A 141,360-nucleotide genomic window follows, 5' to 3' on the forward strand; every position below is an offset into this window, starting at 1 on the left:
ATGTGAAGGCCACATCAGAACACATAGGCTACTACAAATTTGTCCTCTGGATAGTAGTGAAACACACACACACACACACACACCTGGAGCAGTGAACATCCATTTTTGCTGTGGCGCCCAGGGAGCGATTGGGGGTTAGGTGCCTTGCTCAAGTAATTTCCTGCCGGTATTGAGAATCGAGCCTGCAACCTTCGGATTATGTCAGTGTAAATATGTCAGTGCTATTATTTTTGTCTCAAGATGCACACCAGTAATGTTGGTGGTATGTTTAAAAAAAGCTACTTAAATGCCAGAATTGAACTAAGGCCTAATCCTGGCCCTGTCTGTGAAACCAGGCCAATGAGTTTTAGTTAGCACTAGGTCTCACCTCATTTTCTTTGCTGAACTCCTTGTTCACACACACAACACCCACTCTTTGCTATTTCTGCTGTGAAAAAAAGACCATAGGTTTTTCTGGGCTCCCACGAGGGGTCGGAGAAATTCTGTAGATGTCTAATGCCGCATTTCTGAAACAACAGCGAAGAAAAAGAATGGCTCCCCTGGCCATTCAAATGCATTTTTCCACTTAACAAACAACAAATTATCTTAAAATAAAACCTAGCCGACTTTTACCCAAGTGCTCCACAGGCTCAAGAAAAACACAGCGGTCCAAGTGACCCTGAAAATATTTTGTTTTTCCAAAGCTCGCTATTGCATCAAAGAGAGATCTGACTTCAAGGTAGATCCTCTGCCGACTTCATTTGTACAGCAGACTAATTGATAGCCCCAGATGATTTCCACTCGTTTGATGAATCTCTCTTGTGGTCCTCGGAGAGCATTTAAAGGAAATGAGAAATGTTACTGCTCACCCATGACAAAGGACACCAAAGTTTGAGTGTGCTTGTGGAGTCTTGAGCTAACAGATTCCACTTGAAGCGGCGATTTATTGTAAACATGAGAAGACTTGTGATTAAAGTCATAAGTAATGAAACGGACAGGTCCGAAGACCATGGACGACCAATGTAACGGATGTCAACGCTGACAGAGAACACACTATCTTTGTCAAATAAATAAAAGCTCAGTTAGCCACAGATGTGAGGTGAAATGAATCATCGTCGTCCTTATCAGCCGAAGGCTTCGGCGAAATGCAATGTTACATCTCTGGACGTGAATTTTCCCTTGTCTGCTTCAAAACAATGCCCCACTGTTCATGCCGTTTTTCTCTCTTTCTCACACTCACAAATATGCACAGGTTCTAAAAGATCGCTCATTGTGTCCGATGTTAGAAATTCCTTTTGATACACAGAGTGTGTCCTAAACAGACAGGGAGGATAGTAAAGTCACTGATATTGAGGGTGAAAATGAAGTGCGTTTTTGTCTGGTGGCAAAAAAAAAGGCCTCCGTCACTCCCATGGCCTTTATCTGCTGATACCATTCACAACAGTGCAGTCAGCTGAACCAAAATTATTTTTCATTTGTCATATTTTTCATAAAAATGTTATAGTTCATGCACATTTGCTGGACCAATATTCAGCTTCAGGAGTGCAATATATGATTCTATTGTTGTATGATTTTAATTCCTGATTTGAAATGTTACGAAACATAATTTCGACAAACAGTTAAAGACATTTCAGACTTTTTCACATTCAATTGGATAGGAGCTAACTGGAATTAGCGTTAAAATGGCCGCCAAGTGAAGTGGCCTGTTTTAAAAGAACGTTTTTTTAATTGAGCGACAAATCCAAATAATTTTCTGTGCTAATGGACATACATAGAAAAGTGGCCTTGAACTGAAGTTAGACACTATGTTTGACACCAATTACAGCTCAATGTGGTTCCTTTCAGTCGAAATTTCCAGCGATTCCGCATATTGCGATTGTAAATCCTAAAACATCTAGTTTTTTTTTATGTTTTATCATATATTTGGTTATATGAACAGTAAGGGAACATTCCGTTTAGACGAACATCCAAGAATAAAAAATAATAATAAAACGTTCCACGAACGATGTATAAAAAATATTTTTGTGCAAATATATTGAGAACATTATTGAAGACCAGGTAATTTTGGAAGAACATTTGTCCATAACTTTGAGAGCACCTTGCCAGAGCGTTCTGAGAATGTTTCCTGTTAGCTGGGTTGTTGGTGCTACACAAGGCCTGAGGCATTGCTATTAAAATATCCTGCAGGTTGTTGTGGATTTGTGGTGAACTGCCGATAAGGCAATGGCTGAGAATCGTCTGAGATCCGCTGAGGTATTTAAAACACTGCCTTGCCTTTAAAACCCCAAACGCAGAGAAATTCAGCATTTAAACAGATACGGGAAAGCGTCCAACCTAAACCTAAACACAGAAAGGGTATCAGACAGAGTGGTACCGCCAGCTGCAAGGCCATTAATTAATTCATTTTGGTATGCTCACGCTGGAACAACCTTGAACATGTGGAAAGAGAAAAGAAAAACATCAACATTTGATTTAATTAGAACTCTGAGGGGTTTTAACAAATGCACGAACCCCTCTGACTTACACATCGTCCTGTCAAAGCATCGTTATATATTGCTCTTATACATTATGTGCTATACATACTATTGTTCTAAACGCAGGGTGATAGTTTAGGATGGGAGACATCGTGAAGACTTTCGCTCTACAAATAGCACACAATGGAACACTTATGGAAAAAGGGCTCCTTGTTTAATAAAAGCTGAGAGGTCTATATCCTAAGCACACACTATCAATCTCTGGAGATGAAATTTTTCAGTCTCCACTTAAGTTTATGGGGAGAGAAAACTTTACAGAGGCTGGCGGGGCTCCAGGAGAGAGGAGAATTATGTCGAGACGTTTCTTCAAAGATAGTATCTCTATGTTTGAGCGCCACGGCATCAGTTTAGTAGGAATCGAATACCACGTCTACAAATCACGATGAAGTGCTTATCTTGAGCCAGATCATGAGCGCTGAACTGAGCAACAAGTCGACGTTGTTGCAGAAAAGGGATCAGATCTGGGAATAATAAATGCTGAGGACGGATTGGTTTGATAAAAAGTCAAAAGCGCACCAGCACAAGGACACAAGGTTGTTGTGGGTGTAGATACAGGATCTTGTTTAGCTTGCGGTCACCGTTGTGATGTTTTTGGACCCATGACTCAGCTAGATAGTAATATTGTTCCGTAGTTTGTTTGTGTACTGGTTGTTTTCGGTGGTGATGCATGCTGTTGACTACGTGCTACTGTCTAAGCGTTATTAGAGGAGACATTCTGTTCTGTATCTTCAAGTCCACAACACGTAAGCTGAACCAGTTTTATGGTTCAGCAATTAAAAATGCTAGTTTGGCATGAAGACGCTAGCAAATCCTTTCATGCCAGATCATTTGGCAACAAACTTACAAGAGTACAGTTACTTGAAGAGAGATGTCTCTGACTGCGTACGGGTTCATGGGCTGGTCAGGATAAGGGGCTTTCCGCAGGGAAGACTGTTTTCAATGTTATCATTTTGCTGAAGACTTTCACTCCAATTAGCAATAAAAACATCAACATTTTTAAGAACAGATAATGTGTTAGATCACGCTTAGTCCTTCAAATATTTTGTGATGACTGTTGTTAATAATTTAAATAATTAAAATCATCTAAAATTATTTGCTAATTAAATTAGTTGTTTTTCATGACATTGCTTTTTTGTGGCAGTCATAATACAAATAAATTTTTTATCCCACAATTGTAACTCTCGAAGGGCAATTGCAACTTAGTATCTGCCGATTTCAATTTGCTTTTTTCATAACTGAGATTTCTAATCTCGCAATTGCAACTTTTTATCTCAAAATTGTGTTTTTTGATCTCACAATTGTGACTTCACTTGTATCAATTGCGACTTTCTCATAACTCACAGTTTGACATATCTTGCTGTTATTACTTTATTTCAGAACTGCGACTTTTCTCAGAATTGCAACTTTTTAACACAATTTATTTCCAGTCTTTTTCATTGGCATTTTGCCAGGACAACATAGATTATATATACACTGAAATTATCAGCAAACATCAAACAATATCTTGTTGTGACTATCTCAAAATTGCGAATTTTCTCAGAATTGCGGCTTTATAACTCAAAATTTGACATCTTGCGGTTGTGATTACCTATATCTCTCAGTTGCGACTTTTCTCAGAATTGTGACTTTTTAACACAATTTGACAAAATATCTGGCAGTTGTGACTCACAATTGTGGCTTTATATCTTGCAATTATGATTTCTCATGAATGCCATTTCTAATCTCGCAGTTGACACTTTTTATCTCAAAATTGTGTCTTTAGATCTCACAATTGTGACCACTTGTATCAATTGCGACTTTCTCATAATTGCTACTTTAAATCTCGCAATTGTGACTTCTTTTTTCAGAATTGCGACTTCACAACTAAAAAATTGACATTATATCTTGCAGTTATTACTCTCACAGTTGCGACTTTTCTCAGAATAGCGACGTTTAACGTACAATTTGACAATATATCTTGCAGTTGTGACTATCTCACAATTGTGGTTTTATATCTTGCAATTATGGCTTTATCTCAGTTGTAGCTTTATATTGCACAATGTGACTTTATTTCTTATCTTACAATTAATCTCACAATTCCCTTTTTTTTTTTAAACTCTGAGATAGAAACTTCCATAAGAAACCCCTCACATCTTACCAACTTATCCATTTTTTCTTAGCCGGTCAGCAGGGTGAGCAAGTCAGTGAAAGCACACTATATAAACACTCCTCGGGGACCAGAAAGTGATCCATCATTGTGCACTGCCATTGTAATGCTTCTAAGACTGATTAAGTCAAAGCCAGCTAAATCATCTGAATTCCTGCTGTGCTGTGGCCCTTGCTTTCTAGATTAAGATGAAAAGGCCTGCCCATTCCTTATTTGATAATTAATGATGCAACCGTAACGCGCTTTTGACAGTTGCGTAAGAGCTCATTAGCCATTACCTTCAAAAATACACATTTGGATGAACACACTCTTTATTAAAAGTCTACAGCCTGAATGAAGCATCAACTGTTTACATTTAGTTAAAGAGCATGTGAAAGGTGAACGTCCTCACTGCAGTCCAGAAACATTCTGGGTTCGAGGAAGTCGTAAAATATATTTGTAAATGTAATAAGGGTGATAGCCGAAAAAAGAAAGTCCACTCGTGGTTTCCGATTTTGTTTAGGAATGACCTAAAATTAGAGCCAGTGGCACCAATAAGGCAGAATGGAGCTGATCTGAATCTAATGACCTCTGAACTCATTTTTCCAGTAATCTGACAGGTCGTAAGGTTGCACCAGTGGTCATTAATCTAGCAGTAGGGGATAAATACACATCTCTATTTCCCGCTGAAAATCTGACAGATTGATTCACAGATTATATTGTGCTAAAATCACAGAGTTAAAATACATTGATGCAAAAATCAAAAATGTTTTGTCTTTGAGGGGGAGCTTGGTTATTAGAAAAGTAAACAAGATATCCAATATGTGGAATGCCAAATGCCAAAAAAGATTTCTTTGGGAACAACTTATTATTTGACAAAGGAGCTGCCACGCAAACATAAACACTGTGAAGAGTTTTGCACTGAGATCAGCCAAATCTGAGGTCCATGTAAAAATGTGAAAACATATTGTTAGCATGATGTCTAATAAATTAATAGGCAAGTGACAATATCTCTTAGGGTCCTTTCCTAGATTATAACCTACCACCGAAAGTTGAGAACTATTGGAACACATTTTAACACAGAATTTTATGTACTGCACCATATGGATAGTTTAATTATAAAAATGCCGTATAAAGATTATATAGAACTCAAAAAACAGCTATGAAAAATGAAAGGCTGTTTTATAAAACAGTATAGGATATGACATTCATGTCTTATGCAGTATGTGACAGAGAGAGAGAGAGGGAGAGAGAGAGAGAGAGAGAGCAATTGAGAAGCTTAGCTCATCACTGAGGAGCAGTTAAGGGTCGCTGACTGAACGTAATGGTGCACATCATTGAACCCTCACTGAGGGGGAGGTATCCATATCTATTTTCTCTCTTGGTTACAGAAATACTCTGCAACTTAAAATATCAAAAGCAAAATGAGTCTGGAAAAAAAAAAGCTTGAAGCTTTAGGCCATTAATTAATTAATGTTGAGAAATAAATGCTCTTTAAGCTTGAGCACCAAATTAACATATTAGAATGATTTCTCAAGGATCGTGTGATACTGAAGACTGGAGTATTGATTCTGAAAATCAGCAGTTATTTTAAATTGTAATATGCACAATATTACTGAATTTTTAATCAAATAAATGCAACCATCGTGCACACTTCTTTTAAAAATATGGAAAAAAGAAAATCTTACCAATTAAACTTATTTGCCTTTTTTAAAGTTAGGATATCAAATAAGACTACCTAAAAGAATATTAAGTCTTTGTCAAAATGCTGTATGTGCACATACATATTTAGAATGTTTATTGTGATTATAAAATCTTTTTTTTTTTTTTTTTTTACCCACTACACCTAGCTTGATTGTGAAAAAACCCCTGATAAACTTAACCACATAACTTTTATGAGTTTTCTGAGTGTAGTACTTCAACCAAGACCCTTGCAATACCCTTTAAAAGTTAGTAACTAAATACATTTGTGGCTTAATGGATCTCAGTGTGTCATTCACTAGTTCTGATTTAGCACAAGGGGAGGCCGTGTCGAGGAGGAGGCCGGACTGGGAGTAGAGACTGGGGGCATGCAAGTTTTACAAGATTCCCTGGAGTGAAGAAGCGCTCTCCATCATCTGGCTGTGACATCCCACTGAGTAAGACTTATGGGCTGACACCTCAATAGGGACACGGCTAATGCAGGACGGCATGTGGGTTAAGATAGGGCTCCTGATGCCCCCACCCACCCACCACAGCCGAAATGGCTCATCCTTTAAGAGGTGCACGTTGCCGGCTGAACAGATATATAGATGGGGATAAAATACTCAACGTATGGGGAGTACCGTGTACCCATGTGATCGCTTCTTGTCTCTTCAGAATTAAAAACGTATGGGCCTGCCATGGTGGTCCTTGAGGGGTATAATTCAATCAAAACAGCCATCCGCTGAGCATTCCTATTTCTCACTGGATTCATAGTAGGACGAGAAGATTAACAACTGGTTGAAAGAGAGAGGAGCAGTCAGAACTTTGGGTTTGGGCTAATTTAAGGCCATATAAATGATGTGGATGGTGAACTTTAAACTCTGCTGACCTTTGACAGTAGTGGGAAGGCGGAGATTATCTTCTCGTCTCTCAATGTGAGGTAAGATGAGAAGGCCAGAGTGTCGGTGATTCACAGCTGTAGAGGGAGAACAAGACTGCACTGCTTCTTTTTTTTTTCCTTTCAAAAAGGAGGGTCTTGGCCTTGCAAAAAGTTAATGTAAATATTAATATGTGTGCCTGGTTTGGTGCACTTTTAGGGCTTTAAAAACCCTAAAAGAAAACCTTCGAAAACATAACTCAACCAGTGTAGGCCAACTTCTGAATTAATGATTTTAATTAGTCAGTTCTTTTTAGTAAAATATAACGCCACCAGTGTAGTTCCATTCCTGAAATGATTCAAATGAGTTGGTTCTTTTTTAGTTAATTTAAACATATGCACCGTAAAACTGTGATACTTAAATCTACTGGCTTGTTTTTAATGACAGTGTGTAGTTTAAGATAAACATTAAGAATTTTGTCAGTATTTGATTAATATTGATGAACGAAATATGGCATTCTTTGGCAAGAATCATTATTGAATTATAGAAATTATCTCATCTGGCAACGGAATGTTCAGAAATGGAAGATTATTAAGAGGTACTGGACCAAGCACCATTCAATTCTTTATCATTTCTAAATCAGGGTGCAGAAATTAAGCAAAGCACAGTGGCCTAAACATTTAGCGACAGCAACCCCTATAAACAGAAGTGAACTTGTTTGCACTGAATGTTGTTCTAAAGTTAAACGAACACACAGCGGCCTAGCAGTGCGCAGACGGGTCAGGCTAATTTGCTGTGGCAGTCAGGACATGGTGATGGAATGTGAATGTCAGCAGGCTCTGTATTTACACACTATATAAAACCGACTAGTAATTAACACTAGGGTCCTCCCGCGCTCAAGTGTAATTGACTGTTTCAAAGGACCGCCACTTCATAATCCAGTGTGTGTATTAAAATTACGCTCTCCATATTGCCCACTCCTTCTAAGGATAAGGGTCAGTACTGCTGGCACAGTGGCTGAAACGCATAAGATTTCTTTACGAGGACATTAACATTTTGACATATTAATAATGAGTAAGTGTATTAAGGTGAACCTCTGAGGGACCTTGCGATTTCATCAGGAGGTGCGCATTTGCTTTCTGCTGGATGATTTTAGTACTAGGCGAACTGTTTTTGTGAGGCATGTTAATTTGAGATGGAAACTCATCTGGTTTATTTTCCTAAAATATAGCTTATTAAATAATTGGATGGGCTAGTATAAGTAGCATTATAGCATAAACCATGTTAACACAAGAAAAAATACACAAAATAAGCTCTGCAGATGACATCTGTGTTTTTTTATAATAATTTTAAAAAACCTTGCTTTAGAAACACCTCATGTGGATCAACCAAAGTATCCACTTTCATTGTGACCAGTGCCGCCATATGCAACACATTTTATTTTGTCATCTTATTGCCCTAACATGTGTCCACACGGTCCCCACAGCCTATTTACCAAGGACATAAACTTAATGGCAGACTCATTTGCATTTGTTAATTTGGCTTGATATGTGCTAATTGATTCTTCTTACTTGTGTATTTTAATTATCCCAAGTTATAGTTGGCCACAGTTTGTGTACCAAATGTAAATTAGCAATGTTTGGTCATTAAATGCCCTCTGAGGAATGAGCATGCTAGCCTGGGAGTAATGAGTGTTAATTAGCTTGTGCAGCATAATTAACAGGTTTTATGTGTAACACTTACATTGTTTAGCGATGGGTTAACATGATGCTTAACTATTTTAAGAAAGTCTGCAAAAAGTAAAGCTGTTTGTAATAATGAACATTTATTCAGTTAAATTATTTTGAAATATATTAACAATGAACACAGATATATTTACTGTATTAAATCAGATGGAGGGTAAGAATTATATCTAAGCAAACACATTTGAAACATTTGAATACAGCAGCAACATTACCAACGTATTCTTTTCTAATCCATATCAATCAATTTTGCGTCTTTTTTGAGGCGTTAAACCTTCAGATGACATAAATTCCTCGATTTTTGCAATTTGGGCCATTATGTCAGATTGTTTCCGTTCCTCTTTTTCTTCAGAACTAGATGCCATAGGTCGGGTCTGTTTCTCCAGGCTCTGGAGTTTGGGAGGAGGAACTGTAGGAGTGCAGTCTTGTCGCAGCCCATTACCCACAGAAGAAGAGACTGAACTGCCACTCGAAGGCGAGCTGTAGGAGATAAGAACTTGATTCTCCTGCGGGAAAATAAAGTGGGTCATAAAAGTGCCATGACACTCTACCTTGATTTAATTCTTATGGACGTATTAATAGCAACGAAAAGGGAAATCCACCAAATTTGGTCTACTGCCATCATGTTAAGTCATACATTAAAGAAAAAACTTGCATACTTTTGTCCTGCTGTTTTCTATCAACATTTAATTTGATAAATGCTGCCATTTCACCCTGCTGAAATACTTCTGGGAATGGAAGTTGTCTTTGGGCACTCAGCGTGTGTTCTACAGCGTTAACTCACAAGATTCTTCACTGGCCCGTGTTTGTAAACTTACTTTCTCCAGTAACATTTCAGAAAAAGACTGCTTGATTGCATTCCACTCTCCTTGACAGTCGTTCTTTTGGTGGGGACGATTGCTTGGAGTTTCCAATCTGTCAGGTGTCTTCATTACGGCTGTGAAAATAGGATTTTAATTTTACATTTATTGTGGTCAGATATTGATTCTTATTATTGAACATACTCTATTAACATTGCAAGACATGCCTCTTTTTGCCAATTTATCCTTCATAAAAAGGGGAGCACATAATGGAGAAACAAGCTCTTGAAATCCAGAGGACCACAGCTCAGTTCTTGAGGATGTTGGATGTGGCTTCTTTTTCCCTTTTATAAAAGTCTCCCATGCAAAGGACGACTGATATCTACTATTTCCAGAATGGTCTGAAGTATCTCCCATTGAAATGCTCTTCTGGTCAACATCTAATTGGTAATTTTCTGTTGTAGACCCAGGAGAAGGATCTTGGTCAGGGTTTGTGATCTTGGCTTCTTCAGAAGAAACACCCAGTTCAATATGTTGCACTTTCAATGGTTGTGAAAGAAAAGTCCCATCCTCTTTTTGAGCATTATTTTCTGATATGACCTCCACTGTGTCAACTGCAGTCACTGAAGTGGTCTGATCAACAATAGGCAACTGTTTAGATTCCACTTCACTGGCCACATTATAGAGGCTCGTTTCAGTCGTGTCATCAGCTTGGGAAACCCGGCTTTGCAAAGGTTCACAGATCAATTCAGGTGATGAGAACTGATCTTTGGACTCATCAAGGTGTGTATCTAAAGATGTTGAGGCACTTGCACTATCAAAAGTGGTTTCAGGCTCCTCATAGACAGTTTTGTGGCATAGACTTGGCTGGGCGGCAATCAAACCTTCTGTAATGTCCGTTTTGTCGTAAAAGACAATTGTGTCTTGTGTATTCGAATTTGCATTTTTTTCTTCTGAAAGTCTCTCTGCAGTTGTTTGACTTTCCTTTTGTGAAACACTGTGGATAAATTCAGGTATGGCAGTCTGGTGGTCTTTGTATTCTTTAGACAGAGATGTAGCATATCCCTGGCTGTCCATGTGTTTATCTGATGTCTGGGATTCAGTCACTTCAGAAATACACAGATTCTGCTCCAGCGGTCTATCTTTCGGTTCCAAAGCCAAAGGGTCGCTGTCTACGCCATAAACAGACCTGGTTTCAGGCCCTGATAGCTCAGCGAGACGACTGTCTGTGTCACTTTGGGCTGGGTTTGAGGGGCATCCTTTATCAACTGCATTGCAGACGGGCTCACTTTCACTGACACCCGTTTTTGTTTCATCACACAACTTTGACAGTTGATTCGTCTTGAGATTAACGTCCTCAGGTCTTGAGATGTTATCAGACCCATCGGTTGAAACCGATGGTGAGAGTACAGGTACTATTCTATCTACCTGCATGAAAATGTCAAGTTCCTTGTTGTTATCAGAGTGACCATCTTTTCTATCCTTCTGAGACTCAATACTTTCATCTGTGTAAGGAAATTAAATGCATGCATCATTATGAGAGAAAAATGAGAAGTACATGTAAGCTTTCTTGATAAAGAGACTCCAGTAACCACCTCCCTGCACTTCACATCATTCTGTATAAAACTATTAGTTATAGTGGCGCCAAGCTTGGCTGGAGAAGACAACTTTGCATTCTTTCTTACCTGGTATGTCTTTATCAGGGTGACTTGTTGGTTCACGGTTATCATGAGGACTAATAAGACTGTCCTCAAGATCTTTATGGAGACTGCTCACCTTCACAAGGTTAATCTCGTTAGATGATGTACCAAGAGAATTGTCTTGATCTTTTAGGGCAATCTGTAATAAAAGATCACAGTCAGATTATAATTCAATCATTTAACACGAATATTGTCAAATGCCTCTTAAAAAATAGTGAGGTTTAGACTTATTTATCCATGAACAATACCTTCTACATGCTTATTAAATAATCACTGGTTCTGAATTTATATGTAATCATCCCACCTCAGAGTTATGAATGTCTTTGACCTTTTGGACTGCAGAAATAGACAGGGCTTTGTGCTGTTCCTGGAGTTGATTATATGCCTGTTTAACCACTATCAGCTCTTCTTGATTTGCCTCCGTTGAGACTTGTAATTGCAGAATCTGTGAGAACACCAATATTATAAAATTTTTTATTCCATTCCATTAAAAAAAATATATATATTTAAAAATGTATATATAAATTTAACAACAAATGTTTTTTAAAAAAAATCACAGTTCCAGCTCTTTCTTTAGCAGAACAGTGATGATTTGTAGAACTTGCCATCACCTCTTTTTTCCAAGTTAGTTTAGAATTTTGGTATTCATCTCTCAGACGAGCAATGCTGTTGTCTCTTTCTTTAGTCCTTTCTTGGTTCAATTCATGTTCTGTTTTAAGGATCTGCAATGAAATTAATCACCCAGAAAATTTTTAATGCAATAATACATTTTTATGTGTTTATTTAACCTGGACAGAAAATTCTAAACAGATGGAGAGGCCAATACAAATCAGTTGGCTTTTGTCATGTTAATAATGGTTTTAATCAGTGAATGACTAAGTGAATTAAATAGAGGAATGGAGGGAATAAAAGAGAAGGAGGCTGTAAACGGTCATTAAACACACTTACTATTATTGAGTTGCACTTTGTGTGTTGTAAATGTGCAAAAGTGATTTTTAGTTCACTCAATCAAGTTTATGAGTACTAGGTGACCATTGTTTACTTCTGCATATTTATAAGTTATTAAAATTTTCAGATTAATCAGATTTAGCATTTTTATTTTGTGTATACTAAATGTGTTTATCTACTTGATACATTTAATTATCTTTTTTATTTATTTTATTATTAAATTAAATGTTAATGATAATTTTAAAAATGTAGTGTGTAAACACAGATAGTGCAAAAAAAAATGTTGGTGTCTATGGGGGGGGGGAGAACTATAATTTGTACAAAAAATAAAAACATTTTTAAAATAGTTGCAGATTTTTGTGTTATTTAAGCTGAAGGTGATTTTGCAGGTGGAGTTGGGTTTGGGGACGCCTGACCTGATATTCCTCACGGAGTGTGCGGAGATCCTGCTCTGCTCGACTCAGAGCTTCTGTCTGTGTCTGCAACAATCTCTGATTGTGCTGGAGGGATCTCAATACCTCCTGACACACACACACACACACACACACACACACACACACACACACACACACACACACGTTAGGTTTAAATATTTTATTGGGACTTTCCATAGACTTAATGATTTTTATACTGTCCAAACTGTATATTCTACCCCCTAACCCTACATATCATAGAAAACTGACTGCATTTTTTCATTTTCAAAAAACATAATTCTGTAGGATTTACAAGCTGTTTTTCTCATGTGGACCAAAAATGTCCTCACAACATTTTGTCCCCATAACATAAGGACCACAAGGTACACACACGCCACTTTTTCAAGACTGTTCACACAGTTCTCCAAATCAACTTTCATCTTGGCACATCAATTAATTTCACATTCAAAATGCACTGAAACTACCAAAACACTTACAGTAATCCATGTCTCAAATCAAGTACCGATTAATTGAAAGAAGTCATTAAGTGCATTTTTTTACCAAAGCAATGATAAATGAACCACAGTTTAGCCCACAGAGACGGCTTTTGTGCTCACTATGTGAAGAGTTTTGAAAAAGTGACCCAAGTATCAAGAAATGTGTCCTAGCGATTGTAAAAAACTGTAAATAGCACACAAAAAGGTCCAGATTTTTATTCTGGGGAGCTTACCTGCTTCTCTGCCCTCTCTGTGGTGGTCTCATTTCTCAGTTTTTTGTTAAGTTCTGTTTCCTAAAAAAATATTACCTTTAAAAACATCCTGGTATCATTTTGCTTTTGCTATTAACAATTGTAAAGAGATTCTACCACAAAGAGTCTCTGCTGAAGTTGTTGAAACTCTTGTTCTTTTAGAACATTCTGTAAACGTTCCTCTCCAGGTCTGCAGACCGATGACACTTTGAATGTAACCAGCTCTTTGTTGATTCTCTCCAAATCCTAAATGTGAAGTAAAAAGGGGCAACAATATGTGATGGAGTGATGGAGCACTTCTCCTAACTTCAAAGCAAATCAATTTGCAAAGCAATAGCGGTTTCATCAGCAGAAAAAAAACACTTTATTTTACCTCTTTTAAGGCTTTAATCGTAGATTCTTGTTTCTCATTGATGGATGTGAGTTTTTTATTAATTCGCATGGCCTCTTCAACTAAAAAAAAAAAAGATTTAAAAAGCTTGGCATTGCTACACAGGCTTTCATTTAGCATTCACCTACAAAGACCAAATAATTCATGTCCACAGAATGACAAATCAATTCACTGATGCAAAGCAAAGGAGTTTTTTTAACATCAAATCTGTCCAGAGTGAATGAAGAAAGATTATAAATACCAGAATACATACAAGCCCAATGTTTTTAGCAGTGACTATCATTGCTTTTTATAAATAGCGATAATAGAGTTTGAAGGCAAAAGATAATCAGGTTTAAACCCTGACTCAACATAAACTGAATTTGAATTACCGGTAAATGTTTGTCAGTTATAACAGTCATACCATTTTGTTCAAGTTTCTCATGGGCCTGCTTGACCATGGCACACTGTCTGGAGAGGGCGGCGAAACGCCTCTCCACCTCTCCCAACTGATTCAGGTGGCTGTCTTTCGTTTGTGTCTGCAGCTGCAACTTTTGCTCCTGTAAAGTTTAAAAACACATTGTCCTCCCTTCGAAGAGGAATATCCCCATTCGCCCGTACAAGTAATAACAGTTCTTCTTCTCGGCAAGGGCAGACCGTGAATATATACTGCATCGGAGAGTTTGAAGACCTTTGTTTAACATCTCGGCTGAGTGCTCCTTTCTGCTAGATAAGGAGTCAACTTCCAAACATGCCTGAGGGGCTTTTATGCGAAGCGCAGCCCGTTACTGTTTGATTGTCTGTATCAAACTGATTCCCCTCTCCGCCATTGAAAGGTTAAACAGAGCGAGGCTCTGATATAAAATATTTTAATAGTGATATTTTCACAGCGGCACTGGCGGTTCACGTGTCACGCCCTCCCTATCCGTTACTCCTGATGATCCGCTCTCCCTCTCAGTTCCTCCTCTTTAATTCTTCCCACTCCCACTTGCCTCTGTCAACAATTTATATAATTGGAAATCCTTACCAGCTCGCTTAATTTCTTCTCCAAACTGTACCTGAGCAACTGCAAGACAGTAGTAAAAGAAAGTGGTTTCAGTGTTTTTTTTTGTCATTTTATTAATACTATATTAAATCATATGAATAAAAAATGAAAGGAAAAGGCACATTATTAAGAGCAAAGACTAGCAAAATAATCTAGAATAGCCAGTTATTTACTATTAATATTATAAGTATAATATTATACTAATTGCATTGCTTTTTACATCAGACTATATTAATAATTTAAAGTCCCCTTGTAGTCAATCATTTAATGACCTATTTAAAAAAAAAAAAATTATCTTCATGCTTTAAAATAGCTTGAATGTAACTACACCCTTGCCTCATTTAGTATACACGGACCTATGAATATGCAAATTAGCCCTGCCTCCACTCAGTCATTGACGATCACACGTTGACGTGATTGATTACAAGGTAGTTTGTGATGTCATAAACACCAGCGGTCTTTGGTTCACCACAGTTTTAAGGAGAAATACTCAGCAATGTTGTTGACTTATAAATTTGCACATGGTTGGTCATATAAAGCACATTAAAAACACCACATGACATACAACATTAAAAGCTTGATTTTCACCACAGGGGGACTTTAACAACTTGCATAATTCTGTAAATCATATGTCTTAGACAAGTGACGCAGTGTTCAAGAACACATCACAATAATTGCTGTGTTTATATATACGAATCAAATTGCTCAGAATACCATTACCAAATAAAAGGGTAACAAGGGCCTTTATTGGCTAATCGTACGGTTGACCCGAGGCTGTGATGAACCGTAGGAGAAAGCATACATCACCCATGTGACATCATTTATCTGACAACACCAAATAGACCTACACAGACCCCCACTAAAAAGGTCAGCGATGAGATGGATTTTCCCACTGTTTTAGATATATGTCCCTAAAGCAAGGTACAGAAGATCTTGTCATGTGTTGTTATTGTATTGATTATATGTACCTGCAGCAGTTTTAGTTCTTCCTTGAGGCTGATGATCTCTTTGTCTTTCAGTTCAGCAGCCAGCTGGTTTTTACCCTTAAAGAGGTCATTAATATTTAGTCAAGTGATGATTAATTTATTTTAATTAAGTATTTTTAATAGTTTTTCATAATACCGTAGTAACTGTTAAAGAAGAAATCAAAATATTGATAAGAACATAAATCAGAGCACAGATTGAAATAGAAATACAAAGCAACTAACCTTTTCTCCCTCAATTCTTCGGATTTGGGCCTGGAACTTTAAATTAGACAAAATAATGTATATATCTGTGAGTGTATATAAAATCTTGCATACATAGATTGAGTGAGATATCATACCTGTTTTTTTACCGCAGCAAGTGATTCTGAATTTTCAGTTGACATTTTGGAATTCTGACTTTGTAAGGTCTCCTGCAAAAATATAGAATAAACCATTGATATGGACATAAACGTTATCTATATAAATAGTTTTGTTTCTATATATGCTCAGTCAGTTCCTAAAAATGTTTAACAGTGGAATCTTGGGAAGTTAGTGGAAAAACAACAGTATTTTTATCATTCATAACAAACCTTTTGCCATTCTAACTCCTGTTTCTCCAGCACAAGTTTACAAATCTGCTCCTCATATCTTGTTTCAGCATCCTGTATCCAAAATGTAGACAAAACACCATTTTATTCATCATCAATAATGAATAAATTCACAAGAAAGGATAGATTACATTATGTGCATGTATCCGAACATAAGAGAGGAGATTTTAGCATATAAAGACATCATTGTCATCCAGTACTGCAGGTTTCGGTCAATGGTTTTCTACATAGTGGCTTTTATGTGCGTGTAGGAGTTTATTTACATTTTCCTAATAAAGTGTGCTACTTGCAAAGCTGTTAACGTTTCGTAGACGGACAATAAATTGAATAAATGGGGTTTTTGCAGGTAAAAAAAAAGAAGAGCATTAAAATTGGTGGGTTGTATTAATCTTTCAGGACAGAGACTGATCACATATGTGATTAGATGCATTAAATCTAATAAAACAATGAGAGAGAAAAAACATGTGTAATGCATCAGGACAATTCGCTTTCAGCATCTGAACGAATTTCCTGTCTCTGGCAAAACGACTGACAACATCCCAAGCTAATACAGTCATTTTAATGGAACACACTTTGCACTCTCTTAAAAGAACACAAGTGACTGCATTCAGCTGAGCGCGTTTGTCTGGCAGGAAATCCTCCATCTTAACCCCGGCCCTATAAACCAGAGAACTACAAAGTGTTAGTTTAATGGCATGCCTGAGGATCACGTTGATTTAATGCCTTTGTTCTTCACCAACATCATAATAACAGTAAAACATGAGAGATACAATTGTTTATTTTTGCTCGTACAACCTTTAAACATGTCCAGCGTCGGGTTTTAAGTGCTTTGCTCGAGGGTACCAGTCATGCAAGCAAATATGTGAATTTGTCAGGTCCTGCTGCATGACCCCATTCTAATGTAAGTGTAACTTCTGCTGGCTTATGTCCAGATGGACAGAAAGTGCTGCTCGCTTTAAGTTCTTCTGAATGCTCATGGCACTCCTCCTCACACAAAATTACATTCCTCAGTTCCTCACGAGAACCTTGATGTCATTGGGATACTAATAGGCTGACAGTCCTAATACACTGAGATGTCATTTAGCAGCCTTTTAGAGAGCTGATATTTGTATGAACACATCGACATTTCTCAGCCAAGAGAAAAATTTGTACGCAAATTAGTTTCTACCTGATCTGACGCTTACAAAATTACTCAGTGTAGTTAGGTTAATTCAGTCATTTTAAATATTATTTGGAGTATATTATTTCATTGCTTTCTATTATAGTTATTGCACTATGACAATAATTTTTTTTAAACAAAGAAGAATATATGTATTAATATTAGTAAAGTAAAGATAAATAAGATAAATACCTAAATAAATAAATAAACAGCATGGGAAGCAGTGGGGGCCAATCAAAGGCAACACAGAGGTTTTATTATTTTTGTCTTTATCTCATTAGGTAATCAATTAAACGAATTGTCTTTAATTGCTGAGCCTAGCAGGGTACTAATGGTAATACAACAACAATAAACTTAAAAAAAAAAACAATGCAATAAACATCATTGTTACCTCCAACCTGCCACTTTTCCAGTTTTACACATTTAAAAACACTTTAGTTGAGGGTCCGATTCTCACTATTAAATAGTTGCATATTAGCATGCATACTAGGATATTGGTTGTTTATTAGTACTTATAAAGCACATATTAATCCGTGGTCTTAATCTGCATGATCATATTCTATATTCCTAACCCAATATCTCAACTTAACAACTACCTTGCTAACTATTAATAAGGAGTAATTATGATTTTATTGAGGCAAAAGTCGTAGTTAATAGTGAGAATTGGACCCTAAACTAAAGTGTGACCACACATTTTATATAATCAGAAAACAGAGGTGAAAGTAATATACCATACCCTGTGAATATACAACTCCTCAACCGCCTCCAGGAGACTTGTTTTAAATTCCAGTACTTGCACTGAGATGGTACGGCCATCATTCTCTACGGCAATGTTTGGGGTCTTCGGTTGACAGAGAGCACCTTCATCTTCCATCTACAGGCAAAAACAGCAGGAGTGTGTGTAAATCTTGGAGCTTTATTTGTGTATAATTTAAAACACATCACTCTGCTTGGGAATATTTCCACTTACCAAGGAGAAAAGCTCTGTTGCGGACTCTAAGCTCAACTCCATTGCACTTGGGAAAAGACTTAAAGCACCTAAACAGAACCTACAGATCAAATCTGGTGTTTTTGCTTTTCTAAACAGCAAAAATATAATTTAAATAAAGCAGTGTTTAATAAATAATGACATACAAATGATCAAAATAAACTTTCATCTGCCAAATAATACAGTATTTTAGCTCAAATGTAGGCTGTTTGCTGTTGGGAATCAACTGCACGACTCTTAACAGGGATCATCCAATCAGAATTTAGAGCTGGAACTATTGGTTTTATAGTATGACAAAAACAACTGCCACTACATAAATTTTGCCTCATAAGAATATAAAAAGCGCTGCTGTAGACAAAGTTCATACCGTTGCGTCAAAATAAGCTTTTTAAATCCCATCTCGAACCTATCAAGGTGAAAATGGCGCCATGGTAAGAGTGTAGGCTAATAGGGGTCAGGGCCATAACACCGGATGGACAGATGGCTCTGTCATTCAGAAGGAATTATATAATAAGATATTTAATTTGATCTGTGCTTGGTCCACTGTATCGCCATCATCATGACTGACTTGGAAAGTGGGAGGGCTTCATTCTGCCTGGTGTTTTAATAGAAGAAAGGCTTTCGTCCATTTAGTCGCTGCTGATATATCAATCATGTGCAGGAATTAAATGATCCCGTTAGAATTTGCTACTATCACAAATGACCTGGAGGGCCAATGTCTTTATTCGCTTCCTCCGCTGATTCACCTCAGCAGATATTAAACAACTTTATAAGCCATGAAAGGCAAAATTAAAAGGACACCATCCATAAAATGGGATAATTCCATGTCTGCGGTGTGATGTTCATATTACTGTTTGTAAACTGACTCGCATAACCACTGATCTGTAAATGGGAATGGCAGCGGTAGGGACTTCAGGTGAAAATCTGCAACGGTCAGATTTAACCTTTGACCTCAGCTGATCAAGTTTACAAGAGAGAAATCTGGATTTAATGTCTGAGAAGACTTTTAACCCCAGACTTACATTTGTTCTGAGTTATTATTAAGCTATATTCTGTCATGGTAAACAAGAAATAACCATGGTTAGCACCGTTTTGGGGAAATGAAAATATATATTTTAATGTATTATAGTAAATTGAAATAGATCTAACGTTATTTCGAATAGTGTAAGCAGCTTTTCGTGATGTTTGAGTCATTTTATTAAGAGTATTCTTTCTTTTTTTTGTATAACTTAAATTTTAATTTCGACCGTGGTAACGTTAACGTTAACTAGCATTTTACCATAACCTATTTTAATTAACGTTGTCGTGGCAGATTATTGTTATAGGCTGAATATACTTTTTATGCCTATAGAAAATAAAAATAGCATATTCTTGAAATGCTAAATAGCAATTTGTTTACAAATGTTTTGGTAAGCTAAGCACAAGCTAAACTATCACAGCATTTATTTATTAGTTATTTAAGTTACCCTCATAAGTGACTAACGTTAAACAGTTAATGAGAAGAGTTGCAAATAGTTAAAGAAAATGAATGGTTGTTTAATAAGCATACTAAGCATAATTTTGAAGAAAAAAGGTTATACTTTAAACAGACCTCGGCGACTCCGTTGTAGCCGCACTGACTGGATTTGATGTGGTTGAGGTTTAGTCAAGGATAACGATATATCTTACAAAAGAATAATAAATCATTCGACTTCTGTACATTTTCCTCTCAAACACCATCATTAAAGATGTTTAACAGCAAATAATGCGGATCTATTAATTATTTTCCCGAATTGTTTTAAATCACGTCACCCTACCTGTGTCATCATCAGTTCAGGCGGTAAAAGAAAAGTTGCCTTTGCTGCCACCCCGAGCCGTTAACGGCTCTGCTGCCACCTAGTGTACACAGTGTGTGACGACGGGAGAAACTCTTCCCACTGTATCTCACAAGAGGTCTTTCTTTTCTACATGTCCGTTGACTTGTGTAGCCTATATAACATTTTTGATGACACTTTTGTATTTGTACATTTTTAGTTTATGGCATAAGAATAAAAAAAAAGTAAAATATATCAAAATATTCGAACATGGCCCGGTATTTAATTTGTTTATAAATATGTAATATATGAATATCTTAATTTGAGTTGGATTTAATGTATAGTTACTAGATGAAAGCTAAAATGCATTTCTTAATTTTTAATCAGAATCGTGATTTTATAGCCTTCGATATTAAAATAAAAATAAACTATTTCTATACAATCCTCCCTGTTCGAAGCACATGCGCTAGGGGGCGGCCGAAGATTTAGTTACTCCTGGGAAATGTAGTTCTATGCTACATTTACACAGCTTCATTCCCATTCAAAATCACATCTTAAAAACTACAAAGGAACCTTCGAATTGTACTTCCGTAAATACACGCACCAGGTTGTATTGATTCATCCAGAAGAAAACGCTCGGGCTGCTACGTTTATTATATGTGGCAAATTGCAGCTTAGTGAGAATAAAGTTTAAGCGGGCGCTAGGTGCTTTAACGAATCCAGGTAACGTTAAACTGTAAAAGAGAATTCTGAATGACGAATGACCGGATGTTAGGGCGCAGACAGATGCGACATTGCATCTCAGAGATTTTAGAAATGGGATCAGGCTGGTTGTTTGTCACAGCGCAGTAAACCAAATCACTAGCGAGTTTAGAGAAATGTTAGGAAAATATTTTAATGTGACTAGTAGAGGGATGATGGTACCAGAGAGCTATTGTTTAGTGATTTGAAAGGCATTCTAGTCTTTTCCTTCTGTTTTATAATAAAAACAAAACAACTTCACACTCAGCTCGCTGTCACACTGTTGCCAGAAAAAAGCCAATGGTGTCATTTTAGTGTGGAATTGGATAGAGCCGCTGATGTTATAGTCTATGTAACGATTTGTTTAATTTCTCAGCTTCTTTGTTTTCAGCAGAAGATGCCAAATGAATCTGATGAGTCCTCCAAAGAGGAGCAGAGCAAGATTGAAATGGATGGGAAAGAGAACACCGTGGAACCATCAGAAGAGATGATCCGGAAGAGGATAAGAAGAAATACTCCCAGTCCTCACAGACTCACCCCCCAGTGTAAGGAGAGAAATGTTTATTAACTTAAAAAATGTGGCAAATCACCCTTTAACAATGTTAATATTGCATTCAAACACTCACAGCCAGTCCACCCAGATTTGTCTCAGTGGAAGAGCTTATGGAGACAGCCAAAGGAGTCACTAATCTGGCACTGGCCCATGAGATAGTGATGAACAGTGCTTTCCAAGTCAAGCCTTATGAGCCAGAAGAGGGAAGGTAATGGACTTGTTATCATAACATCACAGTGTTCTCAATGTGCTAATGATATAGTTGAAATGTTAGCACTTTAATTTGTCATTACAATGCAATTATTCTAAAGGGATACATATTGCGGTTCAATATTCACATTACTTTGATTTGAGAATGTTTTTGAGTGGTTTTTTTTACATTTTGAACATATCTCTCCTGTATACTCAGTTTGGAGAAACAGGTCAAGGAAATTATGCACAAAGCATTCTGGGATTGCCTTGAGTCACAGCTGAAAGAGGATCCACCATCTTACAGTCATGCTGTCACCCTGGTTGGTGAAATTAAAGAGGTAAGCAAATAATCCAGGCTTACATATTATGATATAGTACATGAAATTCATTAAATGATATATATATATATATATATGTATATATATATATATATATATATATATATATATATATATAAAATCACCAGACACTTTATTAGGTACACTTGTTCAACTGCTCATTAACGCAAATATCTTATCAGCCAATCACATGGCATTAACTCAATACATTTAGGCATGTAGAAATGGCCAAGAGGATCTGCTGAAGTTCAAACTGAGCATCAGAATGGGGAAGAAAGTTGATTTAAATGACTTTGAACGTGGCATGGTTGTTGGTGCCAGACAGGCTGGTCTGAGTATTTCAGAAACTGCTGATCTCTAGGATTTACAGAGAATGATTTGAAAAAGAGAAAATATGCAGTGAGTGGCAGTTCTGTGAGCGAAAATGCCTTTTTGATGCCACTCAAAGTATCAAATATCCACTCGTTCCAACCGAGGTCTGCAGATGTGCTACAGCAGCCGAAGACACACCGGTGTCACTCCTGTCAGATAAGAACAGGAAACTGAGGATACAATTCACACAGGCTCACCAAAATTGGACAAAAGAAGCATAGAAGCTTCTAGACAATCTAGAGCATTACAGAATGTTTCCACCTTTTTTGATAGTTGTGTTTGTGTCCCTCAATTGCCCTACAAAATCATACAGTCACTGCTGGAAAGGGTTCAAATATGCAAAAGATGCTGGAGAACCAAAGAATTTGTGGGACCTGGAGGGTCTTTTTCTGAAGAACATTGGCCAGTTTAACTGCTCAGGACAAACAAGGAAGGGATTCATGAACAACCATCACAAAACAAAAAAACAGTCGTGGATCATCCAGGCAACGACACCGTATTAAGAATCAAGCGTATGTAAACTCTTCAACTGGGCCATTTTTATAAATTCAACTCTTGTGTACTATATATGTAAACATATTTTATGTAAAATATCTTATTTAGTACCGTATAAAATAAAAAATAACATGCATTTTGTATGATCCCTCTTATTTTGTCAAATTCTGCAAGGTGTGTGTAAACTTTTGACCATGACTGTATATATCTCATAGGCATTGACTTTGTTTCTGCCAGTGGGTACTCAATACTCTGTATACGTAGTTTTTTTTCTACGTGCGATGGTGTGAATCGATGAATTCTACACAAATGTTTGCAGAGGGATTCAGACAGACTGCAAATATATTACCAACCATTGTATACTTTCTCAACATATCTGTGAACATTAAGCAAAAAAATAATAATGTTTGAAGGTGTTCATTAGTTCCCTGTCTCCCTGTTTTTCCAGACCCTGCTGTCTTTTCTGTTGCCAGGACAGAGCCGACTGAGAGGGCAGATTGAAGAGACTCTGGACCTCTCATTGATCCAGCAGGAGGCTGAAAACGAAGCCCTAGACATCAGTAAAGTAGCCCGGTTTATAATTGACATGATGGGCACCTTTTGCGCACCCTGCCGTGATGAAGACATCAGACAGCTGCGTAAAATCCCTGACATCGTGCCCCTTTTTAAGTAAGTCACTTGAACAGATCAAGGCGAAGGTCACATGACTCCAAATCATTTAATCATTTTTATTTGTACACATCTGCAGGTCAATATTTGCAGTGCTAGACAAAATGAAGATCGACATGGCCAACTTCGCTGTGAGCAGCCTGCGACCTCACCTCTTACAGCAGTCGGTGGAATACGAGCGGAAGAAATTTCACGAGTTCCTTGAAAAACAACCCAGTAAGGAAATTCAGTTACTTGTATGATATACATGTTCAATAAATGTTATGCTATGCATGCATAACATTGGATTAAAAAAACGTAGATAAGCTTCTTGCACTTAATTCAGTTATGTATTCATGTTTGCAGATGCTTTGGATTTCACAAAGAAGTGGCTCCAAGACACATCAGATTATTCAACCGGTGGAGAAACGGAGGGTGGAGCAACATCTACAACAGTTTCTGTTCAACTCCACAATCTTGCCTATTTACGCCTGTTAAAATGGGACCATGATGCTGAGTCTTTCCCAGAGGTAATGTGTTTTTGGAGATCACTGATGTCCGGATCTATTAATATATATATATATATATACACCTCTTCTATGATGAGTATGTTTTTAATTTCTAGATTTAAATGTATTTTGTAGTTTTGTATTTTGATATTTATTGGAGGGCATATATTTCAACTATCTGGATGATACAACTGCCCTGATATCATAATGGAGAATTCTTATAATTCATGATATTTAAGCAAAAATGCTTTTTACCTTAAACAATATATACTCTTTAAAAGTTTTTTTTTTTTTTTTTAAAGAAATTAATACTTGTATTCAGCAAGGATGTATTAAATTGATCGGAAGTGACAGAAAAATACATTTATAATGTTACAAAAGATTTCTATTTCAAATAAATGCTGTTCTTTTAAACTTTCTATTCGTCAAAGAATCCAAAAAAAAATCATGTTTTAGACTTTGATGATAATAAGAAATATTTATTGAGCAGCAAATCAGCATATATTAGAATTTGAAGACTGGAGTAATGATGCTGAAAATTCAGCTTTGCATCACAGGGATCAATTACCGGTACATTTTATAATATATTAAAATAAAAACAGTTTAATTTGCAATAATATTTCACAATATTTCAGTTTTTACTTTATTTTTGATAAAGTAATTGTAGCCTTGATGAGCATAAGAGACTTCTTTCAAAAACTATAGAATATATATTAATATATAAAAAAATATTCAAATGTGTGCGTGCGTGTGCAAGCATTCAATATGTATGGAAAATTTGATTTTTACACCACATGATATTTCAGAGTCATTAAACTTTAGTTAAAAATGTTTGTTGTACAAAATGTACATGTTAAGAACTTTGGCACATGTGTTTTAAACTATTTTTCTACATTGTGTACTCTTATTCTTCATGGACACCTAAACTTGTTGTTCTTTTCCTCCCTTTTCTCCCTCCTGCGATCAAACAGACTCTTCTCTTGGATCAGTGCAGATTTCAGGAGATGCAACAGGAGCTGGAGCAGCTGGCGCTGGTGGCATCAATCCTGCTCATAGTGTATAACAGTGCCGGGGAGGCCATTTCTGGACTCCCGGGACTCAATGAAAGACTGAAGAAAACCATTAAGATTCTGTTAGCAGAGATGCACACGCCGTAAGTTTGAGGTTGGCATGGAAGTGGAAGTTGCGATAGTCTTTTCTTCCCTATTGTGACGTGTATGTCCAAGTGAAACTACTCCTCCTACAAGGAAAATGTAGGGCGGGACTTGATTTTGTTCATCTGGAATTGTTTGGATGGTTGTGGTTTGCTATTGCTGTGATGTCATGTGAGTGACAGGTTGTCCCGCCCTCACGCCAGTAAACGTGTCATCAGAGAAGAGAAGTCGCTGCAAGAGGGAGAAATTATTTTGGTTAAATATTATGACAGCACAAATAGCAAAAATAATACTAATGTGCACTTATAAATCATTTATAATGCTTCAATATTCCATAAAAACTATTCCAGTGCTATTTGTATAAGCAAAACTGTTGTACTTTTCTCTTGTAGGTCCTTCAAAGCGGATGAAACCTTTGCTGCTGTTGCAGAGAAATTGTGTTTAGAGCTCAGAGGATGCTTGTCTCAGCATGGCTTTTCCCCATTTCCCTCAGACAGAGAGAACACATTGAAAGGCCAAATTGTAGCAGCAAAGTCTGCGGACAACCCCATCCGCAAGGTCATTGGTAAGCGCAGCCCTCTATGGAGAACTTGTGCTTTGACAACCCAAAAAGTAGTTAGGATTCCATTCAGAAGTGAAGTCTTATCTAAAACTGTCTTTTTTCCTATTAGACTCCCGGATCCAGGCGTACCTTCTTGGCTTCCTGGAGTCAAGCGCCAACCGGAGTGCCCCAGCTCTCCCTGGGGGTCTGACGCCCGTCAGCAAAGAGTTAGAGGAGATTGCCGTCAAACTGGAACGTTTGGTGACCTTCAACAAGCTAGTTTACTCTCCGTTCTACCAAAAGATCCTCCAAGACGTTCTGAAACAGAGGGAAGGTTTAGATGTGTGAACAACACACATGAAATACTTGCCACTAGTCACCCTGGCTTTCACATTCTGTAGCTATAAATGCAGATTATAGTGTCGATAAACTTGCTAATTTACCCCTCAAAGCTCACATGCTAGCACTAATGGTTATTTAAGAATTAACACTCCTAAGGTCCTCTCATTGCAATTTATTGTATATCAGGGAATATTTGTGAATGTATCAAGATATTTGATTTGCCTAAAGCTTGGATTACTTTAGGCAGTGGCTGATGACTGATAGAATAGTGTACTGAAATGTAAAAGAGGAGAACCTTGTGAATACTGTTAGTGTGCAACAAAATATTAAAAAATACATTTTTACAAAAGAGTAGCTGTTTTCAAACATTTCCTGTTGTAGCCCGAACTCTTCGGCAAAGGTGTTATTGAGGTTTCTGGCTTGTTTTGGATAAATATGAGGTAAAGGATGTGTATTTGACTGGTGCCTTAGTTTGTGAAGTGCCACCTATGTTTATGTGCACATTTTTCTCTTTAATGCTCATTTTAATTTTCAGATTATCCCCATGTTGTTCCGACAGTCATGAGAAACCTGGAATACCGAGCATGTTCTTTTTAAAGAATTCCTGATTAATTTATTTTTTAAAGAACAATGTTTCTATCAACATTAAGCATGTTTTACAGAAGACACCTTGTCCTCACAAGTAAATGTATTCCCCACTGCACTTCTCTATGTTCTACTTTCATAAACTTCTATGGCGTGTCTTATTAATGCAGTATTACTAATGGTTATTTGAAACTGAATGCTGGCTGTCAATAAAAACATGAGGTGTGTAGAAAACATTGTCGACTGGATTTACTGTTTTTTCTTCTACCATTTATCTAATTTACATGGCATTATGTTATATTTTATTATATTAAAGGTTCATTTATTACATCGTTTTATATATTTTTTATATCACGGTAGTCAACATTTGAAGTGGATCAAAAGAGTTCATCAAATTCGTCCTAAGACAAGAACGGATATTGTTCAAAAAAGGTTTTGATCCACTTCAAATGTTGGCTACTGTATTTTGGTAATGCCTTACAATAAGGTTACATTTGTTAACGAAGTACCGCTAAATAATTCCTCTAAAGAATTGAATAAACTTAGTTAATATTAAATTCAACATTTATAAATACATTGTTAAAATCAAAAGTTGTATCTGTTCATATTTAATGGATCTTAACATGATTGGACACTGAACAGTTGTATTTTTATGAACTAATGTTAACAAAGAATAAATTACACTTACTGTGACAAGTGTAATGCTAATTGTTTGTTAATGCATTAACTTAGATGTATTTCATCAGTTTTATATATTAGCAGTTTTAAATGAAATGAAATGTGAAAACACCACTTGGAAGATATACTATCAAAATGTAAAATATAGAAAATGTTTCCATATATAATATATAGGCTATATATTACATAGGCTATAATATGTATATAATATTTTGTTTGATCTATATATTGTATTTACATTACTAGGTTTATTTTCACATTGTTTTATTTTATAATATATTATGTTTATATCGTCAATTAGTGATTCATTTTTAGCAGGTTTAAATAGAATGTTTTCATTCTGGAAAAAAATACTGTTTCGGATATAATTGATCAATTAAAATGATTATTAATATATAAAATATGTGCATTGTTGTATTATACCCTATTTGATTATACTGCACAATATTCAAGACAATTATTCAGAACACCTTTCAGATCCCACCAGACGGGGCCACTATGCAGCAGAACGGTGTCCTCCCTTCTCACTTCCGTGGGCGTTTCATGTTGTGGTTGTGTGTGTTGACTCTCCAGCCCTGTCCATGGCAGTAACGCTTCACACCAGTTCAGAATCACCTCACTGACACGCGCAGGAAGAAGCAGCGCGAGAGAGTGTTCTCGAGCGCTCAGCTGAGAGAGCTCGAGCGAGTTGAGCTGACAGAGTTTGTCCGTCGCCGTCAGGAGGAAACAAACCAGGGGGGCTTAAACGTCCTCGACATGACGACAAAAACCTCCCCTGACCGAAACGGATATCCTTAACTCTACGCTGGACCCTGTTCGGTTCCCGTGGATGGCTTAGTATGCGAGTTTTGCGCAGTTGAAATGAGGGAGCTTGTATTTTTTTCTCCCTCGTCGTCCAGCAAGAGGACAAGATGGCAGCGCGAGCGCGTCGAGCATGCAGTGGGTGCGAATTAAACCCCAACATGTTCACTAAAGACCCGCGTTTCGACCACAGCTGCTGTCTGTGAAGGTAAGGAAGATTTTAGCGAGATGTAAAGCCGTAAATGCGTGTCTGATACTTAATAGTGAAGATATTAAAACAGGCTTGACTTCGGAGGAGTGATCGTAGTTGTTGCGAAAAAGTTGCCACGCCACACCAAAAACTTGAAAGCAATTCTTCGCAGGGTTTGCTAATGTGTTTTGGTAGCTGGTAAGTTTCTGGTTTTATTAAAATAACAAACTTTTTTTTTGTTTGCCTGATAACTTTTAATCGTTAAATGTTCGCGAAGACTTTCTGGTCACCAGCCAAACCCATAATGTTTACGTTACCTAAATCCCGCTGCTTAAAACCATGACGTAAAGATGTTCAGTTGCTGTAGTTAATCTTTAAACATTAAACATTCAAGCGTCAGTGCATATGAAATGCGGGTTAGTTTTCCGTATAAACTCGCCAGCTGTTGATCTTGTACTATAATCAAGTGATATGTTGCTCAACCCTCCCAAAATGCACAGGCCTGGTAACGTTAATCTGTTAGTTGCTGACTTCTCTTTTCTTCTGTAAATTGACACTATGCTGGTAAGATTTAGTAAAAGGAGTACCAAAAACAAAAATCTCTCATGTAAAAAGTTGCATTTCCTGTCCTTGAAAGATGATAATCCACCATGCATTTCCTATATTGGTCAGTACTACTTTTAAAACAATTATTTGATATTTAATGTATATTTTTTTGCCAGTTTTGTTCATTCCAGTGCTTCATTAAGTTCCCACAGTTGTTGAAATATAGGGGAATTATGGAAAGTGAGCTGGAAGTGAATATAATCAGCTGAAAAATATTTTATTGGTTAGAACATCTTATTATTCTGAACTGGTGCACAAGTATTTTTTTATTTTTTTATTTTAGTGCATACGAATATATATTTTATTTTATATTTTTCGAGTTGTACTTTATTTTACACTCTCCTTGTTACACATTGCATCTAGTTATAGTAATAATAACTATAAGTTATGCTTAATTGCATTCAACTAACCCTACAACAAACCTAATCATAACCACCACAACCCTATAGTTAGTACATGTAGTTAATTAATATCACTCAGTTCTTAAATGTATAATTACACTGTAACAAGGACACCTTTAAAATAAAGTGTGTAACCCATTTATTTATTTTACTTGTAAGCGACTGTAAGAATGGTCGTTATACAAACACACAGAACATTCATGGTTATGCCATAAAAAAGTTGTTGCATTTTTGTTAAATGTGTATTACAATATAATGAAGTCTGTTGTCATTTTATGTAATAGATTATAAGTTCCTCGTTGTTATTACTATCACTTTCCATCACTGGACAAATTTTGTCTGTCAATTCAGTAAAGTTTACTTCCCAATCATTTCCTGCCATTAAACTTTTATACCCCGAGCAGTTGCAAAATCAACAGGTGTTTTCCCTGTGCCATCTCTCACCCACCCCCATTAGGTCTTGACATGGTAAAAGGTCAGTTTCCACCTGCTTATAGCAGAAGGCAGCGTGTTTGAAAACAGTAGAGAGACTGTAACCCAAAACCTTGGCCACTCCTAGCTACTCAAGGCTTACCCTTCTGTAGGACAGACCTCATAAAAACAGTCCTCCAGATGGGACTGTCCTTTTTAAAGTTGTTGACTGAATCTCTTACTTTGCGAACCTAATGTTGTTTGCACAATCAGGAACCAGCATAGACTTAATCGCAACAGAAAGTGATGATTTAAACCTCGATTTTGTTATGGGAGTGTGAATGAATAAGGGCCTTTTATAACGGTTCTGGAAGCGGAATGCATCAGATATGCATTCCTCAAGAAACAACGTGACATGTTTGCATCCCTTTTATGTTTTCTAACCTCAATATTTGCCTTTGTGAAACCCTACCTTGTCTGCCAGAGTGTTAGCTGGGTTATAAGTGTGTGAGAGAGTTAGTATGTGGGTGTGTTAGAGCCACACCTGTCCTCGTGTCTGAACTTGTGCCATATGTTGTGCCAGTATAAGTAGCCTGTCTCCCATGAAACTAAGACAGCTAATCCCCATTGGTCAATTGTCTGTCTGGATCTGCTAACATATTACCCACCCTATGGCACACTAGGGCTGAACGATCAAAGAAATAAAACATGGAATTTGGCTTATTTCGTTTATCAAATTGCGTTAACTTAAATTTATCCGCGTGTTTCAGAGTGAAGCTCAGCATTGTTCATTGTCACGGTACTAGCAGCTGATAAGTGTTTTTAGTTTTTCAGTTCACACAGTAAATGCTACTTCACACAATCTCCATCTCTGCCAGTGATGAGAGTTTGCATCGCTAATGTGTATTTGTTTAACGAGAAGAGTTTCTAAACCTGTTGCCAACCAACGAGAAACTGCAGATTTCACCCGGAATAAAAGCTCAGTTGTTTAATGTTTGAAAAGGAAAAAATGAAGGCAGAAATATTAGTATTGTAATTTTACAGTTTAACTATAAAAATTATCATATTTTCTTGCCTTTTTTACAGTAATATTTCTTGTTTCATATTTAACTATAGTAATTATATTAATAATTTGAGCGCTAAAGCGCAAACCTAAACCGCTTTTAAAAATTGGCATTTAAAAATTGCACTTTTTCATGTAATTCATCTTAATAAACCTCTTAATATAGCAGGTTTTGTTTTGATTCATGTGAACAGCATCTGTGAAATGACTTCTACTAACAGTTTTCTTCCACTCTGTCCATTATAGGTATGGCCTCACAGGTTACGGTCTACCCACCACATGTTTATCAACCCCAGACAAGTGCCTTTTGCAGAGCGAAGAAAATCGATCCTATCAGCTGTGTTTACCATGAGAAGTTCCCTCGCACTTACGTGATTGGTGTGAATCTAGGCATTGCGCACCCTACGGATATTATACCTTTATTGAGATTCGAAGCTTTGACTAGCAAGAAACCGTGCGCCGCACGTGACTATTCAATACAGACTGAATCAGCTCCACAGGAGCTCCTCAGAAGGGCCTCCTCGCCATACAAGCGTGTGGCGTCGGAGGGCGACCTTCAGAATTTCGCCAGAGCGGCCGGGGCAGTTGAAGAAAGTGGAGAAAGTGTCCAAAACAGCCAAAGTAGTAGTAATAATAGTAAAAGTGGCGGCGCTACAGAAGGGACTGAGAGCGACAGTGGTTTGAATTTGGTCGACGGCACCCAAAGATGTGGGTTTAAATGCAAAGGGCAGGAGCTTGAGAACGGCAAGAGCATCATGCAGATAGTAGAGGAGCATTCCACTCTACCTGCCATGTTGCAAACAAACGTCGGGAGCACGAACGCAGTAGGCGTTGCCCCGCCCGAGCAGAACAGAACCGGGACGGGAGCCGTGAGCGGGACAGGTGACGGCGACTATCAGTTGGTCCAACACGAAGTGCTGTGCTCTATGAAGCACACCTATGAAGTGTTGGAGTTCTTGGGTCGTGGTACGTTCGGTCAGGTGGTCAAATGTTGGAAACGAGGCACCAATGAGATCGTGGCAGTGAAGATACTGAAGAACCACCCATCATATGCCCGTCAGGGCCAGATCGAGGTGGGCATTCTGGCCCGACTCAGCGGGGAGAACGCAGAGGAGCACAACCTGGTGCGAGCTTTCGAGTGTTTCCAGCACAGAAGCCACACCTGTCTGGTGTTTGAGATGCTGGAGCAGAACCTGTACGACTTCCTCAAACAAAACAAATTCAGTCCGTTGCCGCTGAAGGTGATTAGGCCCGTGCTTCAACAGGTGGCCACGGCGCTAAGGAAGCTCAGAAGCTTGGGCCTGATCCATGCCGATCTTAAACCGGAGAACATTATGCTGGTAGATCCTGTGAGACAACCCTTCCGTGTGAAAGTGATCGACTTTGGCTCTGCCAGCCACGTCTCCAAAGCTGTGTGTTCGACATACCTGCAGTCTCGCTACTACAGGTAAGCAGTGTATTTATTTTTCCCTTTAGTAGGCTTGCTACTCGTTGTTATGTTTCCGTTTATTCATAAATAGACTTTTGGTAAATGTTTCAGCTCGTGTTTGTGGCAATTATGAAGATATAATTTATGGTGTTCGTTTTGAGGAAGTTGAACTGAGGAACGTTTACTTAAGCTGCACTTCCTGCCAGAACAATTATGTAATGCCGTCTATAGCATTTGTCGAAGTTTGATGGCAAGCATTCTTTGTTCGATTGCAACTGCCATGAGTTACACCCATACTAACTTTATGTAACTCAAAAAAACACACACAAAATAACACGACGCACTATTTTCTCTAATGGGGTCAGTCCTGACCATCAGTGATGGCTGTACTTTGTGTCTCCATGTGGTTGGCAGTTCTTTAGGAAGAATGTGGTTTTGCTAAAGTGATTCATGGGATATGGAAGAACATTGAAATACTCTTTTATTAGAACATTCCAGATGTTTATGTTTTAAGTTCCATGTCAAGCTTAATTGTTTGTTTGTTTTTACTCTAAAGCATTCAAGATTAAGATTTACGATAGTTTAAGTTGGAAATTAATTTGTCAGGTCTATGCTCAAAAAGTGATTAAATGGATTTTAAATACAGCGTACAATTTAGTACCATAAAACCTCCTAAAAATATTAAATAAAAAAACATAATCAAACTAAAATATAGTACTTTCATTTAATTGAAATGAAAAAAAAAATATATATTTTTTTGACCAACACGTGAAGAGGACCATAGGGTTAAATCTATTCCTTCAAGAATTGTTGTGCCACTGAAAGGTATACAAATGAGTTTCGAGCATAATGTGACATTGAAGTGAGGAGTACAGTCTGTCTTTGTAAATGTGCTTGGTTTGTGGGGAAGCTATCAGTGAACAAGATAAAGAGGAACTAGGTGCTAGTTTAAATAGGGCATTTGAACACTTTGTACTTTGGCACTGCCACAGTTTGATGCCTGCAACTGCATGAACCGCCCCATACAGGTGGCACGTGTGAATGTATCGCTTTTGCATGGGAATGAGATGCATTGAGGACGTGTCTGTTGGCAGTCTTTGTGCTCAAAAGAAGTGTGGGAACAGATGTTTTTGTAGAACGTTATGAATAATCATTCACTCTCGCTTGTTTTTCTTTTTTCCGGGAATTTGTACGTCACTCTTTATAGTGTTCGTATTAAATCGTTACATAAGTACTGAGTAATTCTAATGAACAAAATGTACTTCATGTGCAATTATTTTGAGTGGTATATAATTGCACATTTTCACTGTTGTAATGATTTGGTCACAAGTCATATTTTTATTATGAGCATTCCCTTCTTTTTGTTGTATAAAGTGCACATTTTGTTCTTTAAACAAACACTTGAAGTGCTTATGATTACTTAAACTGAATCAGTGTTTCTGTTTAAGTATTTTGTTACAGCTAGTTTATTTTAGTTATTTCATCAAATTTGAAAGATTACTATGTATTATTATTAAATCTTTGCATGCCTGATAAAAGCCCCATGTTGTGGATGAGTCTACATCTGTGTTCAGAACGTGTGTATCCCAAAGTGGGGTAAAAGGGCAGCATGTGCTTCTGTTTTCCATTTTGTTTCTGTCGGCACGATCGATGTTGTAAGGATCCATAGCTTGTTCCCAGTGCAAAACTGGCTCACCTAAATTTAGGGCGGATCTTGTTGTGTTCTTTGCTACTGTGGTATGTGAGGTCGTCATGACAAGTATTTATTTTTTGTACTTGGAGCAGGCTGCGTTGAGCACATACCCATGTGCCAGGAAGTGAAATTTTGCAGGTGTTGTCAAATAGCAGAGCTGTTTTTATATTTCACGCAGTTTCAGAACTGGTGCCGGTTTGTTTGTCACATTTAAGGGCTATTTTACCCATTTTTTTTATTAATAGAAGATTCATGTTTTGAGAAGAATCTTTTAATAATTTAGTTCAGACCTTAGGCCTATGTTTTCAGTTCAGTAGCACATAAACTGTTTAATGAGAATGCAAAAAGATACTTAAGTTGTTGTGGTTTGTAACAAGTCTCACTTTTCTTCCTGCTTATTGAAAGAATGTCAATGTATCTAGACATTAGTCGATAAGTTTGTTGCTGACTCCCTGGATTAGGTAATTAAACTCAGTAGTATGCTTTTGGTGATTAAATTAACCAAGGTGATAAGTTAAACCAGTCAAAATGAAAGTTTAGCTGAACTAAAATCGAAAAATAAAGTTTCAGTATAAGGCTGGACGATTATTGCAAAAATTACAATTGTCGATAATTCCCTTGAAATTGTTATTGTGATTAATTACGATTATCACAATTTGCATTGAATGATGTTTTGAATATAGGCTACAGTTTATACATTGTTTGAAGCAACTGCATGCCATATTTTTGTATAAAAATAAAAAACAAGCTGAAAACACTTGCTGAAAAGCTTGTATTGCTTTTCTATAACATTAAGCCTCAAATGTCAATTATATATTGGTTTGGTTTCTTTTAAATAAAATAAAAAAGTAAAAATAAGCATGGTATAATAATAGGGGCTTACACTGGGTAGTTCTAGGTTCTAGGAACATAGGAACATAATGTTCCCCTGTGGCTGTTTTCCTGGTTGCATTCGCACTGTGAATCTAAAAATTAAGCAGAACATTTTTTTTTTTGCGAACATTTTGGCGCATCACTATTGGATAATGTTGCAGAAAATGTCATGAATTAATAGTTGTAATAGTGGTATCCCTGGTCTGGTAACGTACTAGTGGCTCTTTGCTAAAATAATCACTGTGGCCCTATTAATAATTCATTGTGTTGCTTAGATCAGCGTGTGTTGGGTTCCACAAAGTGAGGTACTTGCTTGAGTTTCAGGTTGCTACAGGAATGGGTCATTGGGTGCCATGGTTTATTGTTTCTTATAGTCTCCTGAAGTGACTCATCCTGTTGTTTCCTTGACACTCATACTGTCTTTGTTCTGCAGAATCATGGGATTCTTTCTCCACCTCAAAAGTGGTTTGAAGTGTCCAATACTGGCCACATAAACATTCATCCTTTCTATGTCTAATTGTAAATTTCTGTTTTCTGGTTAGCCTAACTTTTCTCTTTCTCTCACAGATTGTGGGATATTATCACAAATCATGACCTGGAGGAGGCAATGCGCTTTTGTGATGCTCAGAGAAAGCCCTTAATTTTATACAGCCTTAAGTGAACTAACACAGTTAATGAAGCCACTTACGAGTTACGAAAATAAATTTGTAGTGTTGCAAAATTGATTGTGCTCAAATTCAGCTTTGGGTTTTGAAATGGGTTACTTAACCACCAGAAGGATAATGGTATCAGAACATTGGAAACAGTGTCAAAACCCCAGGAAAGCTGATATACACAGGACAGTTGCATAACAAGCCGCTTGCATTAAAGAGAAGGCCAAGTGACGGGACCTGAGTTTGGCTGGCCTCAATGGATTGTGTGTATGCTGTTCAAATAACCAGCAGTCTGTATTCTGAGTCCTGCACTGTAAACCCTAAAGTTACGCAGGCGAAAGAGTCCCTCCATGCATTTGCAGGGTTATGGCTTTGCTGAATTTGCTTAATTCTCAAATACTAATTTTCCTCTTGGTACCTTTTTAATGTGCAAAGGTAACATTTTTGGTTCAGCCTGTAAATGTCAAATTGTTTTTCCTGGATCTGCTGCCTTTAGTTGAAATAAAACTGCAACATAAATAAAACAGTAGCTGAGCCTAATTTTAGCCATTTTGGAGGTTTTTCATATCCTGTAATGTGTTTTAGCAGTTTATTTCATACCTAGGCAAGTGTGAAAGAGATCAGCCTTATTTTAAAATGCAGACACGATCATATCTGTGCAGGCACACCCATAGAAACCAAATGACAGGTTTTGCCACCAGGCCCATAATAAGCATTATGCAACTCTTCAGTTTTTCTTTTTCTTCTTATGGGTCATAAAGTTTAAAGTCCTAACACTCTGCTTTAATAAATCTGTTTTGGCTTCAGGAAGATGTGGAGTAAAACATTCATTAATTCACAAAGTGTGTTTTGCGAAACCATGAAGAATGGTCAAAAGGGAGACCTTGACTTTGCCCAATGTCAACCATTTATTCTGGTCATCACTTTTTTTTTGTGTGCACATTTTCCACTTAGCTTGCTTGATCCCTCTAGAATGCATACCCAGTAAACAAGACTAATGGTTCGCAAATAATGCACAACTAAGTGCAACCTCCTGACCAGCCTCTGAAAGCATAAGTGGGCCAATGTAGCATCGCTAGCAGCTGTAGCTGTGATTATCTTTTCCGTAATTCTACAGTCTTCATGCGTTCATATGTCTAATAAACCTTGACCGAGCCCTGCGTTCATCTGTGGCCCGAGGAATGACTGTTAGTGTGAACGTCTGTTTTTTGTCAGTGTGTTTTTAGACGTGAATGCCTGACCCCCATTTGGTGTGGACTTGCTCTCTCTGCAGATGAAGAAGACCTAATTGGCCAGATTCCTGGACTAATGAGCAGCCTGAAGGGTTTGGTTTTATGATTCACTTGGAAAGAGAGCACAAATCTAGTTGTTTGTGCATCCCATGCCCTTTGATGCAGTATTCTTGCATCGCAAACTCCTTGCAGCGTTACTGGGTCAGTCAGGCTTCGTTGACTAGGTTTAGAATGCTATTTGACCTCCAACCAGATGGTAGGTACTGAACCCTAACGTGTCCGTCATGAATAGATGCACCATGCAGACTGAGTGTTTTCAGCCTTGGTGTTCATTCAAGTTGTGTAGTCTCTTGCAGAGAGCTTGTTAGCCCGATCTTGACCCTTTCACATGACTTGCAACAAGACTTCAGTACAGCCCTCAAAACAAGCATCGTCTGCCAATTTGACCTCCACATGACAAGCGTTGCAGATACCATAACTTTGGAGCATTATTTTCCTTTTTTTATTATACATTTTCTTTTTTTGGAGAATGCACGGATATTAATATACAATTATTTTCATGTAATGGCTAATATTAAATTAAATGAATTTTATCTCAATTAGAAATATCAAAATAAAAGCTTTTATTTGGGACATTAAAATGTACAATATGAATAATGGATATTATTTTGAGATTTGCTAAAGTACATTTAACGGCGTTATTTTTCTTTTTAAAGATGTCGAGCTTTAATTGAATGTTGAATGAATCCGAAGGTAATCTACATGCACAAAAAATTCACAATTAAAGGTCCAACATCGGTGATTATAAATGAAAACATCTCTAATATCGACCAGTAACTGATATGGTTTGATCTGAATAGCATGGTATGCCTTGAACATTGTGTCAAACTCAATCCATGTAACATCAGTTTTGATTTTTGCTCCATGCGCACAGTGATATGTCATTCAAATGGTCCAGAAACTGCTGGTTATGATTAGGTCAGCAGCAAATCAGGTTGAAATTGAAATCAGATCAAGAAGGTTTATGTTTAGTGGTTGTCAGCTGTGTTTTAAGAACCTGGTATCAGTTTCTGCACTTTGATCCATTTGTCAGTCCATCTTGATATGTCATGGTCTGTAATCTGTATATCATCCACTTGAGGATGAAACCTGATCACACGCAGCTTCCTGTAACAGCTCGCCATTGCTGTTCGACATTTTGAATTGGGACAGGGTAGGTTACAGGTGTGAAGCCTTATACCTTCCCTAGAACCTGCAGTTTGTTTTACATGCCACCTGGATCTGGTATAAGGTTCCCATTTCATCTGTAGAAGCTTCTGGCTTGCTTCCCAAACTTTAGGGCTTAAGGCACCTAACATCAAAAGTTTATGTGAGCGACTGCACAGTCTCCGATCACCTTAGTCACTTCTACACCCAGTACTACTCAATCTTCATATGAATAGCTGTTTTCTGTCAAACCTTTATCCACTATAAATAACCTTGTGTAATGGAAAGGTTCTATGGATGTTAGGTTCTTCATGGAACCAAAGATGCCAATAAAGAAGCTCTATTTTTAAGTGCGTTTAAACCCCACCCCTCCACACTCAATTGCAAGCTTTCGTTCATTTTTTAACCCACATCTCAAAATCCAAATTCTGTTTCATCTTGACTTTAATAAAATTTAAGTTTAACTTTCATAAAATTCTTCAAATCCTTTGCTCCTTTCATGTTCTCTTATTGAATATTTTTTATTTGAAAATGCTTTCAGCTCCCCAAAGATGTTATCCTTAATGTAGCCTCATTCCTTGACTCAGTCTTCTCAAGAACATCTAAACCAAATCAATACCTCATAATATAGCTGTTCATGCTATTGCTTCCTGAGATCATCAGGCCTTTATAGAGGATTATTTTCAGCTCCATCTAATGTACATTGATTCCATTGAGGCCGGCCAGACTGACTGCGTTTCTCAGCATTTCCGACGGGAGCTGAAATGATGCAGCATTGAAAAGGCTATCTTTAATGCTCTGGGGCCTCTGCCTCATAACACTCCATGCAAACAACACTTCCGTCTCTGAAGAGCTTGAAGAAACTGGGTTAAATGTCAGTTATTTTTTTCTTATTAAAAACTGGCTTGTTTACCTAGTAGCAACATCCGTCTAGCGCACAATGGAAAAATGCCGCAGAAAATACATTGTGTGAACTGCTTGGTTATGGTTTTTACGCAATGAAGATCTTTGCATTGAGCTGCTCTATTTCTGCAATGAATATTCTGCATTAAATATTACATTTTTTACTTATTTTAAATAGACAGCCCAACTTGGCATCACCCCGATTCTCGCGACAAAAACCCAATAGAGATTTTCCAGTTGGCTTCTGGAGTATTACAGAAAATAAGCTCTGTGACTAACAAAAGTTTATTATTCTTACACTTTGTTAATCATGATAATCTTCACAAGTTAACAACTTTTATGAATTTTGAAGCCTAAATGCAATCGGCAGAATCAAAAAGCTAAATGCAAGTTATAAACGAACTACACTACGGTCACATAACGACTTCAACATCACTAAAGACCCAGGTATACTTAATTTTCTGCATTCAGTTGAGTGTGCACTCTTTATGAAGCAAAATATCTAAAGCCCACATTAACCACAGTCCTTATTTTAAGAATTTAACCAAAAACCCATTAAAAAAAAAAAAGAGCCCATTTACTTCAGGACAATAGAACCGGAAGTGCTAAAATGCTAAAACTCATTTCTGGGTTTTGGCCTACAAAAATACCTCATGCCTGCAGCACTCTATATTATGACTGATATCACTTTTAATTGTCTTAAGATTTCCTCATGCTAGTTTCTAACCTAACCCCTCTGATGGGAATCTGTTTTGTCGTGACCTAAAGAATGCCTAGCCATTAAAAAAGGTTTGGTTGGTACCCTAAACTATTTTCTAGAATAGCCCTTGTTGAGGTCACACAGAATGTGATTTTGTAGCCAGTGTGTTCTCATTTGTATGCTCTGCTTCTAAAACTATGGGGCGGCTCACGAGCCAGGCTTCAGCTATGAGTGGTATGCTTTAACCTTTGGGCGTTAGCTGGAGAAAAACATTAGCTTGTCTGTATGTTTTGCAATACTTGAGTGTTATGGTTGGGAATGGGAATAGAGGGAATTGTTTTATTGCTAGACACTTTTATTACAGAAAAACAAGTAGCTAGTAGCTAGAGCTGCATGATTAATCGTTAAAAGATCTTGATTCCAACACCCACGTGATCAAATTATCACAAAGGTACTGGGATAAAAGTTTATAGTTCAGATACAAACACTGATGTCTATGGTAGTGATCAAAATGGAGAAAATCACCTTTTGAAAGTAACGTGATGCTACAAATAATGATTGTATCAATTACATTGTTACACCATGTATTTGTCATTGAATCATTCATTCAAGAGATTTGTTCAAAAGCTCTGATTCATCCAGTAATGAAAGTGAATCATTCATTCAAACTGTTTTTTTTTTACAAAAATAATTAATTCAAATTGATACACATTTTTTAAATAGACTGCAGCAATTCACATTTTGCTAACACCTCTAAATTACATGTTGTTTTGTTGTTGTCTAAAAACAGTTGTTTTGTTGTCTTGTTGTAAAAAAAGCAGCTTGTTCAGTAGCCTATGTGTTCTCTGAAAATTGGGAAACAAATTCAGATTTACAGCCGACAGTTGTTTTGTGTTACTGTGCGTATTTAAGTCTTCAACTTCACCATCACTAAGCTTCCGACAACCTTTGTTTTGATCTAAAAAAAATTATCTGAAAGTTTAAGTTAGAGTAGTTTACAAGAGTTTATAAGCATAACGAGGCTTTAAAAGCGGACTGGGTTTACCTGTTCAGAGTGATGTTGTCTCCTCGACAGTCTCTGTAGTCACATTTAGCCACTTGTTAGCATCTGCCTTTTTCAAGACACTGAACAATGAGTGGGGTAATACTGATGTATTTTGTCGTAGAATAAAACGTGAAAGTGTCTTGAGCTTGTTCACATCACAGACCTTATTTTAGCCATTTAACCAAAATCCCATTCACAAAACCCATTGACTTCGGGACGATGGAACCGAAGTGCTAAAATGCTAACTCGTTTCCACGTTTTGGCCTACAAAGTGATGTCATACCTGCACCACTATTTCATATCAGTTTTGGAGATAAAATCCTGTGGTACATGTTCCTTTATGCAAAGGGACCCGTGGGTCTCACAGAAAAGTTTTGGATGACTTGAAGGGGAAGTCCCTCCATTTTGTGAGCACAATATAAAATGTTACAGTATTATGACTGCTAACCCTTAATTCCCTCAAACCATGTCAGTAAATTAGTTTCATGCCTGCTGTTTGTCATAACTCATAACTCAAATATTTTTAAGTTGTGTTTTATTTTTTGGGGGGGGGTTTTTTCAACTAAATGTAGTAATAAACCTAAACCTCCTTGTGGGATTCTTTGTTTCGTGTTACCGTGCGTGCTATTGAAAGTTCAGTCTGGTACAGGATGTCATAACGGCTCGGGTTGTGTTACTCAACTTAAATTTCCTTTCAGATTAGGAGAGAAAACCCAGTGATATATGTTCCTTTATGCAAAGGGACCCGTGGTGCTCACGGAAAAGTTTTGGATGACTTGAAGGGGAAGTCCGAATAACTGCTCTCTGCTGTAGGAGATTAGATAAGCAGTGTTTGGGTGGGATTTGTTTACAGAGAGCTCTCTGACTGGACGCTGAGCAGGAGGGGAGGAAAAAACCCAGTGACCCACGTCTTCTCATTCTCGTTCACAGAAGCTGCTGTTAATGTAAGGCTTTAATGTTTCGCTCCTGGCAGGCACGTGTGGATCATCTGCTTCAGCTACGTGTTCATATTCGACTCTCTGCGGGCGGTTGACTTCGTGCCAGAGAGAGTTTGATGTCCTCGTCCCTTTTGTGAGCAACACAAGACGTTGAAACCCAGGGGTTACGCTTTGACGATCAGCTGGGGGTGGATTTCTGAAACTCCCACACCCTCTCGCACGCTGCCTGTTTGCGGTGAAAGCCTGTTGACAGCGGTTTTGACACAGCTGATCTCCCTAATCTCACGTCCCCTGACACGTTTCACTGCCTTTCTGTTTTTTTTTTAACATCCCCCGACTGAAATCCCACCCCGATCGGCGCTCTCTCTAGACGACGTGCCGTAAGCTTGTTTTCTGAACAGCTGCAGAGCTCTGTTGGCCTTCAGAGAGGTTATTGTGTGGTCAGGGCTCGCTGTCCCAGTAGCTGCTTTAGACTGTGGTCGCTCCAGGCTTTCCGGCTGCAGCTTGAACCAGATGACTCGGACCCCCCTCCTTCCCACCCCATTGACCTCACAGGAAATAACTGAGCTGGAGAGGGGGTTCAAATTTAGCATGCCTTTGCTTGACGAATACTGACTTACTGGTTTGTACTGACTCAGAAAATGGTCCTTTTTAGCATGTGGCTACCAATTGCACTGTTGGTAAATTCCATATTTTAGTCTTTCTTTTGGTCTTTAAAACATGATCCTTGTGGAATCCGGTTGCACCGCAGAGAACAGCGGATGGATTGATACACAACACCTGCTCCTTTTAAAAACACTTTTGGCAAATTTGACGCAGTAATGGTGAAAATTCTCATGGTGCTATTGCTTTTGTCTTGGTATCTTTTTTTATGTGATATTTTGGTTGTAACCTTGTTTTTGTCTTAAAGAATCTGGTTTGTTTACCCAATAATATATTTGTTTTTTAGTAAAAACGACAACCACCAAAAACGATTATTTAGACAACACTCTACCATTCAAATGCTTGGAGTCACCAAGGCTGCATTTATTTGATAAAAAAATACAGTAAAAACATAATACTGTGAAATTATTTCAATTTAAAATAAGGTTTTTCTAATATATGTAATGTAATTTATTATTGTGCTTTACTCCAGTCTTTTTGGAGTAAAAGACACATGATCCTTCAGAAATTATTCAACGTTGTTGGAAATATTAAAGTTTATTTTTTTTTGTCAGGCACTAATTTGCAGACTCTCGTTAAGCTAGCAGTTGCAGGGTCCACTTGTTTAAGCAGCAATGGAGGCAAAACAGGTCAGAGAGAAATTTAAAACAAAACAATAGGTAGGAAGGAAAAGTACAGTGTGGGATCGTTTTAGTGAAGTAGCCTCAACCAGGACGAATCAAGTTCTGCGCATGTGATATGGAACAGTGTTCTTTTATGTGATATGGAACAGGCATTTCTCATTATTGTCATGTTTCCCGGGACCATGTCACCATCTCAAAATTTACTCCGCTCATGTTACCAAATATTTGTATGTGGTAGTTGTGTGAAATTAACAGCGATTGAGAATAACATTACATTATTTGTTAGTTTGTTTTTAGTCCACGCTGTCCTTGGCTGCGGTTCACAAATGGAGCTTTGCTCTGAGATTACCACTATGAAATCTAATCTTACTCCAGGGGAAAGAGCTTGAACATTTGAAGTCTGGCCTGGACTCAAGCAAACATAACACGGGTGCAAAAGCATCCTCTAAATAGTCTTAACAGTAACTCTTTGTTTGAGTTGGGAAGTCCAGACCTGCTCTGTTATGTCATCATTATTTTTGACCTGATTTCTGTAACTTCCCCTGATTCTTTCACCTGAAATGCGACTTCCCGCTGACTGTGGGCTGCTGGGATTTTTTTTTAAAGATCTGCAAAACCACATTGATATAACCAAGTAGTCTTAAAACCTTGAAATTATTTTGAAACAACCCAATTGCTATATAATTTGGCAAGATTAAATATTACCATGTTAGCGGCTAGGGTCTGTTAACTGGCCTCATACCCTCTCGTCCTTCAATGCCCCTTGCTATTGGATTTCTCCCCTGTGCAGCCGGAGCGTGTGGTATTATCAGGTTTAACTTATGTTAGGCCCTGGATTTCGTCACTTTTCACATCACTATGCTGGAGGTTTATTAGGGTTTAGGCCATAAGATCTTGTGCAGAATATAGAGCACTCTATTTGTTGTCACAGAGCCAAACAAACTCATGTTTGTACTGTCAGCTGCTAACCCATACCGTTACCAGGGCAGAAAATAGAATAACTACAGTTTCAAGCACGAGAGGCTGTTAAAACAAAGCTGTCTGTGGAGATGTATTCAACAACTGTATTCTTATTTTGTGCCTTAAGACCATAATCTTATGACATGGGTAATTTCATATTATATAATGATGTAGATGGTTTATGCTGGACATTTTATGAAAAATGGCTTGTATGCAATTGCAAGCCCACATGGATCATGTGCAGGCTGATTTGTAAATCTTTGCTTGTTTGTTTAATAGTTTGCCCAATTTAGTAGCTTAAAGCATAATCAATACGAGTTTTTAGTACTCTTAGCTCCATTTACCACAGTTTATTATGTTTAAACCCATTCTGCAAACTTATTTTTTATAACCAGTGCAGAAAATATGAAGTAAATACCGTGTACTCTCTCTAGGCCTATACTAAATGATTTATTATTAATAAAAATGATAATAAAAACAACCCTTCAGAACTTTTTTTTTCTGCACATAAAAATAACTTATTATTACTTAAATGTTTCTTATAACAAAACTTAGGCTACACTGCAGATTCTGCCTGGGCTTAGCTATATTAAATTAGTTTAATTATTTACTACGATATGCAATTCATTATCTATTAATATTAAATGTTATCATGCTTCTTGATAGGATATTCCAGGAACACACAAGTTACTCCAGTTTATTGGATTTTTTTTCAACAAACAATTGAATTTAGCTTCACACTTAACAAGATTATCTGGCCAGCCATTTTATTCTTTTTTTTCTTTCTTTTTTTTTTTTTCATCTACTCTTGCATATGATTAACTTAAAGCAGTCCAGTATATTGACAGCTGGCCAAATATATCTAGCATTGCAGTGTGTTTGTTTCACGCTGTGATTCCTTTTTTTATAATGCATCATATAATACGTGTGCAAATAATGGGTTGTGCAGCTTAAAAAGAATCCCAGGCTGTGATTCACAGCACATGCTTCTGCAACACCTTTGACTATGAAGACTAAGCTGGTTAAGAATGGCCTAAATGTATAGACAATAACGGAAACTGTAACTTAATTTCAACGTTTCGAATTTAAAAAGGTAGTCTCACATTGCCAAGCCTATGAATTATTCATATCGGCTTTTGTTACCGCATGAGTAGTGTCCTGTTGGTAGTTACAGTCGCTTACTAGTGACCTAGCATGACGTGTTCCTGTATCAATAGATGTGTCAAAAGTTACTGTTTTAACTGCGTGTCCTTTAACTAAAGGTGCTACACGCTTGATCGGGGAGCAACAGGTGTGGGCAAACAGCAAAGCTTGTTAGCAACTGTGCATGAGGAGTTTGCTCTGTAGTTGATTATTAATGGTGACCAGGGTTAATTGTGTCATCAGACTCCTCTTCTGTCATCATCCAGTTTTGGTGTTTAGATCCGTCCTCGTCTGTCGCTAGGCAGCCAGCACTTTCCCTCCGGTTGTCACGGTAGCAGATGTGTATGGGCCCGTTGACGTCAAAACCCCGATCCAACAGCAGACTCTCGCTGCATCAGAACAGGAGCCCTGCGTCATTGGACTCAAGATTATATCAATATGGACACAAAACATGACTCTTGAGCTTAAAGAGCGCGAGACGTGACTTGCATAGATGTCTCAAACCCAAACTACTGAGTCTGTGTCATTGTATCACGTCAAATGTTACATTTAACATTAGATGTCAAGATGATTTATACACATTATCATGAGTAGCGTTTTGCTCATCCAAACAAATGCATCTTCATTCTTCTCCAGAGCTTTTGTAATTACGTGTCCCACTATTTTCATTCAACAGCCTGTTGTCAAGGTAACAACTCCATTAATTCTTATTCTTTTCTGATAATGTGTTCCAGGGCTCCAGAGATCATCTTGGGCTTACCCTTCTGTGAGGCCATAGACATGTGGTCACTTGGCTGCGTCATCGCTGAGCTCTTCCTGGGCTGGCCACTTTATCCAGGAGCACTGGAGTATGACCAGGTAAGATAAGGCAGTGATCTCGGATAATGACCCACTTTGTTGCATTGGGGCCATGCTAATGTGTGTTACAATATGACATCATTTGCTTTTATCCTCATTGTAAGTCTTTGTGATAACTTTCTTCACAAAAAAAGGAAATTATTAGCAGCAGGGCTGTGCAAATACATACAGGTTCAGAGTATAATGGAACGGGGTCTAGGGGTCTCCTTACATGTTTTTTAAAAGCTAGACTATTTTACTTGAATTTAACGTCGTATAAGTCGTGTTGCAAAACTCAAACTGTGGAACCAGTTTGAGCATACTAGATAGAGACTAACCAATAGTGGATTTTGGAAAACTGAGATTTTTCCCCCCTAGGAACTGCCACCTAAAACAACTTTAATAAGTAAATGTAATTTTAAAAGGATAATAAGCCCACGATGATCTCAAAGATATTATATTTTATTTAATTTCATTTTAGAGACCATCCTGGGCTTATTATAATAAAATCAAATGAAATATTTTTTCTTTTTAGAAATCATCCTGAGCTTACCCTAACAAAATAAATAATGAAATATTTTTAATTAAGAAATCACCTAGAGCTAGCTATATATATAGCTAGCTCTCGGTATATGTGTGTGTATATATATATATATATATATATATATATATATATACTTTTTTTTTCAGAGATCATCCTGGGTTTACATTTCTGTGATGCCATAAGCATGGTCATGCATGGTCAAATTATTTTTATTTAATTGTTATTCATTTATTTGATTTATCATTAATTTATACGAATAAAAAAGTTATTTCAATCTAGATATTCTTAGTCAACCACTGTGAATCTTTGCAGGTCAAACAATTTGGCTAATAAAATATATAGTTAAAGTAATAAAAATGTTTCCAGCCATCAATAACAGTGTTGTGTGGTATTTAACAATGTAGTATTCAAATCCATTCTGCAGAATTCCTAATTTTCCCACAAAAAAGTACTGAAAACCCAATGTCTACAGATTTTGTCATGGACTAGTTTATATTTTATTTATTTATTTATGTGAAATTACCAGGTTTGTTAGTTTAGTATTTAAAGCAAGTTTCAACACACAACCTGAAAGATGATTAAAATGCGTGAGCACATTTATCGTCACCATGGACCAGTGCTGCCGATAAACCAGGTGTGGGAGGTGGTGTAAATGTCACTTATGACAGTAGCAAAACTAGCCGGCTATGTCAGAGTAAGCTGGACTGGGTTTGCTGACCACAAACCCCCGGGCCGCCTGTCAGTGCCAGCAATGGGTCCAGTTCCACTCCACACAGCAGAATGTATTTATAACCGAAAGCCCCACTCGCACACACACCCTCTCCCTCTGCACTATCAGCAGGTTCTCACTTCAGCGCGCTCTCTGTGTTTGTGCAGCGCTTTGGCAACCCGATCATGTCACTATAACACCCCTAAGATGCCATAAACACTGCTTGTTTAACACAGCGGTGTTGAGCCTCAGCGCTTGTAAAAGGAGAGGTGGCGTCATAGTCGAGAGAGGAAGAGACGAAGAGGAATGAGAGCGAGCAGCCAAAGAGGGCTTTGTTGTGGCTTGTGCTTTCACTGGTAGAGGCCCACTATGACACAGTCTTTCTGAGAAGCAACAGATGCACGCTTGAAGGCGAACGTCAGAAGAGTTCACTGACCAGTAATACTCGGTTTCCCAAGGCAACAAGAACAATGGTGTTTTTACACAGAGACTCATGCATTGGTGAGGTTGAACTGCTCCTGCCTTCCCTAAAAAGACAGCGCTGTGGTTAACCAAACACCGTTAAGTCCTTTGTGATGTTATTTGTGTTATGAAGTCATCGCTCGTTACCGTCATAGATTTATAAAAGCGTGCTTTTGCAAACAAACCACAACACTAGGTAGTTAAAAGGGAGTGAAGTAGCATAATGTTTAAAGTTGAAAACCAAAGAGACTATTACTACAAACCTTAGTCTAGTTAGACAACTTACTTAAACCTATTCAAATGAAAAACAAGGCTATCTTAAGGTCATTGGTCATGTCTGGAAATGCATTTTCAGTGCTTTGTTGACTGAATGACCAATACCGAGGGTAATTTTTTCCCCTGTAATTGATTTTCACAATCGCTTAAATTTTTTCTAACTGTTGAACACGCACACTGTTGTTTGTTTATTTTAAATACTTCAATTTCTATTCATTATTTGAAACAAATGATCTGCATGAACAATTAAATTAAATATTGTAAGTGAATATATAATAACATCCACTTTAAGTAGCTGTTAATGATACACAAGATACACAACCTTTCAAATGTTTGGGGTTGTTAGATTTTGTTTATTTTATGTTTTTGAAATAAGTCTCTAATGCTCACCAATGCTGCATTTATTGATTAAAAACACAGTAAAATGGTAGCATTGGCAAATATGAAATACAATATATTTAATATAAAATATAATATGAATTTAATATATTTAAGTGTCACATGATTATTCAGAAATCATTCTAATGTGATAATTTGCTGCTCAAGAAACTTTTCTTATTGTCAATTTTGAAAAACGTTATACTGCTTAATTTTTGTTGAAACCTTTTCAGGATTCTTTGATCATTAGAAAGTTCAAAAGGCTGAATGAAAACTTCAGAAACGTTAAACTAATACTAAACGCGTACCTTAAGCCTAGGATGAAATGAAATCTATCAAATTTTAAATTGCAAAATATTAGTGAAATGCACTGTATGGGGCTTTTCACACTCGCATTGTAAATTTAAGCATTTTTGTCACATTCAGGAATGGATATTATTTTATCACCTCCAGTGGCATTTACTATGATCCATTGTTCATTTCTGACCCTGTTGTCATTCACTTCCAATTAAACTTGTGTTTCCCTCAAGTTGCTTGATGGGAACTGTCCATGTACTACGCTGTAGGTGGTGTACTATAAATTAATCTGGATAAAAAGCGTCAACCAAATGGTAAAGAACACATATTTTGCCCTGCGAAGGCTTGCATTAAGTCTGTGCGGTGTGACAGGATTGACATCTGTTGTGGGCAGAAAGAGTGGCCAGCATCTTGACTTGGCATCTTAATAAAGCCTTGAGGAGCAGCAGACCCCATACTGCGCTCTGTATTGAGAGTTAAACACTAAGCTTGCCGAGCTTAGCCTTTATGAAGCTGATGAAACTCAGAGCTTGAAATAACAACTGAAGAAGTTATTTGCTTATATTTGTCTCTTTTGTTGTGCATATCAGAGCTGGTTTTGCTGGTTCTTGTCGATTAATATCACCCTGTGCTTTGTAACTTCTTGAAATGCTTTTTTTTTTTTTTATCCTGAACATGCACAATCATGGGTGATATCTAAAATATTTGTTCCTTCTGAATATATTTGAGCCATATTTATCTTAAGCACTAGGGTTGATACAAATATACTTGTCAAGACAAAATACCATTCTGGATGGTTCATTGGTATTTTGGCACACAATTTCCCAGCTGCATACCGCTCATAGGGACCTGCCTATTCCTGACCAGCCTTATCTCGAATTACTTCCTTTTGGAATAGTGGAAAAGTACCATCACCATCTTGTCATGCTTTGTAAATCAAAGGATTTTCAGATGGATTTAGCTTTACTTGTTTTATCAGAAATCCACTAATAGTGAAAACATCTCTGCAGATTCGTTACATCTCTCAAACTCAAGGGTTGCCAGGTGAACAGCTTCTGAATGTGGGGACGAAGACGGCCAGATTCTTCTGCAAGGAGTCCGATTCACCGTACGCCACCTGGAGACTGAAGGCAAGGGTCCATTTCTCATCCACTTAACCAGACATTGCTGTCATAAACAGCATAGCTCTCTGGATTGAGTTACTGTCTGCTCCGCATAAAGTTTTGATGTGAATTTCTTATGTAATGACTTCAAACACACTTCCTGTTTCTGCAGACGACTGAAGAACATGAGACCGAAACCGGACTGAAGTCCAAGGAGGCGAGGAAGTACATTTTTAGCTCTCTGGATGACATTGGACATGTAAGACCTCATTAATCTTGCTTAGCTTTAAAATGATGGAGTTTTTGCTTGCATATGCTTATCATACATCAAGAAAAGTGTTGAGAACATGGAATTATTGTTATCAATTATAATAACTGTTGTGATTGCTATTGACAATAATTATTACTTTGATTAATATGGGTGGTAATGATAATTATTATGATCAATAATAACCAACAATAATTAGTTATAATATTTATATAAAATAATAATACATTAAATCCATAATTATATTATTTTATAATGTAATATATAATATTGCATATAATGATGATGATAATTTAATAATTCATAAAAGCTTTATTAATCAAATCATATGACAGTTATTAATCGCATAACAATCATACAATCAAACATAATAATCACACAGTTATTAAGCAATAAAAAATTATTATTATTGTATGTGGTAGTAGTTATGATAATTGTTTTTGTTGTTTTAATGTATTTAAGTATTTTAATTTAATTAACTTCTATTAATTTATTAGGTGAATCTAGTGCTTAACATGGAGGGCTGTGATCAGTTGGCGGAGAAAGCTGACAGGAGAGAATTCGTGGACCTGCTGAAGATGATGCTGATGATTGATGCCGATCAGAGAATCGCCCCTTCAGATGCACTTACTCACCCTTTTGTCACTATGCAGCACCTGATGGATTTCCCCCATTGCAACCAGTATGTCCAGACATTTTTATTGGCAATTTAATTGACTGTTGTCTATTTTCTGTGGTCATTCTCGAGAAATCGTTTTCGTGTCTCCAACAGTGTCCAGTCCTGTTTCCACATCATGGATGTGTGTCACTCAAGAAGCATTTACGATACTCTCAACCGCAACAAAGCACCCCCACTCATGAAGCCTGTGACTCTTCCAAGTGCTCCAAATATCACTGTCGCCTTCAACAAAATGCCATCTGTCCACTCTCAGGTAAAACAGCATGCTCTGAAAAGTGTAAGCAAGAAGACAACTACAGATTACTTTTGAGATTAATCTATTTACTTTTCCATTTAGACTCTGCCGCCGTCTGCTCCACCTGTGGTGCATCCTGGAATTCCCATCCAGACAGGAACTGCCCAGTTTGGGTGTAACGACTCCTTTCAGCAGGCGCTCATTTTATGCCCTCCTGCTCTTCAAGGTACTGGAATATTCACATTCTAGTGGGATGCACATAATCATTTGAACTAGGGATGCACGAGGGCACTTTTAATCTTAAAAAAAATGTATATTAAAAAAAAAAGGTCAAGGTTTGCAGTGCTTGATTGTAGGGCACAACAATTTGGGCAAAAGTGTTGTGATTTATATATCAGAAAGACTATAAAATTATAAAGTATAATTGTACTCTAAAATGACACTTGTTATTATTACTAAATTCAAATATTAAGGGAAAAGAAGAAATATTACCATTATTTAGTAATAAGAAATATTACAAATATTTCACTATTGAATAAAAAGGTTATTGTATAATAAATAATAGTTTTACAGTACAACTATAAAAATGACAATTCTTATATTTATGGCTGTCTTAATTGTTTCATTTTTAAAACCATCAGGATTTTATTTTGGCAGAAACCACATGGAGACGTTAATTTGGTTGTTTGACTCTACAGGAATCCCTTCAAACCCAAATCAGCCAGGAGGATATTCGGTTAGAATGGAGAACACCCTTCCTCTGGTGACCCAAGCCCCAGCTATTCAGCCCTTACCCATGAGACCAGGAGTTATAGCACAAGTAAATGCCTATTTCACAAGATACTGGGGAAAAATAATGGAAATCAGCCAAGGGTTGTGATCCATCTTGACGTACCAGTTTCGATATTTAACACGAAGCAAGATGCATTACAAAGGTTCAGCATTGTCCTTTCTTGACCTTTCAGCAGCCGTGGTCCAACAGAACTCCACAGATCCTAGTGCCAGCTTGGCAGCAGGTCCCACCACCTGCTACGAGCTTGGCATCCGATACTGTCGTTGGATCGCAGAGGAGAGGAGACTGGGGGTAAGAAGATCAAGAAGGAGCTGCCCCTTAAATATCATGCGCTGACATGACCTCTTGAGCATTTCGGTGACCGTTGTTTTCTTTGTTAAAGGAAAGTGCGGCCACACAGCAGCCATTACAGTTCGGTGATGACCCAGGCTATTATTCCCAGCCAAATGGCTGTGTCAGCCCATCAGCCTATAAACATTGGCATCGCTCATGTGGTCTGGCCTCAGCCTGCATCTAACAAGAGGAACAAACCCAGCCAGAACAGGTGAGCAACAGCCTACAGTCATTGGCAGGGTCTCAAAAAGCCTGCGAGATGCCTTGGCCTCTATTCGAAACTTATGATACTCTTGTTAGCTTAATTCGGTTTTCATTCAATGGATCCTTTTCAGACTGTGACACACTTCCGCAGCTATTAGCATAATTTTATGTATTTATTTTACAGTGGACAATTAGTAATATTACTATGGTGACTTCTGCTTCTGAGGACCTAAATATATTCATTCATGTTGCTTTTTAGGAGTATGAATGTCTCTCACTACACGGACACACATCCCTCAGTGTGTCCTTCACCAAAGATGGCGAACAGGATGGCGAGTGCGGAGAAACAGCAGAGTTCTCCTGACAGAGCAGTGCAGGCCCAAGTGAAGCAGGAACCGGAGCAGGTTGAGGAAGAGGGCTGCTATAAAGCAGCAGTGGCCAATCAGCAACGAGAGTCTATCATCATCAGAGAGTCGCCCAGTCCGGTGGTTAGCGTTATTAGTATAAGCAGCAGCACAGATGAAGAGGAACAAGTACAGAGGTGCTCTCTTAAGTGAGTTTAACCCTCAATGTGCACTTTACAAATCAACATACATCACCGTCCAAAAGTCATGTTTAATCAATTTAATGTATCCATGCTAAATAAAACAATTAAATTCTTTCCAACAGAAAAGTAGTGTATTCAGTATTCAGGTCGGGGTGGTGTGCCCTATTTTACTTGCAAATAGCTTAACCAATCATAACATAAGGCATTTGCATATAGAACTCTTAAAGCTGCATAAGCAAATACACTTTGTAATTCAGTGAGAGGCTTTAAATGGTCATGTAAAGCTAATTTATGACTGTTTTGGTGTAAAACATCTTGACTAACATGGTGTTGATTTCAGGGAAATAAAATGATACTAAATAAAACACTACTAGAAAATATTGTCAGTAGTGGACTTTAATTCTGTTAAGCTTGCATACATATGGCTCTTGTTGCTAAATTGAGTGGCATGTGTCTTTGACAGGTGTAAGGGCAGTCCAGAGTGTGAAGCGTGCACAGGCTCTCTGAACATAGAGCGAGTGTGTTCCCTCAGCAGTCCTGATAGCAGTCTTAGCACCAGCTCCTCAGCCTCGGCACAATCCAGCCCTTCTCCATGCAAAAGACCCAGCAGGTATGGCATTTTATATTCAACACCAGTAGAACTGTGAGGTGACGTTGAGTCTGTATGTATTTTGATGTTCTTTTCCTCCTGTGCCCTACTGCAGTATATCAGAAGATGACGGCCATGAAAGTGGGTGTGAAACAGTAGACGGCTCGCCCCCTTCAGACTCCTCCCTAGGGCCCCACGACAGCCCCTTCCCTGAAAGACATTTCCTGACCAATCAGAACCAGAACCAGGAACCCCAGGGCAGGCGTGGACAACCTGACACAAGGCTGAATAAACCTGCAGTGAGGACCGTGGTGGTGCCGCCCATGAGAGTGCTGAACAATAACCATCATCCCAACAGTGAGCACCACACAGGTATGAACTGGCCATATGTTGAAGAATAACTCCAGTTGTAGATCTTCAGAAGCGTCTTATAAAAGTGAAACCGTAGTTGTTGCCTATGTTTTCTTGAAATAATGTTTTGGGTTTAATACAGGCTGTGGATTATTACAGAAAATCATTTCAACTTGTCCTTCAGATTTTATAAAAGCAACACAAAATTGAACTGTTACTATGGAAGTCTATGGGGCATTGAATTCATCTGAGCTGAAGCGTGCGTCATCTAAATCAACCCTTTATCTTTCCATGCTGTTAAAGTGCAACTAAAAGGTGTAATTCCCGGCAGTGGAGTTTGCTTCGTGTAAACAATACTTTGCAGATAGCTACACTACCATTTACAATGTTGAGTTGGTCATATTTTTTATGTTTTTGAAAAGTCTCTCTTTTTTTATTTTTTTATTTATTTTTACCAAAGCTGCATTTATTTGATCAAATTCAATAAGAACAGCAATACTGTAAAATATTACAATTTAAAAGCTAATTTCTTTAATATATTTTAACATGTAATTTATTCATGTGATCCAAAGCTGTATTTTCAGCATCATTACTCTAGCCTTCAGTGTCACATGATCCTTCAGAAATCATTGTAATATGCTGATTTGCTGCTCAAAAAACATTTATTATTGTCAATGTTGAAAACAGTTGTGCAGCTTCATATTTTTGTGCAAATTGTGATGCATTTTAATTTTTAGAAGTTGTTTTTTTTGGTGAGTTTTTCAGAAGTTCAAAAGAGCAGCATTTTTTTAAATAGCAATGTTTTGTATTTTAATGTGTCCTTGCTGAATAAGATGCATTTAAAGAGTACAAAAAATTGAACGGTAGTGTATCTCATCTCCCTTTCTGTTATTTGTGTGCGTATTGTGTGAAAGTTTACTCTGCATGACATGAGTTTGGACTGGATTATAACTTTGCACAGACAAGCACTTTCTGACTCTTTTTGTTGTTGTAATAAAACACAATGGTTTGGTTTCACAGACATGGCTTAGACTAAACTAGGATTAGGCCTGAGTTCAATAAGTGTATTTAAGTAGCTTTTAAATACGTGCCCTGGAAAAAAACATTACTGGTGTGCATCTTGAGACCAAACAATGGCAAGTTTCTTTCAGTTAAAACAGCTCAAACATGCATTTTAGTCTAAGACTAGCTTAAGCCTTGTCTGTGAAACTGGGGATAATGTTTAAATGTCCTATGCTATACCTTCACAATTTTTTTTTATTTTTAACTTGTATCCTAGTGCTATGCTAAATAGACTTCCGTTGTAAGTGCATTACAACAAAAACGTTTTTTTTGAATGGTCAAAATCATTTTCTGTGCCATCATGCCTCAAGAAACTGTCTAGCTCAACTTTTGTCAAACCTAATGGTCCTTTGTCTTGTCCAGGTTAATATACAGCAGTTTCTTGAAGTGCTATTTGCATCCCATTTACATCCACAGATTTTTACATAGCTGCGTGGTAAAAATATAAACCGACTTGCTTCATTCTGTACTTTTGAACAGTTGCTGTTTTGTGAAATAGTTTTTTGTGTGGTATACAGACTGGTTTCTCTGAATGGACTTTTTTCCAGTCTAAAATTGGGCAATTAATACAAAGTTCCTTCTGCACAACCAGTTTTTTTTAGTGTGGTCACAGCCAATGTCTACTTTACAGGTCATAGGAGAGAAACAGGAAGTTATCACAGAGGCTATCGCAGGTGATTATGGGTATAACGTGCACTGCGACCCTGTGTCTTGTGCGCGACATCCCAGTTTTGAGTGACCCTTTCGGTTTGAGCTTCCTCTCCCATACCTGTGATCTTTTCATTCCTGTATTCATTTTTACTCTGCGTGTTGACTGCCCTAAATTTCTTTACTTGTTTTTGAAAAAAAAAAATCCCGGCCTCCCCCTTTCGTATCAAAGCATATCTTTCCTGCTTCCTACATGGAGCCAATGCTTTGTTTTCGACGCATGCTATGAAAGAAGTATTGCTGGAGCGGTAAACTCTTTCAGAGGCTTCTCATGGCACGTGACCCTTTTGGGGGGTGTCCATGGAAAGTTTGAGGAGAGTTTATGTTTTAGATACATTGTTATCTAAGTTTGTTTATAAGTTATAATTTTTTTTTTTCAACCTCAAAGTTTGTACTTGTTGTTTTTTATGTTTAAATCACTTTCTTGTGAACAGAACGTCAGCCAATTCAGTTCGTACAAGTTGCAGTTCTTGTGCCAAACTGCAAACGTTCATTTCTATTAGCTAAAGTTTTGCATTTAAGTTTAGTTGTCCTTCTTTCATTCTATCCCTTGTATCTATTGATCACAAATTTTTTGGTCTTTTCTGCAGTCTTCGAATCCTCCTGCCAGTCCAGAGGTCGCTGCGGCCCAGGACGACTGAGCCACCTTTCCACGCCCACGCTGCCCCGCCAGCAGAAGCTGAGCTCTTCATTCCAGCCACAGCCGCTAGGCTTTGGCCAGGTCTGTCGGTTTTAACTCTCTTTGACTTCTTTCGGTAATACTGTACAAATTGAAAACGTAGAGAAAAACTCTGTAGATCATACTAAATGAATCATTTGATTAAAATAAACATTGTGAATGCTGATGTGGAATGAAACCATACACTGAGTCTGTTCCAAAACATTTTTTTTTAGTTCCCAAACAGTACATGTATTCAAATGTTTTGCTTTTTATTTAAGATTTAGTTAAGGACCTTATGAAATCCAAAATGTATGTTTTTTTTGTCTTTTAGTTTGTCTTAAACAAACAAAAAAGCATATTTTTTACATATCTAAATGTACCAAAAAAATATTGATGACTCATCCTTTGCTACACAGATTTGTCCAACCAAATGCTTTAGAATGAGTGTCCCACCCACTAATAGTGCCTGTAATTGACTACCAAGAAGTAGATCATAGTTATGACAATGTAAACTAAAGCTATTGGTTAATTAAATATATTTTTTACAATTATGAGCCACCCAACTTCCTATTTTAAAGTCAGCATGAAATGTTACCCTACATATTTAGTAAATGCATGTTAAAGATTTTTATTGTGAATGTTTGTCCATGCATGTTTATTTAGTTTACTTTAGTCTACTTTTCTTACAATCAGCTTCAAGCTTTCATTCAGATCTGCCTCCACAATACAAAAGAAAAGATCTGTCGCTACTTTCATTTCATAGCTACTTTAATAGGAATTGTCCAGATTGGGAAGTTAATGAAGATTTAAGTTGATATTTAAAATGTTGGAACAAAATTGACATTGTTTTGTTTCGTCCCCGCTCAGGTCCAGCATTACGGCTCTTGCCACAAGGAGTGGAACGGCAACTACCGGCAGCCGCGCCGACCTCAGGCCTTCATCCCACCCACGGTGCACGGCCACACCTTCCCGCTTCCCCACGGCAGCCCCACACACTCAGCCGGCCACCCACCACCTCCCGCCCTCCTCTCCTATCCGCCTTCCGCGCCTGTGGCCCACCTCTTGCCTTCACCGTGCCCACCACCAGGCCCTCGGCCCGTCTTGCAGCCCGCCTACAGCCTGGTGCACCACCAGGGCATCAGCGTAGGCATCAACCACAGGCTGCTGCCCTCCCCCACCCTGCTCCCGCAGGGCCAGTTCAAAGCCCTCTTTCACCCGCACTCCTATGTGGCGTCGCCCGTCTACGCAGGCTTCCCCCTCAGCCCCAGCAAACTCAGTCAGTACCCATACATCTGAGCTGGAGCCCGCGGCAGCCACGCGCACGCAGCCGGCACTGAGCCGGCACTGAGCCGCGACATCTTTCTTTTCATTTCCTTTCCTTATAAAGTTTGACGATGATGCAAATCAAGCTTTACAGATATCATGGAGATTAAAACAAACAAAATGGATGCGTGAGCGAGTTGAACACAAAAACTCACTTTTAATGTGTTTTTGCACATTTGATACAACAAAATCCCTAGTCGTGAGACCCTCGGCAGAGGGCCGCAGCAGTTCCCCTATGCTATTTTTCGATATTGCCTTCTTACGTGTGTATTAGACACAGTGACTCTCGTTCAAGCCATCCTTGTCTCCAGTGTGTGTGCGAGTCCCCCTTGTGGTGACCCGGTGTTACCCGTCTGTATTTTTCCGTAGTAGCCCCATGGTCTTCAGTGTTAAGTCTCTCTCTTTTAGACCAATTTTGAAAAGGTTCTGTCTCACTGCATGTCTCTGCATGGGCAAAAAACAATGTTGGACTTCAAAAAGGGGGAGGGAAAAAAAACTTTGCTTTTCACCCTCCGTTGTTGTAAGACTTGCTGCATTGAATCCTTAGGGTTCAATAAACAGTGCCTTAAAATACATGTTGCAAGTTACCCCGAGTCCTACGTGCAGTCATGCGTGTACCGGACTGCAGCACTTGAAACATTTTCAATCGTTATTTGTGATTTTTATATTAGGGCTGTTTCATAGATCTTTTAGTTTTTTTTTTTTTTGAGCTTGGTGCATTTGTGTATTTGTTGAATTACATAATCTCTACTTCGGTGTCATTTATCATTATTTAATTAATCTCTTAGGGTCTCAGAAGGAGTTTTTGTTCGGAAAGCGGCTTAGGTGTCGAAACAAAACACGCCCTAATAGGTCTCATGTTTTAAACCGTCAATAAAATCTCACCTGATTGGCTATCTACGCCTGCCGAGTGCATGATCAGGCTCATGATTTGACCCTTTGTACAGGGCGAAATGTGTTTAACGCCTTTGATGATTTGTGCATTATTCGGAAGCGATACAGTCCTTTTGCGTGTGGTATTTACAGGTGGATGTATTACGCTGAGTGGTAGCAGAGTTCGATTTTTCGAGTATAACGCGCTTCGCCGTAGCAGAGGCCGATGAACTATGTATAGAAACGTTTGAGTACTTTCATATTTGATAATCTGTTTCTACTCTAATAGTATTTACACTGTTTAATGAAACTGCAATACAATCCATAGTTTTGGGGGTGTGTTTTTCGTTTTCTTTCCATCAGTTCTATGTTAATTTTAGAGTTAGAAGTGTTATCGGTGTTGGACTTGTATCAGCAGATAGCTCTTTGATGATATTGTATGGTTTCATGTTTGCTTTGTGCATAATTATTCAGTATTGAGTATCCAACTGTAAAGTCTATCATTGCTGGAGTATTCAGTGCTTTATAAGACGAGAATTGATCGTGTGCAATTTTCTTCATAGATGCATGTGAAAAGATTGGATTTTGTATTCCCTCTCTCACCATTTACCGGTAATTGCTTTTTTTGACGCTGGCTGTTTTTATTTCATACATTCCGTCAGGGAGAAATAGCTTTTTTTTCTGTGTGAATTTCTTTTCTTTCTTAGATTTGAGTTTTTCATTAGGTGCATTCTTTCATAATTATGCTTTCGCTACACCAAAGACAGTAATTCATTTCTTAAGCAGAGTAGCTACTGTTTTAGCGTAGACCTCGAGCGTAGTGTAGTTGAGGCCGTATTTAACAGAAAAATCTATGTAAAAATGTTGAGGTTGATGTTTAGCTTTTTCGGGCAAGTTATGACTTTGTTTCATTTATTCTTGAATGTATCATAGATAAGCTGCTATATACTGATTGCCACTTCATAATAGCTGTGAAATTAGATTAACTTTGTTCTTAGCCTTCTTATTTTTATATATGTCTAATTACCTTGAAATAGAAGTGAGATGATTATTATAATTTTTTCCGTTTGTTAGTTTGTTTTTTTGGGTTTTACTGTACTGACTGGCATCAGAAGCATTTTAATGCCTCTCTGTTTTGTTTTGCTTTTTTTGAAGTGTCATTGTAACTACTGTATTGCAAGTAATGGAGATTTTTGGGTTTTTTGTGTGCGTGGGTTTTGTATTTTACGTTTCGTTTGCATCAGTGTTTTATCTGTTGTTATCTTGGGGCTAATCTTACGTATTAGATGCATATTGGTGTATATCTATCTTAGTACGTATATTTGCATTTTGTTAAAGCATAGCTTGCAGGATAGATTTAACTTTTCGTTTTAAGTGTCGGTATAAATTCTGTATTCAATGACCCACTCATCTCACCATTTCAGAATATAAATTGTAGTAATGCTATTAGCACTTGATACGTTTAAATCTAGAAAAAATGTAGGGTTGGGCAACAACAAAAAACGCGTTTGGGCGTCTCATCTCGCTGACTACAGTGTTTAGAATTTTTATTTGATTTGATTTTCCCCCTTATTATAATTTTACATTGAAATGCACACAAAAAGGTGTATCAGGTATATTCATGTATTAAGAAATGAAGAAAAGAAAAAAACTATACAGAATGCACGTTTTGCTTATGTTTTAAGGCGGACTGTTCGCTAACTCTGAAAACCAGGAGTTATTAGGGCACCCGTTCTCATTTTGTGGGCGGTTCTATATGGGTGTGTTCATTCTCGCACCGGTCCCTGCTCTTAAAAGCGAGCGACACTGCTTTAGTGCCTTTGAAATGTGCTTCAGACCTTTATATCCCTTTTTCAAACACTGCCTGCCAGCCTCTCCCTCGCTTTCATGCTTGACCGAGGGATGAAAGCGTAACTGCAGTGTTTGATAGTCATAACTGAAGTGCTGTTACCGACCAGTTGCTTAAAAGTAGATCTGTTGGATGTTGATAACCTGATAACCAATAGCGAGTGTAACTTGATACTCATGCGATGCAGTAATCACCTGTAAGGTGAGAAGTGGATGTTTGTTTCTCAAAATCGTGGAAAGGAAATCCAATCATGCTTGATTAATTTATATTTTTCTGACCAACAACAACAACAAAACAATAATGAAATGATATCAGGGATTGTTGTTATTATTATTATTATGCTGACTAAACGCCCAAGACACGGTTTTCTTGTATTTGGGAAGCTTTACATGATACACTGTGAATGTAAACCACCATTTGTAAAGTAGAACGAACATCGCCCTTTGTTTCACAGGACGTGATCAGCTTTAGCATAGCCGACTTCATGGAGATACAGTCCAAAATATGGTGTTGTACCTCGCATTATGACCCTATATTTTATTTTTAGCATGTAGCACTAGAGATGAGTACTAAATTGCTACTCATGCGCACATTATATGAATTCTTTTCATTAATTCACTGCAAGTAAACATTTCCGAAATGTTTTGCTTCTAACAAGGTCTACCAACTCCCAACCTAATAAAGAGTGAAACTTGGCGTGAACGTGAAGGACAGAGGGATCTGCAAACGAAACTAAAGTCGAAATGTCTTTGAAACTCCCAAACCAAACCGTTTTTGTTTTCTTTGATTCATGTTTTTTTTTTTTTTTTGATCTTCTTGTACAGTTAATTCAGGGTCCTTGTATTTGTCATATGTGCTACTGTGTAACACTTGCCGTAGGATTTGGGTTGGATTGCTTTAGATCTATTTTTAACTCCTCTGCAGATTATATTTTATACAAAGTTAAATCTCACTGCAAGTTATCGGATAATATTTAGACTTAAGAGCAAACAGACTTGATTGACTAAATCTGAACTGTTACTGTTTTCATATTTGTAATTTTTTTGTGGCTTTCTGATTTCTGTTTGCTTTTGATTTCTATGCTACATTAGTTTGCCATGTAGCCACTGCACTGTGCAATATTCACTATATGAGGACTGGGAACCTTTTTTTTTTTTTTTTTTGATGTAATGTCTCTTACAGTTTGCGGTCGTATTTCTCTCTAGTTCTCAGTGATTTATATGTGACCAAGCCTTATGTACTTTGTCACAGAAAGCGGGTTTTCCTGGTGACTATTGGTGAGTGTCAAATTAAAGAAATTATGGTGTATTGTCAAAATTCACTTTGAATTAAAATATATATTGCTGCGGGCACACAATGTTTGTTTGTCTTTATTTAAAGAGAATTTTAAGACAACTGAGACCATGAAGAACGTGATATGTTCTAGCTTGATGGATGCTTTGTTTTGTTGAAAACCCTTGTTTAAAATTTCTCATCACAAATAATATTATCTTCTGAAGATTATATTTCAATTTGGCCATTTACATCATGTGTTTTATATTATATTAATTATAGTATTCATTCTAAACAAAAATATAATCTTGTACCATGCCAAGAAACTGACGAAATTGCGCCATCATGCGGATGGAATCACAATATTTTATGACGTTTTATATCGGTGCTTCCGGTTGTTATGTAACAGATACTTATAAGTAGCCTCTATACAAGGACATTTATTCTGCTAAAATCAATTTAATAAGTACACGTATTTTAATACCCGGTTATTTATTTGCAAATCAAATTATTGCTCCAATTCCCTTACATCGTCCACTTTTTAGTTTTGAGTATAACAAATGTATATTTTAACTGTAACATTTAACTTAACGGATTGTTAACTAGGTGTTTTAACTATGAAATAGTTAAAAATGAACTTTAAAACTGTCAACCCCTTGCTTTATAGACATAGTAATATAATTACATTATTATTATTTTAATGATAATTTTGCTTTAGATTACACGGTGCTATTTTTTTAACCACAAAGTCAGTATAAAAAGTCTGATAATATATAAAATCCTAAGGAATTTCATGGAATTTCCCACAACAGCAGACAGCATGATGTCGATGGACAAGCATGTTATTGGCCTATCCATGAGCAGCAGTCATCCTCATGTAAACCCAGCAGAGGTCGTCTTCCTCTTGTTCATCAGTCCTTATAACGCGCCTGCCTCATCACCAGTTTGCCTGCATACACTCGCTTGGAGACGCGGTATTTTTTCCCAATCAAAAGCAGCCGATTTTCCGTCGCAGCATCATTAATATAATAGCGGGATTATAGGATTGACGCTCATGGATTCCTATGCTGAATATTGGTTTCATGAAGCGTGGTAGATAACCTGCTGTTATAACGCGCGCGTGATTGATGTGGTGGTCACGGATGCTTCTGAATGCGCTTTGCAGACGCATCGCCTTAAAGTTTCAATGCTGACATAGAGCAGAAAAACAGTGGAGAGAAGACATCAGTCTAAGGAACTGTAAAGGATAGATCAAATGTCTTTTTCGGGACCTTTCGGCCTATTGCTGAATTTATCTCTAGCCCGATGGCCCCAAGAAATGCGCGTAACGATTTCTACATTTTGGGCTCCGATAGCGGGAATGGCAACGCTGGAACCCAAGGCATGTCGGGATGGATAGGCTTGCCCTTGTGCCGAAAATATGTTGACCTGGACGGTGTGTGGACCAAGTGTCTGATATCGGTTGGAATTACATTGCTCCTGGTTCCGTCCATATTTGCCATAGACGGTGAGATATTTTGGGGTTATTGTGTGGACAACCTGTTTGAGTGTCCAGCTTCAAACCTGTCTTAAAATGGTGTTGTGGTTTTGTGTTTAATTTGAATGTTCTGAAACTGCACGTTTGGATTTCGAATAATTTCAAACGAACTATTGTTTGGAGGTTAATTGTTAGGCTAAACGCAATGCGGAATAAAAACTCGGTCTTATGAAAACGTTATCACACAGTTATACGTTATAAAATAATACAGACAGACCATACTATTTAGATCTTCCACTTGTGTGTTTGTTGTGTCTGCGATTTGTTTGGTTTCTTGTGGCCGCTTGCGAACAAAACAGACACAGCAAAACCTCTCAGACAAAAACAATGCAGGTAGCCCTACATCACTCTAATCTAAAGCACTTGTGTATAAAGCACTTGTGCATGTGACGTCTGACCAGGGCATTCGGTGCTGCAGTGCTGTGGTCTGTCGCTCCTCAGACGTTTTTATCCATTTCAGTGGTGATTTTGCGCACTCGCAAAAATCACCAAGTGGCCAAGGTGAAGGAATTTGGAGATTGTGATTCATCTCGAATCTTTTGATTACGAAACATTTGAATTCACTGATTCGTTCAATTACGTTTTCTGCAGGTAAAAGCGCCAGATTCGCTACAAAACAACCGATTCGCTCAAAGTTAGAGAACGAAATGGCTGATTCGTTAATATCGTTTGTTCATTCAGTTCGTTCCTAAACGAAATGTTTTGTATATTCAGTTTGCTAACAACATAGACATATAAAATATTGTATTTTTTACGTATGGTTGACAAGCGAGATGTTTTGTTTACTAATTAGTTCACGTCACGAACGAGATGCTCGAGACTATTTATTCATTATCCAATTAAACGTCTCCTTTACAGCCCGCACTCGACTTCTATTGGTTCCTGCTATAGGCTAATCAGTCTTTAAATGGAGGGAAACAGTCACGTGTTTTCAATATTTCAAAACAGTCAATATAAAAAGAAGCGGTGGCTGGATATATCGCCTAAGTAAATGTTGCCACGATTTTTGGAATGACTTATCGGGAGAGGATAGTTTTTTTTAAATAATTAGTCGTATAACATCGGTTAATGGAAAAGCCGTCATTTTGCAATAGTTTTTTATCAACATTTAGAAAATATCGCAAAAGTTTTGCTCAAATCTGTAATGGAAACCAGGCTAGACAGACACGCCCCCAAATCATAAAGATCGAAAGAAAATCCCGAGCTTCCCACTCGTACCACTTTGTGGTGGCATGCATGTGCGTTCAACATGATCTTTTCAACATGACTTGAACGCACCATAACACTTGTTCGGTGGTTTGGTCTGAACTTGGGTTCAATTCTACCTCCTTTTTCACACTGTTATTTTCATTTCTGGGTCTAAACTGAACACGATTTAGTAGGCCAACATAAGGACAGTAGGCCTACTAGCGGAGCGGTTATGTTTTTGTTGCTCTCGTCATGGTTCTGAAAAAATATACGTCGTCACAACACTTCCATGATTTAGAACGGATTGCTTTCATATAAAATGCGAACCATACACAAGACACATTCATACCAAAGGACAGAACGTCAAACGGACTCTAAAACCGCTAGTGCGCCATGTGAACAAAAAAGTTGAGTCTGTATACGAGAACATTCAATAAAATGTTTTATTCAAAATTAAATACAAATGCAGTTCAGTTAATTTAACACTGTTGCCGTTATTCTTGTTGAAAGCCAAGTGTCAAATTCATTTGACTTTTTTAACCATAAAAAAACATTCTCAGAAAGTTCCCGGGAACCAATAATTGTTAAATGTAGCAAAAAAACACATAGGAAGGGGTGCTGTTTTACCCTGAGCTGGTTTATTTTGTGATCATTACATACGTTACCCTATATCAATATGGCTATTTACCAAATAAGTGAATAGATGGTCCTTGTGCACCATCTAGTATCTACCTCAGTGTGTGGAAAAGCTTCTTGATGAGCTTTGATTCTACATGTGTCTCAATACCACCTGTGTTTTATGGTGGTTGTCAGAATGAAACAAATGGTTCTTTGAAGAACTGTTCACTGAAAGGTTCTTTGGGGAACCATAAACGGTTCTTCTATGGCATTATTGCGAAAACCCCCTTTTGGAGCCTTTATTTTTTAAGAGTGTAAAGTTCTGGTAATCACAGCTGTTATATTTTATGGATTTATAAAAAAGAAAAAAATAATTAACTAGTGAATGGTGCAACTGATCAACTAGAAGCATTCTAATCTAGAGAGCCATATAATAATGATACTACTTGATTTTCAGTCCATATCAGTGACAGTAGCCAAGTAGGTTGCCTTCCGTTGAAATATGTTTTGTTGAACGTATTCCTAATATTCTTGACCTTTGACCCCATCACACTGCTGATGTTTTCCTCCTGAAAATGATACTGGAGTGTTGAAATGTCTGGTACATCAATATGGCACTTTCAATTCCAGCGTGTTCTCTATTCATGCTGCAATGTATCAGTAGCCTGTGCCTGAGGACCAGAAGAACATTTAAACAAACAAATGATTTAATTTGCGCAAACAAGTTCGGCGTTGATGATGTGAACTCACTCCAGGCATGATGGCCCTTCTTAAACATCTGAACTACAGATATCGAAAAAAGCAGATTAGATTTTTTAAAGCTAGAATTACATGATAAATACATTTCTAAAGCTCGAATTACACCAGATTAGTTTTATGTGGGCACGCAGACATGCATCGGTCCGGACCATAGGCTTAATACGCAGAGGTAAAGAGCCTATGCCTTCTCATTCATAAAACTGCTATTGTCCTTGTTGGCTTTGAGCTGGGTCTATGGCGCATGGCCAGACACACTTGTGGCTTGCTGAGGATGAGGCATCTCTCCTCAATGCCCCTACAGTGATGATTCTGCTAGTCAACAGGAGCCTGCTGTGCTATGTTGCCATGGGAACTGATCTACATTTTTTTTGACCAGAGTGGAAAGAGTGAGTGTATTACCAAGAATGACAGTGATGAACTGCTCCGTTTGCTTTTCAAAGGCCTTTTTGCGGCCTCAGACCCGCAGTGACTGGATTCAGCGATTAGTTGAACTTAACTTCACTGGATTCATGCTTTAATTGACTATTTTATGGGGATGCGTTGTCACTTGTCAGTCGAAAGGTTGTGTGTAACACGGAACCAAAGCCAAACTTTAACGGAGTAGGCATATTGTTTTTCCCCCTGTGCGGTGTGTGTAGTTATTATAACTGGTCTCTCATTGCTCTGTAAGAAATCTGTGGTGGTTTTGTTCTGTAACTCACATTATAAAACCTGGACTAGTCAAACTGATCCCATCAAAATGTTTGAAGCATCTTTGCAAAAACCCATCTGTTCACCCTCAAGAGGGGTGGAAAAAAGAAGAAAAAAACATGCTATGATGACAACTGCGGGAGGTTTTGATTCACAGCCATGTACTGTTGAAATGACTGAGAACAAAGGGAGAGCTTTTTACATTGTTAATACTGCCATTAAAATGGTTTACAACATAAAAGACTATGACTAAAAAAAATTATGACTTATCACTGTGAAATATTGATATGGTTAAAGACGAGGTTGGCATAATATTATTATGTATTTACTAGGGCTGTCAATCGTGTATCAAATTTAATCGGATTAATTATATCATATACTGATAAATGAATCAAATTTATTGCATATCAACATTTGCTGAGAAAAGTCCGTGCAATGCATTTTTCTATGAATAAGGCTGAAATTATTTACAAAATAATGGAGAGTATGTTAAGCTATTTGGGTTATATTAGAATTGTGACATTAATTACTCACCCTCATGTCGTTTCACACCCGTAAGACTTTCGTTTATCTTCAAAACACAAATGAAGATATTTGTAATGAAATCTGAGACATTTCTGTCCCTCCATTGACAGTCTGTGCAACTACCACTTTGACGCTTCAAAAAGTACACGAAGAGATCGGTTTAGTCCAAATCTGAAGAGATTTGATCGCTTTATATGGATGAACAGATTTAATGTAGGCTTTTATTAACATATAAACATTTATCAACCATATAGCCTAAACACTTCCGCAAGAACCAATCAGGTTCATTCTCGTGTGTTACGTTACGCAGCACGTTTGAGCTTCAGCAAGCGGTTTGTTCTCGCGAGCCGGTTAAAATCGCGAGACGCAGGTCAGTAAAACGGAAAAAAGTCTAGAGACAATGTATGTTATACTTATTTAAAATGAAGCTCTGCGTTTTTAGAATGCAGTGTCATGCGTGAGACGCAAGCGCAGTGGTTAATGACGTTCGTCTTACATTCAAAAAATAATGGAAAAGTCGTGCAGTGGAATGGAAAAACGCGTTCTGCGTGAACTGTTCCTTAATTGTTTGGAACAAATACGTTTTTTTTTACTTTTAAATTGAATATTATTAGCCTTACTGTTATCTATAAGCTAGTGTGATTCAAAACAATGACAACATTTGCATTTAGAAGATATAAGCATTCTAAACTTGCAGTCTCTCATTTCCACCAAAATGCATCAATAATTTTGATGACATCAAAAAAAAAAAAAAAAAAACTTTTTTTGATGACATCACTCTGCACTTCAGCTTTCATCAGATTTTCTGTCCAATCAAATGCTCTCTTTTTTATGGCTAAGGCTTTTATTATCTACAGAAAAGAGTGTTAAGCTATTTAGGTTGAATTAATTGCAGAAGTTAAATACTTAATAATAAATACTTCAATAATTAATTGAAATAATAATAATAACTGGTCATTTGATTCATTATGATTGATAATATAAATTAATAATTATTAATAATTAATTAATAATAATCTTATAAATAAATAATAATTCACAATTTGAATACCGGTAAACCCCTTAGTCTGACCAGAATGTTGAAGGAATACCAATACAGTGCGGCCTTGGCATTATTTCTCATAATGGCTTGTTAAATTCCACACAGATGTCAAACACTATATATGGTCAGTGAATAGCATCAGTGAAGGTGAAAAACCTACATAAAGAGCATGATTTTATTACTCTAAGCCCTTTTACGCCTTTTGGCTTGTCTTTTTAGCCATCCATTTTGTTAGTCTTTACACACTCCATAGAATTACATTAGAGCCGGCTTTGTTAGCACCAGGATTCTTTCCAGAGGATCAAAGCCTGCCAGGGAAAAGATGCTAGTGTTGAAATGCGAAAATATCATGCTTTATCTAGTAGACGTTTGGCGTCTCAAACAGAAACACAATTACAGTTTCCAGTAGGACAGGATTCAGTCTTCGTAATGCGTATTTCTCTCAGTCTAATTACTGCCACTAGAGTCCTGGACCAGTTAATTATCTGCTGATGTCAGCGATGACCAAAGCAGCTGATCTGCTTCCCTGACTGACCGTTTTCACAGCTGACATGTTCTCATTTCCGACAATTCCATGCTTCATTAGTGAAACAGCCCATGTGGAAGTTGATTATGTCGAGTCTGAGGCGCTCACTCTGTTTCCATATATACAAAAGGTTATTTTTTTGGCACAGTTTGCTAATAGCCTTGCTGCAGGGCCCGAGCAAATTCATGCGGGTGCTAAAATCCATAACCCCAATTCGACATTACTCTGTCGTTATAACAAATCTATAGGAGTTATGTTCTTCTATATAACACTATACCAAAAGGTGCTTTTTGTCCCTTTGCCTGGGACAAACTTATACATGTAATGCTGTTTTTGTTTGTGGTAGTTTTATGAAACAAGCATATTGCCACATTGCAGTTATGAGTTCAGCAGCGACATCAGTGACCGTGTCATGATGAATGATCAGTACAGAGCTTTGACAAGCCGTTTGCAAACAGCTCATCTCCAGAGATGAATGGCTTCAATCAGGTTGCCCACCATCTTTTCCATCTTATGATTTGGCCTGTGGATTCAGGAGGTTTGGAGCAAAAATGGTTAGAAATTGCTTTCCTTGGCAGTTTATTGGATAATTCTTTATAATATGAAATGTATAGGCTAGTATCCAGATCACTCGGTAATGTGGGCATACTTACTTTTTTGGGAGTGTTTTCTTAGACTCAGATTGAAATATAGGCCTGACTTTATTTAGAATTCTCATTAACAAGGTATGAAAACTGACAGTATTTATTCAATAACAGTTATTTTTTATTATTATTTTTTGCATTTTCTTAACAGCTTCTGGATTTATTGGTAGTCTATATAACATTATAATATAATATTCTACTTGCAGCATTGGATCTGACAACATTTATTGGATAACATAATTAGTTTCTGTTTGAAATTGATTATTGGCCGATATTATTTATTCCATTTAACACTCACTTAAAAGTGAATCTCTAAACACGCTAATAATGTAATAACACTGTTAAATGTACTCTTTAGCAAATATAAAAATAATAGTATATACAGCAGCCATAACATGAAAATATCAGCTTATCATTGATAATAATATCATCGATCCCTAATATTTTGAATTTATTATACAGCTTCTTGCATTTATTGCTATATAACAGCTCTCTTGTTTGTCACTTGCCTATGAGGACATCTGCTGTAACACAAGCCAGTCATTTTCAGGTCACGTGCGTCGAGCTAATACTTAGATCCGACCATCTGATGCCAATCGTCTCCCTAAAAGTGTTCCTTTGCCCGGAGCGATGACAAACAAATATGTTTGATTTAATCTGTTTTGTTAATGAATGAACAGATTAAAATGTCCATTATCCATGCCATAAACCAAAGAGTTATTGTTTTGCTCCCTCACTTTGATCTATTTTGCTTAGATCAAGAGATTGATGCCGACCCCTGCCAGATTAATGCACAATTCAGAGAACCGGTAATGAAATTGAGTGCCAGCTCACACCTGAAAATCTCCTCAGGCTTATGAAACAAGGTTTATGCTGCATGGGGAGGGGTTAATCTGGTTTGTGAGCAAGAAGAAAGGACATTAAAGGGTCAATAGATGCATAAAGAGGAGACATCACTTGTTTTATGGAGTTTTCGTATAGGGTGGGATGTCGTTGTTTTGAAGCTTTTATAGCGCACCCATTTTTTTTTTCGAGGCATTTATCCTACTTCAAAGCTCCAGACAGGCTCAGCTGTGCGCATTTCTGTCTGTCTGTCTTTTGGGCCTGGTGAAAATCTGTCCTCGTTTTACTCAACCACTGATCATTTACACGGAACGCATGGCTGTGGCCTCATTTGACTCTAGAGGTGTTTGAAATCTAGTCAAAGCGTTGTTCCAGCAAAAATGCGGGAAAACCGGGGCGCAGATATTCTGAGCTAATTAGGCATGTGCATTCGCATAATTCTCTTTGTGCTTGTGGAATCGCTTGCGTAATTAAATCAGGCGGTCGTCTTTGCTCTTGTTGAGAGAATTGCCGTATTCGGTTTTGGTTCTACCCTTAGATTTATTCAATTGTTAAACTGTTGCCTTTCTATCTTGAAATAAAAGTACTCCGCTTCATGTTCACACCTGGAATTACACACACTCATTAGATGAGAGAAAGGAAAAAATTAGCTTTTTGCATAATAAGCTCTGTCCTCGTCCAACCTCAGACGTCATCAGCTTTACTCTTAAAAAAATCCCTTAGGGAACATGACGCCATGTAAAAGGAATGGGATTATCTATTTTTGCCTTCGGTGAAGGCTGATGTTATGTGGCCATGTCATGTTTGCTATGCTAAAGCCCATAATATTCACTGTAATTCGCGTGCAGAATGCATATTTTGAGGACTCTCGGTTGCTCTGCTCTGTTCCCTGGGGGTCAGATTGGCTTGAACATAAGAGATGGTCTGGAAAACTGGGAAAGAGACTGGGGGCAAATTCACTAAACAGCTGCGCTATTTTTCTGTGCTGTACCACCAGCAATCCAGTTTAACCAGGCAATAAATGCACTGGAATAGCGCTTCGGCACGAGTGTTTAAATTAAGTCATTCTTTTCAGGATTAAACATATTTTTTTTGTTGTTAGTTTAAGTCCTATTTTTTAGTCCTTTAAATTCATTCATTCATTTTAGTCAGTATTATTCAAAATTAAATTGCACCTAATTTTAGTTGACGATAATAACATTTTGATCATCGAGAGTGCAAATGCTAGTTATTTGTGTTTTAGTGCATTGTTACAGAAATAAGTTAACATATTCACAACATGACTAACACATAGTTCAAGTTCACTTTGTCATTTTGTGCAGAGTTGGGTCGTCAAACGCACCGGTGCTTAAAAAAAAAAAGTTTGATGATACCAGCATGACTGCAGTCCTGAGTATCTTTAAATACCAAAAAAAAATTTAGTTTTTTGTTATCTAAAGATAGCGTTAGTAATGTGCGCATATTGGCAGGTCCACAACACGTGTACACTTTGTCCCATAGATGGTCTGCTTGCGCCCTTTAATCTCGCACACGAGCAGATTCGTTTCCTCACTAGAGAAGAGTTCATTTTTTCCTCTTGCAAATTCCGCCATGTAAATAGCAAATCTGTCATGGCGCGAAAACAACTGGCTTGTAAAGGGAATGGGAGATAAGACTCTGATTGGTTTATTGCACATTACGCTCCAAAAAACACCCCTTACTCATTAAGAGTCACCCTTTTGACCATGCACCGGGTGCGCCGTCCATTTTCCCGTCATTAAACTAGCAAACGTGGGTTCGGACATGCCCTAAATGCAATTGGGCTGTGCACTTTAGACCATGTGCTTAGGTCGTTCAAATGGGGACCAAGATCTGTGGTTAGCAATAGCATTACATAAAGAGACTCTCGGTTTGTTTAACATTTTTTAACATTTTAACATTGTCATATTTTTTAAAAACGTAAGTTGTTAACATGTTGCTACATAAAGACTACTACAGTTGTTTGGTTCGTTAAGCAAGTAAACTCACATTCTTAAAGTAGTTGTTCTTTTTTTGTGTGTGACTTGTTTAGATTTAAATAAAGATGTAAAAAAAAAAGCTAAAATTACAGAAAGTCTTGACACTAGCAGTAGGCGCTATTTATTCTCAGCAAACCAGAGAGAGTGAGACACTCATTCAGTTTTAATGGGGTTTGCAATAACCCGCCTTGCCCATGAGACTCTTGAGTCAAGTGCATCAAAGGTGTCCTGCACGAGCTCCTGAATATTACAACATATTCCGGAAGGAAATATGGAATCTTGTCCACTCTGTGTAAAAATTTATATCACTTCCAGTCAATGCCAGAGGTAAAACTAACCAGGTCTGACAGTTGTGTAATGCTGTGAGAGATTAAGTAAAACAAACATGGAAAAGCATCATTTGAGCCTGCAGGTTTTGCGCAGGAGACACATGCCGTTACCAGGATTGATGGGAAGGTAGCATGAGGGCTTGCGGAATTTAACTTTTGCTGTGTTGGCATGTTGAGCGCTCGGCATCTGATTGCTAATTTCATCTCGAGTCAAAATAAATAAATCATTGCATGCTTATTGTTTTGCTTCTTGTGGTTGCACTCTCCATTTGTGTTTGAATTTTTAATTTGCTAGATGATGTAATATTTTCGACTGCATCATCAGTCTTTTTTTAAACCTTCGCCGGAGAGCATGATTAGTGTAAGTCAGTCACATACACCATTTTTTTTCCCCAGACTCGACGGGACTAGATGACCTACCCAGTGCCCATGCGAGGAAGTCACATGACCCTCCTTTATCCAATCAGGCAGTGCTCGGTGATGCTTACACAGATGTGTGATGGTGTTTGCCTCATCAGTTAGAGAGGCTGGAGGGGTACAGGCTGTTATTTTAATCAGATCTGTGTTTGTATCTTCTTCAATAATTCATGTCATCATCCTTTCAGCTAAACGAAGCCACAGCTTTTATGATTACTGCAGCTCAATGGCTCACTTTTCAAGATTGTGACATAAATGGGGAAGTCTGGAAATCGTGACATATTTGAAGTACATTTCCCTCCACACAGTTTACATTCTTATTACTGTGATGCAAAAATCTGATTTTCATTCACGTAATGGGAAAAATTATATTGTTTTCATTAATGCTGATTTAAATGTAAAAATCATTGTGTTACAGTAATTCTATACTGTAACATATATATAGATATATATAGAAATATGTATATTTATGTTAAAGCCACATAACTTCCTTCTGAAAATAATTGATGATGGATGATGGGGAATGGATTGATGACTCCTGCTCAAGTGAAAGATGAATCCATCTTAAATATTTGGTTGGCATCTCATATCTTTTCCATAGATTATACTGAATATACAGTATTATCTCTACTTTGGCCATTGCTACTTTTTCAATATGACTGGAGCAAAGACGAGAAATTATGGAATCAGAAAATGTCACAAGCAAGATTCAAACTTACTTCTCACTCATGAGCACCAAAGCCCAAGGCCATAATATTTATTCAGGCTTATACCATATGTAATATTATTTATAAAATTATTACTATTTACTCACCCTCATGTAGGGCTGAGCGATAAAGCTAGAAATATGAGAAATACAATATTTTTTTAATATATCATGATATATAATTTGATAATGCTGCCAGCTTGAAAACTATCCCGACTGACTGGAGCCTGGAGAAATCAGAGGGTTCTTTAATTACATTTTACTGTTAGATATCGTAAAAAAAAATTTTAACTAAGCATTGGTTTTACATCTATGAAATGATTTAAAGGTAGACATTTTTGTAAAAAGTGCAATATTTAAACATTGTAAACCAGTCATTATGCTACACAGGTTAACATGAGACATGAAACATTGTCGCTGGGATGATACCTTCTTAGGTGATGGAAAAGGTTTGTTGCTTTTCCCGCCTTTGTTGGAACTGACCAACGACTTATTTTGCAGAACGTCTTGGCCAGTTTACACAAAATGGGTTCTTGCACTCCACTCCACTATACTTTTCTCATTGTTTTTCAATGTAAACACTGGCTGGTGTCATGTTCTTATTGGTTAATCGTCTTGATTGTTCACAGGTGTTTCTTGTTAGTCATTAGTCTTGGTGTAGAAAGAGCCCTCATGCTTCCATTGTATTTTGTCTACTAACCGCTGTTGGTGAGTCTCATGTAACCAAGTCAAATTAACGATTTCCATGCCGGTGTCCGTGCCGTGCCAGGTTTCCGTGCTGGTGTCCGTCCTGGTGCCCGGGCTGGGTTTTAGTGGCGGGTTCCCGTGCCGATGTCCGTGCCGGGGGTTCCGTGCCTGTGTCCGTGCTGGTGCCCGTGCCGAGTTTCCGTGCTTGTGTCCTTGCTTGTGTTCATGTCGTGCCGGTGCCCCTGCCATTGCCCCTGCCAATGCCAGTGTCTTTGTCTGTACCGGGTTTCTGTGCCGGGTTTCCGTGCCGGTGTCTTTGCCGGGTTTCCGTGCTGTTGTCCGTGCCCGTGCCGGTATCCATGTTCATGTTCAGCGTAAACCGGCCCTTAATCAGCACTTTGCATTACCCTGCTTTGGAGGGGAATGCAAGTTCAGTTTTGCTTTTGTTTCCCTCACCGGCTCCCTGCACGGACTGGCTGTTGTCACGTTTATTTCTGCTGTGTTATAGACTGGTAGGGTAATCTATAGCGAGTCAAAACGTCCAGAGCTTTTATCGAGATCTCGATATGATTATCGCCAAGCCCTACAATCATGTCATTCCAGCCTCATGTGCTTTTTGAAGAATCGTTTTGCAGCCCAAACCCCCCCCCCAAAAAAATAACAGCAAATGGGTTTGAAATGACATGAGGGTAATTTTTTTTTAAACATAACATGTTAAATATAAATTTATACACAGCATCTTCCTTTTTAAAGATAGTGATGTTCAGCACGGACATTGATGCACAGTTTGGCCATGCCATGTTGCTTTTAGACGTAGGGCCCAGATGCTTAGCCAGCACTTGAATTATTCAAAGATGGGCTGTGCTCTGCAGTACTTACCCATCCCAGTGTTCTCAGCAGGTGTGCCGCGGTATATCAACTCTAAAAACACATATAGCCATCAGCAGAGGGATAAACTTTAATACAGCTCAAATCTCAAATCTGCTTGCCACTGCTGTTACCTCAGCTCTCCGCCAAGAGCACACTGTTCCCTGTCTCTCAGATTTATCCCCTGCCTCATCTAAAAACAGTGATGGTGTTGGTGTGTGTGGGATGTGCGTGTCCGCCATGCCCCTAATTTCCTTGCTCACAGCATTTTAAAATACACTGAAGGATGTGGGTTGTTGCTTAGTTCAAGGGAGGCCCTAAGGTGTTGTTTTTGTACCGGCTGCTCATATATTATGATGCATCCATTTCCCTTGCCTTTAGAAAAAAAAACCTGGGATTTTATATTTTCAACGGATAGTTCAACCAAAAAAGAAGATTCTGCTGTTGATAATCAACCTCCAACCCATTTGAATGCTGTCAGGTGTCTGAGCAAGAACCTCCAGGAATAGAATCTGAATGTAAACATGAAAACCCAAAGCAAATGTGCTGTGTTGTCTTAATTTAGTTTGGCCTTATCCTACCCTGCCCTGCTGGGAGCAGTTTGTTGAAATTGGAGTCAATTGTTTCTTTTTTCATTTTCTTGCTGGCAGCTCCCAGTTGTTTAGTAGCTAAGCTACAAGCCAATTTATAAGGAGCTGCAGTATGAGCTATGCCCTGTACGTAATTTACCATTATTGAGTGGTATATTTTTAGTTTTGAACATCTAATGATTAATAAACAGTCCTAAACAGCCTCAGAAGAACAGACCTTCATCTTAACTAAAAAAAAGTACCATGGTACCATGATAATACAATGTTTTGGGGCATATACCCTGGTATTCTTTGAAGCACCATTGGAATATCAGATAATTATTCATGGCTTTACCATCTGATACCATCGTTGCACCATGGCACCGCCATGTTGAAAGTTGAATAACAGAAACCAGGTGTTTTCAAAGAACGATAGAAGGCCTTGCTTGCAAATTCAGTGTATTTTCTTCCACTTAATAGATTTTAAGCCCAGGCTCTTTGGAAAAATGTGCCTGTGGTGGCATTTCTGCTAAATTATATTACGTTGCTTTGCTTTATATTAGTGTGTTTGGCAACACTTTCAAAGTAAAATGCCCAATGAGTGGCACTTAAAGCTTGTTTAGTTTTATTTGAAACGTAAATCTGGTAATGTTTTATTATGTTGGTTGTGTCGTGGCAGTTATTAAATGTTCAGAGTGGTGCTAATAGGTTAACGCTCTATTGCAATTAAAAAATAACTACCACCATACAGTACGTATACGCCATAAACCCTACTCTAAACCTAACCAATGGTGTTTGCAAAAGTATTGCAAGGCAACCATACCATTTTAGCTTTAGACTCGTACCGACAGTGCCACATCGCAAGTGCACTGCTGTACCATGTGAGCTACATACAAGTTTACTATGTCAAAAAATCCACATATGGAGCTGGTTATATTATAGGTGATATATGATGTAAATGTGAATATGTTTTTTTTATAATTAATAGGACAAAAAATATATTTTATGAGCCATAATATCATATTTTAACTGTACATGATACTAATGCAGACATGTCTCCATAGCTGAGACTTCTGTCCAGCGTCTGTGGTCAGTGTGGAATGATTTTGATATGCGACACTCAGAGTGCTTTCTGTCCTGAGGGTTGATGGGTGTTCGTTTGGACCACATCCCATTCCATGTCAAAGCATTTAATCTGCTTCATTGCGCATAGACGCTCTAATCTGCTTTGCTGTATAATTTTTTGATGTTGGAAATATATAATATGCCACATGTTTAAAGAAATTAGATTTTTAAATAGCAAAAACCTCTGATAAAGGAATATTTTACCAGAATTTTTATATTTTTTCAAAAAATACCCTCATGTTCCAAACCTGTATGACGTTCTTTATTCTGTGGAACATAAAATATTACGTTTTTTTCATGGAATTACAGTGAATGGGAACTGTAGACTTCAAGCTTGAGAAGGACACATAAATGCAGCATAAAAGTATCATAAAAAGTTATATAAAAGTAGTCAATGCGACTCGTGTCATATTTCAAGTTTTCTGAGGCTATACGATAGCTTTGAACAGACCTCAAGAACCAGATCAATAGATTCATTGAAAAGATCTGAAAAAAAAAAAAAAACTGATTAATTCACAAATTGCTTTTCCCACTTTTAACTGATTTGTTAACAAATTCAACCACTTTACCAACTACCACTATTCATTTCAGAATAATGACTTACATGTTAGTCTGTTTCTCACACAAACATATAAAATGTCTTTGGAAGTACTGGAATATAGTCATATGTTCCACTTTTATGATATTTTGACATTTCAGAGCTTGAGAGCCCATTTCTTTCATTGTGTTGGAGAAAAAATGGCCTGGATATTGTACAAGAATTCACCTGTTTTGTTCATATGGGTTTGGAATGACAATTTGTTTTATTTATTTTTGCGTGAACTATCCCTTTAAATCTTCTTTACTATTTTGACAAACAGATGTAATGCTGTTACCTTCGCAATGCCACAACAAGAAGCAACAAAAGCAGATGGGATCTATGAATAGACTACGGATGCGGATCTTTCCTGCTGGAATGGTGTGACTCCATGCTTTGGTTCCCCATATACTCCGTCATGGGCTTCAGTGGCTTTGGCCTGGTACCCATCAGCCCCCTTCACCACCTGTCCTCATAATGGAGAAGGTCCATGTTTTTCTAGCCCCCTGATGTCCACAATATGCAGTGGCTCTAAAAACATGTCCTTCATTTTTAACACTTGACGTTATTGATTAGGAAACTCCCACATATAGAATGATGTGCAGTGGGACCCGTTTGAGACCATGCCACGCACTTGGGGGTTGTGATGGATGAAGCCTTCTTGGCATTTACCATCCTGTCTTCCAATCAACTCGCTCTGTTCTGCCTAGCAGTAGAGTTTGATTGGCTCAGCTCACTGACCCAAGTCATGTGACCCATTACGGCGTACTTAAATCTCAGGCCGTCAGAAAGCGTACTTAAGTGTTTAGAGCTTTCAGAGCTCATTGCTATCCCGCTCACAGGAAGTGCAGTCATTAGGATGAGGGGTCGGATGTACACCCAGACCCCCCTTCACATGACATCTCATCTTCTCTCTTGCTGCCTGTTAATCAGGACAATCCCATATGTTCGAACTGTCAGAGCAGGTGGCTATCTGTTGGAGGATAGGAATTTGACGTGACCGCTTACAGAACCCGCACACACATCTATCTGTCATCTATCTATCTTGTTTTTGAAAATATCTTTTAAAAAAATCTTGTAAAAAGTATTGTATCATGTCATATTCCTTCATTTTAGTCAGGTTTACTCTGAAATCATATATATATATATATATATATATATATATATATATATATATATATATATATATCATTTTATTCAACAAGACAATTTTATTAAAATTAAATCAAATATTGCAAAATTAATTGTAGCATTTTATTTAATATTATTATTTATTTAACAAAAACGTATGAGAACTGTTTTTGTGATCAACATGGGATCATGAAATAACATATTGAGTACACTATTATAATATAATATTGTGAATGCTTTATTTATTTATTGTATGGTTTAGTGTGTTGTTACGGAAAGAGCGTCTTCACTACATTACTTACACATTAGTGTGTAACTTAGTTTACATTCACTTGTGCTTTTGCGTCATCTTTGTGTAATGGTGTCAGATGTAAGTTTTAATATTACGTTTATGTTGCGTGTGTATACTGTATATCCGACTAAAAGGATGTGATTGGGTGAGTTAATTAACACACTAACACAGCACTGGAGCTTTAGGCTGTTCACTAGGAGCACAGAGAGTGAGAAAGGGACCAAGAGAGCTCGCAGCACCAAAGTAAACCCTGCGCATTTCTAATTTGGTCCTCCGGCTAAAGTATTTATGATTAATGCCCACAAGTCACTATATTGTATGACTCCGTCCATGTTATGTTCCCCAAGATAAAAATAAAGTAAAGAGCTGTAAAGGTCGATTAATCACGATATTAATCATCTCAGGAGGACTCGCTAGCAGTCCGGGATGGAAGTCGATTTTCTTTTCTGAGTTGTTAAGCAAGCTAAATGATTTAAAGACACCCAAGAGAGTAATGTTATTTTAGAGGGACTTTAAGTAAGTGTAAAAAAAACTTGCCTTCACTATACATGCAAAGATATTTTTCTTAATTAACATGTTCTTTTTTTACTGTAAAATATCTACATTGTGGGAGTTGTTTACAGAGAATTTATTTCAAATTCAGGCATATTTCTTGTTGTATGCTACAATTAAGCAAGCAAGCAGATTAGGCTTGTTTCTCCCTCAATTTTCCCTGTCTCAAATACCTCGAGAGCAATTTAATACCGCGCATTATAATTAATGCTGATTAAGTGTGCCATTAGGTTCACAATCTTAATGCAGCTGCCTCTAAATCCGTCAAGTATTTAGACTCTTGGCTCGACAAATGAAATCATATTAGTTTTAAGAGTTTCACTTGGTGAAAATCCTCCCTTCTATGAGAGTGATGTTTATTATTTTGCACCATTACATCTCCTTTTATCTCATTACCAGATGAAGCAAAGCTGGAGGCATCAGGGCAACCCTTCAGTCCTTCCCGGGATCCAACCGGAGCCCCAAACATCACAGTTTCATCCTCACTGCTGGAGGATGAAGACTTTGCCTCGCAGTTTCACTCCCCACCAGCGAGGGCAGAAAGCACAAGGGAGCAGCCTGTGTTCGCCTCAGTGCAGACCCTGCAGGTTGCAGAAACAGAGCCTCAAGCGCTGGTGCATTCTCTGCCCTCCCCACCCGGCAACAGTGACAATCGCACCAATCAAAAGTCCCCCGGGGAGCTGGCCGTCAGAGTGCCAAATCCACCGTCCCCGGCACAGAAAATCAACAGTGTCTTGACCACTAGCCCAGGTACCGCTCGATTATGAAGCGTTGAATGAATGCTGTGTGTACAAAAATCAAGTGATATATTTAAAGGTGTCTCTTTTCAGGGACTTTGCTGATTTGATGTTGTCGTCATCCCTTCTTCATCATTTGTTCATCATTATCATCAACGTCATCATCATTTTCAAGGTCATTGTGTTTGTTGTTGTTACCATCATCAAACATTTTTCTTTACAATAATCCCTTTAAAGTCAACGTAAAATTGCATTCACATTCCATTTTACTTGGTCAACATGACATTTCTGAGTAAAACGGTAGTTCTGACTTCATCAGAAATTGATTGGATTGTGAAATATTAGACTGTTAATATTGTTTTGAAAGAAATTAATACTTTTATTCAGCAAGAATGCATTCAATTGATTAAAAGTGACAGTAAAGACGTTTATTATTTTACATAAATGATCATCGTTTCCACAGAAATATTAAGCAGCAGAACTGTTTTTAACACTGATAATAATAAGAAATGTTTCTTGAGCAGCAAATCAGCATATTCAAATGATTTCTGAAGGATCGTGTAAAGAAGACTAGAGTAATGATGCTGAAAATTCAGCTTTGCCAATAGGAATAAATTACAAAAAAAACAGTTCTTTTAAATAGTTATAATATTTCACAATATTGCTATTTTTACTGTATTTTTTATTTAAAAAATACCTTGCCTTGGTGAGCATCTGAAAGACTAAACCATTTTACTCACCCGGGTGACCCCACACTTTTAAACAGTTAGTGTATTGGGTCAATTTTGATTTCATGTTGTTGTTAAAGCTGAAGAATGTAATTTTTGTGCATCCCAACTAGTCCGACACTAGAAAATTGACTTTCACTGAATCTGTTTGTCAGATCAATGGAAAATAAAATCATTATCTTCAGTTGCATTTGGTTTGATGATGCTAGTGGCACAAAAATTACACACTTCAACAAGTCCTGCTGCTGAATAATCCCCCGGAGCTACGTGTGTCCTATGTGTCATTCTTCACCATCAGCGAGCATTCATGTGTCCTGAGGTGGCTCACTCAAACGTTCTCTGCTTTCAGACGAGACCCTCAGTGAATTCCCCAGGAACCCTGATCTACCCACCGCCCCGGGTTCCTCTTTCATTCCTGTGGCAGAGACAGACGCCACCCTCACTGACAATGTGACAACTTCGGTCTCCATTTATGCTTTTAACGCCACCTCTCCTGAAAGGGCTGAAAACGCTTCGTCCGGCGCGTCGACACGCAACAACTCTCACACTGTGACCAGCGACAGTCTCCAACTCACCACAGTGACCACCACGACCGTCACGCCCCTAACTGTGACGTCCATGACCGTGACTCCGCCCACCGTCGTCGTTGTGGCGAAAGAGGTCACGACTAGCATCCCGACCACAACAACCACCCAAACCACAACAACCAAGACGGAACCGCCCACAACGACAACCACCACCACAACCACTACGACTACTACCACCACCACCACAAAAGTAGCGCCTACGACCACAAAACCGCCTACAACCACTTTAGCAACTACGCCAATGACAACCCCTCTTCAAACCACCGCTGTATCTACCTCTGGAAGTACCACGACTGAACTAACCATCCCCTCTGACAGCGCTCCTTTGACCTGTAATGTGACCGAAAGGTTATGGGTGAAAACAGGTGAGCCCCTGTTCACTATATCAGCGTTTATCTGCACGCGTCTGCATTATTTCGTTCAACGAATCTGCGTTTAATGTAATTTACATTCTATTACATTGTGCCGCCAGTGTGTGTGAATTTACCACTGAGAGTGTTTTTGCATGACACACTCTGTTTAGGTCTAGATATGACTTACATACGTTGCTTGCTTATTAAATAAAAAATGTTTTTTGAAAAAAACGTTTTAAGTGAAATCCAGTCAGCACACCTACATTTTTTTCCAGTTGCTCTGGTTTTGCTTTGCTTGTAAATTCTTTTGGGGTTTGTTCGCCATGTTTGGTCCTGTTGAGATTGGAGGAAAAAATGTATTGTTTTTAAAAAGTTTCATCAGGAGAAACACAGATTATTCTGTTGAATTTTAAACTCTTATATAGATTTAAATAAATAAAAATTATAAGTCTTAGAAAAAAACGTAGCCTACAAAAGTCTAAATATAAATAATTACAAATATAAAATAATAAATAATATGAAAAATATGTCATAATTTCACAAGATTTAGGTAAATGTTTTCTGGTGGGTTTGTTTGTGTGTTGGTTGGGTGTTCTTAAATATTTGTTTTTATTTATCATTATTTTCGTATAGGATTTATCCATGTCAAATGCATAAACATAGATTAGTTCAAGTGATTTATTAATTAATTCATTGTATAATTAAATTTTTTGTAATTGTTTCAGTGTTTTACATTGATACATTTTGTATTTCCCTATAGTGATTGTTTGTTTTCTTATAAATAATAATGTATAGAATAGAATAGAATAGAATAGAATAGAATAGAATAGAATAGAATAATATAAAATTAAAATAAATTATTCATGCACATGTAAATCTTTACAAAAGGATTTTAAAATGACCTGATTTTTTGGTTGGCAGTGTTTTGTGCAAGTAAGCGCACTTAGTCAGATAGCTTAAAAATGTTCAGTATTTCCAATTAGATTTTAATTTAATTAAAACAATAATAAATATATATATATATAATATATATAAATAAATATAGCTGCAAGCAGCGATTACGGGCCCAAGCCGGAGGCACCGCCACCCCGGTGCCTTTAGTTGCACTAAAGGCACCAGGGTGGCGGTGCCACCGGCTTGGGCCCTCCATCGCTGCTTGCAGCTATATTTATTTATATATATTATATATATATATATATATATACATACATAAAAAGCGCCACCCCGTTGCCTTTAGGGTTCCTGTGCACGACGGGCAATAACGTAACTCCGCTTTGACTGTCGAGAAGAAGTCTGCTTTAGAGCTTGCATCAGTGTGGGTTCTGCAAAAGTGCGCATCGAGGGCACATATCAACCACAAAGTATGCGTGAGCACCCTTCTGAAACCTAAAATGAAAAATTAGACACCCTACAGTCTCATGGACTTAACGGACAAATGAAATCAGCAGCCATTGTAAGTACACAAGACCAAAAATTCATATGAAGTGTGGTATATATATATAAATATATATATATTACCTTTTTTAAGGGACAAGACAGAGAGAATTTGACTTGCCTGACCTGATTAGAACAGTGAAAAAAATAAAAATAATCACTAAAACGAGAATTGTTCTGATTTTATGATACTCAAAATATTCCACAACAAATCCTTTAAATGTATTGATATTCAGAACAGAACAATAATTTAAAAAATAACAATAAAATATAATTTATTTATTTCAATTTTGTATTTTTATTTAATGACTATTATTTATTTAGAGCAGGTACAGCTAGTGTGCGATGCTTTTGCTATTTCAGAGGAAAAAAACACATTTTATTTAAAAAATGCTTTTCAATTAAATCAAATGTTCAAGCTTTGTTTTCGTTTTATTATTTTGTTTGTTTTAAACTGTGTTCAATTTATATTGTTAATCATTTGACACTAAACAAATGCATAAAGTATCATTTTAACTTTTAAAAAACTATTAACATTTGTTAATAGGACAAAACATAGTTATGATATTTTATATATATATATATATATTAAATAAACATTTGTAATGAAATCGTTCCCAAAAAATTATATCAGCATTGTTTTAAACTTTGAAACACAGAAGTAGCGCAATGCCTGGCCACGCCCACTTCTGGCATCAGACTTTTAGGCTGGCGCTGTCGTGATCACACTGCTATGACGTATGGTTCTGGGGTTCTGCAGTTGGTTACTATTGGGACTCCCGCGCCGCCTCCTTTTCACAACCTTAGGGAACCGTCTCCGGAATATTAACCTCACTTCCAGAAGTCCAATTCCCATCATTCATGCCTCTTACCTGGGACTGATTGCACGCACACGCACACGCACACACACACACACACACACACACACCCGCACACGTACAATGTTTAAAAGCAATACATATTTATCCAACCTCGTTTAAAACAGTCTGTCGGTGCCATCTTTTGGACATTCATCATATTGCAAAGGTTTTCATTTCTAGTCCTCAAACAGAGCACTAATCTGTTTATTTTTAAGTTATTGATTAAAAAAGAAACATCAAATGCGTTTTTAGTCATAGTATTATTTTATACAGAAATAAAGTATTTGTAATTCAGATGAGAATAATTTTAAGGAAAACAAATATATTCATCTGAAAAACAAATATATTGATCTGAAATAGCACGTGTTTTTGTAAAATAAATTCAAGCTATAGCCTACCCGCCCCCGAAATGGCGCTAATTTTAAAATTAAACTAAAAAAGCTCACGGCTGCACAGACATTCATAACGGTGCGCGTGCGCGTCCAACGCGAGGAGTGAGCAGAACAGAGCGAACGTTTTTTAGTTAATTTCTACTTTCATAGGAATTAATTCGAGCGCACTGCAAGCGCCACCATAATCATACTTAGCCTACTTTCACTTTTATGTTAGCGATTTAAAAGCCCCCGCTGGTGTCACACGTTGGTTAACCGGTGGGAAAAATATACAGATATTCAATTCAAATATACAGATATATTAAATATATCATCGCGCTCCACCGTCGATTTGGTGTGTGTGTGTGTGTGTGTGTGTGCGTGTTAAAATAATTTAGTTCAGTTAGAGAACGGGCACTAACCTACAATTAAAACCTGAACGTGTCCGCTTAATAAATCGTGAGCTGAATGAGAGTCGCAGCAAAGATCAGCACAAGGAGTCCAATTTCATTAATCATGGGTGGACAGCTGACTGAAAAGATGATGACGGAATTGAACACGCAATTCAAGCAATCCCATCCCCGAAATGGCGCTATGTTTAAAATGAAACTAAATGCTCACGGATGCACGGGCAATAACGCGTTCACGGCGAGGAACGAGCAGAACAGAGTGAATGTGTTTTAGTTCATTCCTACTGGACGTCCAGTACTACTTTGGCTTTTAAGTTAGCGATTTAAAAGCCCCCGCTTTAATCACACATCGATTAACCGGTAGGAAAATATTCTCACAGTCACTAATATATTTATATATAAATACAATATACAATGGGCCTACCTGATTTCGAACACAAGAGGGCAGTATTGCCCTATGTATGACTTATTTTTTTACTAAATAGCGCATTCTGGCTGTTTTTAACTTTTACATAATTCTTAAATTGAAAAAAAGAACAAAATGGGTTTAGTTCTGATATTTGTATACTTTTATATAGAAATAAATGGTGTATAATTACATTTTTAGAAGATATGAGGCTTTTAGTGTTTCCTTTGTGGACATTACTTTGATCCTTCCCCATAGCAAAACCGTTTGAGATATTTAATATCCGTTCATAATTTAGCATCTTTAATGTATTTTCATCATGTTGAAAAAGTTTGGTGTGAATAAAATCAACCACCGCTAAAAACTCGGAGTCTAAAATATATCAAAAATCACATTCAAACCAAAATATCTGACTTCCTGTTGGTCGGAGCTAATGACTGTAAATTAGAAAGTTGTCCGGCTCGTGGAGATAAATATAGATACCGATTTTTGTTACTGTAGGTAAAACTAATACCCCATTTTTGACTAAAGGTGGCGCTACTGAGCCCCTTACCACGCCCGTTTCTGAAACTTTGCACAAGTGTACTAGGCAATAAATTTAAAGTGTCTGTCGAGTTTCATGCAATTTCAAGCATGTTAAGAGTCTCAAAAACTTTAAAAAAGAATATTAAAGTTTGATGCGTTGCCATGGCAACAGTATTTAAGATATCAATAATCCTTTCACAGGTCTACATCTGCCGTGTGTTTACATTATACACATAAAGTTTGAAGCAAATCGGGCACATCCATGTGATCGGCCTCTTACAGCGAACACACTGCTGAAGTTTCATCAAGATCAGTTAATGTATGAGGATGTTATAACACACTTCCTGTTTCCAATATTCGCCATAAATTCGTTTCCTCGCCCCGGCCAAACCGTTCGAGATATCAAAAATCCCCTCGCAATTTATCATCCTCCATGTCTTGACTTCATGCACACCGAGTTTCATGGTGATTCGTTGAATCGTCTAGGAGGAGTATTTTAAATTCCATTGCATGTGTTTTTTAAACTACGCCAAATAGCCGACTTCCTGTTGGGCTGGGGTAAAAAGTCAGAGCACGAAGGATATATGAACCGATGAGATCTATAAGTGTACCGAGTTTCATATTATTTCATGCAAGCGTGTTTGATTTATGGACCAAGTTTTCGGACCGCGTTCCAGGGGTGCTGTCGAGCCCCCCTGCCACGCCCGGGTACCAGCTTCAGTCCGGCTCTAATGGCCGCGGGTTCTGACATTTGTGCAAAGTTTCAAGAGTTTTTGAGCACGTTAAGGCCCCCAAAAGTGCCCAAAAGGTAGTAATATAATAATAATAAAGAAGAATAATCCGGAGGAAAACAATAGGGCCTTCGCCTTTTCAAGGCTTGGGCCCTAATAAACAGCTATGGAATGATGAATAAACATGCAGTACAATTTTAAAAAATAAAGCCATTTTGACATTTAAATTATGCTCCACTTATTACAGCAGAGCCAAATGACAAAACCAATGTACTAGTGCACATATCTTGTAAAAGGCTTTATTATGCAAATAATATTATGCAGTCATTTTACTCCTTTCCGACATTCTACAGTGATGGCATATGCACTGCAGTGAAACCAACACATGTTCACAGGAATGGCTGTCTCCCTTAGGATCTGGGCTGCTTTGATGTTAGAAAATTATGATATTTACAAGTGTTGTATAATCCCCCCCCCCAGTGCTGTCCATCCAGATGCGGCGAAATCGTCTAGAAGCTGGAATGAGACAGAACCTGTCTAAAGGTTTCACGCATGCGCTGCAGAAAGCATTCAACGACAGCAACATCCATGTTCAGGTTGGTAGTTTTACACTGTTAGTGAATAATAAGGGAAACACATTTTATAAAAGTTCAAAAGTATGGGATCGGTAATTTTTTTGAATGTTTTTGAAATAAGTCTCTCATGCTCACCACTGCTGTATTTATTTGATCAAAAATACAGTAAAAACAGTAATATTGGGAAATATTATTACAATTTACAATAACTGTTTTCTGTTTTAAGAAGTCATGTATTTCTGTGATGGCAAAGCTGAATTTTTAGCAGTCTTCAATGATCCTTCAGAAATCATTCTAATATGCGGATTTGCTGCTCAAGAAACATTTCTTATTATTATCAATATTGAATATTTTGTGGAAACCATGATGGATTGTTTTCAGGATTATTTGATTAACAGAATGTAAAAAAAAAACATTTATTTGAAAGAGAAATCTTAATATCTTTACTGTTTTGATCAATTTAATGTGTTCTTGCTGAATAAAAGTATTCATTTATTTTAAAAAATAAATAAAAAAATACTGACCTCAAACTTTTGAACAGTGGTTTATCTTTTAAATGTAATTGTAGTTGGCTACTTACTGAATACTGGGCCATATACACTCACTGCCACTGGCCGCTTTAATAGGTTTTGCTAGTACCAGGTTGGATCCTTTTGCTTTCAGAACTGCTTTAATTGTTCGTGGTATGGATTCAACAAGGTGCTGAAAACATTCCTCAGAGATTTTGGTCCATATTGACATGATAGCCTCACGCAGTTGCTGCAGATTTGTCAGCTGAACATCCATGATGCGAAAATCTTCCTTTCCACCGCATGCCGAAAGTGCTCTACTGGACTGAGATCTGGTGACTGTGGAGATCATTAGAGTTTAGTGAACTCATTGTCATGTTCAAGAAACCAGTTGAGATGATTTGATCTTTGTGACATGGCGAGTTATTCTGCTGGAAGTATCCCTCAGAAGATGTGTACACTGGTCATAAAGAGATGGACATGGACAGCAACAATACTCAGGTAGGCTGTGGTGTTTAAACAAGGCTCAATTGGAACTAATGGGCGCAAAGCGTGCCAAGAAAATATCAAACACATCATTACACCACCAGCAGCCTGAAGCGTTTATACAAGGCAGGATGGATCCATGCTTTTATGTTGTCTGACCCTACCATCTGATTGTCACAGCAGAAATCAAGACTCATCAGACCAGGAAACATTTTTCCAGTCTTCTATTGTCTAATTTTGGTTAGCCCGTGAGAATCGTATCTTCAGTTTCCTGTTCTTATCTGACAGAAGTGACACCGGTGTGTCTTCTGCTGCTGTAGCACATCTGCTTCACGGTTCGACGAGTTGTGCGTTCAGAGATGCTCTTCTGCAGACCTCGAATTGGAACGAGTGGATATTTGAGTTACTGTTGCCTTTCCATCAGCTCATACCAGTCTAGCCATTCTCCTCTGACATCGAGGCATTTTTCGCTCACAGAACTGCCGCTCACTGGATATTTTCACTTTTTCACACCATTCTCTGTAAACCCTAGAGATGGTTGTGCGTGAAAAGTAGGTCAACACTTTCTGAAATACTCAAACCAGCACGTCTGGCACCAACAACCATGCCACGTTCAAAGTCACTTAAATCACATTTCTACCCCATTCTGATGCTCAGTTTGAACTTCAGCAGATCATCTGACCATGTCTATATGTCTAAATGCATCGAGTTGCTGCCATGTAATTGGCTGATTAGATATTTACATTAATGAGCAGTTGAACAGATGTACCTAATAAAGTGGCCAGTAAGTGTATACTGCCTACAACACCAATGCATTATACATCATGTTATCACATGACCTCATCACATTTCATGTTTATTTTGTCCAGTGGCATCTTGGATATAAAAATGGAAAAAGCAGTATGTCATGCGGTACATTAGTATGCTTATCCAAGCCCTTTTCTTTCTCCTCCACTGCAAGTACAACATGAAATGAGAAAAGCAAAATAAATAATGAAAAGAACAAATCAGAATAGTTTGTTGCCATTGGAAACACAGTAAAATATGACTTATACAGAAAATTCAGCAGCAACAAGATAAGTGCTTTGACCGCAGTCACCTGGGATCTTATCACAGTTGCATCATGGGAATTGTAGTTTAGCAGAGGACAATGTGGTGGGAGGTTGCGTGGGTGGTGTTTCCTGTGTATGATCAGTGTGTAGCTCATTGAGTGAGATTGTGTAGAACATATCCCTGTTCTCAAGCACAAAGAAAGGACCGTCTTATGAAACACTTGGTTTGAAGCCTAAGGAGCATTCGCACGTCTGTCCGTCAGAACTGCACGTTCAGAAATAGCACAGCGCTGGTACCTCATATGCTGCAAATAAAGAATCAATATCATGGTAACAGCAGAGACGGTGTGCTGAAGGGAGGGCAGCCGGCTGAAGAGAGTTTTTTAAAGGAACAGTTCAACCAAAAATTTACATTCTGTCTTCGTTTAATCAGCCTCATTTCGTGACAAACCTGTATGACTTTATTATGCTTAAGGTGCTAGTCATACAAGTCATATGAGTTTGTAATGACATGAGGGGGAGTAAATGATACATTTTTATTTTTGGGTGTACTGTCCCTTTAATGACGATTTACCACTCAAAAGGTTGTTATTAGCATTTGAAGTGCAACCGTCTGTGTCTATTATGCTGAGTGACTCAATCTGTTCTCTTGAAGATCTTTCTCTATCAATGTTTTGCTCTCTGTGTGATGTTTTCCTCCTCTTTCTCCTCCTCCTCCTCAACTGTCCATCAGATCAGAGGATCTGTATCATTACAGACCCTGGAGGTGATCAGCAGGAGACGACACAATCACTATCTACACACAAACACAGAGAGAGAGAGTGTGTTTATGTTGGAGTAAAAAGAGAGAGAGATGGTCAGTCAGCTTGGCTCAATATGATGAAATTTATTCATGTGGGATTTGTATTAGCATTTGCCTCAAGCGCTTAACAATAAACAAAGCCAGTAAGAGCATTTGTGTGAATTTAGCTCTATAATATGAATTCAGAGAGGCATATGTAAACATTGTGTGCACTTTTCATACACTCACTAGTTTTGAATTATTCACTATCCACCAGCATACATGCTTTATACATGCTATTCATGTCATTTTACATCACCTGTGTTCTCTCTAGTTGGAAAGAGATATCTGCACGCCTTCTAATGTGACTGTGGGCTACTACGTCTCGAGAGGGAAGACCGTGTTGGTGGCGTCTGTTGTAATAGACACCTTATCTTCCTATGGCTTTGACAAGCTTTTGAATGACATCAGAGAGTATGTTCCTGCGTTGTTGGCCGTCCCAAATCCAGTGGCCCCCTGGCTGCCCAGCCTCGGCATCCACCTCCAGCTCAAAACGGGTGAGATTATTTTCCCTTGGGAGATTGTTGGGAAATCTGACCGGAAATCGCTTGATGAACCATTTTAAATATGCAAAATTCTTAAAATGTTTTATACATGAGTCTCTTCGTTTAACCTTTTTCACACTATGTGAATGTGTAGTGTGAAAAAGTCAACATCCATTTATTAAGTTGGATTAAAGTAATTATTCTTCTGAGACTAAAATGTCTGACTCTAACTCGTCCTAGAGCTTTACTAACTCTACAACCACCAAACTCGGGTCAGACCTTCAGGCTGTTCTGACTTTCTAATCTTGCTTATCTTTTCGATCTTGCAACATGCTAAATCTTGTTAGCAATGTGCTAAAACATGCTAATTCAAGCTAGCATTGTGCTAAATCATGTTAGCAATTTGTTAAAATGTGTTAGCAATGTGCAAACACATGCTAATAATGTGCTAATTCATGCTAGTAATGTGCTCAAATCTATCTATCTATCTATATCTATCTATCGACAGTCTATCTTTCTATCTACATATAGACAGTCTATCTATATCTATTTCTTTCTATCTGCCTATATATTGACAGTCTGTCTATTGATCATTCGATTTGTCAAACATTAAGCTTTAAAACTATTTTAAACTTCAAACTATTTCAAACTGAAAACCAACACTTTTAAAACTTTAAACTTTTTCTTAACTTTCTGGTCAGGTTTTTTCATACAAACTTGTAAGTTTGTCTCTAGACTAACTTTTTTAAAATCTAGTTGTTTATTAAACTGCATTTTACTCAGTTAAATCTTGGTAACTAGAATGGAAACTGGTGTTTTTTTGTGTAAAAGTTTTTTTTCCCTGCATATAGTTCTCAGATTTGTTGGGCCAGCAGATGACATCAAGTCTTGCGTGTTCATCCAAATGATGGAGCAACGATTGGAAAATGTGTTTGCTGAGGCGCAGGAGAAAGTGGAGGACTCTTATGGGACTCTTTCTGTTGAGGTATTTTTTTTCAATTGAACTTGAAAACAAAATTTGATAAATGGCTGAACTTCAGAGGCCTGATAACGCCATCCCTCTGTTGGATTTGGATTTATAGTTTCTTTGTGTTTTCGGACAGATTCTGAACTCGTATCAAACTGGGAATTCATTGGCAGTCACTCTGGTGTATGTGGTGTGGAACGGTAGCACTCAGTTGAACGGTACTGTGTCCAGCGGACTCCTTAACCAGCTCACTGCCGAGCTGGTGGGCTACTTTCTCTTCTTCCCCCCTCTGATCATCGCTGAGCGTAAGTTCCAGCTTGTGTTTACTGCTTGATGCTACATTTACTTGCGGCACGGCTCGTGTTCTTCATGTCACTGCACAAACGGTAGTTCATGTTTATTTTAGTTTGAATCTGTGAGTTTATGCTTTACTTAGGCAGAGATCTTGCTATACATGCTATATTCCATCTAAAACTATTTTAAAATCTATTTTGCTATGCTTTTTAACTGATATGCATGCTACGTTTGTTAAAATGTTAATTAAGAGACTAGAATATTTGTACTTTTACAATTGTAGTGGTCACCACAGCACTATGGAAATTTGGACAGATACCAATAACTGATAATTATTATATTTTGAAGCTGATTATTATATTGGAGGATAATAATTTTGTGAGAATGATTACTAAAGAAAATCAAGAAAGTCCAGTTGTGATATCTATATATTAATATAATATATAATCATCTATCCATCTATCTAATCGATATATATATATATATACACACACACACAAACACAATATTTTTTTGTTAATATGTATTTAATTAATTATGTATGAATTTAAAATATATTATATTTGTATTCAATATAAATAAATAAAAATCACAAATATAACAAGAAATTAAGAAACTAAATTCATGTGTGCAATGGATAAAAAATATGAATATTTTATAAATGATATATTACTGGCTTACTGGCTCTATGGGTCCCATGATCATTTGACTATAATTTATCAGCTTATTCTACATATACGTAAGACTGATATGATAACATTAAATTACCAATATAACATAAAGTTGAGTAAATGAGGACAGAATTGCCTTTTTTTCCCCAGAATGGTTTTCTAGTAAACATCCATCTGTCTTTACCGCTCTTTCCACAGCTCTAGAGTACCACAACCTTAACACTTCAGTAGCAACCCGAGATTACTGGGTAATCACAGGTAATTACCTTAACATTTTATCTGCTAACCAGCACCCAGACAGCTATTTGCCAGTATGTGTTATGTGAGTAAGCCTAGCTAATGTTTTTTCCCCTTCTTTTAAACTCAAAGCCTTCTTTTTTTTTTGAGGATAGCTATTGATGTATTATTTAGCTTCCCCCATCAACTGATTTGGAGAGATCACATTTGATCAGAATATTGAGCATGAAAAAGCTATTTCTAGCTTTAAGTTCTTGCACTCAATGTTCTCTCTGTTGCCTTAGCTAGCTCTTCCTCCCCCTCTTTTACCCAGGAGAACAAATCCTTTTTACCAAGGTCAATTCTATAGTAATTGCAGTTTTTCAGATTCAAAGTGTAAGAAAGGTAAGTTCTCTTTTTCACCTTGCTTCATCTCTCTCTCTCCAGTAATTCAGGACGTTGACAGCTCTTCTCTTGAAGGGAGTTATCAGAGCTTTGCGAGTCTAATGGAGCAGCGGCTGGCGGAGCTCTTTCTGGTTGCCAGTCGGCACGGCCTCCGCTTCAGGAGAGCCACGACTGTAGGCGATTACACTGTCCAGGTGTGCCATCAATTTATTCTTTGTTTGTAATTTTAGCATTTACAATTTATAGTTTTTTCTTGTCTTGCGAAAGCAGATCAAATATATTGATGACTCATCCTGCACTACACAGGTTTTTGTCCAATCAAATGCTCTAGAATGAGAAAGTTCCTCCCCAAAACAACCTGCAACCAATTAGCAAAACATATTAATGAGCGCTATGAAACTAAGGTTAAAAGGTGGATGTGGATTATGTTACTCATTTAGCATCCAAAGAGGTTAGCCAATTATGAATGAGATAATTTGCATATAGATGTCTGTTTTGGTGCAAGACATTTTACTGTTCTATATGGAATTAGATTCTTTATTTTCGATTCAATTTGGGTTTTAGATTGAGGCTAGTTGCTGAAGTTTGTGTTGGAAACATCAACTCAAAAGGAGTGTTTTCCTCATACAGATGGTCAGTATCCGACGACTGCCTGGTCCCAAAAACCCAGCTGAAATGACCTACTACGTACAAGTAGATGGATCTCCCATAACTGGCACTACTGCGGCCAAGACCCTCAACACAGTGGACTCTCAGACCATGGCTCTCACTCTGGGATACTTCGTCCAGATTCAAGCGGAGGGTATGTATATATTTGACTAATTTAGCCTAGTTTCTTTCCAAACCATCAATTAGTTTCTTTTTATATGCTGGAAAACCTAGGATTTTGTGAGTGTTTACTCACTTTTTTTAAGTGTCAAAAGTGACCAGTACATTATAGTTTGCATTACTGATCCTTGCTAATGCTCTTACTTAAGAGTAGTTATATGGACAAACCCCTAATCATAACTATTAAACTTAGTCGCATACTGACACCAAAGATCTCTCAAATTGCAAATTTTTGCGAAAACATAACATTTTCATCTGCCGGACGATTAAAATAAGCAGAATAAACTGTTTGTATGCGTACGCTAGTGTATGCGTACAGTGCGCATGACGGACATTTTGTCATCAGTAGTATGCGTGGAAGCTGATTGTTTGTCCAAGGTGGCAACACTAAAAAAAATGGCAACAACAATAGATGCCCATGTTGAGAAGGGAGTTTAGAGATACTCGCTACTCTAATTTAAAAAAGCGCTAAGACGTTTTTATCAGTTATAACTTCTGGAGAGAAATAGCGCAAACATTGGGCAAGAATGAAACTTTCTAGTGCGCACGTGTTGACCGCCTGTGTTCGCGCACACTTTAAATCGGGTAGACTTTGAAAGGCAAGACGTTCGGCTATACGTATTCATGTCAAAATTGAAGTATATTTTTGGCTTTTACTTTTATACAGGGACCCAAGACATTTCTAAAAACGATAAGTACCCAGCTAGCAATCTTGTATTTTATTAGCAAATTTTGCACCACTCACATTTATGACAGGATATTTGAAGACCTTGCAAAAATAGCGAACAGAAATGTTTTATCAATTAAGTGAAAATTCTACTTTTAGCTTGATGAAGACCCAAAAAAAGCGAGCATGATAATGCTGAATTATTTTTTCCCAAATGAAGTCTATAGCTATCTCACACCACGCTGGAGAAACCGCAGGGGATTTGGGTGTAGCGAGTTTACACAAGTTTACTGAGCTCTCAACTGGGGCATCAAGCCCAGTTTGTCTGCCTGAGAAGAGCAAAGCCACAGTTTTGTATGAATAAAACACAATCAGACCCAGCAGTGGGGGTTTAATCTCCCAGATAAGAGCTACAGCCGAAAGACAGATTCAGCTCATTAGGAGCTAACCATAGACAGTAGGAGACAGAGGGGAGTTGGATTACTGTAAGAGTGTGTGCTGGAGACGCAAGTGGCGGAAATCATGTGCAAACATTGTGACTGAGTCTATTGATTTCCAATGCATGTCTGTGTTTGTGTTTGTGTTTGTGTGTAAACAGCGGTGGTGAAGAGTCTGCCTAGTAACCTCTGGACATTGGCAGTCCTGATACCCGTATCAATTGTGATGGTCGTGGTGGTCATGGCGGTTGCTATCTTATGCAGGAGAAACAGAACCGTCTTCAAGACCAGTGCGTTTCGCAATTTCCACAGCCGCACTAAGGTAGGCTCGTCCAGATCATCAAATCATCACTTTTGTCAAAACTGGGGCCGGTTATGTCAGCATCATATTATTAAATCCATATAATATTAACTTAAGGAAGTCTAGTAACAATGGGTCTCATTCACTATTACACCACTTTTAAAATTCTGACTGACATGGAGAAGCTGATCATTGTTTTCATTTGGTTTATAACGGATGAATGGTTCATATAAAAATTCTGCACTATATTCTCTAAATAGATTAAAAATAAAAAAACGTCAACAATAAAAAAATAAAAATATATAATTTTTTTAAATGTAATTCTATATATATATGTGTTTGTGTGTTTGTATTTGTAAATATAACAATAAATTTCCTATATATATATATTTACATAAACAATTTAATAGACATTTGTTTTTTTTATTAATACATTTTTATATTTATATAAAAATATATAAATTTTGTGAACTCAATTATTTATTAATATTAATTATATTGATTGATTTAATTCATTTGATATATTTATGTATAAAATAAAATATATTATTTTACATTAATAAAGTATATTTATATATTAAAAATCGGATAAAAAATTTGTGCCATAAAAAACCTCTGATTCGTGTGTGGGTTTGTCTTTATTCTCAATATTAATGAATCAGGACTGTTTTAAATGAGTGAATGAGACCCGTTGTGATGCCATACCGATGATGACGACCAACAGGCTTAAAATATCCTGCTTTCCTCACAAAATAACTTTGTTTTTCATCTTATTTCTAAATGTGGTGCTAGACGATTTAAAATGGTGGCTTGTTCCTCAAACACTTTGTGTTGTCACCACACACAAGACATGCTGTTTAAAACATAGGAATGAGAAATTTCATTTTGACTCCCACAAAATGTCCCTCCAATTGTGTCTTCACTACTCTTCCTCTCTAGACCTCATATAGAAGAGATGGGAGTTATCACCACCAGGTATTTTCTGGCTTGCTCATGGTGCTTGGCTGCATGCTTACAGTCCAGACATTCTTCTTGTTGACTGTGCTTGTGGGAAATCGGTCCTCAGGGGGAAGGGGAAACAGAAGGTTATCTATCCTCCCCATAATCAATGAACTGTTCAGTAAGATCTAGTGCTTTGAGGATATCTTTGATCTGCACAGCACAAATATCTCCTCTCTTGTACCTCCATTTGAGATCGTAGGACAGTGACTAATAACAGAATGGGAAGGATTTAAAGTATTACCACAGTATTACTGTATTATGATTTCTTTGTTGTGGTTGGATTATGGGGCTTTTAAATAGATACAGGCCAAATGCAGGGTAATAAATTAGGCCACCCCAAGCTGAGAGATATGCCAAGGTTACATATATGAATAATTAGGTGAAGTTTAAATAGATTACCAGGACTTTTCCATCTAAAACAAGATACATTAAAATGACCCAACAGGAATGAGCTATAGGATCTATGTGTGCATATGTATTTATAGCAAATGTGTATATTATACACTACCGGTTTAGGTGCATTACGATTTCTTTTCTTTTTTTTCAAAGAAATTAATACTTTTATTCAGCAAGGATGTATTCAATTGATCAAAAGTGAGAGTAAAGACATTTACAATGTTCTATTTCAAATAAATATTTTTCTTTTGAACCTTCTTTTCTAAAAACTGCATCACATTGTATGCAACAAAACTGTTTTCAACATCGATAATAACAAGAACTGTCTTTTTGAGATTAGAATTAGAATGATTTCTGAAGGATCACAGAATGACGCTGAAGACTGGAGTAATGATGCTAAAAATTCAGGAATTAATTATTTGAATTAATTATTAATTATTAATCATTTGAAAATATATTAAAGTAGAAAACAGTTCTTTTAAATTGTAATAATATTTCACAATATTACTGATTTAATGTTGTTGTTTTTATCAAACACATGAAGCCTTGTTGAGTATAATATTTATAAAAAAAATATTTTGACTTTCATAGAACTCAAAAATAGAAGTTTAGCAGAATGTCTAAGCTGCTCTTTCTTTACAATGAAGGTGAATAGTGACCAAAACTTAAATTCAGTTTGTGCCTTACACTAAGTTATAAAATAGCTTCAGAATGACTTGGAATGTAATGCACAATTCATATAAACAACTTACATGATGATTTTATGATAGCCCATGGTCACCTTTCACTTTCATTGTATGTAAAACATTCGACATTCTGGAAAAAAACTTCTGGAAAAGTCAAATGCGCATAGAACATGAGTGTGAGTAAATGATGACGGTATTTTCCTTTTTGGGTGATCTATCCCTGTAGAATAACGGTATTGTTTTTAGTAATGGAATAAAACAATATGCAAATCAATTGTAATTATGATAATCGTCTCTTTGATCATACTCCCTCTTAGCCGTGTTCTCTGATCTGAAAACATTCCCTGCTCCGTCCAATTAAGATGTCCTTTCAGGAACATGATTTTGCTGATGCACGGTAATTTACGGATCAGTGTATAAAGCGTTCCGGTTTCACGCAAGAGTTTCCCGTGTTAGCGCATATGGGGAATTAAAGGAGGTGTGTAAAGTGGCATAAGGACTCGGATACCGGCACTGATGATTCGTGAGGCTCAGACGTGATCAATTGCATGTGTGTCTGCTTGCCTGCTTTTTGCTTCTACATGTCGTTGTGTTTGAGCAGCCCTTACGTGTTTTCCTTGCTTGTTTGTACAACAGTGCGAGGAATATCAGTTCACATCCTGTGCAAGACTTACAGTCAGGACTCAACGTCTCGCTACCCTTAAATCAAATTGATTGGAATAAGATTTATATAAGGGGTTTGTGGACTGTCGCGACCCACGTCCGGCTCCTCTTTAAATACAATCGGATGAAGCACAAGTGAATTATAGTTCAGATGAGCATGGGAATTATATTTGAGTTGGATTTGTTCTCATTCAAGGTCATTGTCCAATACAAAACATCCAGGGTGATGATCTTAAAATTAAAATGTTGTGTGTAAACACTGTTGCTTTTTGGTATTGTCAACACATTTTAGATAGGTATGCAAGATAAATCGGTACCTACCTATATATTAGATTTAAAAATAAAAAAATATCTGTTAATATTGTTTATTTAATTGAGGATGCTCATTTCACCAATTTGTACAAAAAACAGTAATGATTAATTAATGTACTAATATATATATATATATTAGGGCTGTCAAAAGATTAATCGCGATTAATCGCATCCAAAATAAAAGTTTGTGTTTCCATAATATATGTGTGTGTACTGTATATTATTTATATATATATATATATATATATATATATAAAAATACACACAATCATGTATATATTTAAGAAAAATTGGTTATATTTATATATAAAATATTTATATATAATATAAATTATATAAATGTATATACAGTATATAAATGCAATTATTCCTTAAATATATACATGAATGTGTGTGTATTTATACATAATAATTCTACACAGTATACACACATATATTATGTAAACACAAACTTTTATTTTGGATGTGATTAATCACGATTAATCTTTTGACAGCCCTATATAATATATTGTTTTTTAAATAAATTTGTATAAAAAAAAAATATATATATATATTGTTATTTGCATTTAATTGAAGTTAATTATATTCATTATAATATATTTTGAGTATATATATATATATATATATATATATAAAATCTAAATATATAAATGTTAAATCCAATATTTACCAAATTTTGAAATTAAATATCCATTTTCATACTTTACATTAAAATATTATGATTCACTTGAAGCATTTAGAATTTTTAAGTTTGTTTCTTATTGTTTTTGTTTTTGTTTTGCTTTTTTGTGTGTGTACAATTTAAATATAGGTATTTATTGGTTATCAGCCATAAAATGAAAATAATTATCAGCTTGTCGCACTGAATTTGAATATTGTGCATTCATTACAATTAGTTTTGCAATTCTGTTTAATGACACTCTTAGTGTAGAAATTATACACCTCACTAAAGGATCTTGTAGATGTGACAGCACCATGTGCAAAGTGCAGCGTCGCATGAATTATTAATTGAATTAATCACACATTTTCCACATTTACATCATAACAGCAACGCCCTGTGACACCTTTTTAAGATCCAAAAGGCACCCTGCCTCCGTTCGCCCCGTTCCGCAGGAGATTGATCCATAATTCATTAAAACGAGGGGCTCCATAGCTCTTCCATATTAAATATCCCATGGCAACTTGATGCATCGCACGCGGGCTCCATAAAATATAGTTTGACTCAAAGTACCTTCAGCCCATGAATAAATTAGGATGGCCGGCATTCCTTTGCTGATTGAAATGAAACGCTGGATGTGGCATTGTGTAACTCTTACTTTCTTCTCCACCATCCAATCACGGCGCATCATTTCCTGTCCAGCCCGTGCAGGGTTTCGACTACGCCAAGAAGCACATGGGCCGGCCAGGTGAGGAGGCTCTCACTGTCACCAAGGAAACACTTGTCCTGTCCCTACCGGTACGGGACGCCCCTCTCACACAAGAGAGGGTGGCGGTGTTACAAGATGGTACAGCCTCAAAAAGACCCCAGTCGACCGAGATGCATCTCAGGTGAGTGCTTTAATTATAGAACAAAGAAGCACATTTTTAGGCTTACCAAATGGAATAAGCTAGTATGATAGTATATCGCTCAACTCTCTATAGAACACTGGAGGCTTTAAAGCCTGAACGTCATAAATGTTTTAAAAGCCATTCCACCCGATATGACCAATGTTCCATTTTGAGTTGCATTTCTTATCTCCTTCTGCTGAAAAATCAAGTACACCTCAAGTATGACGTATAATTACTAGTGAGCGGATTGAGCTCTTGACTTTAAGACGCAGCAGAGACATTGAGACATTGTGGAGGGAAGAACAAAGTACACTGTGCGCTCAGGAACAAAGACATGGTTCTTTTGACGTATATTTATAGAATCTAAATCAAGAAAGACAGACGTGCCACGGAAATATCCCCGATGCCAACATCTGCCTGGTGCACACTGTATGATTTTGGTCATGATTTTGTCCAGAAAAGTAAAATATAATATATATACTTATTTGTTTTGTTGGACAAAATCATACAGTGTGCAAGACAATGTCAGTGCCATTGTTTTTTCTCAAGATGCACACTAGTAAAGTTTATTTTTCTAAGGCACGTTTATAAAAGCTTGTAAATGCCATAATTGGACTAAGGCTTAATCCTGGCTTAATCTAAGCCCTGTCTGTGAAACCGGGCCCTTAAGTTTATTCTGAAAAATGAGCAATCCACAAACTTTTCTTTGAGAAGACTAAAAGCATTAGTGATGATGAAAATTACAGATGAAATCGTGGAGTGTGCACCGGGTTTCAATTTTTTAGTGCGTTTTTCTTTGTCCTCGATGCTTCTGAGAAATGACTTTCTTCACAAAGAGCAAAACCTCCCAAGGTTCTCTTCTCATCCTGCCTAAAAATGCAAATGAAAGACGGTGGGAAATGTGTCCGTGTTCAGCTCGCACGACGGTCTCGTCGCAAAAGCGTCGCTTCGAGGTCATTAAAACCCACCACCACACATCTCCCACATCTCCAGGCTTACTTAACCCCTCTCTGCGGGCCGTGGGGTCGTAAATATGCCTTTATGTCGTACGCGGGACAATGCGACAGAGCAAAGAGCACCGATCCTTGAAATCGTTGCAGTGTGGCTTAGCGTTTCTCCTCTTTTTCCTCTCCCTCTTTTTGTTTCTCCTTCTCCCTGCTCTTTTTCTATTAGCCTCCGTGCTTATTAACCGGAATACAAATGTATTCTGCCGTTTGTTATCTCTCCTGAGTGGCACGATTAAAGGGAAATGAGCCTGCAGAGAGCAGGGCTGGGGAAATAATTATTTGGAAAGTAAATGCGGTGAATACACGAGCATTTAAAGCTGGCAGAGACAGACAGAGAAGCATGCAGGGAAGATAAGTACGCTCACAGCTCCAGAATCATGTATGATTCAGTGTGCCCATAGGCAGCTTGGCCAACGCATCCACGCTCTCTTCTGCCCGACTGTGTTAGACCCAGAAGAAGACGTGCGTGTGTTCGTGCGGCAGCGAGTCCAGCGGGGCTGGGCGTTATGTGCATGGCAGATTGTTGGCACGCATGCCTGAGAGATTAGCAGATTTAATGTAATATTCATATTTTGTTGACTGTGGTTTATTATCACCTTCTTAGAGAGAGATGGGCTCTCGGTGTAAGCATTTTTTTTGTGACGTGAAAATTAAATATTTCTTGTTTCTGTAATTATAGTTAATTGCTTTTAAGGTTCCTTGAAATTTAATTATATAATCAACGTGGACCCCATTTTCAACTCACTTTAGTTCTGAGTAAAACATGATATTTATTAAGGTATTTTATTTATATAAATTATACACGTATGTCTGCTCATACAGTATATTGTACAAATGTATCATTTTAATTTTACTTTAATATAATGTTTAAATAATGTGTAATATGTACAAAATATACACATATATTAGTGATGTCAAATCGAATAATCGCGATTAATTGCATCTAACATAAAAGTTTGTAAATATGTGTTGTAAATACTGTATATATATATATATATATATATATATATATTTACAGACTTTTATGTTAGATGCGATTAATCGATTTGACATCACTAATGTTAGTATATAGTATGTTAATATAGTATGTTACTTAAAGCATGTATGTATACATATGTAGTACAATACATATATATACAGTATAATATTTTTTCTTTATATTTCTAAAAGTATGTTTAAAAGTACGTATTCAAATTTTAACACATAAATATATAATTGGTTTAAATAATGCATGAGTGTTTATATACATATATATATATATAAATTTATATATAAATATATATGTGTGTGTGTGTGTGTGTGTGTGTGTGTGTGTGTGTGTGTGTGTGTGTGTGTGTGTGTGTGTGTGTGTGTGTGTGTGTGTGTGTTTGTGTGTCATTTATATAGGCCGTGACTCGTTCACACTAATGCAAGGAACATGAAGTAAATTTGGTCAGTTTTGATTTCAAATTCGTTTCACATTCTGTTTAAATTATATTGCATATATTGCATTTTAATATATGGATCTCTTGGGACCAGTTCAGTTTCTTCATCATATTTATTATATACCATAAACAAGTCAGCTTAAAATTTTCTTCATTCTAGCAAGTCAATATTGAGGTGAATCGAGTAGTGACGCCTTACAACTCTCGCCGGCACACGATGTGCATTCTGATATGTTGTCCGTGGCTCTTTGTGGTTGCTGTTCCAGAGCAAGATTCGTCCTGTTGTTGAACATTTGTTTAAATGACACAAAACATGACGAGTGGATGCTCACCCTACAGTGATGTCCGCTAAATGACACCACTGCAATTTAACGCAGGTTAACAGAGGCCAGAGGGTCCTGCAAGGCAACTGTTAACCCTGCATCACACTGCATGCAATAAACTAACCATTGCCTCTGTTGCCATGGCTACACGCAGCAGGTTGCCAAGCGAGGACGGCTCTGTTTCGAGCAATGAATCCGGGAAGCTGAACACGGGCAGAAGCTCCACAGCTCGGAGATCAACGGCACAGAAAGCGCCCAAAGAAGAGCAACACACGAGAAATGGTGAGATAGGCAGAAGCAAAAAGAGCAACAAAATTCTCATTCCTTTAGTAGGTTCATAACCCATTTATAAAACCCATCATGGTCTCACTAGAACGTTGGGTTTAATTCATTGGAAAGAAAAATATATATATATACATTTGATTTTTTGTCTTGTTTTCCAATATAAAAAAATTAAGTATCATTAAAAAAGAGAAATTATTGTAAAAGCAAAAGAAACGTGGATTTTTAGAGAACAAATAAGATTGTGAAGAAGAAATATATCCTATATATGAGAACTTATTATTTAAGTCCTTTCATAAGACCTTAAATAATAAACATTTGTAAAATTACATTTATAAATAATAACAAATATTATATAACATTATATTATTATAGTAAATTGTGTTCGTTTTTTTACTAAAAAACACAAAGGTTTTTCCAGTGGTGTAAGAAAAATAAACCAATCTTTATGTATTATGCCACTTCTCAAATAAATTTAGTTTGGTTTATAATAAATATTACAATGGATATTTTTGCTGAACAAAAATAATGTTTTTGATTTGCTTTGTTTTGCTTTGATTTACTTTGCTTTGTTTTTCTTTACTTTGTTTCGCTTTGTTTCTGTTTGTTTTGAAAAAACTAGTGTTAAAACACTAAAATAACAACATGTCAACAAACATCGGTTCTGTAACTTGCTCAAACCAGTATTAATAAGTATTTCTTTCTCATAAAAAGTTTATTAAAGGTTTAATAAGTGTTTTGAAGGTCTTAAAATAGCAATACAGTAACATTATTCTCATAACATTTTTATATATGCTGTCCAACAAGGAGCTTTGCCATCAAAGATATCTCCCACTAAACCCCCAAACCCATATAAAATTGATTGGTCAATATATTCTGCACCAGTGACTAGTGTCACGCTCTTATTGAATATTTACAGCTGTACTCTTTACTGATCCCCTTTTTACCCTCCTACTGTAATTTTTGAATTGCATTGGTCCCCTGTGTCTTTTTGCAGACCATTATGATTCTCTAACTGGCTCTCTACGCCTCATCACCATCAAGCCTATGGCTGCCCCACTCAACTATTCTTATCCTGACTCCTCCAAACACAGCCAAGACTCTGTCATCCTGAACGGAGAGGTGAGTTTGCTGTCACCATGGAGATGGGGCCGCCTCATTAGGAGGCTTTTATTGTTGATTTATTTTTACATGTGCTGAGTGCTTGTCAACAGTAAATGTACCGTTTCCGGGGCCTGTCGAATGGTCAGGCCCACACAGAATCTGTTCCACAGATTTTGCCTGCAAGATCAGCAAAAAAAGATTCTATTTGAACTGATTTATGAGCAGCTGAGTTGCACAAAATGGAAGCAAATAAATAGCATCAGCTTTTCACCTGCAGGTCAACATGGGGCTGAAGCAGAAGTCGGACATTGAGCATTATCGTAATAAGCTGAGGTTAAAAGCTAAAAGGAAAGGTTACAGTGATGGGCCGGTCACTAGCGGCAGCGGGCACATGTACAGTCATCGAGACAGGCTGAGACGTGAGAATGCTTCCCTGGACTTGGAGGATCTGAGGGGGCCGAAGGAGGACAGGAAACCCTCCACTTACGTAAAGTACCGCAGGAGGTAGGCGGAGATTAAATCCCTGCTATTGCTCATCCCAAAATATTTAGAGAAAATGAAACTAGTTGCGTGTTCCTAGATACAGAATATGCACTAAAAACATGGGGGGAATTTACCAAACAGTTAAGGAACTTTTACACTTTCTCGATCAAGTCTTAGATAAAAGTTTGTGTTTATATAACATATATATATTAGGGCTGTCAAAAGATTAATCGCGATTAATTACATCCAAAATAAAAGTTTGTGTTTGCATAATATATGTGTATGTACTGTGTATAATTAGTGTGTATAAATACACACACATTCAAGTACATATTTAAGAAATATTTGCATTTATATACTGTATATACATTTATATAATTTATATTATATAAATATTTTATATATAAATAACCAATTTTTCTTAAACATATACATGATTGTGTGTGTTTTTATATATATATAAATAATATACAGTACACACACATATATTATGTAAACACAAACTTTTATTTTGGATGCGATTAATCGCGATTAATCTTTTGACAGCCCTAATATATATATGTTTGTACATGTGTATATATATACACACACAAAGACATGTGCACGCACACGCACACACACACACACACACACACACACACACACACACACACACACACACACACACACACACACACACACACACACACACACACACACACACACACACACACACACACACACACACACAAATGTATTATACATATATAAATATATATGTGTGCGTGCACATGGCACATATATATATATATATACATATACAAACACATTTATATATATATAGTATGCAAGTACATATATAATGAAATATTTGACAATCATTTATTAATTCATCTATGCAACACAATACCATTTAAAAGTTTGTGGTTTGAAAGATTTTTTTTGTCAAAATGTTCTATGCTCACCAAGGCTGCATTTATTTGATCAAAAATACAGTCAAAACTGTAATAATGCGAAATATTACAATTTGAAATAACCGCTTTCTATTTTAATGTTTTAAAATGTAATTTATTCCTATGATGGCAAAGCGGAATTTCCAGCATCATTAGTCTTTAGTGTCACATGATCCTTCAGAAATGTGCTGATTTGATGCTCAAGAAACATGTATTATTATATTCAATATTGAAAAGATACATTTAACCGTGATTAATTATTTGGTGAATATAACGTCTAAAAGAACAGCATTGCATTGAAACATTTCTTATATAAAAAATAAAAAAATCTTTAAAAAAATCTTACAGACCCCATATTTTGGAATGGTAGTATACTGTATATAGACTATATGTTTTTATGTTTGTGCCATTGCATAATTGTTGCATACTTCTTCCTTTTATCGGAATTGCGTACTAAAACAACACAGATGATCCAAATAAACAACACTATTAATTCTTAGTAAATTCCCCCTGTGGCATGAATGAAAATCTCCTTAATGCTCTTCTCCGAAAAACAGAGAGCACGTAATGTTTGGACATCAATATTTCAGTGTGTATAAAACTAAAAATAAATCATAATGTAAAATTAACCATGACTTCCATAACCATATGTTGGTTCGTGAGATCACAATACTGAATTTTTTAACATTCTCTCCCCAGTGACTCCCACAGGGAACCTGCATATTGGAGCAGGCAGTCTCTGAACACCCCGAGCCCTGTAGAGACAGAGATGGACATGCTGGTCATGAGGGAGCGATCCAGGAGGGGCATCCGTAACAGCGGCTATGATGTAAGCGCTGCTAGCCTGTTGCATCGTGGGACCCCAAATCCCAGATATAAAGTCTTCTGCTGTAGTCTTTCCGCACGGAGCGTGTCATATCAGCTCAAGTTTCCTTCGAGGCTTAAATGAAGGCGATTACCTTTAGGCTTAACTTTAAACCCGGTTATGACGGAAGGGAGCTTGAGATGATGGCCTAGCCGATGCACTGACCCTGAATTTGAATAACCCACGTCATCATGAAACAGCAGAACGTCATTGAGCTTAATTATAATGATGGTGTTTTCAGTGATTTAGATTGGAAATCGGATAATAACCGTGAATGTGCTGGGCTTTTTCAAAGTTCTGAGAAAATATTCGCAACACAAGTTAGATTAGGGCTTTTTACACTGCATTTAACCCTGTGTTATAATTGTCCTAGTTATGGGACTTTGAAAACATGTAAACCAGAGAAGAAATATTTGTCATTTAATTATGTCTATTCATTGAATCCACCTCAGGGTGAGCCTGAACCATTTGAAGAGACAGATGTGGACCGCCTTCTGAGCTCCCTGGGTTTCGGCGGTGGCCACCAGGTCAAAGGTCAATCCGACTCGTCCACCCTGAGCTCGCAGCCTTCCATCGATGAAGTGAGGCAGCAGATGCACCTCCTCTTGGACAACGCCTTTGGTTTGGCCCCTGCCGAGCCAACCCCGGCAAACCACCACCACCATCACCACCACCCTCACGGTCCGTACAACCCCAGCCACGGTAGCCCTTACCTGGACGGGGTTACCAGCGCACCTGGGACTATGGACCACCCCAATGGAGCTCTACAGCGCGGATCCTCCTTTGGGCCGGAAATGCACCAGTGTAGCCTCCCCAAACCAGTGAGTGCCGCGCTTTTGCGCGATTGACGATTGTGAAATGAATGCAAACATTTGTACTTTGAGTTGAGTTTGGGAAGATACTAGAGGATTTAGGGTCATATGTTGATATAAGTCATCGTATAAGTATTCATAAAGTTGCTTTGTGCTTGGCGCTGCAGGGATTCAGGTTTACCCAGCTGCCTGATATGGGTTTGGGTTCCCCACCACCCCTCATCCCTCCACGAGGCGGAGCCCCACCTGGAACATCATTGAGGCGGTGAGAGAAACCTTAAAATACTGTTTGTTCATGCATTATATTATATTATATTATATTATATATATATATAGAGAGAGAGAGGGTTAGATTATTATTATATATATGCTTATTTGCATGCTAAATAAAATAAATTAACGGAAAAGTATTTTCCATCTTTTAATTACCGGTACATCATTTTTATTAATGTTTTTTTTTAAAGTCTCTTTGTAGTTTGTAAAAAAATATGTAACTATATAAATTTAATTCAACAAATATAACTTTAATAAAATATATATTCAAAAAATATATTTGATCTATTCACACATACATTCATACTCGTATTCAGATCATGCATTGGGTTATAGGCCTATATATTATATATTATTATATTATATTATATTATATTATATTATATTATATTATATTATATTATATTATATTATATTATATTAATGTGCCGTGTTTGCATGCTAAATAAAATTAATTATTTTCCATACTTTATTTAAGATCATATTTAAGTCATGCTCACCAAGGCTGGATTTATTTTATTTTTAAATTTCAAAATGGTAATGTTGTGAAATATGAATTTAAAATAAATATTTCTATTTCAATGTATTTTAAAATTGAATGTATTCATGTGATGGCAAAGCTGAATTTCTTAGCAGCCATAACTCCAGCTGCTTAATATTATATATAATAAATAAATTATATAATAACATAATAATTAATTAATTATATAATAATACAATAATTATATATATATATATATATATATATATATATATATATATAATTTTATATATTGATATTTTTTATAAAAAATCTAATACTTTATTTGATATTCAAATGGTAATAATTATTAGCTACATAGATTTACCTTTTTCCAATTCATTTATAGATTTCTTTTTTTATATGAATTGATTTACCTATTAAGTGTCATATTGCCCTTTAGGGGAAGATAAGGTTTAACTGATAATAAAGGGTACAGCGGGTGTACTGCCTTACGTGACAAGCTTTTTTGCACATTTCTTTTTCTGATAGATAGCACATAGCATTACTGCATCACATTGCGAGCTGTATTGAGATGAGCCTCATGTATTTTTTTCCCTCTGAGATTCTGTGGCTGGCATGCATTAAAGGTGCTTTGCATGGTTGTCAGTCCTGCTGACTGCATTGAGGTTTGTCATGCGGCTCTGAGGCGATGCTGGCCAGCGTTGCCCCCTGGTGGTTTGAGAACAGTATAACAAGACTTCTTCATCTCTTATTGCAGCTCCACACCAGACATGAGTCTGAAGCCTCAAGTGTCTGAGGCTTCTGAGATGAGTCAGCACAATGGCACCCCCTATCTGCCAATCAACCGAGCTCCTTTCCCTGCTGTTACTGTCGACGAGTCTATGACAAGCTACTCAGGTCAGTTCGGGAAACGTCATATGATGGTTCTAAAAAGAACATTATTGTGTGTATTTGGTTTAATGCAATGTGTTTACGTAGTTTTAGGTTCAATTTATACATACACTATACATACAATACATTTTCTGTTGCTCCTCTATGCTCCACCTTTCTGAAACTCGTCGATTTTTACAAAGCTCGTCGTTCTGAAAAGCGTGGTGTGCTCTGATTGACCAGCGATCCAGTGCATTGTGATTGGCCCAAAAACCTTAAGCGTGTGACGGAAATGTCACGCCCCTTATTTTACGTCACCATATTTGGAACATCAGATCCCAAAGCATTAATGACAGGTGATAATGTCGTACTACCTTATCAATTCGAGCCTGAATCTGAACTGGAAAATGCAGATGAACGAGCTGATCGATCAATTTTGCCAGCGCGACTGGAGCAGAATGTATCAGATTGGTAAGGTTTTATTTAATTGGGGACATAATTACTGATTATAATGAATTATACCGTCTTTTTACGCGTCGCGCCGCGATACGGGTGTGAGAACACTATGTAAATATAAAACTGTCAGCATTTGTGATTGTAGAAACGACAAGCAAACGCTACTCTATAGTGCTCAAAACTCATGTTTAAATAGTCAGTAGCAAATTCTTAAAATATGAAAACATACAGGCTGTGTGAGTCGGAAGCGCCAGAATGTACTTGCAAAGATGTATTGCCAACTTCTTAAAATCACCCTTTGTGCACAGCTGGCCTTGTAGCTACTCTCACAGGTTCTGGAAACAGTCCTCTGAAAAATGCGCAGCACACAGTTGAATATTTAGTTGTACTGTTCTGGAACAGTGTTGTAAATTGTTTTCTGATTGTGTCCTCTTTTGGAAGGCCAAACAAAGCAGTTTGGCTTTCGGAACGAAAAACACAGCGTCTCCACGACATGGCGGCAACAATAATACTGAGAGAATCAAAGTTACGCCTTCTTTCTTTGCGTGTACATTTGGGCGATTGTTATGAAACTGCCCCCACACACTGAGGTATATTTGTGGGGGCATGTTTGAATGAAGCGTTTTAGGAAGGCGTGGCTGAGCCTTCACTTTTACAAAGAATATCTCTTTAGGTTTGAGCTTTGTAACTCTGCAGATCTTATACTTGCACTAACAGCTACATAACACACTAAAGAAAAAGGAAAACAAGACATCATATCACATGACCCCTTTAATATTTTGGGGTTTAAGAAAATAAATAAAAAATCTGCCTTCCAATGTTTTGCAGGAAACCCAATGACAGCAGTATATGCCATATCTGCCAACCGTCCCGGTTACTCTGACTATTTCGTCCTGTCTCCACCGTCCTCCTACCGGAGCCCGTCTTGGATGTCCTACCCTCCAGAGCCAGAGGACCTTCCACATCAGTGGAATGACACGGTAAAGGCAAGCTCTGTTTCTATATAAAGTACCGCCAGCGTGACTAACCCTACCCGATGACTCCTAACACATCTGGTATTGTGACCCTATTACATTCACATTTTGTTATTATCCACAAAGAACCTTTATTCATCTGAATTGTCTCTGTTGTGTCATCTTAAATGTAAATGAAATGTCTTAAATGTCTTCTTTTTTCTTCTTCTTACAGAACCAGTGTCACCTGGAGACCATCTGCTGAATTGGAGTCATTTTTGATGTTGAGCAGACAGAAATTTAAAGGGGTATATTGGAGTTTCTATCCATTTACATTATTATTACACTGATTATAAATGTAAAATTTATAATGGTCTAAAAAAAAGGTCTCATTTGTTCAAATTGATGTTTTAACTAATAGGAACTAACAGGGTGTATATGTATGTATATATATATATATATATATATATATATATATATAATTCAATAAATAATTTAATTATAATTGTATACTTAATATTAATTTAATTATTTCTTAAAGGGACAGTTCACCCAAAAATGTACATTCTGTCATCAGTTACTCACCCTCAAGTTGTTCCAAACCTGTATAAATTTCGTTCTGCTGAACACTAAAGAAGATATTTTGATATTTTGGTTTGAAACAACTTGAGAGTGAGTAAATTACTACAGAATTTTCATTATTGGATGAACTATGCTTTTAAATATGAGAAAACATTAAATATTATATGTTGTTATTTTAATTTTTACCATTTTAAGATCTTTGTCCATACAATGCAATATGAGAAAACATTTATGTATGTATGACTTGTGCAATAAATAAATAAATATGAGAAAACTCATTTTTATTCAAACCTGTATGTTGTTGTTTTTTTGCGTTGTGGAACGCAAAATAAAAATGTTGGAACAACATGAGGGTGAACTGTTTCTTTAAGAAGCCATGTGATTGTATCTTTCAGGTTGCGTACCACCAAAAAGAACCGTCGTCTACTCTGAAATTTTGGATTCAGCAGCCCCAACCAACCACGACGCCACCCAGACCCATAAGCCACAAACTCACCTGCCAGCCTCAGTGAGATGCAGCACCCATTATTAATCAACGTCTGCAGTGAGGGTAAATAACCACAACAACCACGCTGAACAAGCAACAGGTTTCCTCACTGGCCAAAACTGTGTTTTTCTTAAAGCTTTTTCAAATTAAGAAGTGTTGTATCTTATGCAGGTGGTTTTATGTGTATTTTAAACACGTTACTAATAACGAAAAACTAAAGCATTTTTTTTTTCCGTCTTGGGCTTTCCTTGCTTCATCGATGCCTATCTGTGTCTTTTGCTCTCATTCATGCATTTTTTAAAGAAACGGTTATAGCAGGCGATTCTTTTTGAGCACTGGCTTGTGTAAAAAAACAAAACGATGATGACGATGAATGATATAAAAGAAATCAAACATCCTGTACTGTATCTACTGTAGTCACAATGCAAAAAAAATAGTATATGCTTTTTCTCTCTCAAAAATCCATAGCTTATGCTGTATTAAAGTGTTTCACGATGCAAAAGCTTTCATGAAAGACATGAATCGTGTTTTGAGAGTTTACGTGTGACATGGGAAGATAGCCATAAAGGTTTAGTGGATAAAGAGATTGATAAAATGATGAATGGATGGAGGGATTCATATTTTTAGTAGCCTTTTTGTAAGTACTGGAAGAGTAACAAAAACTACATATTTTATTGCCTTATAAAAGGTACCAAAACATAGAGATATTTATGAGATAAAATATGCAGCATTCACCAAAATTGACTTTAAATCTGATTTAGAATATATTGATCCCATGAAATCTAATGAAAACTGTAGCATAATATCCTAATATGATATAAAATTGCTATAATTATTAAGCAAGTACGGTGTTGCAGAAGTAACATTGGGCATGTGTTCTTAAGAGAATGAGTCTAATGCATGTAGTCTGGACATATAAATCATAAGGGCTTTGTATGTCAAGCAAGTCCCATATTTTATTTGGGCAGTTATAGGATGGAAATCTATTGTAAAAATAATCATACACAACAGAAGTATCCCATTAAATACATGCTACCTGTCAATGTACTTTACAAACTTTTTTTTTTTTTGCCATTTGCAGAATGAATCAAGATACATTAACATAATCGGATTATGAAAATTACATAATGTGTCGTGTAAATTATTACAAATGCCACTACTGTATGATTTGTGTTGAAATGAACGTTGTCCTTTCTGTTTAACTTCGGTGGTGCAGGGGATGTGCAAATATCTATCATGTAATTGTTCCTTTTTAAAGTTTTTTCTTTTAATATTTTTATATCAATTGAATCACCTTTTTTTGGCCAACAACAGAGGACATTCGGCTAAAAATTGTTACCAATGTAGAATATTGTGCTTCAAATGTAAAAAAAAAAAAAAAAAAAAAAAAAAGCCTCCTTGTGAACCTATGTGGGAAAATTGTGTAATATTCATAATGTGTACATCATCATAACAAATAAGATGTTGACTTCTTTTCCTACTTATATATGACACTAAACAACTCCATATTTGACAGTACTGTATATTTCCCTTCGTTTCTGTAAAAAAATATTCGGTTTAAACGTTCTACTTGTTATTTTCTTTTCTTGATTATTTTATTTAGCATAGTGTAAAATAACCATCATAATGGTTTAACACTTTGAAAGACTCATTTTTGTGGGTTACACACTGAATCAAATATAATAAAAACGACATTTGATCATTTAAAAATGATTTTAAAAGACTTCATATTGTGTTTAATTTTTTACTAACTGCTTTATTGTCCATTTTAGCATTTTTATAGTTCGTAAACAACATGGTGTCCATGCTAGCCTAGCTTTGCTTAGCTTTTCATTTCCTGTCCAATAGAGGGCAGCACTACCCCTTTATTTCAGTTCAACCAAAACTTCCTCCGCTGCAAAATTATTCCTGGCATTGATGGAGCGGCTTTTATTCACTTTGTAAAATCCATTATGTCCTCTAACTCTAGTTTAAGCACATTTCTAGACGTATTTTCTATCTGGCCCTGCTTTGGATGTTTAGGTGCGGTCCCTTGTTTCTCTCCCCGTCCCTTAAGGGGATCCATCTAACGTTACCTTGCCAAGGTGTCTTTCATCGGGCTAACTTGTGGACTGGCCGGGCGGGGTGGCTGTCAGCCCGGCTGAGGTGAGTTTCTCTAACGACGCAAGAGGCTGCCGGAGGGTAAAAGCGGCCTGTCCACTTCGATCTCGTCTCTGCCCCTTTATCTGTGACAGCAAAGCCACACGAGTCACATCAATCACTTCAGGGACGAGGCTTCTGTCTCTCCCAAATGTCTGGTTGCATGTAAAGCGCTAATCACTGTTCACCTTACACTGCAGGTGAAGCTACATAAAGTAAATGGATTTTTGGTCATAATTCAAGCTGAATGACTTCTATTATGACTATAAGCTACGAAGAGTGGTAATAGTTGTGGTAACCAAAGAACACTCGTATTCGACTATCAAAACCTAATGATCGACTATTGCTAAAATAGTGTTGAGGAATCTTTTGCACTTTCGATCTGATTTCTTGTCACCCCAACACTTCAGACCAGCAAACGATTTCCCCCCATATTAATTTATTTAAGAATACATTGAAAGTGCCGTTCATAATAGGCCTATCACACCTAGGCTATATGCTGAGCATGCTTATATATATATAAGTCAGTGGTAATTGTCCTATCGAAATCATTTTGCATAATATCTCGTAATTACAAAAATATATTCAAACAAAAAACTATCAATATTAAAAAATAGACAAAAATCATATTTAATGTAATTTGACCGTTTTATAGAATTTAGTTCAGATTGTGAAATGACATGTTGCGACTATTTAAAATAAATATATTAAAAATATATATTACCTAGGAAATTTTTTTTTTTTTGAAAACAATGATTAAGTGGCTGTTCACCAGAGGTGGAAAGTAACGGATTACATTTACTCGCGTTACTGTAATTGAGTAGTTTTTTTGTGTACTTCTACTTTTTTAAGTAGTTTTTTTAATCTGTAATTTTACTTTTACTTAAGTACGTTTTGTTTGAAGTATTGTAATTCGCTCCATTTTAAAATCATATCCGTTACTGAGTAAAAAATAAATAAAATAATAATTTTCAAGGAAAAAAAATAATAATAATCGCGCTCCGGAAACTACTGCATTGATTGAAGGGCGGGAGAACCGTCTATCTATGGGAAGAACAAACGCGCATAAAAGGTGATGCAGACCCAGCTGAAAGTGAAACGCCGTCGAATTCTTATGAAGCGAACCATATGGCCAGTATGTGAATAGGCTACTTTAGATGTAGGAAAAACGCGTGGTTGTCCTCGAGGATAGATAGCCTATCCAATGTGCAAAAAGTGTGGACGCAATGTGGCTGCAAAAGGATGAAACATAGAACACCATCCATCCGTGCAGATAAGGGTATGTCCCGTTTGCAGAGTGAATCCCGGAATCCAGTCATGAAAATTCAATTTACATAACGCAGGTGCCACGTAAAACACGCAATGATGTAGTAGCTAGGCTATATTAATAAATTGAAAGTAGAGCTGTGCAATAAATCCAATCGCGACATGGTCTCTGAATATTAAAGCGCAAAAAGACTGCTATGTAAATATGCTTGTTCTGCGTGCCTCTGTGTGAATGAGCTGCGTCGCGCCTACTACATACTCAAGTATGCCTGATGCTCATTGTGTTTTCAGCCTCTCACAAACAATATGAGGACATGAATACATGAACATTTAGAGACCTGCTCTGAGAGAACGCCTAATGAGCATTTTCATCATTTTGTTTGGGAAAAACCATTGTCAAATACACTCTGAAACAGGTCTTCACTAGAACCCGTCAAAATAAAAGTTTAGTGTAACTAGGAGAAATTATGATAGAAATAGCATATATTACTATCAAAAAATAATAACAACAATAATTTGAATTTAAAAAGATTTAACATTATTTAAGGAATATCTTTTTTTGGGTCCATGGTTTAATTTAATAAATCTGTTCTGCAGAACTTTCCCAAAAAATAAAAGGATACAGTTTACATTTATTGGTATTAAATCATAAAAAGAAACATTCATTTTCTGAATAAAATACATTTCATAGGAGTATTCTTAAACATTTTAATAAATTATTAATGTTAAAAAATAGTTAATCTAATGGTCATTGGTCAGTTATTGAATTTAGTTGATTAGACATGTTTTATTGAAATTTTAATAAACAAAACAAACACATAATTTTAAGTTTGTTATAATAATAGCATTGTTAAACCAAAAAAACTGTTTTCATTCATTTAACTGTCATTTTTTAACTGATGATAATAATAATAATAATAACAATAAATTTATTATAACCGTTTATTTATTTATTAATTGATTAAAGGGGGGTTAATAAAGGCCTTCTGAAGCGAAGCGATGAGTTTGTGTCAGAAAAATATCCATATTTAAAACTTTACAAAGTAAAATAACTAGCTTCCGGCCACACGAACATACAGATTCCACTTAAAGGGCACCTATTATGCAAAATTCACTTTAACATGATGTTTGAACATAAATGTGTGTTGGATTTATTTTACATCTTGTGAAAAGGGGCATAATAGGTGCCCTTTAAGTCTAAAGCTACGCCATTACGCACTACGCTACTTCGACGTCATAAGTTGTGCTTTAGACGCAAGTAGACTGCGTTTGGCCGGAAGCTAGAATTTTACTTTGTAACATGTTAAATATGGATTTTTTTTCTTAAACTCATTGCTTTGCTTTAGAAGGCCTTTATTAACCCCCCAGAGCCGTATGGAGCACTTTTATGATGAATAGAGGCACTTTAATGGACTTTTTAAATATAACTCTGAAAGAAGAATGTCATATACACCTATAGGATGACTTGAGGGTGAGTAAATCATGGGCTTATTTTCATTTTTGGGTGAACTATCCCTTTAATAGTAATATTTTCTGAGACATTGCCATACTGTGCAAATCTCATACCGTTACGACCCTACACGGGAGAGCCCCCCACCCCACCCCGCTGTTAAAAAAGTAACTAAGTAACTTTTACTCTGAGTAAATTTTAAATTAGCTACTTTTTACTTTTACTTGGGTAGATTTTTAGACCGGTACTTTTACTTGTACTTAAGTAAAATTTCATTGAAGTAGTAGTACTTTTACTTGAGTACAATATTTTATTACTCTTTCCACCTCTGCTGTTCACACAGAACGGGTTTTTATATTCCTCTATACTACGCTACTTTTTCATTGTTTTTCTGTTCCGGCGGAAGGGTGACCTCTAAACTTATACACCTAGGATGGCTTGGGTGAGTACATTATGGAATAATTTTCACTTTTGGGTGAACGGTTCCTTTTAATACATTTCTATGAACGAAATTTTTGAAAATATTTGTCTTTATTGTGGAATGTCTTGTTGTCATTGACCCTAATGCAATTGTTACAGCGATTGTCGCATCATATTTCTCTCGTCCTGATCCTTTGGCTAGTCACTTGATGTTTGGCCTTAAAGCCAGAGCAGCAACTTTACTCGAGGCTTGGGCTACTTGCACTGCTGTCCAGGATGTAAATATGCGTTTGGAGGCCTTTGAGCTCTGCTGGCTCAGCTCGTGTGGACTGCCTGGGAGGCCTGGTGTAATAAGAGATGTTTAATCGCCTCTTTCAGTAATTAATGTGCAATCACTGAAAGGCAAACAAATGGGAATTGCACAGCACTCAGCAAATGATCAGAGTGGAGGGTATCAGCCACTCGGAGGATTTACATTTCCAGTGAGAGAGAGAGAAAATGCAGCTTAAGTGAACTAAATGTGGTTAAAGCTAAAGTGATTCTCATTTAAGAAAGCCATAAAGTGACATAATGCAAATGCAAGCATGCATTTTTAACAAGTTTGGGAAAGTAAAAAATGATTAAAAAATGTGGGCCCCCGAGGCGTCATGTGGCTCTTGGATAACAGAGGGAATGTAGGTAGGCGAAGCTGTGGTATTATCTGAAGATGTTTACATTTTAAATATGCCAGGAGGATATTTGCATATTTATCTCAAGCGGCTTAATTTTGCACAGTCCTTTTATTTCCTGCATCGCAGAATCTCTTTACACTGGTTTAACCACAACAGCAAATGCTCATTTTGTGGTCCCTGTGGTTTATAACAGCTCTTTTGAATATTTAATAATCAATGAGCTATTTTGATTTTTTATAAAGCCAGACTTATTTTTCTAAAAAAATGTATCTCCCCTGAGCTGCTATGGGATATGCAAAAATCAATTTTTGATTTTGCAGTTAGAGCAAAAGAACCTGCAAGGATGGGTTTCATCCTCACATCCAAAATCCATCCTGGGATATTTGGAAAATTAAGACTTATATAGCAGCTGTAAATTTCTGTGTCATTAGCAACACCAAATGCATACAAAAGTTTGGGGTTGGTAAGATTTTGTTATATTTTTTTAAATTTTCCTTATATTAGCCTCTCATGCTCACAAAGGCTGCATTTATTTAATTTAAAAATAATAATTTAAAAAAAAATACAGAAAAAAGCTGCATATTGTGAAATATTATTACAATTTAAAATATTTTTTTCTATGAGAATGTATTTAAAAAATAATTAATTATTGTGATGCAAAGCATCATTACTCCAGTCTTCAGTGTCACATGATCCTTCAGAAATCATTCTAATTGGCAGATTTGCTGCTTAAGAAACATTTCTTATTATTATCGATGTTAAAAACAGTTGTACTGCATAATATTAATATTTAATATGAAATAGTATTTCTATATTTTTATAGAAACTATAATTTTTTTCAATATTCTTGAATTAGAATTTTTTTACAAATTAATTCAGATTAATGTTGTACCGTTCCTGAATTTCTCAACAGCAAGCATAAACTATCTCACGAGCACTAATATGACAAACTCAAGGACTCGACAGTCACAATCCAGCAGTGAGCTAATGCTACCCCAGGCAGGCTCTGATGCACAGCCCTGGTGGCAACTGTGTGAGATAAGGAGCTTACTGGATGAATGCCTGAGTAATTAATAGTTGGAGACTGTATGTTTCAGCTGCCCCGTGCCGGCTCTCTGTAGACTAAGAACAATGACCCTCACCACCCGAACGCCTTCTCAGTAAGACAGAAGGCTTCTGCAACACCCTCTAAGTTCTTTGTATTCTTTGCAATAGTGAACTGTGTGCTTGACAACCATTCTATAAATATACTGAATACAACATTGCTACCATTAGCTACCCAGTGATGAGCAAACTATGCTCTGCTGCAATACTTGATATTCACAGCTTTAGTATAACATTTAATATATACACTGTATATATATATATTTTTTTTAAAGTATATTTTTATATAATACAACTTACCTTTTATAGTGTGGCAACGTGCCTCACTATTGGTCAAGGTGTGTGTTCAATGTAGAAATATCCTAGGCTATTTCTTTTTGGTGAACTATTGTTGCGCCCATTAGTGGCATCCAACAGAATTGCAAAAACAATGATACATTAACATTAAAGATACATTATGTATTTTTTTTCGGCGCTAGCCACTAGGGGTCGCTAACCTCTTACAATGTTCTACCGAACTACCCGCAAGTGCAGAATTACTACTCCCACAGATCAGTTTATTAGACGAATGAAACTTGTGAGGACACGCAGCGCTGTTTCACTTGGTCCACTATCACACTAAACTGCATTTGAGTGTGTTGTCCACGTCTGTCGCCATGGTTACTATGGCAGTACTACGCGGAAACCAGGGGTAACGACATGGATATAAAGCTACGTTCACACTACAAGTGACTTTGTCGCTGCAGGTCGCCAGTGCCTGGCGGTTAGGTTGCTAGTGGGCGTTCCCGCTACTGGTTGCCTAATAATGTTTGTTAGTGACATTCACGGATGTTTCTCCATGTTGTAGACAACAAATCCGTTTTCTTGCCACTTGGAAAATTCTAAATATAAATGGAATCAGTTCATAACATGCATAATATTAAAGATGAACGAGAAACTGTGATTGCGTTTTGCCATTGCGGCTATTTAATTGCAACAAACGGGCAAACACCGGTCCATATGGGTTCACGAAACCAATCAGGCTCTGAGTCAGTACTGTGAATACCACTGTATGTACACAGAGATATAGCAACTTATAGGACAGTTTCTGACTGCTAAAATTAGCTTCTTGTTCAACTTGCCTCTGTCAGAGAATGACGGATGATCACGCACGCTCCACTGCCTTCACTCCTATTGGTTGTCGCTCCCGAAAGTCGCTTTTCATTTGCATAAAGTTAAACGGATCTCAACTTTGTCGCGTCGCCAGACACGCCCCATCAGGTCGCCAACGGCCGCGAACGCGCGTGTCGCCGGAAAACACCCGCTCCCCATTGAAATGAATGGTAACGTGTCGCTTGTAGTGTGAACGCAGCTTTACGCTATTGACAGGTGACAAGTGAACAGGGAAAATTGGAATTTCTCTGAAATAAAAAATCTTTGGGATATTGGAAGTACACAAATTCAACATATCAACGTTTGTGGCCACTAGTGGTGCAGTGTCTATTCCAAAGTTGTCGTTCAAAAATTCATCCGAATAAAAAGTATGGCATCTACCAGACAACAAGCATAAATATTATATGCTATTTAAAGTGTTACAAGTGAGGTAAACACTGCTGTCCATAGATGCCGACCAGTAGGTGTTCTGGGTGAGTCATTTTCTAGTTAGGCTCGAAAAAGCGAGATGCTTAGCTTCAATGACTAAGAAAAGTATCAGAATGTTTGTTAATCAAACGTAATGAAGCAGTATTTTGGATTTGAATGCCAAGGACGCTGAGTAAGTGCACTGGGTTGAGTCAGGGCGGTAGAATGTCTCATTAGTGGGACGGAAATGGAACAAATCTTGAATTAATGAAGCAGTTGGTGTGCTGTAATTTCTGTTAGATCTCCATTCTAACATATCCATATCTCCATAGATCTACACCATAATCTCCCCGTTTTTACACGGGCAACACGAGCGCCAAGCTCATATAGATGCCTTGTTTGGCCAGGAGCAATTCCATTTGGATTCTCTCCGAGGGCTCATTATCAAAGTCTCATCTACTAATAAGAAGGCAAGGCTATAATTATAGCTCAATATACCTGGCAGAGCTACGGCTCTGATTAAATTGTTGAAGGGCAGAATGAGGGCCTGGGAAAGGGAAGGAGGTAGAGAAATGACATTGGAGAGAGGAACTAGAGGGGGAATTTATTTTTCAAATGATAAAAATATGCATACACTGTTCCCTGAGCTGAATTCTGATTGACAACCCTTTTCATGAATTAGGAATTGCTTTTGTGTCCTGTGGGGAATGCTTTTTACTTTGCATTTGATTAGATGTGTTTTTCTTTGCTCTTAGAAGATGGTTATCGTAGTTGATTTTGACAAGTTCTTGTCTTTTTCTGGGATCAAATCGCCTTATCTTCGGAATGCAGTTTTATCAGCAAAACATTTGATATTAGAAAATTTTAGTGCAAAAATGTACAACTTTCTGTATATTTTCCCAGTTCTTTTTCTGCCCGAATATTCTTCAGACAAATCAAAGTACAGGACGCCAGTTATATTTGTGCAATGGAGCAATGACTCCAGTCATTTGCATGCCCATTACTGATTGGCCAAGTCTGTGCCTTATGCAAATGAGCGCTAGGGAAGTGTCAGGTTTGCAACGTGCCGTACGCAACAGTGCAAGATCAGCAGTCTGACAGCTATAGACGCACAGTGTGCTGTTTTCTCTTTATCTGTTTCCACCAGAAGCAATGCAGGTACACATTTAAGTACGATTACCCTACAATAATGGGAGACACAGCAGCCCACACAGAGTAAGCACTTTTGTTTTCTGGGGCCGGTTGCATAAATATAGTGCATAATATATAGTGTCACCATTATGTTCAGTTTAGCTTTAGATTCATTTTCATTTCTGTTTCCTTTGTTCTAGTTTGCCACCACTGATCCGTGTTCATGGACATTCATTTAACGATCACACCTGTCTATATTCAGTTCATTATCTCTGGGGTGCTTTCACACCTGCCTCGTTTACTTGGTGCGGTTCGTTTGGGCAGGTGTGAATGCAGCAATCGCACTTGGGTGCGCACCAAAAGAGGACCAAACAAGCGTACCGAGACCTCAGAGAAGGGGGTCTCGGTACACTTTCAAACGAACTCTGGAGCGGTTCGTTTGTGGTGAGAACGTGATCACACCTCGAACAGACCCAAGTAACTGCCAAAGAACTGTGCATTTTTGGGCTAAACTAGCTGCCGTAGTCAGCTGCGCTGTGCATTATGGGATGAGGACTAATGTTTGGTGACAGTTTGCACTTTTAGCATGGCAGCTCGCGTACCAACTTGGAGTTGTGAGGAGGTGTGGAGCCTAAGAAATTTGGTCTGATGACCATATTAGGTCCCAACTTTCAAAAACTGACAAGAACAGTGAAATCCTCGCTTTGTTTAGCAAACAGCTCAGGGAAAGGGGGTTTCATAGATTCTGTTGGAATTTTCCCGCACGTTAATTCTGACCAATCGAAGTGCAGTTATGGAAATACGTTCAAGACATATCTGGCCAACGAGTGATGTGGATGTTGTCACGTGACTGCATTTTGGTTCGTTTCATCAACTCATCAACTGATTCGGACCAGAGCAATCAGTGTGGTGTGAAAACCAAAATGGTACAAAGTATAATTTTTCGCCCATGGTCCGGACCAATTGAACCGAACTACAGATGTGAAAGCCCCCTAAGTTCCTCTTTAATTCACATTCATGGTCCGGTATTGATCATGTGTTTGTGTTTGCATGCTGTCTCGCATCGTTATGGATTTTACTTTGTGTTAATAAAAACACTTCTATCTGAATTTTCTTCATCATCATTGGACTGAAACGTGACACTGTGTCTTAAAGGAACACTCCACTTTTTTGGAAATTAGGCTAATTTTCCAACTCCCCTAGAGTTAAACAGTTGAGTTTTACCGTTTTCGAATCCATTCAGCCGATCACCGGGTCTGGCGGTAGCACTTTTAGCATAGCTTAGCATAGATCATTGAATCTGATTAGACCGTTAGCATCTCTCTCAAAAAAATGACCAACGAGTTTCGATATTAATCAAGGAATATCGATCAAGGATCTTTGCTGCCGTAACATGGGTGCAGCAGGCGCAACTATATTACGAAGCACCTGAAAATAGTCCCCAGCTAGGAAACTTCCAACGTGACTGGAAATTACGTGCGTAATATCATTGCACCCATGGTACGGCAGCACAGTTCCTCGATTATTACGCAGGAATGAGAGTATAGTTCATTTTCCGTCGGGTCTTAGTACACAGTGTAACTACAGAAGAGTCAAGGATTAAATAGGAAAAATATCTAAACTTTTTTTTGAGAGATGCTAATGGTCTAATCAGATTCAATGATCTATGCTAAGCTATGCTAAAAGTGCTACCCCCAGACCCGGAGATCGGCTGAATGGATTCGAAAACGGTAAAACTCAACTGTTTAAGAGGAGTTAGAAAATTTGCCTATTTCCCAAAAAAGTGGAGTGTTCCAAGAACTAGTATGATCACCTAGCAGTTAGTGCAGGTAACAAGTAAAAATGCAGGTAATAGGTCTTCCTTTTCTGTATCAAATTAGACCAATCTAACGTTAAAGTCTTAAAGGGAAAAAAAAGATGACTAACTTGTAAGACTAGTCTTAGCAGTTTATGCAACCGGCCCATGTTCTTTTCTGGCAGGACAGCTTTGTATTAAGTTGAAATAATTATTTCAGGGTTATTTGTAGACCCGCATGAAAATAATTGTGACAGTTTTGGGTTTCACTAATTTATTCAGAAAATATTTCTCCTTAACCTTTGAGATTTTGCTACTTAGACATTAGGCAATACTTACCTGTGATAATAAAATGTATAGAGTTAAACCTAGAAGTACAGAAAGGCACATCTTAACACTCATAAACATGCGTATACGTACCAACGATGGTACTGTGTGTAACCATTTATTTCTGCTGAGCCAGAGACTGATTTTATATTCATAAAAAAAAGTGTGCAGAATTTTTGTAATACTTTTTTTATGCCGATCGATACCATAAAAGACAAGGCGAGATAAATGTAGATAAAATGACCAGAAAGTGCAGAAAGTGCAAAAAAAAAAAAAAAAGTGCAGATAGAGCATTGAATTGTGCATATTGATGATACTAATTATTATTATTAATAATAATATAATATTATTATCTATATATACAGTATATTATTTACATTTTAATACTTTAATTATTCATATTAAGTATAATAATTTTGTGCTTTTTTCCATTTTATTTTTTGGCAAAACATTATTTATATATATATATATATATATTTATATATATATCATTCATTTTTATTTCAGTTTTAGTACTCAAACTTCCACTTATTTGTTTTCTGTTCATTTTTAGTTACGTTTATTTTTTTATCTTGTCTTTATTTTATTTCAAATTTAATTAAATTAGTGAAAATTATTGAGATGTAAAGTGGTCAGCACTCAACGACATGCACATAGCAACAACAGTGTAGCATATCTTAAACTGTTCACATACTATTTTAAAAAAACGATCAGTATGCTAGTAATTCTTTTCCTTGATTAATCTGAAATTGCATCTCATTCCCAATAGGGGGCGCTGTGTGTCATTTGATCTTAGTAGAGAGAGCTTGTGAAGATGAAGTAGTTTAGAAAGACTTGCAGATCCACTTTTCCCTCCCATGATGCATCATGCTACCAAATATCCTCATCTACCCAACTGAATGATACAGCATGACAGCCGTTTTTGCCTTAACTGGCTGATTGTCAAGTGTGAATCGATTTCCAGCGGGGGCTATTTTCTGTGACTGTAATTCTGTCACATTTTCCATTTTCTCTGCGTCTCCTCTTCTTTGAGGAGTTCAATAAAAGCGCCATGTCTCTTTTGGTGCTGTCTCTCTTTTAAGACTATTGTGAAAAGGGAGGATTTCACAATGAGCCTGATAGCTGAATGTATTGTGTCTTTCAGGGCCAGTGAATGTCGTTTCTCAGCCTCTCTCCCGTCCTCTTATTCTGTCTTCCTTTCTCTCTTATTCTCTCTCTCTCTCTCTCCCTCCCTCCCTCTCTCTCTCACCTTTAGGAAACAATAGATTCACTGCATGTCCCTGCGGCTGACTGTCCCCTGCCCACACACATTTTCTCTCCATCTGTCACTACATTTTCTTACCTCTTCATCTATCTCTCGGTCCATCTATCGACTGTGACTGCCAGTGGGATAGTGTGTGTGTGTGTGTGTGTGTGTGTGTGTTTTAGGCTCACCACCTCATGACCAGCTGCAACCTGCTCTACTGTCAGGCTTTTGTGAGTCTGAATGTGTTGTGCTATTCTTGTCCTTGTCTCTTATCTTGCTCATATTTTGAGCCCCCACACTGTTTTTCACCGGGCAATCAAAAACTTTTCCCTGGCTGACTTATAGATCTCCGTTCCCTTGGATGTTAACAGGGTTTTATACATACAGTAGGTGCCATTGGGACAATATGTATTTTTGGTTACACTTTATTTTAAGGTGACGTAGTTACATAGTAAAATTGACTAGCCTAACTACATAGAGTTACGGTTAGGGTTTGATTTAGGGTTAGTTACTTAAGTACTTAAGTAACTTACTATAAGTACATTTAGTAACGTGTAACTACATCACCTTAAAATAAAGTATTCCCATATATTTAAAAAAATGAATATTGTGCACTGAAAATGCTCATTAACCTTTGCTGAATCTAATTGTATGGCTTTCAGTTGTACTATAAAAATGCTTTGTGGCTTTGTCTGGTACTAACAAAAAAGTGTGCTTCATGTTCAATGTTTCCAGTGTGCTTCGTTTGAATCAAGTAGTTCTATTTGATTCTAAAAAATAAAAGACAAAGGGTTAATAATAAGATCGGGTAGAAATAAGCACTGAACAATTAGTGTTCAAGTTAATTAATCACCCTTGTTCAATTCCATGCGCCGACTCATTTTTGTTCACATAAATCTCTCTCTTGTGAAGTGTGTGACTGCTCTTGGCACAAACTAATTGCTAATTTTCAACTAAAAACTGAACGTTTTATGCGTGACAATGGCGTTTTGGGGACCGGAAAAGAAAACTTTTGAAAATGGTTTCACGATGCACATCTTTGAAAATGACACCCTTACTGTTTCCGTCTAATTACAAAAATGCGAATTTGTGAAAAATATGACGTCATGCACACGTGTGTTACGTGTTCAGTCTATAGGAGCGTAGTTTCTTTTCAAAGTAACATCGCCAACTACTGGCCTGGCATCATAATACAGCGTTTTTAGTCGTTTTCGTGGATCCGTGTGAACGTTTTGACAGCTGACTCCACCCTCTCTAAGACATCATGGTCATGGTCCCTTGACTTTCATTATTGTAAACTGCCTTTTCACCCAGCAGCAGCAGTCACGGGTCACTGGCGATTCCAGGCATGTTTCTCATTAGGTCTCGGGCTGGAATCATGTGACAGGGCAATCGAGCCTCCGTCATGGCTGTCCACAGGGATCTGGACAAGTGCTGTATCTCTGCGACCTCTGTGCTCCGCCGTTCTGGTGTGGTGCGACCACTCTGCCCCATCCCCCTCTGTTCTCAAGTCACTTTAAACTCGGTGTGGCAGATTTTGCCAGTGTGGCCCGGCAGGGAGCTGAGTGATCGGTTTTCTTGACACAGTGTTAATAACACTTACTGGACAAAAACTGCTTACGCTAGATGTAACCACAGGGAAAGCGGGAATGGGAAAAACTCAAGTGGGCAATGGAGAATTGGTAAATTAAGGCATAAAATGAGGTCTTAAAACCTGTATTTGTGGCTTTCTTTCTCTCTTCATCCTCTTTTGCTCTCTCTGTATGTTGCAACAAAGTGAAATAAAACTGAAAATATAAAAATATTGTTTTTAATTTGTTTGTTAAAATATTTTTTAGTTTAGTTTTTCCAACTTATTTTTAGCTTCTAATTTACATTTAAGTTTTTCATCTAATTATATTTTATTTCAGCTTTATTCCTATTAATTATTTTATTTAAAGCTACACTGTGTAGGATTTTCTCCCAGCGGTGAAAATCTATAGGACCACGAACTGAATATTACTTTCTAGCCCCTCCCATTCCGAGGGCGTTTTAACTCCTACGGTGGCCGTATGTATTATTCCAAGATTAACATGGCTTCCAGTTCAAGTTCGTCCATGAGTGTTCCTTCAAGTGATGAGGTTACCTAGCGCGCTTCCCATAATGTTTGCGCGCTAGGTCAGTCTTTTGTGGCTGTTCAAGCGTATTCGACCACATCAGCGTTTACACTTCGAAAGCATTTCAGTCGAGTGCGTTTTCGACTACCTCTGGACGTGGTCGTAACTGGACAAACTCAAAATGTTTTAGATCCCGTTTACACCTGTATTTAGCGTCGTCCACTTGTGATTCGATCGACCAAAAGGCATTTTAATACCAGGTGTAAACAGGGCCCCAGTCTCTTTACATTTGACCAACATGCTACTGTATATGAGTTCCAGTTGAATCTATGTGAGAAAAGTCATACTCTGTTTAGTCTGTTAACACTTTACCTCAGTCTGACAAGAGAAAATTAGAGCAGTGTTGATTTACAGTGTTTTGCTGTGAGGTCTGTGTCCTTCTGCTAGCGTACAGGGGTCACAGTAACATACTGTTTCAGGGTTGAATAAAGTCATCCTCCGTTTCTATCTCCAGATTTCCAGTGACAGTTGTTTAGATAAGATCTATCTGTATCTGTCTGTCTGAATACTGAGACAGTGGCCAAATTTGTGAGAATTAATGCCCACAATTTAGAAAAAAAATCATAAGAGAGCCATAAACCTTTCATTTGTATTCTTAACTCAAGTGCAAAAGTGTCATTTTCAAATAAAATTTTGTTTTGTTTTGTACAAAATCATAAGATTTTTAGAGAACATTAAAGCATGAAGGTCCACACCTCACCCCCTAAACAGAACCGTTGTTGCGACATAAGCAGTTTGATTGCCACCAATTCAGTAAAAACTATGTACTATTCATTGCCATGAGGTTCATTCTGAGAACATTTCGAAACTGGTTGCTTGGAAGGACATGTTGGCTGATTGTCACGATGTTAAACAGGGCTTTCCGATTACATTCTGAAAACTCTGACTGCCGGATACACAGCTGGACTTATCCAATACGTGAGAAAGTTTATTTTGGCAGATGGATATGAAAATAAAACACAGCGTCTTACTCATCTATCATGTTTAGTTAATTTTGGTTGGGAGGGAAAAGGATGTGGATGGTAATCCCATGTTTATAGAAACACCAAGAGTTGTTTCTGTGGCATTTTGGCTCCCTTGTGCACATTTGAGATTTTCCGTACGAAAAACAACCCACCGAACCTCATTAAAGCAGCAGACGAAAACTGATGCAACTGGAACTGGTCTTTTGTGGTGCTGCATTCAAACGTCAGCAAGGTTCTGCATCATGGGACAAATGCATTAAACCTTTTAGCAAACGCTAGTAAAAAAACAACAAAAAAACAAGTGGAAGCTAAGCTTAAAAAGAAAGAAAGACGGGTATTATGTAGTTCTGGATGTGATCAACATTTACACTTACAATATCTCACTATAGGCTAAATACATGAATGCAGATCATGGCTGATTCTCTGGGATGCATTGCTTTATAACCAGGATTGCAGTCCATACTCTGGAGCTACTGTACAATTCAGTATGCTAATTAGCAAATGAAGAGAGAGCATGACAGTCTAATAGCACAAAATTGCCCCTATTTTCTGACAGTCTCACTGTAATTTAAGTAAAGAATACCAAGCTGTTGTTTCAGCTGAGAGAGAGCCGGTAATGATCCCACGGCCCTCGTTTCAAATCCGCAACATGTACTGTACCTTGGACAAAACAGCCCTAGATGATGATCACTGCAAATCATCATGTTATGACATCTCTATGCTCCGGAGACCAAGGTTTATATGCTTTTGAGACTGCAATAGACCATCACATAATGGTTTGATTGACTCATGTCTGGTCCAAATCCATTTTTAAATGCATGTTTTTGTATTCTAAACTTGCCACTATAGACAACTTTAGTTTTTGTTTATTCTTTAATTTTTCTTAGTTAATTAATAAATGTGTTTTTTTCCGTTCATTAAATTTTTATGTATTTTATTATTTATTTATTCATTCAGTTTTCAAATTAGAGTTTTCTTTGTTTTCAATTGATGGCTAAAATCTCTCGCATCCTGTTTTGACAGGAAGCTGCTGTACTTCTTTCAGAGGCTGTCTGTGACTAACATCTTGTCATTCTGAGTCCAAACCAAACACTTTTACGGCCTCCTGCATCCCCTTGCTCCGAGTGTCAGGGCTAAAGCGCTAAAATGGAGAAAAATGCACCTTGCCCTCATATTGAACACATAAATCATCAGCGCATGGAGGCCTTGACTGCTGTTTCCTTTCCCTCTAATGGATCCCTCGTTCCACACCTCTTCTCCTTCAGCTGAGAATCAGCAAAGACACGGCATTCAGTCAACTGGGTGTGAAAAACACCCTGGGAGATGATCATTATCTAGATCACCCTAGTTCCCAGATGCTTGGTGTGAATTGGTAGATTCTGTGTTTTAGCTCATACAGTCATGGTTATCCTTAGGATGTTGATAGTTTTGGTAGTTTTTCTAGTGGGGAAAAATATTAGTCCCCCCTGTGGTGAAAATCACTTGGTAAAAAATTGTTGAATAAAGTTGTTATTTTTGTTGTCTTTTGCGCATAAAAAGTATTCTCGTCGCTTAATAAACTTAAGGTTGAGCCACTGTAGTCACTTAGACTATTTTAACGATGTCTTTACTAACTTTTCTGGGCCGGCAGATGCAATTACCTAGCAGCCTATGAGGGAGTGAGCCAGCTCTCAAATTTCATCAAAAATATCTTAACTTGTGTTCCGAATTGAGTAATTACTGACAAAATTTTTTTTTTTGGGTGAACCTACCCTTTAAGTGAAAACCCCAAGTATAGGCTACTGCATATTTAATTTAAAGGGGTCACGCGGCAAACGGACCAAGAGGCCAAATTGTTCTTTCTTTGGCAAATGCAAGGTGTTTTTTTGCTGTAGATAAAACTAATAAATGGTTTCTTTACTGGTACACAACCTTTCAATCGAGCCTCTTGTAGCCATTGGCCTACAGTTCAAGGTCTAATCCAGGTCTTTAGAAGCTGTTTTGAGGTGGTTTGCGTCCTCCTATCAAAATCCTCACTAGTCCTCCTTGACCAGCCACAGCACTTTACATTCTGCATGGTAGTGGTCTCACGGTGCTTCGAAATAATTATGTGGACATTGTGACCATCCATATCCTGCACATGAGCAATATCCCAAACCGATTGACCAGATTTAGCCATTTTATTAATATCCTTCTTGGTTGCAGAGGACAGCTCCTTCCATTTGGTAATTTTCGCTGAACCCACAAAATAACATTTAATAATACAGCTAGTACCTGCCTCACCTTAAGTCCCTGCGGGCCCTTGATGGAGACCGTGTGCAATCGAGAAGTCCTGAACTTATCGGCAACACGTACTGGTGCGAATTGGCTGACACTACACTATCCAAAAACTTCTAGATGCTGCAGATCATTAAAATTATGATGGATATCACAGTGAAGGCTGTGCGATCCAGAGTTAGATAAGCACACTTTCAGTCTGCTGTCACATTAAACTTGAATCACACAATGTGAAATTGAAATGAGCTCGCTGATTATATCAGAGTTGCAGCCAATGACATTACTATGAAACAAGAAATAAAATCATTGTCAAGAACAAGTGAATTTCATCCTGAAAAACTCAAAGCTTCAAAGAAATATTCAATTTAAGCCACACAGTGTGTCTTAAACATCTGTAGGAGACAACATTTCCCGTTCCGTGAACAGTTTTATTCCATATCTTCCGTTAAATTGGATTCTGCAGAAATGTATTGGAAGGTTATGAAGGGCAATCTGAAATCGCTTCAAGGCCGTTTTGTTTTTTCTTCGTGTTTTTCTTTCTTTTTAAATCTTACTCACTCCAATGTTCCGTCTACAAAGTGAAGCACTTGAGATATCAGTACAGAGACTACTACTCCCTGGGTATCTCCAAGGTGCAGTTCAATAAAGTTTCATTTTTGTGTTTCATTTTGTAAGAAGCCAAGGGCTACGCAGAACATCAGCTTGACTGGGCTCGGCGAATGACGGCGGTAGAATCTCTCGGCGTGAAACATAGTTACAAAAAGTAAGAAAGAAGTGACTCATGACACATTGTGCCAAAATTATATTTCACAGCAGCGTAGCAAAACTCATATCCCTTGCCAGATGTCTGTAGCCTGCAGTTTGTCTTCCGGAAAAGTCTCGTTGGTAGATTTGAGAGATTTATAGGCACCTTAGCATGAGGTCTCCGCTTGTAAGCAATAAACAACAGACAAATTACCCGCCAGTTCATCATCAAATGATAGAAGACGTTTGACGTGAATCTGGCAACTAGCTTCCAAAGTCATCAAAAACAAGCTTTGTAAGGTGCCTTGTTAGGTTCTTCAATTGTTTGATGATGGATATGTAAAAAAAAAAAATAGACTTGGAAGTGTTTGTGAATGAACAGGCACAATAACAGAGATAATGGAATGGTCTAAGCTAAACACCTTCGGTGGAAATGGTAAAGCCTTGTGAACTAAATGAACCTGAACTTTGCTTAATTCATCTCCATTAGCTTGAAGCAAGCGTATGTCTTTGAGTTGAAGCAAATTGTCTCTCAGTGTCATACAGAATAAATGGACTATGGCTTTTATGTGGAGATAGGATTTGGTGTTTGGTCATTTTTGTGATATTTTAGCAGCATGTGTTTGATTGAAGTGAGCATGTGTATTTTTTGTCAATGGTAACCGACCGTTAGATTTATGTTTTTATTATTAGATTTAAATGTGTATGTTTTCTTGCCATTTACGCTTGTTTCTTCAACATACACAGTTATAAAGTCTGAGACCACTTTGAAAATCTGGGATTTAAAAATAATTTAAACTAGAAATAAACAGAATTTTGGGAGTTAAAAAGATGTGACATTGTCACAATGTCAAAATCATGTAGTTCCAAACTACTGAATCAGTTTTCTGATTCAATCTCTTTAGTATTCAAGAATCTATTTTATTAAGAGAATAAGATTATTCGTTGATTATTATTTTATGAGAACTAGTTCTTTCTCAAAACAGTGTATGGAATTGTTTTGTCTGGTTTGCCTCATTTAGACCCAGCTTTAAAGGCTACGGGCATGTCAAGCGTCCCTGAGGTATGTAAACAAAATGTTCAGCATGTGGGACGGGAGTTCAACTCGACTTCCAACTGCTGCATTCAATTACTCTTTTTGTGCGGTTGTTTGTTTGTGCGCATGTTTGCACATGTACAATTGTTTCATGGATATACATTTTAGGTGTGTAATTCTTAGGGCAAAAGATGTGATCGATCTTTCATTTTAATATGATAAGGGGCTCCATAATGGCTTTTATAGCTTTTGGTGGCCAATAAATTTCAATGCTTTTGATCAGTAATTATTATTTATGCGTTTAGACTTGGGGAAAAAAACCTGTCACCTAAACAGAAAGACAGAAATCTCATAGTTCGACTCGTATCTCTATAGAAACAGTTTGTAAAGGACAGCCATCTTGGACACAAAGGGGTGTAGAAAGTGATAACATTCAAAGGCTCTCTGTGACCTATCAAAAATCATGATCTCTGAAGGTTTGGAAAGGTCAGTGGTGAAAGAAAGCAGGCGATGTGGATTCAAACTGAGATAAAAGATGAAAATCTTTTTCATCTGTGGGAAGGAACTGAGATCTAGTTTATTATGCTTTGGATGAGACGTCTTTTGACTAACAGTGACATAATTTTCAAGTTGGTAATAATCTTTATGAAAACCAATGATGCTAAAAGCAAGCTATTATAAAACAGTCTGATTATTGTCTCGGTTGGCCTAATGTGGTTATCTTAAATCAAATTTTGCATAAGAATAAGGATCCCAGTTGAGTCCGGTGCCTACAACAATTTGCAAACCGGCTTTATTCAATGGTAGATCTTGTGCAAATTGAATCAAGCTTTATTTGATTGTGCAGAACGTATGTTAAATGTAATTGCAGTGTTACAGCAAATCCGTTGTTGCGCTCCGAGTGACATTCACGCAATGTAAGCCATTTGTCAAGGCGTCACAACTCCAGCAAGTACAGTAATGTGAATGTAATAGTGATTTAAGCAGTGGTACCCACAAGTCTTTCATAGTGAGATTCACGTTAATGCAGATTTATGAAGGGCGTCGCGTCCTTTCTGTGATTAGGGATATAATGATTTCATACAGCCAAGCCAGGACGCCTGTCATGACGAGAAACCAGGTTGCAATTATTCATAATTAGATCCCTGTACTCACAGTGTTCTTTTGGAAATAATTGTGGCTTTCTGTAGTTGTTTTCTTTAAGCTGTCCTGATGTTGAGTGAATTGTGACCATTAAAAAGTTTTTTTTCTATTTTATTTTTGGGATTTAACAAAGCAAGTTTGTTTTGCTCAAGTAGCTACTATCTCGCACTTCAGAACAGAGAGAGAACAGCACATACATTATTCTTTAAATGAAAGAAAGTATCACAGAGGAGGATTTTAATAGACTGTGCAGAAATATTTTAGGTTAAAACTGTCTTCCTCAGCAAATACTTCTGTAATGAATGTGTCTGCTGGATAGTGGGATTAAAAGACAGAATTAGATAAAAAGCCAAACGTCTTATGCTTTCCTGGGATAATAAAAATCAAGCATGTGCCTAATACTCAAGATAATTCGCTTACTGGCCTCAGAAAGATAGTATACAGTAGAGACAATGTAACAGTGTCTGTTTGATTTTCAGTAGCCATGGTCCCGGAAGTTTTCACGTTCATCTTTTCCAAAGAGATTTTTTTTAAAGTTTTCAATAAAGAGTTATAAGCAATGAACCAAACCAACTAGCATGAGCAAAAACTAGATTTGAAGCAAAAAAAGTATTGGAAAAGCGAAAGACAAAGGTACAAGACTGTACTTATCAGCTTTAATGAGGGAAAGAACTACAATCCTATAAAGCATTGCAAATGATATAATCAAACAATGGATAAATATAAAACTATTAATTTAAAGATGATTATGTTTATAGAAACAATACAGTTTACATTTTATTGCAAAAAATGCATATATTTAAATAGTTTGAGAGTGTAGAGAGACTTCATGTAAGTGGGCGGGCGCTAAATAATAATTTTGGTGCAATTGATTCTCTGATTGGTGGAGATTCTCTGCAGAATCATGGGTAATGTAGTTCTTTACACTGAATTCCGTTGTTAAACATCCAGAGAGCTGTGCAATAAATATTATCAACTAAATATAAGAACAAAAGTAATTTGGGTTTGAAATTACATGATAGTGAGTACAGTAAATGCCTCTGAATGTACAGTAATATGCCATGATGGTGTGTGTGAGATGAAGTGAGTTAGCCTCCTCACCTGTCTCCAAGTGCGGGCTCATTTCTCAGCTTGATGTTTGAGAGTAATCTATTCCAAGCCAATCAATCCAACCAGAGAATGGAAGGTGGATGTCAGGGGGTCCAAAGTTTAGTGTCGAAGAAGCAGACACTTTGAGATTCCTTAGGCTATACTGTCACAGTTTGAAAAGATAATGACTTTTACTGTGCTAACATCCACTGGGAAATTACTGGCCGTGCCAAAAAAAGGAGGCGGAGAAAAGAATGGAAGATGGAAGGAAAAAGATCCAGGTCATGGGGATTTCTTGTTTACCGCCATTTCGGAGTCCCGGGGCAGGACATTTCCACTGTAAGATGTCCATTTCCTTGATAACCCACAGAAATAATGCGAGAAAGGTAAATGCAGCTCCATTAGCATGCCTGTCTCTGTGCAAAAAGCTGTCTGGAGTGACCTAAAACCTCTCCTCCACCTACATCCTTTTTGACTGACGTTTCTAATTTAATTCCAAGCCTCTCTGTTATTGCAGCTGGGCAGATGCAGATTCTTAACTGGAAGGCGCTTTAATTGTTTCCATGGCAATTAAGTGTACACAGCTGTGATGAATATTCTGAAGCACAATAGAGGGATGAGCAAATTGACCCTGAGTAAACAAATCAGGCTCCTTCTCACAACCAATAGAAAAGGAGCGGAGGAAGTGCAGCATAAGCGACTTTTAAAGGACGTGGTGGGCCTTTATGTTGTAGGTGAATGAAGGGGCAACACAAATATTCACTCTCCAACTAAAATGTCAGCGGTTGCATTTAAAATGTCTAGTAAAAAGGGTCTGTAAATTAATACTATTGTGTGAGGTCAAATAGAAACATTTGCCATGGACGATATTGACATGGACCTGCAGTATAATGGTTACATTTATGTATTATTCAAAGCAACTCAAAAGTACAAAAAAGCGTAAAGTATCTTATGTATATTCCAAGTCTTATGAACATACTGAAAAAGAAGTTTGAACCGATTCTTTCATTGAATTGTTAGTTTATGAATCTGACTGTCCCGATTCTTGAGTTTAAAAGATGGGCCTATGGCTTAAGAAGGTATGGAAAATTACACACAAGTCGTATTTTATGATACTTTTGTTTTTGAAGCTTGATAGCGTCCTCATTAATGTCTTATTGTATTGAAAAGAATGCAGGATATTCTTCAAAAATCCACTTTTGTGTAAATGTTAAATGATGAATTTATGCTTTCGTGTGCATTCATTCTCAACATTCAATGCTCAGCTTTGACAAAGAATGAATTGGTATTGTTTGTGACGAATCTTTTTTTCTTGAGCAATGCGCATACTCATAAAACTAAACATGTCCACACACAGTTTTTATATATATTTTTTTATACTTTATATTTTTGTTATTTGCAGTGCAGCTAGACTTGGAGAAAATGTTATTTCGACAATAAAAAATCCATCAAATCCTCAGCTCAAAACTTCTTTTCATAAGCTTTAAAATGAGTACAGCTACAAAAAAATAAGCTGCAAACTTTAATAATAAAAGCTTTGCTGTTATATCAAAACACATGGCAAGCTTCATGTGCTTTTGGCCCCATGTGTGCACTTTTGTCTGAGTGCCAGTGTGTACTATGGGAAATGGGAGTTCATTATCTGGATCCGTTCTGTCCCGACAGTAGAAACTAAATTTCCGCAATTGCCAGTGTGCCACATGTGTACACCAGCCAATAAATCCTTAGTCTGATTGTTTAGTGGTTTATGCAGCATCTGTGAAGGTGCAATCCACAACAGCCACAGAAGCAATGACTGTTATTCCAGTAATTGAACTCCAAGATGACAAAATGTGTTTAGACACTACATATGCTTGCGGTCAACCCGGAGACTTCTGAGATAGTCGTGAGGGTGTAAGGCGTTCATTCCAACAGAACTGCCAGTTTGCGATTAAAATTTCTCACTGTGAAACATAAACAGCTTGAGAAGAACATCGCGTTCTGCCGTTAAATCATCAGCAAACCTTTATTTAACTTCACACAATGCTGTAGAACAGACTGTGCCTCCTTGTCACCTGACTGTATTCGCTGCAAGAACTTTATTATGTGTCTAATACATTGTCACCTTCTCACGGTTTGGTATGTGCATCCCTCGACAGTGTTTGTGAAGGCTAAATAGAGAGGCGTTTTGTCGCTGGGATCTTCAAATGCTAAACATTAGCTATTGTGCTGTCGTCCTACCTTTCGTGCCTGAGAGTGCCATGGGAACAGATTCTCACATTCACATGCAAATACTCAGAAAAGCATGCATCTCTGTTTGCTGTGTGGATAAACTGGATCTCTCTCTCTCTCTCTCTCTCTCTCTCTCTCTCTCTCTCTCTCTCTCTCTGTCTCTCTCTCTCTCTCTCTCCCCGTGCACCTTTCATCTTTTCTATCAGAAGGAGCTGTTTGCTTCAAAGATGAAACCCTTTCCACAGGCCTCTCAGAACCACACATTTTAAGACCTCTTTTGGATGCTGTAAAAGGTAGTGCTGATAAGAGGAAGTGAAAGACAATACCCATCACTTTTTGGTTATTTAAACGAAGTAATGACAATAAATGTTCAAATGGGAATGTGGAGCTTAGAGATTTCTCGAATGATGAGGAAAATCACGATGATGTTTCCTGAAAGACTGTCAGACAGCAAATTGTAGCTAAAGCTGTGGTTTCTACACTTTATCACAACATTTTTTTTATTTTGTCAAATCAACTCATGTAATTTATGTGGTTGAGATAACATAATATTTTGAGTTTCAGTTGATTAAACCAATCTTCTTCATTGTATTAACTAAAAAAATTATAATTTCAATGAACTCAACATTTTTAGGCAACTAGGTTACTTACTTTTTTAAGTTAAACCAACAATAATTTATTTACAGTTACCTGAACAAAAAATTACTCTGCTGTGGAACATTATATATATTGATTTGAAGCTTTACCAATCATGATTTTTCTCTTTCACTGCCTCAGCGTTAGTCGACTCAGGAGCTGCTGCCAACTTCATTGAAGCCGATCTCCTAGAAAGGCTCAAAATTCCTCAAGATCACGGCTATTGATGACAAACCTATTGGAAATGGCCTAGTTCAATTCATCAATGCTGCCATTCAACTGCAAGTGGGTCTACTGCACAAAGAACAGGTAGAGTTTTATATTGTCCAGTCTCCTTGAAACTCCATTAATCTTGGCTATTAGCTCTCCACAATCCTGACATTTCTTGGTCTGAAGGAGAACTTATAACCACAAGAACCTAGAATACATCCGGCCTGCCAAACATTTTAGTCCAAGTCAAGCAAGATGGCCACTGTTCTTCACAAGATTCAACTTTACTGTAACGTATCAACCTGGAAGCAAGAACGGCAAGGCTGACGCCTTATCACGTATCAACGAAAAAGCTCAAGTGAACCTTTCCAACTCTCACATTCTTGACCCTTCTATAATTTTTGCACCGATTAGGTGGGATATCATGACGGACATCATGATACACTGACTTCCCTGCAGGTAAACTCTTTGTGCCTTACCAGTCTGTGATTTACCCTATTGCTTCTATTAAATCTCCCTTTGCTCTCCCCAAGTCTGTTATACACTATTACTTTATATAAATATTTTTTAATTTATTTATCATATTAAGCCTTAAATTTAAGATTAAACTTTCAATATTTATTCATTTATTACAGCTTCATATAACTCTCTTTTTATTGTGCTACACACTTTTGATATGAAATATGGCTTGATATTTGAAGCTATACCAACCACACTGAGCCAGAAATATTATTTTTTATTGATTTATGAAGTCTGGTCCAAACTCAATATGGCAAGATTTGAACATTTTTCAGTATGCTTTCACAAATAAAAGGCCTGCTGTTTTGGGCCAGAATTTATTGAATGCAACTTTAGAAAACATTCTCCATTTTCTTCATACATATAGTATATTAAAATAATATGCTAGTGTGTCCTCAGAGATTGTAAGGATGCTGGAAAAATATGCTTTTGTAGATGCTACAATAAGATGTTTTTCAGATGGTTTATGCCTCTATATTGCCTAAAACATTACATATAATATATCCTGAACGTCATTCTAATGCAAACGTGATCTCAAGGATAAAATGGCATCCCTCTTCCAGAGGTGTAACATACTGGTACTTATATTTAGACCAAAACTAATGGGGAGGTGGAGGGGGACTTATTATGCAAGTTTGAAAGTTGGTTTCACAATCACTTTTTGACATATTAACCATTCTCATTTAACCATTCAACTTTGCTGCTGAGACAAGAGAGTAATTTTCTTTGATCTTTTATTCTAATTTAAGCAAATGGTCTCAGAGGATAAGCTAATATAGAAGTTGTAGGCTCACACAAGTTCAAACAAGCCAATGCCGTACACATTTGTTCTGGTGATGAAAGACAGAAAGAGACAATAGTGCTGTGTTCAAAGGAAATGACATAAGTTGGCAGTAATTACAAAAAGAAACTTAACTGAGCTATAAAGCAAAAGTTCAAACTCGATGCCATTATAAAAGATCCTGTAGAAGTTATGCTGTGTAGCAGAAAGTACAAGAATAATCACCCAGAAATTTAAATACCATCATGATTTGACAAAGAATGAATAATTTCTCTCATTGAATGTAGTTCCTAAAAGTGGTCTAAATGATTTGTATGAATCATACTGTCCTAGCTCTAAAATTCAATTCACTGACTAAATAATCTAGGTGATAATTAAATAAAATTAATTTTTGGAAGGTTCCTCACTTCAGAATTTGAAGGTAGAGCACCTGCTTTTATGATCCTTTTTTAAGTTTGAAAGTTTGAAAAGAAAGTAGTATGTCATATTGGAACAAAATATGAGTTTCATTACAGAATTCCCCTTAAAGAACAAAACGTCCTGTACTGCACAATCATTTATCATATTTTACTTTGCACATTTAGTCATGTCATTTAGGTAAATTATTGGATGCAACATTCCATTCCATAATTTGAATCGATACACTTGTGGTTCCCTGAAATAGTTTTTCCGTAACAGATAGTATGCACAACAGTGCTGGGCACAGAGTCAGGGAAATATTTCTTTCTTCTTGTGTCATTGCTCAATGATGAAGCACCTATACCTCAAATTGGATTAAAACTAAGGGTAAGCAGCACAACGTCATGTCATAATTGAATGAAATGCACAAAGCAAGGATTTATGCACTTTCAGGAAAAAAATCTTTAAAAATTTACCTTTTGGGGTTCAACAGCTTGTCACTGGGGCAGTACCATTAAAAGAACATCTTTGTACCCTTTTTATACTCCTAAAAGGTGCATATTAGTTCCTTAGAAAAGCAGTGCCCCTAAAGGTAAAATGTTTGCAATGAAAAATTAAATCTCTTAACTCAATTTTCACACTCTTAATAGTTTAATTTGTCCCATTGCAATATATAAGGGAGATTTTTTATTTTTTTATTAATTAAAAGATGTCATTATCGACACCTCTCCAATTATGCGTTGTGTTTAATAGCACTCTGTGCTAGAAATGACTGGAAGTGAGTGAGGGTTTGTGTAAAAATGTACATAAATGAATAGTTCTACCATGAAACACTATTCACGTTCTGATTGGTTGTTTCAAACAATCTATTTCATGTATTCAGTACTACTTCCCTTTATGACCACGACACATCCAAAATATTACACTAAGTGTGAGCGCTATGCAAATTCTTATTCTAGCCCTCCATCCTCCCCAGCACCACCTGCATATATGGGGGATCTCCCTCTCTCTAGCACTCATGTTTCCTTTTAATTTTACGTAACATTAAAGGGATACTTCACCTCTGGAAAGATGAATGTGTATTTAAAATGGGCCATTTATGTAGTAGAAATGTGAAATTATTTTTGAATTTGGAGCCTTCTAAACTGAGAAAAGCCATACAATTTATTTTTGGCTCATGTGGATGAAAGACAACAACTCCCAGAATGCACTTGCTTCGCTGCCCTACAAAGCCACTCCCAAGCCATGCCTACCGGTTAGAGCGCCGTTAAACAACTAGGCTAGGCTACTAGTTGACTCGAAACTTAAAAGACACCGTTTTATCGTGAGTCTCCGTGACAAGTCTGTCCGGAATTGGCCCAAAAGGTCCAGGATTCGGCTTTTGCATTCTACAGTCGCCATTCATTATGTTTACTGTGGCGAGCAGGACAAGCCTGAGGGCCGGGGGAGAACGACGCGAGGCCGGTGGCGTGATTACTGATGAGCGACACCTGTGAGACGCACCGGTCTCGTATCTCAGGGAGGAGCGGGAATTTTCTTAGCAATGCTAAAACGCACATCAACCGATCACTTGTTTAGCGTTCATGTAAACACTACATTCAGATTCACCAATCAGAATGAATTAACTTAGTTTGGTACAAAAGGTGTGCATGTAAACAATGAATGGCGACTGTAGAAAGCAAAAGCCGAATCCCGGACATTTTGGACGATCTCGACGGCCGGAAATGTCCGGGAAAAAGGATGCATGGTAACCCCCACTACTCAGCTTTCTCCACAGAACAAGAGCCTATTAGCTTAGCTTCCAAAAAAAGATGGCTGACACTATTTGTACATTCTGTGTGTGAGATCTATGGGCGGGTTGAAAACATGCGGAACTAGCTAGTACTGGCTGTAGTCTCTAGCCTCTGGCCAAAAAATCCTCCGATGACAAAAAATACATACATCTCTCGTCTCAGGGGGACATGAGGGAGGGAAGCATGGTAAACTATCCCAAGAGTTGTCATGACTGAAATCCTTTTTTTCATTATGTGTCTAATTATTATATATATTTCAATGTTATCATTAATATTTTATGGTAGACTTTAGTATTTTTAGAGATATTTTTAGAAAACAAAATGATAGTCTATACAAAAGTTTTTTGAAAAGTAATAAAAAAACCATAAAGACTGTTTTAAGCATCGTATAATGCAAAGACAAATGTTGAAATCTGCTAATTATAATAAAACTCAACTGCTAGGACATAAAAATTGCCATAAAACTGAAGCTGAAGAAACACCCATAAATGCTTCTTTATTGAGAGCCATAACATTGTGGCAAGCTTATGAATAATAGACTACAACAAAATGTTTTTACTTTGTAAAACGATTTAGAGAGTATTAGTGAGAATCAAAAAGAAAAAGAAAAAAGCAAGCATAAATCTCAAACAAAGCACCATTCCCATTTGCTGTTTAAAAAATAGAAAAAAGAGTGTCTCTTGCAATTGGAAAATTGCTGCACTTGTGCTTTAGTGGCTTCCATTTGGGTTTGTTTATTGTTCCTTGGCTGCATTAGGCCAAATTCAATAGATTATGAAGGGAAACATTTAATCATTTATGGTGGGAGAAATTGCTTTTATTGCTGCACACTGTGAAATGAAAACAAAGAATACAACGCACAAACCTCGTTGGGCCTGCACAAATATGTCTTACTTAAGAGGCCAGATATGTAATCATACATTCATAAGACATCCAAGCAAGAAGGAATAACTTAGTAAAGGCGATTAGTAAAGAATTGCATGATATACTGTATATATATAGTTTTGCTCCAATATGAAATACAAGCTAAAAGTCTGCAAGCAGTGTGTTTTGCCAGAACCTCCCTAGTCCTTTCAAGGCAGGTGGAGTTATCTGAAGCGAATGAGTAATGATTGTTGGCTCCCATCACAAACCCACTGCAGATGTGTTTGTTTAGCAGGGGTCACCCTGTATAAGTGAGTGCAATATAGCAAGTCACATAGGATGAGATTTTCACTTTTCACTATATATATATATATATATATATATATATATGTATGTATATATTTAGGTTTAAGCCATGGTTTAAACTATGGTACTTCTCATAGAAAAGTGAAAATCTCATCCATTTATTTATTTATTTAATTTTGTAACAGGGTTG

At 37.3% G+C, this 141,360-nt stretch overlaps 4 protein-coding genes across 17 annotated transcripts; 3 read left to right on the forward strand and 1 right to left on the reverse strand.

Moving 5' to 3' along the window:
- Positions 1–8,995: 8,995 nt before the first annotated feature.
- Positions 8,996–20,557, reverse strand: ccdc73 (coiled-coil domain containing 73). Of its 6 annotated transcripts, none has more exons than XM_079603305.1 (19): positions 20,482–20,557; positions 18,668–18,735; positions 18,434–18,571; positions 16,521–16,592; positions 16,290–16,361; positions 16,174–16,209; positions 15,934–16,008; positions 14,948–14,986; positions 14,345–14,480; positions 13,924–14,003; positions 13,668–13,796; positions 13,533–13,592; positions 12,806–12,910; positions 12,053–12,163; positions 11,770–11,886; positions 11,427–11,580; positions 9,969–11,246; positions 9,760–9,878; positions 8,996–9,447 (listed from the first exon to the last, which is right to left on the reverse strand). In XM_079603305.1, the coding sequence occupies exons 2-19, from the start codon at positions 18,707–18,709 to the stop codon at positions 9,181–9,183; spliced, it is 3,030 nt and encodes a 1,009-aa protein (XP_079459431.1). In that variant the 5' UTR covers positions 18,710–18,735; positions 20,482–20,557; the 3' UTR covers positions 8,996–9,180. The 6 variants fall into 6 exon arrangements, with proteins under 6 accessions (XP_079459431.1, XP_079459429.1, XP_079459430.1 ...); XM_079603303.1 differs by having other exon boundaries at positions 8,998–9,447; positions 11,746–11,886; XM_079603304.1 differs by lacking the exon at positions 20,482–20,557 and adding an exon at positions 20,277–20,460 and having other exon boundaries at positions 8,998–9,447; positions 11,746–11,886.
- Positions 20,558–21,049: 492 nt separating this feature from the next.
- tcp11l1 (t-complex 11, testis-specific-like 1) lies at positions 21,050–27,184 on the forward strand. Of its 3 annotated transcripts, none has more exons than XM_079603448.1 (10): positions 21,050–21,201; positions 21,614–21,764; positions 21,848–21,980; positions 22,182–22,302; positions 23,618–23,838; positions 23,918–24,054; positions 24,184–24,347; positions 25,298–25,479; positions 25,873–26,045; positions 26,152–27,184. In XM_079603448.1, exons 2-10 carry the CDS (start codon positions 21,617–21,619, stop codon positions 26,367–26,369), a joined length of 1,497 nt encoding a protein of 498 aa, XP_079459574.1. In that variant the 5' UTR covers positions 21,050–21,201; positions 21,614–21,616; the 3' UTR covers positions 26,370–27,184. The 3 variants fall into 3 exon arrangements, with proteins under 3 accessions (XP_079459574.1, XP_079459576.1, XP_079459575.1); XM_079603450.1 differs by having other exon boundaries at positions 21,075–21,201; positions 21,596–21,764; XM_079603449.1 differs by having other exon boundaries at positions 21,082–21,201; positions 21,611–21,764.
- A 1,238-nt stretch (positions 27,185–28,422) lies between these two features.
- hipk3a (homeodomain interacting protein kinase 3a) lies at positions 28,423–61,595 on the forward strand. The gene is given in 17 exon segments (XM_079603446.1): positions 28,423–28,582; positions 28,585–28,635; positions 31,345–32,545; positions 45,894–46,017; positions 49,673–49,792; positions 49,938–50,024; positions 50,531–50,715; positions 50,806–50,965; positions 51,050–51,173; positions 51,646–51,767; positions 51,913–52,031; positions 52,123–52,284; positions 52,537–52,830; positions 53,288–53,434; positions 53,529–53,785; positions 56,125–56,255; positions 57,063–61,595. Coding segments are annotated over 17 exon segments (3,735 nt in total). The 5' UTR covers positions 28,423–28,560; the 3' UTR covers positions 57,492–61,595.
- Positions 61,596–62,425: 830 nt separating this feature from the next.
- Positions 62,426–112,670, forward strand: kiaa1549la (KIAA1549-like a). Of its 7 annotated transcripts, none has more exons than XM_079603775.1 (23): positions 62,426–63,019; positions 79,533–79,883; positions 80,948–81,550; positions 86,756–86,871; positions 90,013–90,235; positions 91,075–91,208; positions 91,327–91,495; positions 92,354–92,413; positions 92,819–92,970; positions 93,407–93,578; positions 94,870–95,030; positions 95,949–95,984; positions 99,429–99,616; positions 102,525–102,652; positions 103,650–103,774; positions 104,034–104,260; positions 105,871–106,000; positions 106,489–106,857; positions 107,016–107,113; positions 108,363–108,502; positions 109,760–109,917; positions 110,120–110,192; positions 110,862–112,670. In XM_079603775.1, exons 1-22 carry the CDS (start codon positions 62,818–62,820, stop codon positions 110,147–110,149), a joined length of 3,972 nt encoding a protein of 1,323 aa, XP_079459901.1. In that variant the 5' UTR covers positions 62,426–62,817; the 3' UTR covers positions 110,150–110,192; positions 110,862–112,670. The 7 variants fall into 7 exon arrangements, with proteins under 7 accessions (XP_079459901.1, XP_079459903.1, XP_079459902.1 ...); XM_079603777.1 differs by having other exon boundaries at positions 62,478–63,019; positions 109,760–109,911; positions 110,862–112,669; XM_079603776.1 differs by having other exon boundaries at positions 62,686–63,019; positions 102,528–102,652.
- The last annotated feature ends 28,690 nt before the right edge of the window (positions 112,671–141,360 follow it).

Source organism: Phoxinus phoxinus (assembly GCF_949152265.1).
Source record: "Phoxinus phoxinus genome assembly, chromosome: 25".
Taxonomy (NCBI): domain Eukaryota; kingdom Metazoa; phylum Chordata; class Actinopteri; order Cypriniformes; family Leuciscidae; genus Phoxinus; species Phoxinus phoxinus.

Bases quoted from the DNA above. Each gene is read 5' to 3' on its own strand.
- ccdc73 (XM_079603303.1), bottom strand. From the start codon at position 18,709: ATGGAGTTGAGCTTAGAGTCCGCAACAGAGCTTTTCTCCTTG. The intron at 9,879-9,968 runs GCATGTCTTGCA...CTATTTTCACAG, and splicing joins GGATAAATTGGCAAAAAGAG to CCGTAATGAAGACACCTGAC. The intron at 9,448-9,759 runs GTAAGTTTACAA...ATTTTCCCGCAG, and splicing joins CTGAAATGTTACTGGAGAAA to GAGAATCAAGTTCTTATCTC.
- tcp11l1 (XM_079603448.1), top strand. From the start codon at position 21,617: ATGCCAAATGAATCTGATGAGTCCTCCAAAGAGGAGCAGAGCAAGATT. The intron at 21,765-21,847 runs GTAAGGAGAGAA...AAACACTCACAG, and splicing joins TCACAGACTCACCCCCCAGT to CCAGTCCACCCAGATTTGTC. The intron at 24,055-24,183 runs GTAAGGAAATTC...TCATGTTTGCAG, and splicing joins GTTCCTTGAAAAACAACCCA to ATGCTTTGGATTTCACAAAG.
- kiaa1549la (XM_079603775.1), top strand. From the start codon at position 62,818: ATGGCCCCAAGAAATGCGCGTAACGATTTCTACATTTTGGGCTCCGAT. The intron at 79,884-80,947 runs GTACCGCTCGAT...CTCTGCTTTCAG, and splicing joins TGTCTTGACCACTAGCCCAG to ACGAGACCCTCAGTGAATTC. The intron at 91,496-92,353 runs GTAAGTTCCAGC...CTCTTTCCACAG, and splicing joins CCCTCTGATCATCGCTGAGC to CTCTAGAGTACCACAACCTT.